Here is a 144,179-nt window from a genome sequence, read left to right as displayed (position 1 = left end):
CTCAGGTCGTCCCTACCTTGGTAGCACAAGAATTGGTAGAAGAATCAGCCCCATAAATTTTAAAGACTTCCTCAATTGGGATACTGTTCTGTTAAACAACAATGACAATAACAAAAATGAATTATCATACCATGGTTTTTCTTTTATTACAAAACAAAGATATTATAGCTCCCATATGTCCAGTACCATGCCTGGAGACCATGGGCACCAAATAAATGTCTTCTAAACAAATGGATAAATCAGAGTATCCTAATACCAATGATCTATGTGTTATTTTTTTCCCCTTAACTAAATGTTTTCACGATACAATATAGAAGTCAGTCTTTTTATTAATCTTTAAAAATAAAAATTTAATATTAGTAAATTCTACATATTTAGAAACATTGTTTGAAAAAGTAAAATAAATATTCATTAATATGAAAATGCACATCGTAGATACAAAATCTCCATGCATGCAAATAATGTTCTTTTCCTTACCATTAAGATTCCAGCATAAGACGATAAAATCATTGCTTCTCGTTCTCTGTGGTTTGGATATATGGGTCTACCCCGAAATGGCATTTTCCTAAGGGGGAATATGAATAAATAAGAATGGTGGGTTTATTCTTATTTTGTTTGACACCTGCTAAGGTTATGACAATAATCATAAGTAATAAGTAATTACCAATGGCTGTGTGCTATGCTATTCACAAAATTGATATGATTAATCCATCATCAGTAAAGTGTACACTTTGAATTTTGAATCTTCCAACAGTGGTGATAAATTTGCCCTCATCTATCCACATTTCCGCAGCTATCAAATCCTGGTGGACTGGCCACTATGGTGGAAAATTGTGGTTTCACCAACCTATATTCTTTCCCCTTCTTGGGGCAGTTTGCTTGGGGGTAACTGCCTTAACCCCCTGTAAGCCTGTAAGCTTCCAGGGAAGCTGATGACACCCCTAGATTCCAAGGATGGAAAACACACTGTGGCCTAAATTAGCTAGCAACCCCAGATAAGTCAGAGCGAACAGAGCCATTGAGACACAATTCTGTGATTTTTAAAAAGTCCATTCTCCCCTGGCCTGAATGTTGTGATAAAGTGGACTGAAACTAGGAATAGCGTCCATCCAGAGGAAGTAGCCAAGAGGTAGATCCTGATGACCTGGTTTGAGTTTTGAATTAAGCCATGCCTAATGAGGACCTAGCTGTGGACTTTCCAGATACAGAGGCAATAAATCTCTCCTCCCTCTCTCTTTTTAAAAACTTATTTACTTTTTTGCTTAAGTCCGTTTAAACCGGATTTTCTGCTTATTACAACTAAATGCTGATACAACCATTCAGCACCAGGTGTGTGTTCTAAAGTCACAGAGCGGAAAAAACAGCTGGCCTCCAGAACAAGTGATTCAATCCTGGCCTCATTAGTTTCGTGTTCTTCCTAACTGAATGGGTCTGCTCGGCACACATGGGAGAAGATGCCAATAATCCCAGCAAGGATTCAAACTGTGGTGATTCAAGCCGCTCAGCTCAGGTGCACATCTGGTTAAATGCTTAAGAAGTTGTGTTTAATAGTTCTTAGGAAAAGATTGCAGCCTTACCCACAGAACTGATAATTTTTTTTAAAAAAAAGTCAAGGCACGTACACAATAAAGCACAGTTTTATTTCTAAGGCAGAACATTCTATGCAAGAAAGATCTGCATTGGACAGAAACAAACTCACAGAGATGCAAAATATGTAAGCATGTATATGACTTCCTCGAATCGACAACTGTGAGGGTTTCTTCAGGTTTCTAGTTGGAGGGGGATATGTACCCCATAGTATTTTCAAATCTGAGTGCCTTGTGGTGAATTTCCTCCGTCATACTCACAGTTAAAAAAAAAAAAAAAGAAAAAAAACTATTCAACTTACACTCTCTCCCACTCCAGCCAAGTTAAATCTTCTGAGTGATCCAGCCACTGCAGAGCAACATTGATGGCCAAGTCATAGTGTGCCTGGAAGCAGGAAGCACAGACAGCAAAGAAACGGGCTGAGACATTGGCCGAGGCACATGCTAGGCACAATGACAATGGCACTGCTATGCCTATTCTACTTATTTGTCATGTCCACAAAGGTGAGGATCACCAGCTGTGTCCAGTAACCTGATGCTCAGGCAGAAATAACTAGTGTTCTTCAGGCATTACATTTACCTCACACTAGAGCAGTGTGTGTGTGTGTGTGTGTGTGTGCGCATGCGCGTGCACGTGCGAGCCAGAAATGAAAAGATAGATTCATGGAATACTAAACTGGGAGTCAGGGAATCTGGATTCAAAGCTAGGTATTGCCAACAACTCATGGTACTATATCCTTGGGTGAGCAATTGCTGTTCTCTTGGCTACAGTTTCCTTGAATTTTAAAATAGAAAAAGGGGAAGATAGAGGAAGAGGGACACAGAGAACAATTTCTAATTCTGTGGAACATCAGAACTGAGTGCCCAGGGTCACAGGGGAGGTGGTGTGTCCATCTGAGGAGTTGGGGGAATCCCGGGAGGCTTCAGAGAGGAGGCGTCAGTGGAGCTGGGGCTTGGGGGATGAGGAGAATGTCTACAGGTGGAGAAGGACCTCCCAGGAGGAGGGTCCAGCGGAAGCAGAGAACTGGAGGTAGACCAAGTGACTTTCTAAGAGTCTTATATGCGGTAAAAAGCTGAGGACCAATGCCATGTTCATTCCTATCCTCCCCACTACCTTTTCCTGATAACTTCTAAGCATCTTTGCCATTTGTCTATCAAAACATTCCTTTTCTCCTCCCCACTACCTTTTCCTGATAATTTCTAAGCATCTTTGCCATTTGTCTATCAAAACATTCCTTTTCTCCTCCCCAACCCCAGCCCCAGTAAAAGGAAGGTCAGTCTTGTTTCTGTGTTTGTAGATGGGTTCCAAGGTTCTATGTAACTCTAACATTGTGTAAACAATGTAATTATAACAATGTAATTATTTCTTTCAGGGACTGAACCAAAGTGAAAAGGAAGGAAGGGAGGGAGGAAAGAAAGAAAGAAAGAAAGAAAGGAAGGAAGAAAGAAAGAAAGAAAGAAAGAAAGAAAGAAAGAAAGAAAGAAAGAAAGAAGGAAGGAAGGAAGGAAGGAAGGAAAGAAAGAAGGAAAGAAAGGAGGAAGGAAGGAAGGAATGAAGGAAGGAAGGAAGGAAGGACCGTGCTCATTTGTTGAAACCTAATACAAAGATTGATGCCTGGACCAGCAGCACTGGCATCACCTGTTTGCTCATTAGAAATGCAAATTTCCAGCCCCACCCCTGAACCCCTTAACCAAAACGGTCTCGTAATAAGACCTCATTAAAGTTTGAGAAGCACTTATCCGATTGATTTAATTTCTTCATTTAATACGTGCACAGAGAAGTGGTTTAGAACACCAAGCCTTAACTGCTCATTCAGCTCCAGAGAAATCAGACAGGGAAGGGGAGGGGGCGGGGAGGGACAGGTGATTTCTTCTTCCTCATTAGTGCAAGAATAGTAAATGGGTAGCATAAAAAAGCTGAGGGTTTACTAATCTCTTTTGGATTAGATCTTTACATAGCTTCCTTAATTTATGTGAAGTGAACTTTGATTACATAGGATGAATCTGAGTTTCAACATGTATAATATAATAAAAAAGGATTTTAGGATTATTCAATTATTTGGTTTTCTCCATAAATGGTAAAAAATTGTATTTGAGAACTACACGATAGTTAATCTCGTCAACAAGCTTTTAACATCATGTCTGTCACATTTAATCTTGTACTCGTTTTGCTTTTAAATCTTTTCTCTCCTAATAGAAAATAAAGAGCAAAAGTCTCATTACTTTAATTTTCTCATTCTTCTTGCTTTCAGTTTAATGAGTTGAAGAGACCACATGGACAATCCTAGGTTGAGAAGATGAGGAAGAGGACATTCTGGGTGGATCAAGATTAGCCTTGCTTATGATAGATATTAGATCCTTGTTCTGTTCCCATAATACACATAAGACACAAATGTGACTCGTGGCAGCATGCCTTTCTTTACCATATCATCTAGAAAGGTGAGTTGCCTTCTTCCTTTTGGGTCAAATTCATTTTCCCGAAGTCTGATGCCAATATAATCTCCCCTTAAAAGCAAGAGAGCAGGATTGAACCAGCGGGAAAGACATGGGAGCACGGTCTGCAGAAGAACATTCCTTCCCCATCCCTCCCTCCTCCACCAAATACAGGCAAAGTCACCGATGGCTCTGGTAGCTGAGTTAATATTCATTTTGATTTAAACGGCCATTCGGCAACCCTGCAGGTTTAAAGTGTCTAACCATCATGAACAAATCACATTTATCGTAAAATTAAACTCACATAGAACCGAATTTCTAGGAAAGCAGGCAGTATGATAAATCCCCAAAGGCAGAACAGATTTTACAAAACCGAAAGGATTGAGACCCACTGTTTAAAATAAAGATTCCCTTGCTGCCCTTGCTAAATTCAGGCAGGATGTCCAAAGTTGATAACTTCCAGATATATGATATTCCACACAGATGTGTTCTTTTGCCTGAAGGCTTTTTTCCCATTAGAAAGCAAATACTGTTAGGAGGAGTTATGTGTAAAAACATATTAGTGATTCCACTTTAGTGTATCCTTACCAGATCCTTTCCTAATGGACTTTAAATAAGGGGAGGGTAGAATAAAGGCCCTGGGAGGTGAATAGAAAGGAGGACTACCCTGGGAAAGGCAAGAAGAGGGAATGGATATAGGAAAAAAGACTCTGGGGTCTCCAAGGTCGATCTCACAATGTTACATAAGGACAGTTCTGTTGGTCAAGGTCTTTGCCAAACACTTTGGACAAGTTCCTATGCTGGGGATAAATTTGCTTTGGGGTTCTAAAAGCCCTTCTTCTGAGTCATCAATCTATTCTAGATTGATAAAAATTCTTGAAATTTTGCTTTGTAATTCCAAGACACTTTATTTAAAGTAGCCTAAATAGATTCTTTGGGTAAAATTAAACTATATATACATAAAAAATTATATTTATATCAGTTTTGAAATTCCAGTTCTTTGGATGAGATATGTAGAGGAACTGGTATTCTTAATCATGGTTTGTTTTTTATTATGTTGACCTCCAAACACATACATGTAAACATGTGTGAATTCATACATAGTTTATTGCAGCATTTCTTTTTATTTTTTGTGCTACGTGGGCCTCTCACTGCTGTGGTCTCTCCCGTTGCGGAGCACAGGCTCTGGACGCACAGGCTCAGCAGCCATGGCTCACGGGCCCAGCTGCTCTGCAGCATGTGGGATCTTCCTGGACCGGGGCACGAACCCGTGTCCCCTGCATCGGCAGGCGGACTCTCAACCACTGCGCCACCAGGGAAGCCCCTATTGCAGCATTTCTTAAAGAACTTGTTAAAAGATAATTATCTTAGTAGGCAGAGAAAGGACATTTAATGGAGACTATGATAAGATCTCTAATAAAAGGGTATTATTGTTGTGCCTATAATCATGAAATAGAACATAATAACCTTTTTCTCCTCTTTTTATATGGTCTGTGATTTTCACCAACCTCTTAACAAAATACCAAGTCAAAGAAAAGCTACCACAGGAGGAAAAAAATTTCCATTGGAAAACTTAATGTTTTCTTTATGTGTTTAAAACAAAGTTCGGAGTGCAGAAGATGGAGATAAATTATTTAATCAATAAGCCTGACAATAGAAGAAGCAGAGTCTGCAATTTAAATGCTGGGCCCTTGGGTACATTTTTCCAGAAATCTATACCTTTTACCAGTCGGGCCCTTTCAAAGGCATACGCTGCCCAGCACAGGCTGGGACTGTGGGCTCAGATCTTAGACTCTAGAATGGGGATGCCTCGGATGTGCACGTTGCTGGCAGAAACATCCTCCCAAGAGATTCAGCATCCTGCTTTGCACCACATGTGAGGCCTCTTGGGCAGGAGACAGAGGCCAGATCATCCGGCTTTCTCCTATAGCCCAGGAACAGATTCTTCTTTAGGTTTTTACCCCACTGCCAATATCCAGACCATCTGTGACATAAACCCCACCAAATGCTCAGTGCAGTAAATGTAAGTTATTCTCAATCAGACTTACAGGAGTTTTTTCATTTCCTTCTTTAGTAGCCTTCTTTCCATGATTAAAGGCTTATCCAGATGAGCAGGTATCTGCAGCTACACTGCACCTGTTTTCCTTTGGAAAGACCCAGCTTCTCTGAACCTAGAAGCTACAGCAGCAAATCAGAGAGAATTTGAGTTAGGGATGCTATCACTCCTAATACCAGTCATGGAGTCCTAGGCTCTGGAAGGGATCCGAGAGTGTGCAGGCCTCCTATCCAGCAGGTTCCAGGTCAGAAAGCTGTCTGGAGGCCAGTGCACTGTACCTTGAGTTTACCTGACACCTCTTATTCCTTCCACACTTTTCCAGTGTTCATCATTTACTTATTCTTGCCATAACCTTGCAAGTATCCATAAAACAGACACAGCTCATGTACTTGTGGATGAGACTATCTAGACAGAAAAGTCCAAACATAGATGGCTTGTGATCTGATTATGTTTGAGTTCTGTGTGCATTCAACATAGTGACTCTCCGTGACCCTACCTGGTTCCTGGCTCATGATGGAGGTTTCTATAGAACCCAGGTACAACTTCCTATGGCCAGCAGGTCCCGGTAAGAATGTGTGGTGATGGGAAAGGTGAGGCCATACCTTCAATTCTCACCCCCACGTTGAACCAGAAACTGAAGTTCAGCTGATGGGGTCAAAGGGGGCCTGAAGTCACAAAAAGGACTTAATTTTAGAAATCATCACTATTGAATGGAGTGCCCAGGGAGAGGTATAGATGGGCTATCAACTTTATCTGCAATGTTTTGTTTCTTAAAAAAGATTTAAAGCAAGTTGTAATGGTTAATTAATTTTATGTGTCAACTTGGCTGGGCCACTGTGCCCAGATATTTGGTCCAACATTATTCTGATTCTTTTTGTGAAGGTGTTTTCTGGATGAGGTCAGCATTTAAATCAGTAGACTTTGAGTAAAGCAGATTGCTCTCCATTATGTGGGTGGACCTCATCCAATCAGTTAAAGGCCTTAAAAGAACAAAGGCTGACCTTTGCCGAGCAAGAAGGAATTCTGCCAGCAGACCACCCTCAGACTTGAATTGCAACTCTTCCTTGAGTCTCAATCCTGCCAGGCTAACCCATCAGATTTTGGACTGGTCAAGCCACCACAATCACATGAGCCTATTCAGTAAATTAATTTTCTCTTTATGTATATATACACATCCTGTTGTTTCTGTTTCTCTGGAGAACCCTGACTAATATACATATAAGAAAATTGTTAACATTTATTGTCTCTGGGATGATAGGTCCATAGATGTTCATTATATTACCTTCTGTACTTTTGAAATTATGCACATATTTTTAAATCACTACTCTGAAATGGTTGGGAAAAAAAACTTCAGAAACTTTTTTTTTCTTTTTTCTTTTTTTTTTTTTTTGTGGTACGCGGGCCTCTCACTGCTGTGGCCTCTCCCGTTGCGGAGCACAGGCTCCGGACGCACAGGCCCAATGGCCATGGCTCACGGGCCCAGCCGCTCTGCGGCATGTGGGATCTTCCCGGACTGGGGCACGAACCCGTGTCCCCTGCATCGGCAGGCGGACTCCCAACCACTGCACCACCAGGGAAGCCCTAGAAACTTGTTTTTAATTGTAGCATATAAACATTAAACTTTATTCGATTCAGCTCTCCAACAATAATCGGAGAGGAAACAGGATGCCACTGATTTAAATAAATTCTTCACTGAATTGGTTTAATTATTTTGGACCATTCTTGCTGTGGCTACATCTGCTAAAGCCTTGGATGGAATGTAAAAAAGGGAATAAAGTCAGAGCATTCCATAGGAATGGGTTAACTATAAAGAGAGTAATGTTGCACCCTACAGGAGAATCAGTTGGGAGAGGACACTGCAAGCCAGAAAGGTTGCCTGGTGGCCTAGACAAGGAAAGTGCTGCACCTGGAGAGGCCAGACGCCAGAATGTGGAGTCCACTCCACCACTGACTGCTGTGGCCATGGCCGTGGCCAAGCCTCCTGGCTCTTCTGCACCCCAGTCTCAGGTGTCATCTAAAACGTGATGAGCCTGGTTAACAGCACCCAGAGCACATTTCACCCTAACATTCCACAACTCCATAAAGGCTGGCATGTGCTATCATTCTCCTAACTCAAAAATTTAAAAAACATTTGTTGGTAGAACATTTGTCCTACCTCAATTCCTTGACTGGGGTGGGGGATTGGCACTTCCTTAGCTTAGATGCCTTTTTTTTTTTTTTTTGCGGTACGCGGGCCTTTCACTGTTGTGGCCTCTCCCGTTGTGGAGCACAGGCTCCGGATGTGCAGGCCCAGCGGCCATGGCTCACAGGCCCAGCCACTCCACAGCATGTGGGATCTTCCCGGACCAGAGCATGAACCCGTGACCCCTGCATCGGCAGGCAGACTCTCAACCACTGCGCCACCAGGGAAGCCCAAGATGCCTTTTTAAAAAGCAAAAGATTTAGCATTTGCTCTAACCTATTCTTGTTTTGTAATTCTGAGCCAGTCCTTTGAATTTCAGAAACACCAATTATAAAATGTGAGTCTCTTGGTTGTTGGGACAGCTTCCACTTAGACCCATTCTTCCTCCCCCTTACCACTCAATGTGGCATAATATGCAAAGATTTTTTTTTTCCAGCCGTACCACATGGCTTGCGGGATCGTAGTTCCCTGACCAGGGGATGAACCTGCACCCTCAGCAGTGAAAGCACAGAGTCCTAACCACTGGAGCGCTAGGGACTTCTCATAAAGATTTTAAAAATATGAGCATCTTCCGTTCCCACTAGGCTGGAGGTTAGGAGACCCTGTGAGGCTACCTTGGACGAGTTCATTTTCCTCTCTGTGTTTTCATGTTTCCTCCTCTGTAAAAAAAAGCACTGAATGACTGAAGAGGTTTCTGCCAGCTGTCCAGTTCAGTGACTTCCATGCATTGAGTCTCTGTGCCTAGTTGAAAGAGGACCATTTGCACAGACTCTGTTCAGCTTAGATTTGAATTCAGCCAGTTGCCCCTCTTTTCTGTCTATAGAGTTTTAATGAAAACAAGACTCTGGCTGGAAATACACATAAAAGAGCTGCTGGAAAGATGTCAGCTGCCTCATGCATTAGCTGTTTCATAGAAACCAACCCCCCCAGAAGTCACAGCCCCCAATTTCTATAGGAATATCACGCCCTGAAGAAAATCTGCACACTCCCTGCAGGACCCCGCTCTGCACCCCGGCATCTGTGGTACAGGTCCTTCAGACCGTGTTCTATTAACGGATTCCCCTTTCAGAATCTCTCACCAACCGAGTGATCCCAGTGCTTCTGTTCTCTCCGTGCTTGAGCATCCACTGGGCTGGGGCTCACAGGCATCCGGAAAATAGATGCTTTTTTTTTGGTTGCTAGGAAACGGTGACAATGAAAATAGTTTGTTTTTTAAATATACCCACACTCCCTGAAGGGGGAGAAAAAGCCATACATTTGGGACAGGAGTATGATCCTGACCTGAAGTTCACAGATCATTTTATCTGAGCAGGCTTCAGTTTCCCATCTAAATGATTCATGGAAAGCTGAGAGCATGTGAGCCGTCCACCTCCCCCAGGGGTTTTTGTAGTGCTCGGCTGCAGACTCAGGAGTCAACTGGTCAAGCAAGGATTTCTGGGGGAGCCAGTGAACCTCGGGCTCCTCACAGGTAGGCTGATTCTACTTGGTGACCGTAGACATGGGGCAGGGGAAATCCTGAACAACTGTCACCATTTCTCTCCTGATAAGTGGTGTCCCTGCTCACACACTTGCTTCCTCATCTTGAACACTTCCTCCCTTGCTTAAAGCTTGCTGATGATTTCCCATTGCTCTTAGAGTAAGAGCTAAACTCCTTACCGTGGCCTGTGAGTGAGTGTCCTCTATGCCCTTGGACAGGGACAGACTGTCACGCTGCCCGATCTAGTCCTGGGTGTCTGTTATCATTGCCACTTAGCTCTCTTTTCCACCCCTCTCCACCATCCAAGTCTCTCATCTATCTGATATCTCAGGTGTTCTATGAGTGACAGTAACGCTCTAGATTTGGATTTTTATAGACTAGTTCACTCCATATTGAATTTATATTGTACTCAGAACGTTCCAGGTTTTGTGAGCCTGAAGTTTATACAATTTGGGGACGCTCTTGAAGACAAGGAATGCAAAAATGTGAATACAAGATTCAATGTTTATTTAGAACTATTAATCACCACAAGTTACACATTTGAAAGAGCTAACAAATACCACAAACATTAAAAATAAATTTAAAAACTCAGTATTAATATTATCTTTATTAGCTCACGAACATACCCTAAAATCTTCTTTTCTTGCATACTCTTTGATTACCTCTTGACGTGACAAAGATTTTGTAATAATTATTTTCTATAGAGAGATTGGAAAGAAAATTGTCTCTCCTCTAGTGTAGTTGTTTACAATTTATTTGAAATTATAAATAAAGTATTAGAATAAACTAAAAGTTATTTTTCAGCTTATTGACTCCATGTTGGTAATGTCTCCTATATTACATTTTCCAAAATTTCCTTCTTAGGAGATGCTCCTTCCTCAGGGCAACTCCTGGAAGACTTTAGCCTTGACCTTGCTAGGCTTCTTCACCCCTGCCCTCACCCTCCCCTCAACCCCACACCCACACCCACCTCCAATCCCCGCCACCCCAGCTGAGGTTGCTGAAGCTTGTCCAACTCAACCAAGTACTCGTCAACTTCAGTGTTCCCCTCCCCAGCTCTGGTACTTGGAGACAGAGAGAAGGTTTGGGTGCTCAGTGGTCCGTCAGGGGCTGCTTGTTGCCAAGACTCATTGATGGGACTTCCCTGGTGGCACAGTGGTTAAGAATCTGCCTGCCAATGCAGGGGACACACGTTCGATCCCTGGCCCAGGATGATTCCACATGCCGCAAAGCAACTAAGCCTGTGAGCCACAACTACTGAGCCCTCGTGCCACAACTACTGAAGCCCACGTGCCTAGAGCCCATGCTCTGCAACAAGAGAAGCCACCGCAATGAGAAGCCCAGGCACCGCAATGAAGAGTAGCCCCTGCTCGCTGCAACTAGAGAAAGCCCGTGTGCAGCAACGAAGACCCAAAGCAGCCAAAAATAAATAGATTAAATAAATAATAATTTAAAAAAACCCAGACATTCTTTACTTCTGAAAAACAAAAAAAAGACTCATTGGTGAAGGCAATGCTAGCAGTATGCCTGTCCTGCTACAATGCCAGGACCACCTGCCGGGCACAGAGGGTGACCTCTGGCCGGGGCCAGGCTGCTGCCTCTTCCTCGCAACCCCCATGGAGGACACATTCAGCCTTGGAAGAACCCAGGAAGATGTGACACCCTCCACCTTGGCTGCTTTAGCTTTGGGAGAAAACCCACCTCTCAAACTTCTTAATCTCAGGACATTAAAATCAAAACAAAACCACTCTTACACCGCAGTGAGGAAATTCTCTGTTCTCATGGCATGTCCTTGAGGCAGGTGTAAAAATAGTATCCATGTTTTATACATAAGGAAACCACGGATGGAAAGGGGGATGGTTTGCTGGGGGAAGTCGTTTTATCAGCTCTGACTTCCCAAGCACTGCATCTTCACCAGACATTTTAATGTCTTCTTTAAACTTTCTAAAATTCCTAAAAGAGTCATGATAGCTGCATGTAATATATTGACTTGATACCGTGGAAATGGAATTACATTTTCACAGAATGTTGGTATGAATTTTTTGTCTTCATCAAAATGTATATTTAAATTACTGAAGAATAATACTACTACATAGTATGATAATGGAATAGTAACTCTGTGATTTGGGGTAAGTTACTTAACTTCTGCACTATATTTCTCTGTTCTTTAAAGCACAGGGAGGGCTTCCCTGGTGGCGCAGTGGTTGAGAGTCCACCTGCCGATGCAGGGGACGTGGGTTTGTGCCCCGGTCCGGGAGGATCCCACATGCCGCGGAGTGGCTGGGCCCGTGAGCCATGGCCGCTGGGCCTGCGTGTCCAGAGCCTGTGCTCCGCAACTGGAAAGGCCACGGCAGTGAGAGGCCTGTGTACTGCAAAAATAAATAAATAAAAAAAAATAAATTAAAGCACAGGGAGAATCTACCTCACAGGTTGTTCGAAACTTTAGAAAAAATTTCTAAATATAAAAAATATTTTGACCTGAGGTAGTCATTAATATCGCAGTGTTTGCATCTTACTCAACTGTATTTATTCATCCTTTGCTCTTTAAAAGTACTCTCTTAGTGGTTTATGTTGAATCTCCTTATTTCAGTGGTAAGCTCCTACAGTGTAAACATCGTGTTTTCTAGCAATATCTTTGTGCTTCTCAAATAAGATGCATAATAACGCTTTGTGCTTATCATGCATCACTAAACAGTATATGGAATGGGAAATTTTTTTATGTTCTGAAGGTAATGAGAACTCCGAACACATTTAACAGATAAAATCTCTCTCTCATTTTTAGAAATGTTCTTGCCCTTATTGGTTGCCCTTATTGGTTGAACAATTAGGGGTCAGCAGGGGTTGACCAGATGGTAGTGTTTTTAGCATTTGCATTTGGTAGGGGAAAAAAACCCCTGTGTGCACATATAGATAGTGTATGGTAAGGCAGCATATGTGAGCATAGCTCACAGGTTTTACATGAAAAAAAAAAAAAGAAAGAAAAGGAACTTTCCTGGTGGTCCAGTGGCTAAGGCTCCGCGCTCCCAGGGCAGGGGTCCAGGGTTAGGGAACAAGATCCTACATGCCGCAAATAAGAGTCTGCATGCCTCAACTAAGAAGAGTTCGCATCCGCAACTACAGACCCCACATGCCGCAACGAAGCTCAAACGTGCCGCAACTAAGACCCGGTGCAGCCAAACAAACAAACAAACAAACAAATAAATAAATAAATAAAATGAGTTTTAGTAATCCTCTCTGTGAACACAAGGGACCAGACATTGAAGGGTAACAAAGCTATAACTATGCTCACCCTAGGATTTTGACAAATCTGAGCATATCTGGGCAAGTCTGGAGGACCAGGGGTTGCAGAGTTAGACCAAGATTCTATTTGCATCAGTGGTTCTCAACATTGGCTGTATTTTAGAATCACCTGAGGTGCCTCTAAAACTCCCCAGAACAATTAACTCAGAATCTTTGAGAGTGGAACTCAGCCATCCATATTCTTTACATTTCTCCAGGCGTTCCAATATGCAGATGAGGTTGGGAAACACTGACATGTGAAAGACCTAGGGACATCCTAGGTAATGCTCCATTATTGCAGTTACACTAACCTCTAATCTGAGGGAAACTTTTTTTTTTTTTTTTTTTTGCGGTACGCGGGCCTCTCACTGTTGTGGCCTCTCCCGTTGCGGAGCACGGGCTCCGGACGCGCAGGCTCAGCGGCCATGGCTCACGGGCCCAGCCACGCTGCGGCACGTGGGATCTTCCCGGACCGGGGCACGAACCCGTGTCCCCTGCATCGGCAGGTGGACTCTCAACCACTGTGCCACCAGGGAAGCCCCCGCAACCACCTTCTTAAAATTTGTCTTAGAAAGCTTTTATTAGTATATATAAACATATCTCATTCTTTTTAACTGCGGTGTATATTTCACAGTAAAACTACACTGTCATACATTCAACTGTTCCTCTATTGAGAGACATTTAGGATATTTCTAATTGTTTGCTACAATAAGCAATTTTGCAGTGACAGTTTTCTAAAAATACATATTTAACTTTGTGAATAAGCATGTCCTTAAGAGAGATCTTTCAGAGTGGAATTGTTGAATTAAGGGACGGGTGCATTTAAATATTGACAGAAGCTGATAGAATGGCTGTCTCCATTTACTTTTCCCCTAACATTGTGTGGAGTCATCAGTCTCACTGTCAGCTGAGTCTCCCTGTATGATGGGGGATCACCAGGATTTTGTGTGAGCAGACAAAGAGAGATTTTGGCAAATTTTCCAGAGTACACTGGACCCCTCAGCTATTGAAAGCAGTCCTTCAATTCCTGGGTTGTAGAGTCTGCTCCAGTAGGTGATGGAGAACAGGACTTGCACGCTTGTGGTTTCCGAGGTAAGCATTTCTTTTCATGTCTGTGAGGTTTCTTTCATAATGCTATACTTTATTAATAAAACTTTCCAAGCACATTTCCTCCCCTCAGCAGCAGTTTGTGTTCTAAGTGTGGTTACAGTTTTCAGTAGGTCAGTTGTAATTATCTGATCTGGATTGTACTGAGACAACCCTCTCGCCTCCTTAACGACTCAGGCGGGAGAAGCCAAAACCATTTTTTAACCCTAAAAATCATTCCCTTTGGCTTTTCCAGAGCTTATGTAGGAAAAGAGACCTACTAAACTCTTAGCTTCTCTCCAGTGAATAGCTTCATTATCGTTCAGTGGTTAAGGAATAACACTGATAGCTGGTATTCTGTGCTGTAACCCCCCTCTAAACACACTGTGCTCTGTTGTCCCTGCAATAGTCCCAGCTCTCAACTTTGCAGGACCCTCCAGGCCTATCTTGAGCCGGGGAATTAAAATGCCATAGATGTCTTTTTTTTTTTTTTTAGTTTACTTTATTGAAGTACAGTCGATTTATAATGTTGTGTTCACTTCTGCTGTACAGCGAAGTGATTCTGTTACACATAAATATACATTATTTTTCATATTCTTTTCCATTATGGCTTATCCCAGGATACTGAATATAGTTCCCTATAGGACCTTGTTGCTTATCCATTCTGTATATAAGAGTTTGCATCTGCTAACCCCGAAATTCCACTCCTTCCCTCCCCCACCTCTCTCCCCCTTGGCAACCACAAGTCGTTCTCTATGTCTGTGAGTCTGTTTCGTAGATAAGTTCATTTTTGTCATATTTTAGATTCCACATATAAGTGATATCATATGGTATTTGTCTTTCTCTGTCTGACTTACTTCACTTAGTATGATAATCTCTGGGCCCATCCATGTGGCTGCAAATGAAAATGCCATAGTTTTATGACACTTTATGGTTCCTATGACAATAAATTATCTGTGGTGGGGGAAAAAAGCTGTGGAAAATTAATATGTGTTCTCCATATTACATGAAGTGGAGTGGTAATGGGTGGGGGGAGAAGAAGGCTGTAAAAATATTTGGATTTTAGATGTATTTTATTTATTTATTTTTTAAAATTTATTTATTTATTTTTGGCTGCATTGGGTCTTTTGTTGCTGCGTGCGGGCTTCCTTTAGTTGCAGCAAGCGGGGGCTACTCTTCGTTGCGGTGGCTTCTGTCGTTGCAGAGCATGGGCTCTAGACGCGCGGGCTTCAGTAGTTGTGGCACGTGGGCTCAGTAGCTGTGGTTCGTGGGCTCTAGAGCACAGGCTCAGTAGTTGTGGCGCACGGGCCTAGTTGCTCCGCGGCATGTGGGATCTTCCCGGACCAGGGCTCGAACCTGTGTCTCCTGCATTGGCAGGCGGATTCGCAACCACTGTGCCACCAGGAAAGCCCCTAGATGTATTTTAGATCAGAAGTAGAAAGAAGAATGAAGCAGAAAATATAACAACAATTTAAGAGGATTAACCAGAGGACATCATCTTGTTGAGCATTTGCTAGTTGCAGCATTTGCTTATTTCTAATCCCCATGACAACTCTATGAAGTAATGTCATTCTTCATCTGAAGATGTGGAGACTGAGGCTCAAAGTAGCTATATAACATGGCCAGGGCCTCATGAATAATAAGCAATTTTGCAGGATTCAAATCTATGTTCGCCTTGTTTCAAAATCTTTGCTTTTCTCACCATAGTACAGTTTGCTCCAGTCAAATGTGAATTTCAGTTAGAGTAAATAATTTTTTTTAGCATAAGTATGTCCCAAATATTCCACAGGGTTATACTTATACTATAAAATTATTCATCATTTATCTGAAATTTAACTAGACAGACTGTAGTTTTATTTATTAAATCTGGCAACAGAAGACTCCCTAACCTACTAGAGCCAAGAGCAGGGGTGGAGGAGAGGAAAGGGTGAAAATCTCTCTTCCTCCTATCCATTGTTCATTTCCTTGTTTCTGGGTTCTCTTTATAGCTCTTTCCCTGCTTCTCTCAAGGTAGCATGACCCACACCCGGTGATATTCTCACATATGCTCTAGATTTTGATAGTAGTTTCTAGACAGAATGTGACTGTTTTTGATGACCTGTGTCCTAAATCAATGGGCCAATTTGGACACCAAGGTTAAAGATTGCCAATCTTGTTTTAGATAATGCAAAGAAGATGTTCCTTAGTTTTAAAGTTGTCAGATGTTAGCTTGGAAGATACAAAAATTATTCTAAAGGAAGGATATGCAAGGTGGTGGGGAGGCAATCATGCCCAACCGTGATTAGATATAGAATTTGTTCTACCGGGGCTGTAAATCAGCCAAAACTTGCTACCTCATAACAAGCACTGTTTGGTTCTCTGCAGAATTCAAAGATAACCTCCTATTCTTGAGGATAAGATAAAGGCACTAATAGAGAAATGTTTGGAAATGGTGGTTTTACAAAGTTTGAGGACATCTGTAAAGCAACTATACTCCAATAAAAATTAATTAAGAAAAGAAAAAAAGGGCTTCCCTGGTGGTGCAGTGGTTGAGAGTCTGCCTGCCGATGCAGGGGACACGGGTTCGTGCCCTGGTCCGGGAAGATCCTACGTGCCGTGGAGCGGCTGGGCCCGTGAGCCTTGGCCGCTGAGCCTGCGCGTCCGGAGCCTGTGCTCTGCAACGGGAGAGGCCACAACAGTGAGAGGCCCGCGTACCGCAAAAAAAGAAAAGAAAAGAAAAGAAAAAAAAACAAAACAAAGTTTGAGGACATCTGTGGACACCCAGCTGTATGCCACTGGCACACAATCAAGACTGGGACATTTTTAAATGGCGGCTCTGGATGTATAGAAGTGGTGATGCCACAGACTCAGGGGGTCAGGCCAGGAATGTCATATGGGTGTCAAACAGAGCTGTTATTGAAGCTGTTCCTCTTTAGCATTCACCTCAGCATAAAAGAAACTTCTGTGATTGCCTGGCCAGGTTTACTTCTGGCTGCTCTTAGCCTGGTAGCACCCAAGGTCCAGGAGGGCCCAGGGACTCTGCATCTACTCACTGTAACTCAGGGGTGATTGGGAGTGTTGCTGTAGCCTTGTCTAGCTTGGTGGAGTGGGGGACTGGGTGCCCAGACACCCTGCCAGTGCTGAGAATGTTCTTCAGCATGGGATCTGTTAGAGTAAATGACTGGACACGGGCTCTAGGTTTTGAGTGACGATAGTTGCTTAAACAAGTCTTTCTATATAATAAGGAGTCCTATCCCAGTCTATTCCTGCCTCCTCAATTTATTTTAAAATTTATGCTACATTCTAAAGACATGTACCATGCTGAGAAATGCTCTGAAAGGGGGTTCTATAAAGAACGTCATTCAGAAAGATGACAAAGATGACAAATACTGTACTGTAAACCCTTCATCTCGGAATTTGGAATAAATGAACTGACTACTGTAATCAGTATAATATAGTAGTATACAAGTGACAATCTGAGGGGAAATCCAAAAAAATCAGTGAAAGGCTTTTTTCCTCTAACTTTCCTTTTCACTTCTAATTCCTTACTTTCTCTGATTTATTTGCTTGATTAAATCCAACTTTTTTGTTACCATATTTGAACAGAGCTTAGTTTCATTCCTTCCAAGGTTCTAACTTAAAGTGAAAAGTTGGTAGGTTCTGTAGATTGTTTTTAAGAGTACTTTCTTAAATTTAATTTTTTTATGTTAAAGTATAGTTGATTTACAATGTTGTGTTTGTTTCAGGTGTACAACAAAGTGATTCAGTTATACATATACATATATCCATTCTCTTCAGATTCTTTTCCCATATAGGTTATTAAAGATTACTGAGTAGAGTTTCCTGTGGTATACAGTAGGTCCTTGTTGATTATCTATTTTATATATAGTAGTGTGTATATGTTAATCCCCAAACTCCTAATTTATCCCTCTCCTGCCACCTTTCCCCTTTGGTAACCATAAATTTGTTTTTGAAGTCTCTGAGTCTTTCTGTTTTGTAAATAAGTTCATTTATATCATTTTTTTAGATTCCACATATAAACGATATCATATGATATTTGTCTTTCTCTGTCTGACTTAGTATGATAATCTCTAGGTCAATCCATGTTGCTGCAAATGGGATATATCCAGAGAAAACCATAATCGGAAAAGATATTGATACATGCAACCCAATGTTCACTACAGTACTATTTACAATTGCCAAGACACGGAAGCAACCTGAATGTCCATCAACAGAGGAATGGATGAAGAACATGTGGTACATATATACAATGGAATATTACTCAGCCATAAAAATAACAGTACTTTTATTTGTCTTTTGGAGAGAGAAATGGATGCAGCTTAGTGATGAATCGAAACCCTGGAATAACAGAGATTTGAATTATCATCCTAGGTTTACCCTTTACCACTGCAGGGCAGGAGGTAGAGCTCAACTGATTGCTATGTTTATTCAGAGCATAAAAGTGCCAACTGGGGATTTTTATGGAAGTTTCATCACATAGGCATGATCGAACATTAACTGAATTTCCAGCCCCTCTTCAGAGAACTGGGTGGGTGGGTAGAGGTGAAAGTTTCAAGCTTCTAATCATGGCTTGGTCTTTCTGATGACCGGTCCCATCCAGAAGCCCACCAAGAGTCACCTCATTAGAACAAAATACATTCCTATTATCCAGGAAATTCCAAGGGATTTAGGAGCTTCGTGTCAGGATGCAGGGTCAAAGACCAATATTAGAATAAAAGATGCTCCTGGTGTATCTATTTAGGAAATTACAAGGGTTTTAGGAGCTCTGTGCCAGGAACTGGGAGCAGAGATGAATATATACATTTTCTATTATCTCACAGCAACAAAGGCTAAGCTATGAGAGTTGGTGCCAGGCTGCATCTGTCCAGAGGAAGGGGTGTCTTCTTCTAATTCACTCAAAGGTGCCTATGGGCTAGTGATAGTCCTAGAGAGGACAGAAGATTAACTTATTTGGGGCAGTAACTGTGCTGTGGTTCCAGAATTCTTTCCTCTCAGGAAAGTATTCTGGACAATCTACCTCTAAGATAGGGTTTTTTAGGTTCCAACTTCAGTTAGACATCTTCCTAAGTAGTAAACATTCATGGAGTATTTCCAGTCAACAGAAAGCTAGGAGATCAGAAGTTCTGTAAAATGAAAAAGGAATTATAATATCTGTCTTTTTACTTCCAGGATGCTTACCTAAATGGTTCTTATCATCATTTTTTTTTCAGCGAACATATAGGATTCTAATGTTGCTAAGCCTTTCCTAATTGTCTCCGAATTCTTTTAATTAAATATAACAAACGTTGCATACTTTAAATATGCTTATCAGCCTGTTCTTCAATTAAGTTTGTAATGATTTCATTCCCTTTGTTGTGACAAGAATGGCCATGTTGTTACCCTAAAAATGTGGGACCTGGAGTCAAACTACCCGGGTTTGAATCCCATCTTTGCCACTTACCATCTGTGGCAGGTTACATTTTCCCAGATGGCCACAGCAGTCCTCCTGTTCCTCATGCTCTTCTTTTTTCTTTTTTTCCCCCTTATAAATTTATTTATTTATTTATTTTTGGCTGCACTGGGTCTTGTTGCTGTGCGTGGGCTTTCTCTAGATGCGGAGAGCGGGGGCAACTCTTCATTGTGGTGCACAGGCTTCTCATTGCAGTGGCTTCTCTTGTTGCGGAGCACTGGCTCCAGGTGCACAGGCTTCAGTAGTTGTGGCACACAGGCTCAGTAGTTGTGGCTCATGGGCTCTAGAGCGCAGGCTCAGTAGTTGTAGCGCGCGGGCTTAGTTGCTCCATGGCATGTGGGATCTTCCCAGACCAGGGCTCGAACCTGTGTCTCCTGCTGTGGCAGGTGGATTCTTAACCACTGTGCCATCAGGGAAGCCCCCTCATGCTCTTCTTATAAGGGGATATTGACTCCACTTTTATCAAGGTAGGGGGCAGATTTCTCCCCTTGAATCTGGACAGGTCTCTAATTATCACAGAAGTAAAACTATGTGACTTTCAAGACTAGGTCTTAAAAGGCGTATGTGGACCATTACACAGCAACACAAGGAACTAACAATTGATACATGCACAAGTGGATGGATCTGAAGGGCATTATGTGTAGTGAAAAAAAAAGCCAATCTTAAAAGGGTATGTACTGTGCGATTCCATTTATGTAACATTCTTTTTTTTTTTTTTTTTTTTTTTTTTTGCGGTACGCGGGCCTCTCACTGTTGTGGCCTCTCCCATTGCAGAGCACAGGCTCCAGACACGCAGGCTCAGCGGCCATGGCCCATGGGCCCAGCCGCTCCGTGGCATGTGGGATCTTCCCGGACCGGGGCACGAACCCATGTCCCCTGCATCGGCAGGCGGACTCTCAACCACTGCGCCACCAGGGAAGCCCTATGTAACATTCTTGAAATGATAAAGCTATAGAGTTGAAGAACAGGTGCGCTGTTGCCAAGGGACAGGTATCAGGGTGGGGAGGAGTGGGCGTGACTATAAAGAAATAGCACAAGGGAGTCCCTGGATGGAACAGTTTTGTATGTTGATTGTGGTGGCAATTACATGCATCTTAACGTGAAATCGAATTGCATGAACACACACGCAGGCACACACGTACACAAATGAGGGCATGTAATAACTGGTAAAATGGAGTAAGTTCACAGTCTAGTTAATTGCATTGTTAATTTCCTGGTTATGATATTGGCCTACGGTTACAGAAGATCACTACTGGGGGAAGCTGAGTGATGGGTTCATGGGACTCTATTACTATATTTGCAACTTCCTGTTAGTCTATAATTAACTCAATATAAAAAGGGTTTTTTTGTTTGTTTTTTTAGGCCGTACAGGTTTCATCGGTCCTTTTGGGATGCTTGTTTTTGGAGTCCAGTTGTGATGCTATAGGTATGTCCAGGCCACATGGAGAGGTTATTGTGGGGTTCTGCATGACAGCCCCATCTGGGGTCCCAGTCAACAGACACATAAGTGGGGAAACAGCCACAGCTGCCATCTGATTGAAACCGCGTGTGAGACCCCAGGTGAGCATCTCTAAATAAGAACTGCCCAGCTGAGCCCAGTCAACCTCTAGCGAGGTAATAAAGTAATATTATTGCTTTAAGCCACTAGGGTTTGAGATAATTCATTAGGCAACAAAAGATGACCAGAATACCATCAATGGGACCTGGGCACCTCTGTGCCCCAGGTTTTTTATTTACTTATGAAAAAGTAATAGTGCCTGCACCACAGTTTATTGCAAGCATGAAACAAGTAATCGAGTAAAGAATCTAGGGCAGTGCTTAATGAGGTTCATAAATGTTAGCTCCAGTTATTATTACTGTGTATCCAAACTATAACAAAAGGACAAGCAAGATATTAAGTGGCCCATTCAGCTCTGGGTCAATTCCAAAATGACACTAAATGACTTGGTCCCTCTTTTCCCCAGAGATTGAGAGCAAGCCACAAGAACTTGGCAATGGAGTGGCTTCTATCTTGAGCACATCCTTGTATGACCTCTACCCTGTGGTTTGCCTGTGGGGTAAGTGTACATTCTAAAAATAAATGATGGTTCTATTAAGTTACCCCCCTCTCCCTCAACCCCAGAGGGAGTAACTTTTTTCTTCTGTATGGGTTAAAAGTACTTGTGGGTGCTAATCTGCTCCTTGGGACAAAGAACATTCTTTTATGGAAACTGTCTGTTGCTTGAACAACATTTCAGCTAGTTGGAAGCCCACTTTGTAATACACAGCATTAAAAAAAGTCTTCTCACTTTCCCCAATTTGAGCACAGAGTGTGCTAAATCAAATCCCTCTTTTCACTGCACCATTAAAAAAAATTATCCTATAATTCCCACCCTCCTCCTACCTCCTGACCACATAGTTATTGCACCTACAGGTCAGGACAGCAGACAACCTTTGGAAGGAAGAATTGACAGAAGGGGAGGCAGAATTGATTCGGAGGAGCGTGGTGTCCTGAGGTCACCCCCAAGGAGTCTGAATTTCCCTTGAGAGTTAGTGCCTGGTCAGAAACCAAGGAGGGGTCATTTCACCCAAAAGTGCTGACTACAGCTGCCTGGCAGAGCAGGGATGCGCTGCAGCAATCGAAGCCCTTGGGTAGCATCTGGATAAATACTTAGAACTTCAGACTTTGGAAAATGCTGAATCATTAACCCTTAGGTTTTAGTCCTTGACTGTGATCTGTATGGGTGTTTTTGGAGGTTACCCTGGAATCTGGATTCACTTTGACTAACTCAGCCCCAGTCAACCTTGTCTGCAATACTTAATCCCTACAAAGAAAGAAAAAAATGAGAGAGGAAAAAAACTGTATGTGTGGGACAGGGGGAGGAGGGTAGGGGTGCTGGGGAGACACACACACACAGATGATGGAACAGTTTCTGCATCATCAATGATGATGGAACAGTTCCTGCATCATCAATTTGAACTCTTTATCTGAGTTATCACAAAACACCATTAAAATATAACCTGAGCTATATTTCCCTGCTGCAGTTGTAACAATGTTGTGATAACATATCTCCCGATGTATCTGTGATTACTGGCCTTTATCATTAAGGTTTTCACATCCAAGGTGGCTTTGAATGCAAATGTGCATTTTATCCAGGAGATGTTGGGGAAGATATCATAGAGTTGCCTGAAAACTAGGACAAGTATCTCAATAGCTAGAGAATCAAGAACTCCTGCTTTACAAATGACCTGTTTTACAAAGTACCACAGCTGGCCCTGACACTCTCCTGACCTCACCGCTGGGAGTTCTTAAAAGAATGACAGTGACACCAACCCTAGCTTGAGTATTTGATAAAGCCTATGGGTTCTGAAGTGGAAGAAAGGAAGGAAGTTGAAAACAACAGGTTGGGTAGTGAACCTCAGAGAAAGTTTCTATAACTGAAAATTGCCGATGGGGCATAAAGTAAATAACACAAGGGGTATAAATAATACAAGTAATTCAAGTAAATAATACAAGGGGCATAAAGTAAGTAATACACCTTAAATTGCACCTGTTAGGGATTACTCGCAATTCATCATCCTCCTCCTCTTTATTAAATGGCTGTTATTAGCCAATCAAAACTTTGCGTAAAAATTTGCATACATCTGGGGGCTTTTTCCTAACCCTCTTCTGTGGTTCTCAAACTTTAGCATTCATAAGAATCACCTGGGAAGCTTGTTTAACCTGAAGATTCCTGGAATGCTGCCTTCAGAGTGTGATTCCGTAGATGGAGCCCAGGAATCTGCATGTGAATATCCAGTTGGGGGTTTTCCATTTAATTTTCTGTTGGGCGTTCTGCCCATCCCTAGTGAGCCTCAGGTTCATGAGGCCCGTGGTTCATGTTTTGAGAAACATTCTGTGTAGCTGACAGAAGTTTGACCTCTATTCTGCTACTTATTAGCCGCCCCTGGGCAATCACTTTTATTCTCTGGGCCTCAGTTTCCCCCTATAAAATACAGTGATATATCGTGGTGGGAATTAAATGCAAATGCATGTCAAGGACCACATGCACAAATGTGAGTTCTCTCAACCTAGTTAGAAATTAAACACTTACTACGTTACTTCCGCAAGAAACTGTGTTCTAGTGGCAAACAACTGAATTATACAAACTTTGGAAACATGGTCTATTTGCAGGCTTGTAACTTCAGCCTGGTATAAGGTTAACCTTATTTACAGAAAGCCATGTGTCCAGAAAACAATTTACTTTCTGATTATACAGCTTGTCAGCATAAATGCTAAGGTCATTAACTTTGCATAGAACTCAGTCTATAATCTGCTTTTCCATAACTCCAGTTTACGTGGGTAATTCTACTCATATACCCCAACCACTCTAACTTATGTCTAGAATTGGTCACCCTTTCACTGTCTAGGACTCTGCAGGTGTTCATTTTTCTCTTTTCTTTGTATTTTCTTTTCCTAGTCCACCCTATCCCCTGCAAAATGTTAACTAATTTTTTTCCATAAGCAGATCAGAATGAGAAAATTATATTTAAGATATAATTATGCCACTTGAGACTAAAACTTCAAAAGTTCAAAAGTTTTTGAAACTTCAAAAGTTCAAAACTTCAGGAGTGCCTACTCACTTTGTATCTGAATAAAAACAAGACCAAATCCTCCATGAGGAATTGATATAATTATTGAAATGATAAATGGATTTACATTTGTTCGATGAAAATTGCCTGTATAATTTATAAACGTAGGCCCTAAATGCCGATCTAAAGTGATATGTAATACACATAACATATATTCTTACCAGCCCCCCTCTCTCTGGGTAGAATGTAAATGGTGTAATATTAAGCTTCTAGAGGGCAGAGGTCGAGTGTAAGTCACCGCAGTGTGCCCGTTGCCTAGACCAGTAACTGGCCCACAGTGGATCCTCAAAAAATATCTGTTGGATTAATACACAGGCTTGGAGTTTCAGTAGAGTTAAATTTTAGAACTGTATTCAGTTGTTCAGATATAGAGAACAAACTAGCAGTTACCAGTGGGGAGAGGGAAGGGGGGAGGGGCAAATTAGGCGTAGAAGATGAAAAGATACAAACTACTATGTATAAAGTGAATAAGCAACAAGGATATATTGTACAGCACAGGAAAATATAACCACTATTTTGTAGTAACTTCAAATGGAGTATTATCTATAAAAATATTGAATCACTATGTTGTACACCTGAAACTAATATAATATTGTAAACCAACTATACTTCAATTAAAAAAATAACTTTATTCAGTTGCTTATGTGATGCCCTTTATTTTGTTCCCTTACTGATAATGGTTTTACTGCCTTTGTTCAAGGTGATTCTTAGTCACAGATGGCAAGCTGTATCAGTTTAGAAGATGGAAATGTGATAAGCCTCATACAAATGAGTAAAACATTTATTTAAACATTTATTTTAAAATCTTAGGAGGCCTTTTAGAGTATAATCGTCAGGAGTTGCCAGTGAGAGTTTTCCAGTCTTCATTCACCTTGATCCCTCTCTCTCTCTAACATTTTTCTCTAACATCTACCTGAATGCCTACCCCTTTCTACATGAATTAGCTTTTCTTCTGACTTCCTTTGACACTGACCTCCCCTGTCTGTCAGACTGTTCCTCCTTTGTCCTTCTTCCTGATTCCTAAATGTGGCAATCATTGACCATCTATTGTTCTTATTTTGCTATTCTTTCTTAGAGCATATCTACTTTCAAGACTTCAGCTACTGACTACATCTCTAGCCCTGACTTCAATCCTTCATCTTCAAATGCTGCTACGAATTCTCCAATTGGGTGTTCTGCCTATCTCAGATTCATTGTGTCTATAACCGAACTCATCTTTAGCTTGGAACCAGCAATCTTCTTGGGAGTTCTCTATTTTTGACGGTGGTCCTTTAGTGATTCACTCCTCCAGACTCAAAAAGAAGAATCTTTAAAACGCATTTTCTCCTTTTTATTTTGAAAGTGAAATCTCTGACTGCTGAGTGGATAATGTGGAAACTAAGACACTGTCATTCCAAAGACATGTGAAATGGCTTCTACCAATATCGAAGACTTACTAAATAGTGTATCAATTAACCCTAAAAACCAAGTTGATAAAGAGATTAAACCAAATAGATAGTACAGAGCTCCAGACTATACAATGCTTACTAGTATTTTTTCCTAATATTTTTACCATAGACATGAAGTATGTGTGATAGATATAAATACATGCAGAGTTAATAGTTGTTAACAAGGCCTTTTAGTGGTTGTTAGAAATCCATACTCTTTATACAGCAGATTAGGAAAAAATGTTTGTGTGATACCAATAAGATGCTGGATGTTACTTTGAGACATATTCATTGACATATTTTTAGGTTGAACAGATCCTGGTAGTGAGAAAGGAAGTTCAAAAGTGGTCTAACTGGGACTTCCCTGGTGGCGCAGTGGTTAAGAATCCACCTGCCAGTGCAGGGGACATGGGTTTGAGCCATGGTCTGGGAAGATCCCACATGCTGCGGAGCAACTAAGCCCTTGCGCCACAACTACTGAGCCTGCGCTCTAGAGCCCGTGAGCCACAACCACTGAGCTCGCGTGCCACAATTGCCAAAGCCCGCACGCCTAGAGCCTGCGCTCCGCAACAGAAAAGCCACCGCAATGAGAAGCCCGTGCACCACAAGGAAGAGTAGACCCTGCTCACTGCAACTAGAGAAAGCCCGCTTGCAGCAATGAAAACCCAATGCAGCCAAAAATAAACAAATAAATTTATATATAAAATAAGTGATCTAACTACCCTCAGAAATCATTCCAATTCCTAGGCTATTCTTACATATAGACTCAACAATTCTCAAGTGTGTCTGGACTATTTTTTCACCCCTAACACTTTGAATAGATTATTCCACTGCCTTTTGGACTCCATGGTTACTGATGAGAAATCAGTTGTTAATTTTATTGAAGATCCCTTGTACATGATAAGTAGCTTCTCTCTTACTGCTTTCAAGATTTTCTCCTTGCCATTGGCTTTTGACAGATACTTCTTTTTTTTTTTTTTTTTTTTTTTGCGGTAAACGGGCCTCTCACTGTTGTGGCCTCTCCCGTTGCGGAGCACAGGCTCCGGACACGCAGGCTCAGCAGCCATGGCTCACGGGCCCAGCCGCTCCACGGCATGTGGGGTCTTCCCAGACTGGGGCACGAACCCGTGTCCCCTGCATCGGCAGGCGGACTCTCAACTACTGTGCCACCAGGGAAGCCCTGACAGATTCTTCTTAATGAGGTATGGTAACTTCTACTGCAAAATCAGATTACCTCACAGTTATAGCAGGTTATATTTTTAATCTGTGGCTTCAAACCCAACGAAGTTTATAGCAAAGAAACACGGGTATTAGTTACATAAAAAATAAACCTATGGATTTGATTCCTATTATGGTATTTATAGGCAAAATAGTTAGTGGCCTGCCATTTCTCAAGGGTGACTGACAGTATATAATTAAAATAACCATCTGCAAACCATTTCAAGTGGAAAGGCTTATGTCTTCTTGACTCTGAGAAGGTATGACATGCCACCTTGTTTCTTATGGGAAGCATTGAAAGCATTCCAAACATAGTTGAGAATCCAAAAATGGGTTAATGCCTCGTGTACAGGCAAATGATAAGATCTGAATACCATTTCTATACACAAAATAACTAATGAGTCTATCACCGGAGACTCTGAGAAAGGAATAACCTCAAACCACTTCCTAAAAGAGAATTAGACTAGAAATAAATGTGTTGGTAGGAAAATTCCATCCTCTGATGTCTTAAATCTCCTCCTGTGCTCAGCTGGGAGTCTGTGAAGCAGTATCACAATTACTGATACTTTTCCAGTAATTGTCTGAGGAAATAGAACCAGTGTCACTGAACCAGGTGAGTTAGACATAACTGTGCAAAAGGGCGAGGATTAAAGCACTTATTGTACAGATAAAGATGTTGTGTATCTTGCCATAGCTTTAGGACATTTGAAGAAGGTAGTCATGGAAACAGACCCAAGTTAACTCTAAATAAATTCTGAAAGTCATTCCCATTACAACAGTAAAGAAACACTGTAATGAACCCAATGACTCAAAACCCAAGCTGCCCGGTACAATTTGAGCATCTGGTATAACCTTAACTGTGAGAGAAGTACCCCAACCTAGAGGTTGTGGGCCTTATGGGACACTGATATCCCAAGAAAGTGTCAGAATTAGAGGATATACTTCACCTGTTTGTTGGGTGAGTTGTGTTCAAAGATATAAGAAAAGAAAAAAACCCTCATATAAATAAGTTGATACAGATGGAAAAAACAGAATTAAAACATTGTCTGAGATCCAAGTTGTAGGTTTCATGGACTAGTACTCCACTGTGTTAATTAATTTGCAGCAATAAACAAGTCACCAACATGCAGGCTCTCTCACACAATAAAAATAGAAACATGAAAAATAAACTCATTGAGTAATTCTAGCAAGTGGAATAATTGCAACCAGAAAATATGGAAATTTTTAAACAGGTGAGAGTAGCTCTAGAATGTTAGAATCAAAATTCAGAATCAAAGTTGTCAGTTTCTATCAAATAGTAAAACACTTTGGAATGTATGTGGGAAAGCTGCAGTGTCAAAATCTTATAGGGGGAATTCTCTGGCAGTCCAGTGGTTAGGACTCTGAGTTTCCACTGCAGGGGGCTCGGGTTCGATCCCTGGTCGGGGAACGAAGATCCCGCATGCCACAAGGTGCAGCCCCGCCCCCCCAACAAAAGGAAAGCTAACTTCACCAATATCGGGACAAACCAACATCATACGTCCTTTCCCCCTTTCCCCACTACTGTATCCTGAGAAGGATACTATACCACTTCAATTGTATTTCTGGTATTTCTACCAAAAATATGTAACTTGGATCTAATTGCAAGGAGACATCACACAAACTCAAATGGAGGGACTTTCTGCAAAATAACTAGCCTATACTCTTCAAAATGTCAAGTTCTAGGAAGAAAAAGAAACGTTTAGGAACTGTTTCAGACAAAAGGAGACTTAAGAGGTAAGACAACTAACTATAAAGCATGATCCTGGATTCGATCCTGGAGGGGAAACTGTAAAGATAATTGGACCAGTTGTTGAAATTTAAGTAGGGACTATACTGTATTGATATTAAATTTCCTGATTTTGATCATTGTATTGTGGTTATATAAGAGAACGTCCTTGTTCTTCTTAGGAAGTACACACTGGATTACTTAGGGATAGAGGGGCACAAGTTTTCGACTTTGAAATGGTTCAGGAAAAAAAAACGTGTGTAAGAATTTGGTAAAGGACTATGGGATTTCCTCATGCCGTTCTCATAATTTTTCCGTAAATTTGCACTATCAAAATTCCAAGTTATAAACAATGCTACAATGTCTGCAAAATTCACCTCTTTCAGAGTTTGAGAAAGCATCCAAATTCAGAGTTGTTCAAATTTCTTGTTGCAGAGGAATTAGCAGTTTGGATTTTATATTCTCCCTAGTATTAAAAACAGGGACGATGGGGCCTCCCTGGTGGCGCAGTGGTTGAGAGTCCGCCTGCCGATGCAGGGGATACGGGTTCGTGCCCCGGTCTGGGAGGATCCCATATGCCGCGGAGCGGCTGGGCCCGTGAGCCATGGCCGCTGAGCCTGTGCGTCCGGAGCCTGTGCTCCGCAACGGGAGAGGCCACAACAGTGAGAGGCCCGCGTACAGCAAAAAAAAAAAATAAATAAAAATAAAAAAAATAAAAAAAAACAGGGACGATGAAACAAGATATTAAGTGATAAAAGTACATTTTTATTAGTATTTATATAAATATTCAAAGTCTTCCTTAATATTTTTTATGTCGGTTTCTAATCTTATTTCCTTCTTCACAGAAGAGATAAAACCCTGAATTTGGGGGAAATTTTTATTAGGTAAATATTCAAATGGAAGATGGGAAATCACTTGTCAGAAGTGTCTCAGAAAGATTGTATCAAGCAAGAATACAGGCAGCTGTGATTCTAATTAAGATTAGATCTTAAATATTTTCAGTTAAAAATTCTACCTAAGAAACGATACTTGCAATACAGAGAATTAAGAACTCTCATCTTCTCTGTCCCTGGATCCTGCTGCCTTCAGTGTTATGCTAAGCACCAGTCATTTTCCAGGCCAACAATTCTGATCCTCTAGTTACAAAATAAACCATTAGCTTCTGGATGTATTGGTCAGCATCTGTTCATTTGCTGATTATTTTATAACATTAACTGGTTCTTGGCCAAATGCTCATCCTGATAGACATCGTTCAGAGTGGGGTTTGGTACCATGAACACACATCTGATTGACTCCCAGGATGTGTGAGTGCTGGAAGGACTATTTAAGATCAACCAATCCAACGCCACCATTTTGTTTCACGGGATGCTTTCCCCTTCCATCCAAACCTGAATGTATGCTGGCATAGTAGAAACAGCCCTAGCTCAGCTATAAGGATTCCTGGATTCCAGGCCAAAATGGTCACAGATGTATTGCGTCAGCTTGATCAAAACTCCTCTCAAGGGCTTCCCTGGTGGCACAGTGGTTGGGGGTCCGCCTGCCGATGTGGGGGGCGCGGGTTCATGCCCTGGTCCGGGAGGATCCCGCGTGCCGCGGAGTGGCTGGGCCTGTGGGCCGTGGCCGCTGGGCCTGTGTGTCTGGAGCCTGTGCTCCGTGGCGGGGGAGGCCACGGCGGTGAGAGGCCCGCTTACCGCAAACAAACAAAAAACCAAAACTCCTCTCAAGCCTCAATTTTCTTCCCCCAGATACAGATAATGTTGGGATGTGGACCAACCTTTCTCCAGGTATGGAGTCAGAAATTTGGGGAATCTCTCTAACTTGTTTTTTTCCCTCAACCCTCACATATCCTGGGATCCCCCAATCCCCATCCATTCCACTTTCATTTCTCAGGATCCACCCCATTCTCTCTACTTTCAGCGCCATTGTCCCAGTTGAGATCTTCACCTTTTCCCACCTTGTAACTGGTCTTCCTTCCTCAGTTGTGCCCACTACTCCCTGCCTCACTCCACTTCTATCCATTCTTCATAAAAGCTGCCCAGAGCGCTATTTTTTTTAATGAAAACGTGATCACGTCCCTCCCTTCCTAAGTCTTAATTGGTTCCCTATGAACTTACGTGCTAGTAATACCTAAACCCCTTAGCATATGCATAGACTTAATTCCCTAATATTTCATTATTACCCTTTCGTTCTATCTTTGGTCTTCTTTCCCTTTCACTGTAGAATCCACATCTTACTGTTTGTTTACTTATCCATTTTCCCCTCAGTATACTCCTTGAGGACAGAGACTTTTTTTTTTTTTTTTAAATTTATTTATTTTTGGCTGCGTTGGGTCTTAGTTGCTGCGTGCGGGCCTTCCTCAGCTGCGGCGAGCGGGGGCACTCTTCGTTGCGGTGTGTGGGCTTCTCATTGCAGTGGCTTCTCCTGTTGCGGAGCACAGGCTCCAGGCGTGCGGGCCTCAGCAGTTGTGGCTTGGGGGGGCTCTAGAGCGCAGGCTCAGCAGCTGTGGCTTGCGGGCCTAGTTGCTCTGCGGCATGTGGGATCCTCCCAGACCAGGGCTGGAACCCGTGTCCCCTGCATTGGCAGGCAGACCCCCAACCACTGCGCCACCAGGGAAGCCCAGAGGGCAGAGACTTTTTAAAATCAAATTCCTATGGCTAGGACCTAGCCTGGCAACTGAAGTATACTTGATAAATAAAAACTCAGAAGACTAGTCATCAGCACTTAATTTTAATTAAAATTGACAGTTTAGATTAAGAACAGGACTAGAATAGTGTTTACAATCAGCTTCTGAAAAATCACATTTATATAAAGGAAATAAAACAGGTCAGCAGAAGTCCAAGAAAGGTGCAGCTTGTAGTATTGCACGTGGATGAAATATGCTGTTCAGGGTAGCATAATACTTAGGCCACACAAGGCGCGGAGGAGGAGACAAATACAGAGGACAAACCCCTAGTTAGTATTTATTCTGGATTCTCCAGTGAGCTCAAAAATATGTAGTATTTTTGAAACATTCAGCTAGAGCTCTTTACAAGGATGACTGTGTCTTCAACACCTTTTAGTTACAGCCATGCTTTTCATTCCAAATCATGCACAAGTTTAACGTACAGCTTCCACCTCACATAATGGGACATCTGTTAAATCAAAAACACCCAGTGCCACAGGCCATGGAAAGTGGGAAAGGGAATGAATTTCTACTTTATACAATTTTAGGGAATAGTACTGTGGCTATAGTTTACCCTTTCAAGCACTCTTCATTTTGGTCATTTATATCAGAACATGAAGAAAAGTGACAGTGAGTACAAATGGACACTAAAAGTAATTCCTAGGCTACTAGTAGAAAGTAAAATAAAATTAAAAAAAAGTCCCCTGCCACGTTCACAAAGGTGGCATAACTGTATGGATAAGAAAAAGGCTGTGAACTTATAGAAAAGATAAACTCTGGCTTCTAAACAAATTACAGAATTGATTTTGCCTTTACTCTTGAGTGTTATAGAGAAAAATGTAAACCACTGGACCTAGTTACCAAAAACACACATCCTCCAAAGACGAGGGATGACCTTAAAGTTTGGCCTGAGCTAGTTTTGTCTTCAAGTTTTCTCCGAGTTTATCCATGAACTCAAATGTATTCAAGTAGTCAGAACGCTGCACACTAATAGCAGAGGAAAAAGAAAAGAAGGAAATTTAGTTTGTCTTTGATCTGGTGGCAGGTAGAGGAAAAGTCCTAGACATGCTACTTAAAGTAACATTCTATTTATTTCTAGAAGAAAACTGATTAATGTGAACAAGCTATAAGTTTATGGCCAATGCCTGCGTTCAAGGTTCAAGGGGCTAACCCAGGTTACAGGCAGTCTGAGCAGAGGCTGGGCCACACACACACTCACAGGAGGCTCCTGGCCCTGTAGCTTTGAGGGTGAAACTGCCCCAGAGCTTCATTCATACTAATGCCTGGGACACTGAAATCATCCCACTTCTTATTCCTCATTCTTAAAAATAATAGAATCATATCCAGGTACAGTGATGCTTTTACTCATATCCCCACAAAATGTCACATGTCCTCAAAAAAAAAAACCTTTTGTAAAAATTTATTCCTAAGTATTTTATTCTTTTTGATGCTATCATAAATAGAATATTTCAAATATGTTTTTCAAATATTTCAAAAAACAATAGTTTTGCTCCCACTGTGAATGTGATGGTTCTTCCATTTCCATTTTTGTTTATTGGTGGTGTAAGGAAAAGCTACTTTGTTGTTGCTTATTTATCTAGTATTCAGCTACCTTAGCCTTTTTTTGTTGAATTGTTTGAATTTTATAGATATATAATTTATAACCTGAAAATAAAGACAATTTCATCACTTCTTTTCACATTGAAAAAAAAAAGAAAAGCTTTAGTGCCCTTATTTCTACCTTTGTCTTACTTAAAAAGCAAAAGACAATGGACTGGCTATCTAATCCTGCTAATAGGTGCCTATTCAAATCGGCTTGGAAGTAACACACCCATAGGAACATTTCAAACACTGTATTGTTGCTGGAAATTTAAGATAAGAAAGATGTAGTGATGGAGTGTATCCCCATTACTGAGGTATACTGACCCTAACAGAGATCTCTGAGGACACATGGATGGGACACGGGATTGGTGTTAAATTTTAGTATTGTTTCTTGATGTGAGTCATAGTAGCCAACTTTGATTGAGGGAGGAATCCCTGATCAGCAGCTGATCCAGCTGGGATACAGGCTACCATGTTCTCAAAAAAGTCCTGGGTGATACATGGGCCCTCAAATATCTGACTGCTGGTTACAGATACTTAAGGAAGGGACTATGATAAACCGGACATCTTATACCTGCACTGCTTACTTTTCTTACTGTAAATTGAAGAAAATAAAGAGGTGGAATAAAATAGTCTTGGGGGGGTCTCTTTGTTTCTAAATGCCTATAATTTTCTTGTTAAATTAAGCAGAACCTTGCCACCCACTTGATTATAACCAGATCAGGGGTGAGCAAACTACAGCTTGGCCCATGAACCCAGTCTGGGCTGCAGCCCAGTTCTGTACACAGGGTTTGATTGGAACACTGCCACACCCATTAGCTTTTGTGTCACCACTGATGGCTTTACTGCCATGGAGGCAAAGTTCAATAATTGCCGGATGTTCCACAAAGCCTGAAATGTTTATTATCTGACAATTTACAGATGTCTGCTGACTTCTGAACCCGATGACAAATACTAATTCATGCAACTCCAAAAAGCACTTGATATTCTGAGTCCAGTGAGGATAAATGGTAATTTGACCACAGAGCTTAGGGCATCTTATACTTACTTGGGTAAACCTTTAATACAAGCAGCCAAGTCCTTGGTCATGAAGCCAGCCTCAATGGTCTCAATACAGACTTCTTCCAAAACCTTTGCAAAGAAGCTGAGGTCTTTATTGTTATCAAGTTTAGCTCTGTGGGCTAAGCCTCTGGTCCAGGCAAAAATGGAAGCTAAAAGAGAGAGAGAGGAAAAAAAAAGCACACTTCAATCACACTGGTTAGAAATATTCCCAAGTACCTCAGTTCCCCAAAATAGAACATTTTGTTTGTTTGTTTGTTTAGGTAACTGACTTCATTGGATGCTATCTGCATGAGCTCTAAGTTTTAGGAAAGTTGGAAACATTTTACCACATTGAAACTTTTCAAAAAACCTGCATTTTTGTAGAGGAAATGTTTTGGATTTTGTTAGGCTTTTAAGAAAGCACATATTCAGGGTAGGAATACATGACGCTTAAGGCATTTACGAATTTGGAAAAGGTCACAATCTCTTCTACCTCTTGTCTATATTGGTCTCTTCTCCTCTTTCCAGGCTATAATCTGTTTTAAAGTGCTATCCCTAAAACCTACTTAAAAGGATCTAACAATGTGGCTTTAGATTCTTAGCTACATGTGACATTTCACTGCAGCAGAGGAAAAGGAAAATGCTTGTTGATAACATTCTTCTCTGTAATGAATATTCTCCCACAAACTGGAAAAGCATATATTGTGTATATTTTAAGAAACATATTAAAACAGTTCTTATGAGTAGAGCCAATCAGCTGTTTGGTGAGGATTTTATATACAAGGCATTGGGCAGCCAAAGGAACACGTCTGAGCCCCTTTGGAGATTTCTATTCTGGTTGGAAATCAACGTAGCAGCAAACAATATCTTACCAATGGGATTGGTGGACGTCTCCTGTCCTTTCTGGTACATTCGGTAGTGACGTGTTACAGTCCCGTGGGCAGCCTCTGCTTCTACTGTCTTGCCATCTGGACAAACCAGCACACTGGTCATCATTCCAAGAGAGCCGTAACCTATGAGTGGCGGAACATGAAGTAAGGGATTCAACTGCACGCAGAGCACTGGGTCTCCCAGAGATGAGAGAAAATGACTTCGTCTTGACAGGTCTCAGTGAGCAAAATAAACATGAGCACATGGAGTCACCAATAATTCTTCTGCCTTTCAGAAAAGGCTGTGCTTTTTCTTCACGTATCTACCTCAGAGGCACCTGCTCCATGATGAAGAACTCATGGTCTGACTGCCTGCATTCCACCCTAGTTCCGTGACTCCCTAACTACTGTGGCTCAGTTTTCTTACCTGTAAAATGGGAATAGTAGAAACACCTATTTCATAGGGTTGTTGTAAGAACTAGATGAATATGCATACGTTCGTGAATATATATGAAAAGAATACATATTCCTATTCCTTAGACTAGTACCCGCCACAGAGTAAGAGCTCAATATATTACTGTCGTGCTTATGTGCAGATACTCTGCTGTTCCAGGAAAATAAAGATTAATGAGTTGTCTCCCGCCATCAAGCTGCTCACAGGCTCATGTGGGACTGGGAAGAGAAAACTGATTAAAAACAGAATGGGATGGGGCTTCCCTGGTGGCACAGTGGTTAAGAATCCAATGCAGGGGACACGGGTTCAAGTCCTGGTCTGGGAAGATCCCACATGCTGCGGAGCAACTAAGCCCGTGCGCCACAACTACTGAGCCTGCGCTCCAGAGCCCGTGAGCCACAACTCCTGAAGCCTGCGCACCTAGAGCCCGTGCTCCACAACAAGAGAAGCCACCGCAATGAGAAGCCTGTGCACCTCAGCGAAGAGTAGCCCCCGCTTGCCACAGCTAGAGAAAGCCTGCACACAGCAACAAAGACCCAACTCAGCCAAAAATAAATAAATTAAAAAACAACAACAAACAAACAGAAAAAAAAACCCCACAGAATGGGATGGATCCAAGCACCTCCCACTCGCCCCTGCTCTCTTTCACAGCCTCCCCAGAACGACTCTATTCTGTGGTTTCCTATTCAGAGAACCACATTACAACTTTTAAGTCCATACAACTGATTTTTCTTCTTTTTTCTTTTTTTACACTCGAATTCCAAGAACACTTTTCTCCATTTCTGCTACCTCCCAATAACACCTGTGGAGTTATGTGGAGTTAATAATGCAAATTTATAATAGGCTGCTACTCTGTTTGAGAATAAGTAAATAAACCCTTTTTAAACTCATCTTTGAGTACAATGGCAATTTCTGTGCTGAATTAGCAGCTCCTTTCCCATCACTGTGTTGGTATGAGGCTTTAGTAGAGTCTCAAATATTCATTGATTGGAGACGTTTAGGGCCATATTCACAGTGAATGTGTCTATTTATATTAGGAAACACTAGTTGGTACCACTGTCAAAACTGAGGACAGAAATAAAATGTTTGGTGTGAGTCCAAAGTAGTTCATCCCTCTAGAGAAGAATGAACGTAGGAACAGTTCAGCTGGGGGCTTCCCTGGTGGTGCAGTAGTTGAGAGTCCGCCTGCCGATGCAGGGGACACGGGTTCGTGACCCGGTCTGGGAGGATCCCACATGCCGTGGAGCGGCTGGGCCTGTGAGCCATGGCCGCTGAGCCTGTGCGTCCGGAGACTGTGCTCCGCAACGGGAGAGGCCACAACAGTGAGAGGCCCGTGTACCGCCAAAAAAAAAAAAAAAAAAAAAAAGAAAAAGAAAAAGAAAGAAAGAACAGCTTGGCTGCCTTTTAATCTGTTTAGCTACGTTGAGGTCACCTTTATCTACAGGCGCTGCTCAGACACAGAGGGGTATGTTATCGGTGTACTGCTGGACACTGCAATTCCACATTCCTATTTTGAAATCCTTTGAACCTCCATAACTTGACAATTACATTGGAGATATCCTTCCAGATACCCTCTTCTTATTGCCATGAGGACATTTAGAAATGATGGAATGATTTGGGTCATTACCAGGAACCTTTCTTACGCACCACAGAGTCACCACAAAGCAACACTCCTTCCTCTGCTGCATTCAATATAAACAATGGTGAGGACGTAAGAGAAACAGAAGGAGGGTAAAGAAGGAGAACTGGGTTAACTCATTTATCTGACAGAAAAGTTATCTTTAACCAGGCAGATTTACTGATTTTCACACTGATAAGAGATGATTAACTTTTCCTAAGAGAAAGAAAAAGTAGTACTTCCTGGGGGAAAAGCAAACATAATTAAAGCTACCACAAACATTCATCGGGGGAAATTCAGTTTACACAGCTACCCTGAGTAACTGAAGTTGGAGGGCAACTTGGTGCCCAGCAAATCAGGGAAGGGAGCATTTTTGCTCATTTGGTCCTTATCTCTGGCATGAAGCTCCTGGTTCCTGGAATTTCTGTGAAGAGCCCGGGGCTTCTTTGCTCAATTCTGTGCGTTTCAAGCTAAGCAGTAAACACATGTGTCTCACAGGGTGACAGAAGAGCCGTCAAGGCTGGCAAAAGGGGCATGACCTGTAACTGTCTCCAGATGAATGGGCTCTCGGAGGGAGGCCCCTTCGCTTAGGAGACAACCCTGAGCCCTCCTTGCCCGAGTCCCCTAGCTTTTTAGGTTCTCATCAGAAGGCAGATAAGGGTGGGGAGTGGTTTTCAGATCTGGCCGCTGGGCTACCATTGGAGGCAGGGAAGCTTCAAGCGGGGGGAAAGGGCTGAGATATAAGCTATGTCAGCCTCTGAGGCTGGAGCCGGGAGTCTCAACCCACGAGTTAATTCCTGTGCGTCCCTGCCAGAAGTCGCCTACCCAGTCTGAGCTTAATTTCCTCATCTGTCAGCTGAGAAGACGGACCTGGACGCCTTGCGGTGTTAACATTTCACGACTTTTAGCAGCAAAGGGCTATAGAATCCCCCTTCCTGCACCAGAGAGCTAGCAGGGCTTGACCTGTCTGCTGCAGGCCAAGCCCACCTCCACTTGGTTCTCCAGCTCCTTACCTTGGGCCACGGAGTCCGACTGCACATCCCCATCATAGTTTTTACAGGCCCAGATGAAGCCTCCTTCTGATTTCATAGCTTGGGCCACCATGTCATCGATGAGCCTGTGCTCATACCAGATATTCTGAGCTTCAAACTGAGATTTGTACTGCCTAAGAAACAAGAAAGAAAAGAGAACAACCGACAAAAAAAACTGGTTTTGTTGGGATACCACGTGCCTCTCCAAAGGAGTCGGGGTGGGGTTGGAAGCAGCACATTTTAGTTGAAGCAACACAAATTTGGGAACCAGACAGACATGGGCTCAATTCTCTGCCCACTCATTTTCTAGTTGTGAAACCCCAATTTCCCCTTCTGTAAGGGTGATTTCATCCACTCTGCAGAGATGTGAGAATTAAGCAAGACGGTGGAGTGTTCCAAGTACTACTTTCACAGTTTTCAATACACCACTAATGAGATTCATGAGATTCAGCTTACTTTAAGAATGTAATCGGGGAGAAAAAGACTACTTTGCTGCTCAATATCATTCAGGAAACTAGGACAGCTTCTAGGTTTGATAAGATAGGAAGTAGAAGGAGGAATTAAAATGTCTCAGGAAAGATACCTAAAATCCTAGCCGTGGCCTGAATGCTTGTATCTAAAAGGGAGGGATGACATCTTAAAAGTCAACAAGTGCTCAGGTATTGTTGAACTCAAAGTTGTTATAAATGTAGACGTAAGTTCAAATGACTCCACTAAAGCAGAGTTTAATTTTATTTATTTATTTTTAATAAAATCAATCAATTAATTAATTAATTTAAACTTTTTGGCCCACGGCTTATGGGATCTTAATTCCCTGGACCAGGGATTGAATCCATGCCCTCGGCAGTAAAAGCGTGGAGTCCTAACCACTGGACCACCAGGGAATTCCCAAAAGCAGAGTTTTATTTATTTATTTATTTATTTATTTTTGTGGTACGCGGGCCTCTCACTGTTGTGGCCTCTCCCTTTGGGAGCACAGGCTCCGGATGCGCAGGCTCAGGGGCCATGGCTCACGGGCCCAGCTGCTCCGCGGCATGTGGGACCTTCCCGGACCGGGGCACGAACCCGTGTCCCCTGCATCGGCAGGCGGACTCTCAACCACTGCGCCACCAGGGAAGCCCCCAAAAGCAGTTTCAAATCATAACAGTGGGCTTTAGAAAGAATGGAAATGGGCCCAAACTCAAACTCACACCGATGAAAAATCAGAACTTTCTATCACTAACAGCGTACCTTTACTCACACATTAAATATCTCTGGCCCTGAAGAAAATAAATGTGGGGACTTTATCTGAGAACACATTTCTCTTCTAAAAGCAATTCAAGAGTTTTGTCTCACTCCTGTTAAATCTCAGTTTTGTCCTTATCTGAATGGTATAGTGATGGTTTTCACTCAATTTGTCCCACAATCAAAGGGATAAGCATACAAATTCTATATTGTAAATGCCAGCTTATGTGACAAAAAAGAAAAAGAACTGTAGTTACTTGTCATATATCTCCTGAAAGATGTCTTTAAAACGTCCATCATATTTCTTTAGAATAGTGTTTTTGGTGCTCAGATACAAAGGCCACTTCTTAGACAGAGCCATCAGGAAAGAACTGTGTGCAAACTCTTCGATTGCCTTATCTTGATTGTACATCCCCATGGCAACACCACCACCCTCTGTGGGGGGACGACAATGAGGGAAAAAAGAAAGGTAAACAGGGTATAGTTGTAACAAGTCTATATACACCCACCATCCCCAAAACACCCAATTCCCAGCTCTCATGTCTGAGTCCAGGCTTCAAACTTCAATATTCCATGAGTTCCTGAGACACGTAATCAGAGGCAAGTCAGTTCTAGGTAAGGACATTCTAACTTGTTCTGAAAGGGCAACATAAATGAGAAAAACATAGTCTTTAGGATCCTAAAGTTCTTGACATACCAAAAGCTACTGAAATGAACCAGAAAGACACTCAGGAGGTGAATAATTTTAAAACTTTTTTCATACTTTAAAAATTTCAAGCATGTTTTTTAAACTCTAAGTGTGAACTCAATCCTTAGCTACTGAGAAAACTTTGCATTTCAAATAATGGATGAAAATTCTTGTAATTGCCTGGCGGATACTGAAAGTTCGTTCTGTCATTGGTAGAAATAATTACACTCCATGTAATCACTGGTGTTTCACAGCTCTTATTGTTTGAACTTTGTTATTACTGAAAGCTAGAACTTGAATCTGTGCCACTGCCCAGGGCCAGCTTGGGCTGAGGATGTTAGAGCTGCTGAAACTCTGGCAGAAGTAGATTCCATTAAAATGATATGATTTAGAGGAGTCAAGGAAAACAACAGCTAGGTCAGTTTTGAGGTTTTGTTAGTGTGAGTGCTTTTAACAACCTTAACAGTGGAGAAAGAGGGTCCTCTGTTCTTTCAACAGCTTTTGGGATGGATTTGCCATAATGGACCTTAGAAGCAGCAGGACGGGGGGAAAGAAGAGGCAAAAAAACCAAACGTTCCACTTTCACAGAACAAATACTCAGAAGGACAAGAAGAAAACTTCAGCAAATAAATAATGCAGCTATTTTCAAATACAAACCCTACCAGAGCCAAAGGGCAGGATTACATGACAGGCGATTTGGGGCTATTAATGTTTAATTTGTGCACAACAGACTCCTGTCAACCTTCCCTCCATGTTTTAAGAGAGACGCATAATTATCTACTTGCATTTCCAATTATCTATATGCACTTCCAGTTAAGTGGCTACTTCTTTTTATGCCTTTAGCAATGCCACAGGAAGCCATGGCATTGATTTTGAGTGCTATGGAAATGTTGTAGATTCAGGTTGTATTTTTAGGCAGCCACACAATTTTCACAGAACTTTAAAAAAAACCAGTAATAACGCTGTCTAAATGATCTGCTAAAAAAATGAAAGATGTAGCTCATGGTGGACTTATACATACCTGTGAAGTTATGTACCAGGTATGTCGTTTTGGGGGATCCATCGCTTGGCGTGTAGGATATCTCTACTTTTCCAGGCCCCGGGACAACAAAATCAGTTGCTCTGTACTGTATGGGGGAAAAAAGGTATATTAAAAAAACAAAAACAAAAATACCTCCCACAAAAACCCAAAACTGTCCTAGTTAGTGGTAGTACACATTAGAAATCAATATTTATCAGGGCCCTACCATGCATGGGGCAGTTTTCTGAGTACAGATATGGGTATGAGAGAGAATAACAAAGTATTTCCCCTTATGAAGCTTACGACCTAACAAAGACATACAAAAGAAGTAACATTAGAGCTTTCAAATGTCAAAAGGGGGCACAGATAAAAAATGCTATTGGGGCTTCCTCGGTGGCGCAGTGGTTCAGAGTCCGCCTGCCGATGCAGGGGACACGGGTTCGTGCCCTGGTCTGGGAAGATCCCACATGTCGTAGAGCGGCTGGGCCCGTGAGCCATGGCCGCTGAGCCTGCGCGTCTGGAGCCTGTGCTCCGCAACGGGAGAGGCCACAACAGTGAGAGGCCCGCGTACAGCAAAAAAAAAAAAAAAAAAAAATGCTATTGGAAGACAGAGGAAGAGGAATGACTATAACCTGGAGGTCAAGGAAGTCTTCCTATAGGGAGATAATATACTAGCTATAGCACTGAAGATGATGATGAGAATGCTAATGCCTGATTCTCACTGTATGACATACTTTAAGTGATTAACTTGTATCCCTTATTACCTCATTAGATTCTTCCCTCAATCTTACAAGGGAGTAACTGTGATGTAGTTGAAATAATGCATCTAGGGTCAAAAGACTCGGGAATCTGGTCCTTGGACCTTCAGGACTCGGTCTCTTCATGGTAATCACTGCTACTAATGCCCAGCCCAGGACCTGTCCACATGAAGCAATCATTCTGAAAGCAGCTGCAACAGGCTGACGACCCTTAGGAAAGGGCCTGTGGAGGACAATCACCTTTGTCATGGGTATGGAAAATGTGCCCAGCCCACACTAGGCTTATGTCAATCTTTGCTGCCTTGTATCTTCTTCAATGGCTTAGATTAGAATACTTTCAGAGTCAGGTAGCAGCCGATGCCAGCCAAACCTATTTGTCTACATTTGTGTAGAATAATACTAATAACAGCTGGTAGAAAAGCTGTCAGATAACGATCCAGATTAAATATCTACTCTATGCAGAATATTTCTGACATATAAAGTCCTTCACTATGGGTGGTAATTGATTCCCATTTCTCAAAAGGCAGAAACCGAGGCACCAAAGTACAATAAATGCTTCCTAGAGGTTTGGAATTTTCAATCTAGACTTTAATAAATAGAATGACTATTCTTCCAGGTGATTGATGCCAAAATCATAATTAAAAAAAAAAAAGAAAGGGAAAGGACATCATTGAACTCCTAAGAACTTAAGAGTGGTTTTCCCAGGATGAGCGAGCTGGTAGCGCTCCCATCTACATCCCCTCTCCTGGGCCTCTGAGAGGCGTCTGTGAAGGGACTGGCCAGGATGAAGGGATAGTCTGAGCCACACGGTAGAACAAAGTGAACTACCCCTCAAGGACGACCTGGTGACCCTGCCCCCAGGAACGGAGAGTGGTCTTCTCTACCCATACTATTTTTAAGGACGGCTACATCAAAGCCTCTGGGTGTCGGCATCAGGGAGTCTTGTTTTTAAGGCTCTTTTAAGACATAAGCTGCTTGCTATGAAAGTCCAAAACTTCAGGTTCAACACAGAACTTTTATTTTGTTTAGCTGGCAATTTTTGTTTAATTTGGCAACAAGCCTACTTGCATAGAAGTACAGAAACTGTACTATATTTTTCCCAAGCAGGAAGGGAATGTTTTAAAGAGACTGTTTTCAACTACTGAGCCAGTTTTTCCTTTTATGCATGAAACGATCATGTTTAATATAATCTTTGGTAGTTCTCAACTCTGTCTGCACATTAGAATCACCTGGGGAGCCTTAAAATGCCATGGAATTCAGACTTAGCTGGTGTAGGGTGGGACCAGGCACTGGAATTAAAACAAACAAATTTTTTTTTTTTAAAACGCGAAGCAAAATGCAACAAACACCAAAAAACCTGTAAAGGGACCTTACTGTACAGCCACAGGGTTTGGCTGAACCACTGATTTGGCCGAACCACAGGAAATTATCTAAATAAAAATGTCCACATCATATGGTTTAATCTAATAAAAAGGTAAGGAAGAAAAAAAAATGCCTGAAAAAAATCATTTGTGTTGAGACAGGTACCTATCTGTAAGTTTATCTGTATTTACTTTTATCTAAATGTATACATACATTCATTTCTCAATTCTGTACGTCACTTAATGGGAGTAGATAAGATAAAATAAAGATAAGAATAAAACACATATAAATCAGAACTGCTGGGCAGTCAAAGCCCGTGAAAAAAGAATATGGAAAGTCAAGTTATGCCAACACTACTTACTTGATCGCCATAAGCATGACGACCTATGATGATGGGTTTTACCCATCCACTCACAAGCCGGGGGATATTTTTGCAGATAATAGCTTCTCTGAACACAGTGCCACCCAGAATATTTCGGATGGTGCCATTTGGCGATTTCCACATTTGTTTCAACTTGAACTCCTCTACCCTCTTCTCATCGGGGGTGATGGTAGCACACTTGACACCAACGTTGTACTTCTTTATAGCTTCTGCAGCATCCTTGGTGACCTGGTCATTGGTGGCATCGCGATTCTCTATGCCTAAATCATAGCTGGGAGGGAAAAAGTGTAAGCGTAACTTTCCAGGCAAACTGACGGGAGATTGAGGGTACTCCTATCCTATCCCCATGCACCACCCTGTGCATGGTGATGGCATGCAGGGCCTGCCCTGCACAAAGTGAAGACTCCATATGTACCCAGATCTGCCAAGTTTTAGCATTAGTGTATCCCAGACACAGAAGATGGCTGCCAACTAAAAAAAAGCACCAAGCAAAGCTGGACTGCTAGGCCACGCGTGCCTCCCCGTGTGTGGGAAGCTGTCTAGAAGGAAACTAAATGGAAACCACTGCGCTCTGCCCTGCTGCTTCCTCTTCACCATAGAGGCAATATTAGCACACCAGCAACCTCTCTGCAGACTGCCTTCCGCACGATTAACATAAGAATGCAAGCCCAAACACTAATCTTCCCTTAGTAAATACTGTGCTCTAAAAATAAAGGGGGCAGAGGGTTTAAAGGGTTTCTAGTATTTTGGCATTGAAGTGTTGGAGTTACAGATGAGACGGACACTGCCAAAAAAAGCTAACGACCCCTTCATTAAGGACAATTAGTCATCTGAAGAACCTTTCCCTAAATCTTGGGCAAATCTCTTTCTTCTGGAAACAAGCCTGCACTTTATAGAATAAGTAATGGAATCCAGCAGTGGTTTTATATACCCCAGTGAATTATAGCTTAATACACACCCACACCCAGACTGCAGGTTATTCAGAGCAGGAAAGAATGCTGGCTGTCCATGAAGTATAGAAAAAGACTGTAAAGCTTTATTTAAAGTATGTAATAGTTTGCCAAAAGCAGGAAAAACAAAACAGTAACGAACAGTTTATTTTGTTCTCCAAGGCTTTAAAAGTTTTCCAAATTTCTTCAGCTTTCAAAACTTGCTGAACCATTAAGCCTCTAGATTTCTCCCTTCAGTTCCTGTATTTTCCTTTCCTTAGATATCCCAACTTGTGATGGAAATGCAAAAGGGAATCCAATCTTACAATGTATTTCCAAATAATAATTCCAAACTGCTTTGACTGTTTTGGCTTCCTCCCTCCCCCTGAGGGTGTATCGTGCATTTGCATTAACCAGACCTCCTTAGGAGATATCCTTCCTTCTTAGTCTTGTAAGGGGTCATGATGACCCACTACTTGCTTTGTACGAACAGATGTGGATTGTGTGTAAACTGTCAATACATCATTTGGGTCAATACAACCCTTTACTCAAAAACTTCCTTAACTGCTCTTTCACCTCTAGCGGGCAGAACAGTCCTCAGAGCTTTCTGAAAGACTGTCTCCTGGGTTATAATCCTCAAGTTGGCGTGAATAAAATTTTCCATTTCTTTCTTAGATCGATTATTGGTTAATTTTTTTTTTTTCATCGACACAAAGCCACTGACTTTCTTATCTTATGGTTTAGGAAGTGCTCAATATCTATAAATGTCTACTCCTAACTTAAACAAGCAATGTGGTCAGCAGTATTTATGTTCGTGGGAAACATTTTTCATCAGAAGAACCTGCCAGCAAATTAGTGGATTTTTTGCTTCTCTTTTTAACATTTCTAAGCGAAGAGAATGAATAAATGGCCTCGATTACTGCCTAGCCAACAGAAAATAAAACAAACGAATCACTCCACTCCCCTCAAAAAGAACCAATCATGTAATAATAATAGCAATTTTGGAACAACTTACACTTGTTTAAGTCTCCAAAAATTCTTTAGTCTTTAGCCAGTGACTCTTTGCCTTCTAGGCATAATGACTGTCCTTTAAAACTCCTTATGCCTCTTTACTAAGGCAGCTCAAAAGCATCTTTGCAACTACTGTACTGGGAAGAGTTCTGCAAATTCACCTATTGTCATGTAAAATGTTTGTAAAATGTTTCTTTAACCACTTGGATGATTTTTTTTTTACTTTAATTAATTAATTAATTAATTTTGGCTGCATTGAGTCTTTGTGGCTGGGCTTTCTCTAGTTCCGCTTAGTTGCAATGTGGGGGCTTCTCATTGCAGTGGCTTCTCTCCTTGCGAGCACGGGCTCTAGGCATGCAGGTTTCAGTAGTTGTGGCGCACGGGCTTATTTGCTCCGCAGCATGTGGGATCTTCGCAGACCAGGGATCAAACCTGTGTCCCCTGCATTGGCAGGCGGATTCCTAACAACTGCACCACCAGGGAAGTCCCTGGATGACGCTTTTAAAGTGTCATTTCCTGTGTGTTTGGTGGACCTCTGCAGATATTTACTCCCGCCCTCTCATGGCTGCAACATAGATTTTATCAACACCTTAGGCTTAGAATAATTAAAAAGGGCATTTAATGACAACATGTGAATTCAATGTCTACACCCAAGCGAAAAACAGGTCCTCAGGACAGTCTGAGGAATAATTCTGGGTCAAGGCAAACACACTTACTGTTGCCAATAGTTTGGCTGAAATGTGTTGTTCAACATATTACCCTGCCAGTCCTCAGCCACTCCACCCCTGTGAAAATTCTGTCTCTACCTAGTCCAAATGTACAACGAGCACGAGCAAATGTATGAAAAACATAGGGGGAAAAAAATGAAAGAATTCCATAGAGATTTTCATATCTGTCCCCAAATACTTTTTTTTTTTTTTTTTTTTTTTTGCAGGACACGGGCCTCTCACTGTTGTGGCCTCTCCCGTTGCGGAGCACAGGCTCCGGACGCGCAGGCTCAGCGGCCATGGTTCACGGGCCCAGCCGCTCCGCGGCATGTGGGATCTTCCTGGACCGGGGCACGAACCCGTGTCCCCTGCATCGGCAGGCAGACTCTCAACCACTGCGCCACCAGGGAAGACCCCCACATACTTTTAATACAGGGCAAAGGCTCCCATCTCCAGGACACAAATGGTTTAGGGAACTTCTGAAAGGTCGGGGTTGTATTAGATAACGTCAAGAATTCTTTCTGTGCTACAATTGTATGGAAAGGGTAAAAGACAAGGAATGAAAAGGTAACAAGGTCCACTGACTAGTTAAGTAGAGTGACAGAAGATACACTAACCTTCTCAAAGGACAAAATTGTGTTAACTACATTCTTTACCGATTAACAGAGGATGTAGCTCTATTATTTTCCCCTCCGCAAATAATACCTCGTGCTGCTCTTGGCCACTGATTTATTACAAATAAAACCCTCACAGGAAATAGAGGCTTGGAAAGACCTGAGAATTACGTTGTTGCCATCATAATTCTTCTCTTCTGAAAAATGACAAGTTCAGTGTTTCTAGTATTATGTTAAAATTAAAATAGAAGATTCATTTGCATATATATATGAAACCCAGTCCCCCTAAAATCGAATTCCCTTACTGAGTTTATGATTAATCTCTCTATCTGAAACTTTATCCCCTTGCCGGTCCCCTCTGACCTCAATCCTGTGCTAATTTAACACTAATCAAACAGAATCAGATGACTAAAATTGCTGTTGTAGATATCATCAGTTACTACAAACTCAGGTTGTTTCTCCAGGTCAAGATGAGCTAACAGACCCCTAAGCCATGAACCACCTGGCCAGAGAAGGTAAACAGGACACATCCTGACCCACTGAAACGAACATTTAAGAAATGTCACAGAAATTTCACAAGCTTCTCAGTTCTTCCCCTTTAAAAACAACCCCAACTCAAAGACCAATTTGGAGTGGATCTGAGACTTGTCTCCCACTCCCTTCTTTCAAATAAACCCTTACTTTGCTGCAAACACCTACTGTCAGAGTTTGGCTTTCTGCACCAGGGGCACACCAGTTACACATTCATTTGCATGTAAGCTCACCAAAAGCTTTATGCACAAGATACAGTGGTATCTATGTAAAAAAGCCACTTATACCCTGAAATCACATATGCTTTCTGACTTTGCTGCTTGGCAGAGTGATTCATTTACCTGTGCAGGTCCAATTCCACATAGGGAAAAATAAGTTTCTCCTTAATCAACTCCCAAATGATTCGTGTCATTTCATCTCCTTGCATCTCTACTACAGAACCGCCTTGGATTTTTTGAGACATTTTGACTTCAACAAACCTTCAAGAGGAAAAATGATAAGACACACATCTCATCATTTGCCTCATTACCATGTAAGAACAAAATACAATTTGGTGACTACTAAAAGAACGATTCATAACAGCATGACTGCATAAAAAGCTAATAATAACAATTACATTAACCATTAGAATCGAATACGTTTGCTGTATAAAGCATTGTGTTACATGCTTCTTGTGTGCTTTCTGAATCAACACTCACAACAACCCTGGAAGGTGGAAATTATTTTTCCATTCTACTTTGCTAAAAGAAAAAAAAAGCTTTCACAAGGCCATCCGGCTGGAGGATCGGCTGGACGGTCGGGGAGCCTGAGCCTGTCACATGCCCTTAATAATGTAATCATTATTCTTGACTGTTGGTGTGTCCTATAAAACGAGATTATTTCCACAATATCAGGTTTATTTGAAAACCTCTACCCAACTCCTCATTTTACTGGGCCCTCAAGAGGAGCAGAATGATGTGTGCTACTATCTCCCCTCTTTTAAGAGGCTGTTTTGGTTAAAACAACTATCCTTGAGGAGATTCAACAAGTTCTAGGGACCCGTTTTAAAGAAACTTTAATAAGTCCTTTAAAAAGTGAAAGATGAAGAATTCCAGGCGGAACTATATTTTCCTAGAGACAATAATGGATATTGGGGATGTCACACTGAATACAAAGTGATTTCTCAGTTAGAGAAATCTGTACGTATAGAGAAGGACTACTGACCAGGACACGCCCCTGTCCTGTCCTCGGTATCCCAACTCCTGGACTGTTCTTCTGGCTGTTAGTGGGCAAAGACAAGCCGCCAGTGGGTGGGACAGGGGATTGGAATTGTTCCAGGAAGAGGTGTCTTCTTGGGATGTGGGGGGATGCCAGATTCAAATCAATCTGATTCCCAGAGAGGGCAGGGGTACACCCTTTGGATGAGGCTTAAAGAAAGGCGTGTTTCCTGAGAGGCAGAGGAGGCTCTGAGCCTGCTAAAGGTTCCCTTTCATGGTGCTCTAATGGAAACTTTTTTTCCCCCTAGCAACATAACTGCAGATTGCTTTTATTCTTTTTTTTTTTTTTTTTTTTTGCGGTTACGCGGGCCTCTCACTGTTGTGGCCTCTCCCGCTGCGGAGCACAGGCTCCGGACGCGCAGGCTCAGCGGCCATGGCTCACGGGCCCAGCCGCTCCGCGGCATGTGGGATCTTCCTGGACCGGGGCACGAACCCGTGTCCCCTGCATCGGCAGGCGGACTCCCAACCACTGCGCCACCAGGGAAGCCCCTGCTTTTATTCTTTTAAGTTATGGCTGAGGACTGGAAGTCAGGAGAACTGACTAAAAAAATTATGAAGTAAGAGGCCTGTAAACAGTTAAGCTAAAGTAATTTGGTCTTTAAATTTTAAAACGTAATGATTAGCAGACTGTGAGCTTCAGTTCCTCACCACAAGCCAGGACATATTCCTAACCCCTAGGCCCATTTTCACTTCCCAATTTCTAACTCTGGGATCCTGCTTATTAGTATTTAGGAGGTTCCCTAGACCATTACTGGGGAACCATCTGGAACTCAACTAGAATAAAAAAGTGAACAAACTGGTGTGAATGAGTCAGCTAGTTCCCATTTGTAATTTCAAGTATAATTTAAACTACAGCTTAAAGTGTATGATTTAGTCATGCTGATCCCACTGTCACATCTGTCCCTGTATTTAAAACAAAACAAAAAGAGGCAGCAAACTTATCTTAGTTTTGATACATTTCTGAGGCCATACTCCTACATAGTATTAGGCAAGGGTTATGATGGCTATTTTTCTTTGACGGCAAATACAGTTAATAAAAGGTCATACATCATACTTGAAATTTCAATAATGAGTGACAATGTTTTTTAGTTAACTATTTTCTTCTCAGTTGAAACACTTTCTGCAGTGATCTTTCTATATTTCATAATGCATAACTGAAACACTTCATGTTTTCTTCACGTTACTTATCCATTACATTTTTACTATCTTTTCGCTAAAAAAGTGAAGCTTTATTGTAGACCCTGGCTTACCACAATGCAGGACACTATTTTATTTCTCCTAGATTTGAATTCCATGCAGTGAGCATTAGCCACCACTGAATTCACTTTCTACCCTGGTCCCTCAGATTTTCTGTCTCCACCCAAACCCTGACTTCAGAAGGAAGGCTTTTTTCCAACAAGCCAGTTCATTTATTCTGAAAGCAGCTGAATTCCAATCTCCTGACACACATGTGCAATGCTAGAAAATAAACCTGGACTAATACAAAGTAGTTTAAGAAAAAAGAGCTGCTCACCCTGTTTAATTTTATTTTCATGATTCAAAATTTTTAGCCACATTTTTTGGGGGGCTGAGTGCATAAACTACATTAATTTCTGGGTAACCCCCCCCAAAACCAAAGTTTCTTGCAGAGAAGACTAGACTGAAAGAAACAAGGAAGCAAGTGCAATTTATTGTTGGAAATATTCCTGACTCACTCCCTTGCAGTGGCTCCGACCACTTCCAAGACCTCCAAGACCAATTAAACGCAGTATTGCCATACCAAAGAATGGGAGAAATTGCTAATTCTCACCTTTACAACTTATAATCACCCCAACTCCTCTCAATCTTGCAGACTCAGCTGAGTGCAGTTTATCTCCTAAAACAAATCAAAAAAGGGAAGAGAAAGGTAAGGTACAAGGCATTCCTGTCAGGAGAATTTAGCTGATTTCAATACGGGGGCCAGGAAACCCGGTTTGTCTGGTTTAAAGTACAGTGCTGAGTGTTCCCAGGCGGGGCGGGGCAAAGGGCAGTTTTAGGTCCGCAGGCGCCTTTCAAATAACGTAAATATCTCTGCACACACTGGAGGGTGCGTCCGTGGGGAGTCCCAGGTTCGTCGTCCGTTAGCTAGTCTTGGGGTTTGCACGTTCTTAGGGGACGTTGTGACCAGCGGGCTCATGGCCTGCATGCGTCCTTGTGGCCATTGTGCAAGAGGGCTGCAACCGAAGCTGGCTCGGTTTCTCCTTCCAGGTCTCCAGGTCCGCCCCTTCCCTCCCAGGTGCCGGGACCTTTAAAACCCGGGCGCCAGGAGCAGGCCGAAGGACGCCTCCCCCAGAACTCGAGATGCCGGCGGCGGCGTGGTTTCCTCCACCCTCACTCCGCCCCCGATCGCCACCAGGTGGCCTAGCGAACGCCCCTCGCCGACCCCCTTCAGGCTCCCCAGGCGGACGCATCCAGCTCGCCGCACCGCCAGTCCCAGCCGCCCAAGGTCGATGCACACTCCCAAGTCCTCCAGCTCCCGAGACCGCACGTTTTCTTCCCCGCAAACGCACGACTGAGTCTTCCACGCGTCCCTGCATCCTCCCACCCCGATTTTCCTTTCTGTTGCAGACCTGGCCTTCCGTCTGTCATGGCATGCAACCTTCCGCCGCCCAGTTTTCGTCCTCCCTTGCATTAGAGCGGACCTTCTACACATCCAGGCATCCAGCACCTTCTTCCTCCCCATTTCTTTTTCCCACGCCCAATACCTGGATTTTTTTCCCCTGCCTTGCGACCACGACTCGCCGCTAAGTTGCCCCTACCATACCCAAGATCTGAGCTTCCTTCCTTTTTCCCACTCCAGCTATTGACAGAGCCTCCCCACAAAAGCCAGGGGCCGGAGACGCCCCTCGAAGCCTGTGGTTACCTGCAGGAGAAGGTACGCTTGCAATGACCCGGGAACGCCACAGCCCTCTCACGGTTAACCCACAAGCGCACACTCTGGCAATCCCAGCTGTGCTCCAGCTGTTTCGACCGGTGACACGGCCTCCGCAGAAACCGAAATCTGAAACGGCGGCCCTTCCAGGCTTTTGTCCCGACCCAGGCCCGACCCCCTCAGTCCATCTCCCGGAGCTCCGCCCCTGCCCCGCCGCCAATCGCCGCGCGCTGACCCGCTGAGACGGGCGGGGCCAGGGGCCCAGGGGCGGGTCCCGGAAGGCTAGGCCGAATTCCGCGGCGAATTCCAAGCGCTCGAGGCGGGGAAGGGCTTGCAGCGCCTTTGGACTCGGCCGCCACTCCTCTACGGCGGGAGGACGAGATTGCCACCTGCAGGCTGGGGAGCAGGGCAAGCCTGGGCTGGTCTTCTGAATCCTCCGCCGCGAAGGGGCCCCCCGGGCTTCGTCTGCAAATAAAGGCAAACCGGGGACGGCGCGGCTCGGACCGATCCCCTTCCCTGCGCGCCCCGGCTGTGTGGTAGACTGGAACGCGCTTGGACAGAAGGAAAAGTGCCCTGGGCAAGCGTGACGTCGCTTTGGGGGCTTCGCGCAGCTGGAATGCAAAGGGTTGAACAGTTGCACAAGCAGGCATGCTACAATAAATTTCCGCCACCACCGATGACTAAGTCTTTAGAGCTTCTGTATCTATAATTTCCCTTACTACTGCGTACTATATAATAAACGCAGTCGTCATTTGCATTAGAAGATAAGGATAATGAAATAATTATCTGGGTTCCAGAGAAGTTCAAATAAAGATCGGAAGTCTTAGAGAACAGTGGATAAAAAAAAATTCTGTCCTCTGCAGGGGATTATTTTTTGTGTATTCCTTACTCTTGAAAACATGGAAGGCGGGGGAAGAGTATTTTAGATCGTGATTTGCAGGATAATCGCATGCTTGGTCCAGGATTCAATGCCCCCAAATTTATTTTTTAAAATTATCTCTAATATCGGGTTATTATTATTACTCGTATGAAGGGTACTATGCGAGGTGCATTTTGGTCACTAGAGGGCACTGGTATTTTTCCCAAGAGAAAAGGAAGAAGCCTTGCGCTTGTTGATTATTGAGATGGATTAACTGAAAGTAGCGGTCACTTCCATTTATTCCTATAGAACTGATTATAGAGGTATATGCTCTTGTATTTTCATCTCTAATTTGAGAGTCCAAATCACCTGAGATTGTAAGTTTACTCTATATTATATCAGGCTCACGTTATTACCCCTTGTCCACTACTAAAATTATTTATATTCATTCTTGTTCCAGAAAGGATTTAGGGCAACCTTCAAGATACATACAGTATAGCACGACAAAGAACATTGAATATAGGTGAGGAAAAGACAGAATAAATACAGGAAATTGTACATTTTGTGAGTTTAATCACAAAATGTATTCCATCAAATCCTAAACAGTGCCGAAAGGGGGCTACAAATTTGGCTCTAAGCCAATGTGGGAGGAAAGGTAACAGCGTTACCTTTCTAAAAATCGAAAACAGCGTTTCCTAAGTCAGTAATGCAGGAAGTACTTTTCAACTGAAAAGTTTTTTTGTAGATCGCGAGCAGTGACTTATATTAATATATACAGATATATGCTCCTTGTGCTGATAGCTCTCTACAACTATAAAATAACAACCTTATAGACAAAATGACTAGAAGCAAAACTATAAAAAGTATAGTTTCATAAACATACAATAAAGTATAAATTAGACCAAGGGATCATATGAACAGAATAGATAGCCCAGTAAAGATCGCCCAGTGTACAGCAAAGTGATTCAGTTATACAGGTGTATACATTCTTTTTTATATTCTTTTCTAATCTGTTTTATCACAGGATATTGAATATAGCTCCCTGAGATATACAGTAGGACCTAGCTGTTTATCCATTCTATACATGATAGTTTGCACGTGCTAACCCGAAATTCCCAATCCATTCCAACCCCACCCGCTCTCCCCCTTGGCTTCCCTGGTGGCGCAGTGGTTGAGAGTCCGCCTGCCAATGCAGGGGACACGGGTTCGTGCCACGGTCCGGGAAAATCCCATATGCCGCGGAGTGGCTGGGCCCGTGAGCCATGGCCGCTGGGCCTGCGCGTCCGGAGCCTGTGCTCCGCAACGGGAGAGGCCACAACAGTGAGAGGCCCGTGTACCGCAAAAAAAAAAAAAAAAAAAAAAAAAAAAAAAAATATATATATATATATATATATATATATTACCATTGTCAACATTAATTAAACGTAACAAACAATGTTTGGCTGAAATTAAATTACTGCTTGCAATTTGAATGTGAAACTCACTGCTTACATTCTGGTTCTTTTGAATTTAGCTTGGCTTTTTCCACTGGATGCCATGTGAGGATTCATTTAGAACACCAGTCTTCCAGACTCACAGACATAGAGAACAGGCCTGTGGTTGCCAAGGGGGAGAGCGGGTGGGGTTGGAATGGATTGGGAATTTCGGGTTAGCACGTGCGAACTATCATGTATAGAATGGATAAACAGCCAGGTCCTACTGTATATCTCAGGGAGCTATATTCAATATCCTGTGATAAAACAGATTAGAAAAGAATATAAAAAAGAATATATACACCTGTATAACTGAATCACTTTGCTGTACACTGGGCGATCTTTACTGGGCTATCTATTCTGTTCATATGATCCCTTGGTCTAATTTATACTTTATTGTATGTTTATGAAATATTAACATCACTAGGCTAACTACAAGAGGGGGGAATTTTTTTGCTTGTCTTTGTTTTTGTTTCTGGAAGGCATAGACTTGAGCACGTTCACGGATTAAGGAGGAAGGAGTCATTGGAAAAAGAGGTTGAAGAGACGGCACAAACTTCTGTAATAGGGAAGACACTTTGTACTCTATTATGAGTTAATCACTAAAGAAATGTTTCCTGTAAGCTTAAATTATACATAATGGCCCATCTCTGGGAATCCTGCCTCCCAGGTAATGAGCATTAAGCTAAAATACCTTTGTTTAGCTCACAGGAAACATCCTGACCAGGCGGACCTTTGGATGACTGCAGGGAGGAAGAAATGAACACATCTCCTGTGGAGGCTGACTGGAACCAGGAAATGTTTGACTTCACTCCCTCCCCTTTCAGTATAAAAGAAGCCTGAATTCTAACTCAGGCAAGGTGGTTCTTTGGGGGCACTAGTTCACCATCTTCTTGGTTTGCTGGCTTTCTGAATAAGTCACTTGCCCCAGCACCTCGTCTCTCGATTTATTGGCCTGTCGCGCTGCCAGCAGTTGGAGCTTGGACTTAGTGACACTCCCAGGGGAGAGAGGAGAGACTGGATTGAGAGCTGGGAGGATTGAGCAGAAGAGGCTCTTTTCTCCCAGAAATGAGGGCAGGAGTCAGGCCAGGGTGGATGTGAATGCAGGTAAATGTGATCGGGGTGGTTAGGTAGTTAGGGATCGCACCCAATACCTCGGCTATTTCACTCAGGTAGATGAGATTCTCTTGCTGAGAATGATAGTCCAGGTGGTGTTGGTGCGGAATAGCAGTAGTGAGGAATGGAAGAGGAAGTTGACTGCTGACTCCTAGGAAGATTGCTGAGGGGCTCAGCTAAGGGTGGTGACTGGCATTGATACTGCTATCAGCCTTCAGGCTTCGATGCTACTCTCCAGTGGCTGAAAAGACCCAGCTCAAGGAGAAATGGGTGGGAACTTGCCAAAACTCTTGGGGGAAATGGGTCTGCAGAATTTAATTAAAACAGCACCTGACTTTGGGTTTCACTTCCTTTCTGACTGCCCCTGCCAAGTCCCGCAATCCTGTCAGCAGGTTTTGGTATGTTCTCTTCAGCTAATGGCATAACACTCTAGCAGGACAAAATGATGGCTAATGCTAGCCAGGCTGAGCAATACGGGGCTTGGTAACTTTATTTGCACCAGTCTTTGCAACACAAAACTTGAGTGAAAAAAATAGCTATAGAGCTAACATCACTTATTCCGGATTAGACATTGTGCCAAATGTCTACAAACATTTACGTACAATGTTTTACTTAATCTTCAAAAACCTATCTGTGAAGGGTACTATCATTAGCTGCGTGTTACAGATAAGAGGCCTGGAGCCTAAAGAAATTGGTAATTTAAGGTCACTTGGCTAGTTATTGGCGGAGTCACCCAAGTCTGATAACAGTATTCGCTTTAGGCACAAGTGCTACGCAAGTGAATGTCAGTCTGTAAGAACGCTGAGCGCGGTAACATATTATGAGTGCCCATATCATCGGACACATACGGTAACCGCAGTCCAGCCAGCACCCATCCGGTGACCCGGCACACTTGACGCTCACGCGCGCAGTCGCCGTGGCTTCCTCTAGGAAGGCTGAGGCGGCCTAATCTCGGTCAAGGTGTTGAGCACGACTCTATCTGGGCTGGACTCCTTCTGCCTGAGCGTCTGATCCGAACGTCGTGCGGGCGGAGCAGGGAGGGCGGAGCCGGCGCCCGGGAGAGTTACGGATTGGAGGGGAGGAGGAACAGAGGGCGGAGCCTGGGGGGGGCGGACGAGAGAAGCCGCAGCAACCATGTAAGCAGCTTTGCTTCCTACCGCAACCGCCGGCTGCCTGAGAGCCGCGGCGGTGGGCTCTGAAGCTGCATTCCTGCGCTTGGGCCCGGTGAAGCGGGGGCTGGGGTGGAGGGTGGCCGGCGGGGCCGCGGCGGGAGGCGCAGGTAAGGGAGGGGGCTGGCGCGCGGCCGGCTGGGCCTGAGAGTGGGGAAGAAGGCGGGTTTAGGAAGGATTGGGGCCGGAGCGGAGGGGAAGTCTGAAGTGAAGGTGAGAGCTGGGGCTTCGCAACCGCGGCTGCGGCCGAGGCTGGGCAAGGAAGGGCAGAGAACCTGTGCCCACATTCAGGCGGCTCCCTTGATTCCCCGGCTGCCCCTTGTCTGGCGAGTGGGGAAGGGAGCCGGGTGGGGCTGTTCTGGAAGAGGTTTCCTTGGAAGCATTTGAAGTTCTCTTGTTCTTCTCTTGTCCCGTGTACTTGAACTTATTTCGGAGATGCATAGTCCAGTTCCTCCTCCCTCTGATGGATAAGCTCTGAGCCTGTGTTTCAAAGGTGTATGCGTAGACTGGACAAGAAAGTTGCTCATCTACAGAAACGGTACCGGTAGTGGGGTTTCAAATACGTATATACCTCCTTAAATGCTTGCCTCTGCTCTTTGAGGCTATTCCATTTGTACCTATGTTTCAAAGTCTCTTGAGGAGAAGACTTGATTTCCCAGTTAGTATTTTCCCCTTGTTTAGAACGTTCCCAACAAAAGGATGAGAGTGGAATATTTTTAGGAATTAGGGGTCTTATGTTCTATGTAGAAGTCACTGTTAAGGCATTCAAGAAATATGAGAAATGCTGGAATTCTGTATTAGTCAAGTTATTCCTGTTTATCTGGTGAGTGTATTTATTATATTATCCCGTACTGATCCAGTGCATCCTTTTGTAAAACTACTCCGATATTGACAGTAGAGGTGGTCTCTTGGTATATTGTAGTGTCTTATTTCTGATTTATTTGAATCTTGTGTTTTGGCACTCCCACTATCAGGATTCTTACAAAAAAGTTCTTAGTTTCTTTTGGATAGATTCTAGTTTGTGACAAAGAAGGGCAGGTTAAGTTTCTTTTGCAGAGCAAGACGACTTTCCTGTGTCCTCTCTTTTTCTTCTTTCTGGGAAGAATAATATGGATCATATGGTTTTCCTTTGGAAAACCTCCATCTGTTGGTACGTCGATCAAAAATTGAACAAAAAAATCTTTGTAGATGGAAACTAGCATTTCTAGTATTCAGCTGTCCTGCATTGTTAGACATATTTTGAGTATTAAAAAAAAACCCCACTGTACTTAGAAATGACTGAACTGATACTTGCATTTTTCTGTTTGCTAAAATTTTGGTTTGGCTGGTAGAGCAGGCTTATTTTCTAAATTTCAGTTCCTGACAAGGCTTTTGATAGTGCTGAGTGGGTCTGCATATACTAGTCGCATTCAAATGAGAAGAGGCAAAGTGCTGGTGATATACGAGAGGTCTTTGAATGAGTAAGTGAATGCTTCTAATTACCTCTCAGATAGGAAAGAATCCTAGTTTATATCACCGACAGTTAGTTATTAAGCTACCACAGAATAAGAGTTGTAAGGTAGTTTTTTCAGGGTCCTGGTATTATTATGTGGTTATTAATATTAACGCTGTGTGATTGTATTGTTTTAGAAACTACACTGGTGAGTGTTTTCTTGGTAATTTTTATCCTCACACCTTCAAAACCTAATAAAAGTTTCTACATGGGTGACCCTTAGGTGTGATGCTAAGACTCTAGGAAGGTTGCTAACTCTCCTTCTCATGTTACTTGCAACAAAGTAGAATGTAGGATGTTCTCTGAGGCCTTCAGGTCGTTACTGCTATCACATTATTCTTTCTCTCCAGGACCCTCTTTTTTTTTTTTTCCCCTCTTTTTACCTTTTTGAGTTTACACTTGATCAATCAGCAGCTGACTTCCCAATCCTTTATGCTGGAATATGGGTTGTCGAGACACTTTAGAAAGACGTGTCCTTTCCCTCTTTCCTTCTTCCTCCTCTCCCCCTCCCCCTCTTCCTCCTCTTCTTCCTCTGCCCCTTCCTCTTCTCCTTCCTTTTTTTCTTCCCCCTCCCTCCATTCCAATAAACATTTGTTGCCAGAATTCTCATCAGCGGTTTTATTTTTGCTTTGTTTAATTAATAATCAATTAAAGTTTTAATTTGGCAGTGTCCTGAGTAGTTAGAATTCAGGTAGACCAGAATTGAAAGTCTGGGAAGAGCTACAAGATAATTTTGCTCTAAAGACTAATTCTGTGCCTTTCATGGGCAAGCACTCTGCTAAAAGTGCTTCCCATATACTGTCCCACTTAATCACATTAAGCCTCAGTTTCCACTATGTAAAATGAAGATGGTAATACACATCTCACAGGGCTCTTACCCACATTTACTCAGCTAAGATACTTCAGAGTCAGAATTTGAAACCAAGAGTGTCGGCCTTCAAAACCAATGCAAACTCGAAATATCTCTTTAATTAAAAGAAGAAATAATTAAATAAAATGCTGCCCTCAGGAAAAAATAAAGAGTAATTCTGGGGTAAAACTTGGCATCCAGTTACAGCTCTACCACTGACTAGCTATGTGACCCTCGAGAAAGTTGTTTTAGGTTCAGTGTACGTTGGTTGCTTCAGAGGTAAAATGTAGTAATAAGCCCAGCTCTGTATCTTTCAGGCTTTTATAAAAATGAAATGAGATGGTAGATAGGATTTTGAAAGTGAAAAAAGCATTTTGTAAGAGTGTAGTGTCCTCCTTGTAAATATAAATTAGATGACAAGCTATAGCATTTTAATGAGTTATGCATAATTCATGGTCTTCTCTTTGAAGTATTAATCAATATGGCAGAAAATAGACATCAGTGCTTTTCTGTTACCTGCATCTGGTGATGTGGTTAGCTTTACAGCTTTGGTTGAATTATAATTTTTGGTTATTAAAAAAAAAAGCTCTTTAAGATCTTCATTTTAATGCCTATATGAATTTAGGCTTAAAAGGAGAAAAACCAGGCTCCTGTGCCTAGGAAGACATATGATGGGGATCAATCAGCTTGTTGATTTGGATAGTTCTTGTAGGTGATGAGGCATAGTTTGGGGTAACTTTTGAGGTTATATAGAAATGTCACTAAGGGATGACTATTTCATTTCCTGTTCTTGGAAATATTCATTTTTTATATTTTTTGAAAGGAAACATTGAAATAAGTAAAATAAAACTTTGAGGAATTTGTATGCTTGTGTAAAACCAGTTTTCCCCTTTAAAAAGCTATTTTTTCAAAAAACATCTTAAAATGAAAACTGTATAAATCATGTGAAAATCCTCTTTTTTCCTTTTGCCTGCTCACATTTATGCTTTGCCTTCAAACTTTTAATAATTTTGGTATTTTTCTGTATTTGAATAGTAATTTTGAAAATGAGATTGACTATATGTTCCTAGTTGTAGATAATTGAGACTCTTCCTTATGATCTAGACTTCAGTGTTTTCAAGTCTTAATTGGGAGTGTATGCTGAACTAGATTTATTTACTCGTTGGTTTTTTTAGGTCTGAATTTTTGAAGTCAGATTTCTAGATATTTGGATGCTGTTTGGAATCAACCTTCGGGCTTCCTGAGGAACTTACTTTGGCTTATTTCTTTTGTTTATTAGACTCATGAAATGGCCACAGATGATAAGACTTCCCCTACATTGGACTCTGCTGATGATTTGCCTCGATCTCCTACTAGTCCTTCTCACCTCACACACTTTAAACCTTTGACTCCTGATCAGGACGAACCTCCTTTTAGATCAGCGTATAGTTCTTTTGTAAATCTCTTTCGATTTAACAAAGGTAAGACTTATTCTTAAAGATCAGAGACCCTACCATCTTGATTCTCTGAAATTCTCTTGTTCAACTTTCATGCTGTGTCTTTGCAAGAAAGTGAAATATTAACAAGGAGGTAGCTTTATAATCATAGGTCACTGGGGTTAACTGCATAAGAAGAGAAAGCTAGAATTTTCACTTTAATCTTATTAATTATTGGCAACTGAAGATCAGAATTGAAAACTAGATGTTAAAAGGAGGTCTGGGGGCTTCCCTGGTGGCGCAGTGGTTGAGAGTCTGCCTGCCAATGCAGGGGACACGGGTTCGAGCCCTGGTCTGGGAAGATCCCACATGCCGCGGAGCAGCTGGGCCCGTGAGCCACAATTACTGAGCCTGCGCGTCTGGAGCCTGTGCTCCGCAACAAGAGAGGCCACGATAGTGAGAGGCCCGCGCATTGCGATGAAGAGTGGCCCCCGATTGCCACAACTAGAGAAAGCCCTCGCGCAGAAACAAAGACCCAACACAGCCATAAATAAATAAATAAACAAATAAAATATTAAAAAAAAAAAAGGAGGTCTCTTTTTAAAGAGAAGTTAGCATTTTTTTTTTCCTTTCTTAATATATCTCAGTTTTCTTAAGTTCATAGAATGGACTTTTCTCTTTTAGGGGTTAATAGCCAAAAGATTTTAATTAAAGCAATGAAACTAAAGGACCAGCACATGGGAGGAAGGGTTCATATTTTTCAAAAATTGAAAGCTGTCAGCAGGCTTGTTGTTGACCTGTTAAGGTATACATTTAATGACACCAAATGAAAAGATATTTTTAAAATGAGCTCTTTTTAAGTAATATATTTTTTACTTGTTAGAAGAATTAAAAAAAAAACATGGCCTCCATCTTTTGCTTTATATTTGTTTGTATTGTTTGAAATGTGTTAGAAAGTAATCCCTCTAGTTGTAATGGATTTGGGGGTTAATAGTTTAATTAACTCAGTAGAAATTTTAATAGTATTAACTGACTTTTATTAACACTCATGTTTAAAGCTCTGTAAAACCTGTTAGTCCATTTGGAAGACAATAATCTTTTTTTTTTAAAGAAACCGCAACAATCTTATTTTTTAGAATAGTTTTGGATTTATGGAAAAATTAGGAAAATAATACAGGAAGTTTTCATGTACCCTTACACCCAGTTTCCTGTGTTATTAAGATCTTATATTGGTAGAGTATGTTTATTATAATTAATGAACTATTATTGATACAGTAACTGAAGTAAGTATTTTATTCATATTTCTTCAGTTTATACCTAATGTCTATTTTCTGTTCCAGGATCCTGTCTAGGATACGTTACATTTAGCCATTAAATGACAGTAGTCTTTTTATTTAGCATATGTTTATTGAGCACCTTCTATCCACTGGGCACTATTTTAATAGTACAAGGGATCTATCCCATAAATAAAGCAGAGCAACAAAAAAATCACTGCCTTCGTGTGGAGCTTGCATTCTGTTTCCTTAAATATGCTCAATAAGTTTCTAATGAAAAGTAAAACAGGGACTCCCCTGGTGGTCCAGTGGTTAAGACTCTGTGATCCCAGTGCAGGCGGCCCAGGTTCAATTCCTGGTCAGGGAACTAGATCCCACATGCTGCAACTAAGACCCGGCTCAGCCAAATAAATAAATATTAAAAAAAAAAAAAAAAAAGTGAAACAAACTGAAGGTCACATATACCAAGGATGTAATTTTTCCACCTTCTTTGAATTTCTCTCTCTTTTTTCTTTAAGAAAACCCTAAGTTTTACTTAGGCATGTAATACAAGTACACATTCTTTCCTAAAAAATTCACATCTATTTCCTTCTCTTCGCTGAACTCTGAGTCTTAGTTTTTCCAATAATTCCAAGCTTTTGTTTGCTGCAGAGAGAGGAGAAGGGGGTCAGGGAGAGCAACCGTCTCTGAGTGGAAGTTGGACCAGCCCTCAGCTCCCTTCAAGGACACAATCTGTGAGATCACCTACACCTTATAAAAAACAGCTTAATGAGGAGCTCCAGCGGCGATCTTCAGTGATAGGTATGACACTGTTCTCATTTCATTCCTCTCTGTGTATTAGACTTTTCCCACAGTCATTGTGTTTTGCAGGTTGTTTACTGACTTAACTTTTTTGCTATTTGGAATAGTCAGGTACTCTTGAGAATTAATGAAACTGTTACCTGGATAACTGTTGATACCTAAACGAGAGTTCTTAAACATTTTATTAAACTTTAGGCAAGGCAGAGCTTTCTTTGACTGTTTTTTGATTAATTGCGTGCTTGGGTTTCAGCAGAGGACAGTTTGCGACACCCCCAGGAGAACACAGGTTAGTTTCAGCTTTGTGACTGACTGCTGCATCTGTTCTTGGGGTGGCCAGTGTAATGTGATGTGCATGCCTCTGGCTGCAGAAGTCTCTCAGTTCCATTAGTGGGCTGCCACTTGCTCTTGGCCTTCTGTCCTTGTCGGGGTGCAAGCTGTCAGTATGGCTGGATAAGCTGAGCTCCTCTTGCCTGTTTGTTCTCCATCCTGGTCTGCTACGTGGTCATGTCCTTCATTTTCATGCTGTACTGGGATCAGCCTGAATCCACAGACTAGATAAAGTGAGTTGTTTTATGTTTTATTTCTGTTAGATTATTAAACTCAGTGCAGTGGTTTGCCCAACTCAAGGTGACAGGAGAAAGGCAATGAGAGGTGGCATAAGAGAGGGAAAGGGATGTAGCATTGGAAATCAGGTGTCCGTGAATGTCAGATCCTGCCTTGTCTGGCCAGTCTTCCCCATGAGGTCTTCAAGTGAAAAGTAGGCAGGCACAGGTAATGGTTGTTAGCAGAAGGATATTTTATTGCTAGTTGAGACTTGACTCAGAACCTTCTTCTGGTGGGTCAGAGGAGAAGGAGAAACCAAGCAGAAGAAGAGTTTCACGCTAAGGACTGGAGCGGAGCTGGCAGTATCACCTCTGTAGGTTTCCCAGGGCAAAGGGACTCAGCCTGGGTCATATCAGCTGTTTGGAAGGAAGAATCAGAAGGTAGGAAGGGGGAGAGAGAGAAATGAGCTCTTTACTCCAAATGGATGGAAGGAAGAGACCATCCCCACTTTTAGCCTTAAACTCTCCTTAGCTCTTGAACCTGGCCCGTGGCAACACTCCTATTTTTGTTAAGGGAGCTCTTTTGACTAAATCCTATACTGAGTCAAGCATAGGATTTCTTTGTTTATAAAATTGAGGAGTTGGACTAGAATCTAACCATTTAGGGGTTACAAACTGACAGCCTACCAAACCTTGCCTTGGTGTTTTGATAAACTTGAATTTAAATATCACTAGGTGGAGCTTGTAATGTCTAGTTTGCTGCAATCCCCACCATTCCTTACTGTCTTTTATCAAGTCCACTTGATTCTTTGATTCTGCCTTAGCTGCTAGAGGCATTTGAGTTTCACAAGCCTGGAACTGTTTTACCAATCTTTTCCTACTAAAAGGCTGTGATTCCACAATCTACTAGCTCTGCGACCTTGGGAAGTTATTTAATTTTCTAATATTCATTTTACAAGAGAAGCAACTAAGATGATTTGCTTGAGGGCACAGTGCTAGACCAGATTTCCTCTCATGTTTCTTTCACCTTCATCCATGATGAAACCATCATCTGTTGGTTCCAGAACAGTCTTGCTCCTGCTTTTTCTGTGGATGATGCTGTTTTTACTTTCTCATACTCCTAAGTGGCTAAATGCAAGGGGCTTCACAATTAATTGTTGCCTGTGCATGGGAGCACAGCCTTACTGTTCTAACAGCTTCATCTGTCTCCTTTTTCAATTCATAAATCCTGGAGAGTTGGTTTATCACAGAGACTCAAGAACAATTTGGTCATTCTAATACACATACATTTTTATTCTAGTAATAACACATCTGAGGTATCTGCTGAAATTAAGATATTATTTATAGAAAGATAAAGTTTTCAAAGTTTTCTAACATAGGTGCTGTTTAGATAATTATTTCCGTAATTAATATCTTGGAAAGTTCTTCGTCAATTTAGATTTAGATACCAACTTCACATTTTTTTGTAATTTTTTCTTTTCTACTCAACCAAAACAAAGAACATCTAAATCTAATCTAGCAAACAAGTGAGTTTGGGAAGGATTTAGAGAGGGCTATTTTCCATCTTGCTTTACCATAAGTTATTAGGGTAATGAGATTAAGCTAATAAGGATGTTCATCCTTTTTGTCAAGCCACCTCTACTTCATCTTTAGGTTTAATAACTGCTGGAGCCAGGAATAGGTAGAAACTTCAGTTTTAATCTTGCTCTAAAATAAGGAAATGATACATGACAGCTTTGGTGGACACAAAGCTGGAACGTGGGCGTGTTTTATTATTGACAGGACTGGCTTCAGTATTGCAGTTTCAAGAGCAAGTGATCCCGTCTAGTTTGGAACTGTAAGAGTAGGGAGGTGGCAGGGAAGGGTTGCATTGGGGTTCTAGCAATTCTTTGGGGAAGAGAAGTCTGCTTGGACATCGGTGAAGGGAAGTTTGTGGATAAATTACCATCCTGGATGTTCTGAAGTCTGTCAGACTCTGTGGAGTTGGCTATTAAATTCCTTCTGATGATCTACTTCACGAGCCTTTGGGTTTGTGGTCTGCAGACTGAACTGAACTGTTCAACCCTGTCGCTGACCTGTTTGACTGTAGAGACTGGGCTAGGATAACACCCAGGGATTGCTTTTCCTTCTGTTAAATTTCTCGCAGGTATTTCTAACAGGACTGAAGGACCCAAGAAATCATTAATGAATTTTGGGCCATGTTAAGTGATGCTCCCATCCAGGCCTTAAAATCATCAGTGGTCTCAGACAGTGTTTGTCTCAGGTAGCCCTCATTTGCTTGTGAAGCAGTGTTTCACATGGTAATAAACACTTTCAACAGCCTCTTACCCTTATAAAGACTAGTTTTAACTCTCAGTCTGTGTCACTGGCTGGGAGAACGTAAGTATTGATATATGCTAAAAATAAGAGGTACTTTGCATTGATACTAGAGACAATTAAGGTAGTTTTTTTTGCTCTTTGTTTTGTAAATCTGACTCAGATACCAGAAGGAAGGCAGAACCTGCCTTTGGAGGTCATGACCCTCGTACAGCTGTTCAGCTCCGAAGCCTCAGCACAGTATTAAAACGCCTCAAGGAAATCATGGAGGGGAAGAGCCAGGTACTGTCTAGAGAATTTAGAAGATTACTTACTAAGCACTTACATGGGGACCATGCGGTACTCACTAAAAATGGTACAATGCCACTTGAAAGAAAGTTCAGTTAATACTAACTTCACCTGTGGACACCATATTTTTTACTCATAAGTTCCTAATTTTACTTTATCAATTTTTTTCATTTATGGATTGTGCTTTTTGTGTTCTGTTTAAGAAATGTTTTTCTAGCCCGGGGTAGTAAATATTCTCCCATGGTTTCTTTAAGAAGCTTTATTATTTGTGTGAAGTATATGGATCAAGATTTACTTTTCCCCCATGGATGTCCAGTTGGACCCAGTACCATTTTAAAAATTTTTTAAATTTATCTATTTATTTATTTATTGGCTGCGCCACACGGCATGCGGGATCTTAGTTCCTGGACCACGGATCGAACCCGTGCCCCCTGCAGTGGAAGCTCAGAGTCTTAACCACTGGACCACCGGGGAAGTCCCAGCACCATTTTTTTTTAAAGACCACCCTTTACTGACTACATTACAGATCTTGTCAGAAATCCATTTATATGTGTGAGGGTGAGTCCATATATGTCCAGGGCCCTCCTTTTTCTTCCACAGCTCCGTTTTTTCCTTCCACTAATACTCTGTCTAAAATTACTGTAGCTTTGGAATAAATCTTAATGGCTGACATTATACGTCCTTCAGTTTATTCTGCTTCAAGATTGTCTTGGTCATTTTGACCTTTTGCGTTCCCATATGAATTTTAGAAATAGCTTGTTAATTTCTGCAAAAGAAATTTTCTAGGATTTTGATTAGCATTGCATTTGCCATTGCATTTTAATAATCAGTAGTTTCAAGAAGCCTTCACACATTTTTATTGTTACAGGATAGTGACCTGAAGCAATACTGGATGCCAGATAGCCAGTGTAAAGAGTGCTATGACTGTAATGAGAAATTTACCACTTTTAGACGCAGACACCACTGCCGACTGTGTGGGCAGATTTTCTGCAGTCGTTGCTGCAATCAAGAAATCCCTGGAAAATTTATGGGTTATACAGGTAAATGAGCTGTATTGACAAGTTTACAATTTTTTTTTTTTTTTTTTTTCTTTTTGCGATATGCGGGCCTCTCACTGTTGTGGCCTCTCCCGTTGCGGAGCACAGGCTCCGGATGCGCAGGCCCAGCGGCCATGGCTCACGGGCCCAGCCGCTCCGCGGCATATGGGATCCTCCCAGACCGGGGCACGAACCCGCATCCCCTGCATCGGCAGGCGGACTCTCAACCACTGCGCCACCAGGGAGGCCCGACAAGTTTACAATTTTTAAAGGTCATAACAATAAAATAGTTATAATACAGGACCCATGTTAAGTCATTTTTTTATTTTGGACATCATGTCTGAGTTATGGGGTACACAAACATGAGGGAGACATGGCTTTGCTTTTAAGGACCTTATAGGCAAATAATAAAGTAGATGGGGATATTCATAAATAACGTGAGTAAAAGACAGTATATCATACATGCTACCAAAAAACCATGGGACTGTTAATGTTTTTTTTTTTTTTTTTTGATGACTGAAGGCCTCTGGCTTTTATCCTGAATATGAAGGGATGGCATTGAACTGTTTTGATCAGAGGAGTGTCACTTCCTGACTGCATAAGTGACTCATAAGTCACTTCAGTGACTTTTTTTTTTCTGCTTTATAACAAATTTAATCAGTTATACATATACATATGTTCCCATATCCCCTCCCTTTTGCGTCTCCCTCCCACCCTCCCTATCCCACCCCTCCAGGCGGTCACAAAGCACCGAGCTGATCTCCCTGTGCTATGCGGCTACTTCCCACTAGCTATCTACCTTACGTTTGGTAGTGTATATATGTCCATGCCGCTCTTTCGCTTTGTCCCAGCTTACCCTTCCCCCTCCCCATATCCTCAAGTCCATTCTCTAGTAGGTCTGTGTCTTTATTCCTGTCTTACCCCTATGTTCTTCATGACATTTTTTTTTCTTAAAATCCATATATATGTGTCAGCATACAGTATTTGTCTTTCTCTTTCTGACTTCACTCTGTATGACAGACTCTAGGTCCATCCACCTCATTACAAATAGCTCAATTTCGTTTCTTTTTATGGCTGAGTAATATTCCATTGTATATATGTGCCACATCTTCTTTATCCATTCATCCGATGATGGACACTTAGGTTGTTTCCAGCTCCGGGCTATTGTAAATAGGGCTGCTATGAACATTTTGGTACATGATTCTTTTTGAATTATGGTTTTCTCAGGGTGTATGCCCAGTAGTGGGATTGCTGGGTCATATGGTAGTTCTATTTGTAGTTTTTTAAGGAACCTCCATACCGTTCTCCATAGTGGCTGTACCAATTCACATTCCCACCAGCAGTGCAAGAGTGTTCCCTTTTTTCCACACCCTCTCCAGCATTTATTGTTTCTAGATTTTTTGATGATGGCCATTCTGACTGGTGTGAGATGATATCTCACTGTAGTTTTGATTTGCATTTCTCTAATGAGTAAAGATGTTGAGCATCCTTTCATGTGTTTGTTGGCAATCTGTATATCTTCTTTGGAGAAATGTCTATTTAGGTCTTCTGCCCATTTTTGGATTGGGTTGTTTGTTTTTTTGTTATTGAGCTGCATGAGCTGCTTATAAATTTTGGAGATTAATCCTTTGTCAGTTGCTTCATTTGCAAATATTTTCTCCCATTCTGAGGGTTGTCTTTTGGTCTTGTTTATGGTTTCCTTTGCTGTGCAAAAGCTTTGAAGTTTCATTAGGTCCCATGTGTTTATTTTTGTCCTTATTTCCATTTCTCTAGGAGGTGGGTCAAAAAGGATCTTGCTGTGATTTATGTCATAGAGTGTTCTGCCTATGTTTTCCTCTAAGAGTTTGATAGTTTCTGGCCTTACATTTAGGTCTTTAGTCCATTTTGAGCTTATTTTTGTGTATGGTGTTAGGGAGTGATCTAATCTCATACTTTTACATGTCCCTGTCCAGTTTTCCCAGCACCACTTACTGAAGAGACTGTCCTTTCTCCACTGTACATTCCTGCCTCCTTTATCAAAGATAAGGTGACCATATGTGCGTGGGTTTATCTCTGAGCTTTCTGTCCTGTTCCATTGATCTATCTTTCTGTTTTTGTGCCAGTACCATACTGTCTTGATTACTGTAGCTTTGTAGTATAGTCTGAAGTCAGGGAGCCTGATTCCTCCAGCTCCATTTTTCGTTCTCAAGATTGCTTTGGCTATTTGGGGTCTTTTGTGTTTCCATACAAATTGTGAAATTTTTTGTTCTAGTTCTATGAAAAATGCCAGTGGTAGTTTGATAGGGATTGCATTGAATCTGTAGATTGCTTTGGGTAGTAGGGTCATTTTGGCAAACGTGAGTAACAGACAGTATATCATAGATGCTACCAAAAAACCATGGGACTGTTAATGTTTTTTTTGTTGTTGTTTTTGTTTTTTTTAAATTTTTTTAAAAACTAAATTTATTTATTTATTTATTTTTGGCTGTGTTGTGTCTTCATTGCTGTGCGCAGGCTTTCTCTAGTTGCAGTGACGGGGTGCTACTGTTCGTTGCGGTGTGCAGGCTTCTCATTGTCGTGGCTTCTCTTGTTGCGGAGCACGGGCCCTAGGCACGCAGGCTTCAGTCGTTGTGTCATGTGGGCTCAGTAGTTGTGGCTTGTGGGCTCTAGAGTGCAGGCTCAGTAGTTGCGGCACACGGGCTTAGTTGCTCCGCGGCATGTGGGATCTTCCCGGGCCAGGGCTCGAACCCGTGTCCTCTGCATTGGCAGGCGGATTCTTAACCACTGCACCACCAGGTTAATGTTTATTAGACAAGTTGGTTGGAGTGATCACTAATTTATATTATTATGAGAGTTTTTATTTTACAAAATACAGATATTCCTTGAGTTATATGACACTGTGCTTTAGCAAATTGCATTTACTCATATTCTTGCCTAAATTTTAGTAATATAGAGATTTAAAATTATTTGTTGAAGCAGAAAAAAACTAACGGTGTGTGTAGTGATTAGGGAGTGGAAGTGGAAGGTGGGCAGAAGTTACCAGAAAGAGAACACTTCTTTTTTGTTAAAGTATATGTGTGTGTGTGTGTGTGTGTGTGTGTGTGTGTGTGTATAAAATTAAAAAAATATTTATTTATTTATTTTGGCTGCCCTAGGTCTTTAGTTGCAGCATGCGGGAATCTTTTAGTTGCAGCATGTGGGATCTTTAGCTATGGCATGTGAACTCTTAGTTGGGGCATGTGGGATCTAATTCCCTGACCAGGGATTGAACCCAGGCCCCCTGCATTGGGAGCATGGAGTCTTAGCCACTGAACTACCAGGGAAGTCCGAGAACACTCTTAGTATCTCTCTCATGTTATTTGTATTATGTCGATCTTTCTTTTGGCCTTACTCACTTAAAAAAAAAAAGATTTTTTTTTTTCACCTAAACTGCTTCAGAGTTCAGACCCCAGTTATCTTTCAGACCCCAGTTATCTTTCATCCAGATTATGGCTGCAGCCTTTAAAAGATTTTTTTACCTTTAGTTTTTCCCTATCTCAAATTCATTTTTCATACTCTAGTCAGTATCCTGTTAAATGCTAATTTGATCATGTCAAATTCCCTTGCGTAAAACCCTTTCAGAGTTCTCATTACCTATAGGATAAAATCCTGTCTTGTTAATATGGTTGGTGTATGGATTCCCTAGGGCTTTCTTAACAAAATACCACAAACTGAGTGGCTTAGGACAAACAGAAATTTGTTGTCTCACAGTTCTGGAGGCCAGAACTACCGTAATAGCCCTCATTCCACAGGTCAGGAACAAATGTAGGGATTTGTCATTTGCTGAGTATGTCTATTCCAGTTATATATTCTAGAACTGAGGGATAACCACAGATGGGTTCGGGGACTCACTGAACCCACTGTAAGATGGACCGAAGCTGGAACTCTGTTGATCACCTGACCTCTGTAAGCCTCTGCTCTGACTTGAAACCATAGTAACATTTTGAGCCTCTTGGAATTAGTGTTAATTCAGTGCCAAAGTCCAGTCATCTAAAAGTTTGACTATTACCTTTTTCTCAATGCACTGTCACTCTGGTGAAAGGCTGTAGGTCCTTTGGGGAAGCCTTTTAGGAAGATAAACAGTATACATTTTTTGGCAGTGTAGTGGGGTCCTTCCTCAAGGTGACCCAGCCTCCCTTCATTCAAGGAATTCTGGGTCTGTAAATGGCTTAAGTCTGAGAATGGGTTGAGGGGTCATGACTCCTTTTGATTCAAGTTTGAGTTTTGTTCACTTGATCTAGAACTCTTTTTCTTATACAAATCCAGTAAGAATTTAGAAGACTGCCCATTGACTTTTAGGAACACCATGATCAGATGTGTCATAGATCTCTGTATATGTTACACTATTCTGCTTACAGCTTTGACTCTGACGTCTGTTCTAGTAACATGCCTACCTTGTCTTTGGCGATTAAGTGCCACCACTCTGCCCCTGCCAACCTGGGATCCAGTGGTCACCAGTGCATTTAGATTTCCCAGTTCAGCACCAGCAGTTCCCACTATAATGGGTGACTGCAAAGCTCTCCAGGGATGCTGGGGCTCCCCTCACAAATTTTTTTTCTCATAGTCATGGTGAAAGGTATGTCCCCTGGATCCTTCTGGGGCAAGTGAGCAGATCTTACTTGGTAAATCTGCTCTTAACAGTCTCCCTAAGGTTTTGGATACCTTCCTTTATAGCATTCCAGGGTAATTCTGGCATTTCAACTTCATTTAGTATAGGACACTTTTGGTCCATGTTTTAGCCAACCAACCAATTAACCAGACTGTTAGAGCCCCTTTGAACACCTTGAGCTATAACATTAAATCCAGAATCTCTGCTTAGTGGGTCCATATCAGTAGATCCAGTTTGATCTGACTTTATGTTCTTTCCAGTATTATTCTATACCCTTGGTAGCCATTCCCACACGTATTCCCTGGGTTTCTTTTTGTCTAAATTGGAAAAATCATGTAGTTCTTTTGGAGTGTAGTGTACTTCCTCATGGGTCACACTTTATAACTCTCCTTTCAGGGGACCTGAGTCTTATTATAGGCCTAGAAGCAAAGAGGGTAGTGGGAGTGGGTCCTGAGGAGAATAAGCAGGGTCTTGCAAGGCAGCTAACTCATGGGAGGCTGTTGTGAATTTCTCAGGCAAAGCAGGGTTAATCTCAGACAGGGTGGAAATGCTACTTCTACTCGCAAAGAAGACTAAGTAGAAGTTGGCAGTTCAGTGTTCCGAGCTTCCCCAAATATCCCCTTCCAGTTTTCAGGATCTCATTCCTTTCTAATCAATGCGCTAACTTTAATAGACACACTGTAAGGGTAAGTGATTCAGTGTGTGTTGTGGTTCAGTTACTTGCATGATGAGACTCTTGGTTTGATTTTCAGCAATCTCAGCTCTGCAGCTGTATATGGTTTCTTTCAGGGAAGACATAGACACTTTCAGGTACATTGTACAGTTCTTGAGCTGGGAATCTGAATTCCTGATGTCATTCTTTTCCCTTTTTGTCCAGTGCAAGTAGGAGCAGCTAATCTCATACTCATTAGTTTGACAGAAATGTTCTAAGATGTGCAGTACATGGTAAATCAGGTCTTTGCCTCTTAGAAGTATTTGATTAGGAGTATACATAGGTGATACTTTACGTGACTCTGTTGCCCCATCACACCGTGGACTATCAGCATTCTCTTTACTACTGGGAATAGAGTCCTTATTGCCTTTAAATCTAATTAGAGAACCAATTCCAGAAACCCAAAAACCAATTCAGAAAATTCAACCTTAAGATTTTGTTGCTCTAGAACTTCTCTTGGTACCAAAATTTGTATTAGGGTTCTCCAGAGAAACAGAACTAATAGGGTATTTACGCCCTTCCCCACCCCCCCCCCCAGCACACACACATTTATATAGAAAGAAAGATTTATTTTAAGGAATTGGCTCAAGTGGTTAAGGGAGCTGGCAAGTCTGAAATTCTTAGGATAGGCCAGCGGGCTGGAAACTCAAGCAGAATTTCTGTCTTAAAGACTCGAAACAAAGCTTCCCTGGGGCGCAGTGGTTAAGAATCCGCCTGCCAATTCAGGGGACATGGGTTTGATCCCTGGTCCGGGAAGGTCCCACATGCCATGGAGCAACTAAGCCCGTGCGCCACAACTACTGAGCCTATGCTCTAGAGCCTGCGAGCCACAACTACTGAAGCCCGCGCGCCTAGAGCCTGTGCTCCGCAACAAGAGAAGCCACTGCAATGAGAAGCCCGCGCGCTGCAACGAAGAGTAGCCCCCTCTCGCAGCAACTAGAGAAAGCCCGCGCGCAGCAACGAAGACCCAACGCAGCCAAAAATAAATAAATAAATAAGACTTGAGACAGAATTTTTTTCTTTTTTTAAGAATCCTCAGTCTTTGATCATAAGGCCTTCAAATGATTGGATGAGATCCATCCATATTATGGAGGGTAATCTGGTTAAAGTCAACAGATGGTAAATATTAATCATATCTTAAAAAAAAAACCTTCACAGTAACAACTAGACTATTGTTGGACCAAATAATCAGTCTTGCCAAGTTGACACATAAAATTAACCATTGCAGATGGGACAATGAATTCTGGGCACAATTATGTATCCAGGCTGCGAATAAATATCTAGAATACCTAGGCACATAGAAACAGATCAATGAATGTTAAGTTATAGTGGTGTAGCAGTGCTATCTCTGTATCTGCCATGCAACTTTCTGATTATATGTGTCTCTTGTCCCCAGTGGACTGAGTTCTTTGATGGCAGGGCTGTGTCTCATCAACCTTTTTACCACATCCTTTAATTTAGGCATGCGTTCAGTAGGCCCTTGCTGGTGAGGATTCTTCAGGAAATGAAAACTTTTCTGGTCTGGGTTGGCTCCCTTTATTGATCTGATCATTTTCATTCAAAGAGCTGAACGATGAAGGGAGAGTTCCTTTACAGTGTAAGAACCAAGCCTTTGTTATGGCAACTTAAGGACCTTTCTGCAGGAAGTAGTTTCATCTCCTTACTACAGTTCTGCTTTGGTCAGCCGGTGGTAGTATGTCTTAGCATTCTCATTTATCCTGGACTGGAATTCAATTTTTTTGGGGGGGCTCTTGATTGGAGATATCGTTCTTTAGATTCATCTGTTGAATCATGGTGTTAGAAATGAGTAACACAACAAGTGATATTTAATTTTGCTTAAAATACATGCATAATTTAATAAAACTGAGTGCTATGTAATAGTTGTCTTAAAATGAAAAATAAAAGACCCTTTATTGTACTTGGTAGTAATTATGGTAAAAACACAGTACAGTTGACTTTCAGAAGTCTTTTGTTCATGTCACTTCAGTTCTCTAATGTTAATGGTAAAAAGAATTAAGGTAGAATTGTTACGTAACATGTTATTAGTAAAGTTTAATTATCTTGCCTGCTTTTTTAGTACACTAAATTGCTATAGAATCACACAAAAAATTGTTACAGAAAAAGAGGGTAGAAATGAAAACTTACATTTGGGTAGGACTGCATCCTGAAAAAAAATGCATTTAAAATTATTAAATAGCCTTATTGTTTGTCTTCCCAAGAATATTTCATTTCCACCCTTACTTTCACTATAAGAATTTCCTTTATACTTCCCCCCCTATATTTCATATTGCTTGTAAGCCAATTTTGTTAGTTTGTTTTTAAAACTGTGCCCCCTTGTGGAGGCCACTCTTCATGGCTTCATATAGATAGCTAAATAACATTTTCCTCCTTACTTGTTATTTAGGGAAAAAGTGTTACTTCTATTTGTGTTGGTTTATGTACTCAATTAAAAAAAATTTTTTTCTTGAACCTCCTGTCTCTGATAGATCCCTTACTTCACTTTAGAACCTTGAAGAATATTCTTTCAGCAGAGTTTTCTAGTACCTTGAGTCATATTTTCTTGTTATAAATATTTGAGGTAATTTGGATACCTGGATGGATTTTGCATAATGATGGTTTTTAAAATAGATAACAGAGCTAACAAAGTTACTTCACTTTTAAAAGATGTCTTTTTTGGTAGTCTTTACTTGAGGATGGTTCCTGTTATTAGATTAACTAGTAACCCAAGGGTTTAATATGTTCTGGTAAGTAATATATTAGTTATCTTTTACTTAATTTTCTTTTTTTTTTCCTCCTAGGGGACCTCCGAGCCTGTACATACTGTAGAAAAATAGCCTTAAGTTATGCTCATTCCACAGACAGTAATTCCATTGGTGAAGACTTGAACGCTCTTTCAGATTCTGCTTCCTCTGTGTCTGTACTTGATCCGAGTGAACCCCGAACACCTGTAGGGAGTAGAAAAGCCAGCCGCAACATATTTTTAGAGGATGATTTTGCCTGGCAAAGGTACTGTCACTTACATGTAATTTTATTTATATTTGATAAATACTGATAGTCTTGTGACCTAAGGGTGCTTTAAGTTAACATTTAACCTCTTTGAATTGTTTCCTGAAAATACACCTTTTTCTCCTTTTTTCTCAGCTTGCCTTAGGAAGGATCACAGAAGATGTTTATGGATAGTGATAATGTTGACTAATTAGAATGTTAGCTCCACAAGAGGAGGAGAGACTTTTTCTTGTTTGCTCTTCTACACCTGGCACCAAGAACAGTGTATGGCCTATATATGATCCTGATAATATTTGTTGAATAAACAACAGAAGTTATTTCCATTAGTAATTTCTAATGTAGCCTTCTTTGAGAAGGAGGATGCTCATAAGATTTGTGTTCATAATATTTGCAAATGAAATTAGATTTTTTCCCTTCCTGAGGAACATTTCATCTTTTTTCATATGTCTAAATATGCTACACTGTCTGGTTGTGGAGGATGTTACTCTTTCTTTACCTGGAACTGTTTGAATTAGAATCCTAGATTCATCAGTTTCTGGTTGTTTTTCGTTAGCTAAATAATTTTCTCATGCGTCATACCAAATACGGCCATGTCAGAGTGCTTGAAATTTTAACTAGCATCTTTCTGTTATTTTCTCAGTTACCTCTTAATGGAGTGAGGAATTAATAGGTAACCAATGAATTTAGACAAAAGTAAAAAATGAATGAATTATACCTACATTCAACATGTATGAATCTCGGGGATATAATGTGGAGGAGAAAAGAAAGTCACATATGATATAGCCAGTGATTATTTATAGAAAGTTCAAAAATATACAAATGAATACACTATCTAGGGATACAAACATGGTAAACTTATAAAGAAAAGGAGGAGAATGATAAATATAAAATTTACAACAGTAGTTTCATTGAGGGCAGGGAAGGGAATGGGATTGGGTCAGGGGAACAAGCACTTCAAAGTCGGTGGTAATGTTCTTTTTCTTAAATTGCTCCATGGGTGCATTGGTGTTTGTGGCATCATGATTCTTTATACCTTACATATATTTTATAAGTTTTAAAGATTGACTCTGCATTTAATGAACAAGAAAGAAAGGAGAGGGATTCTTCATTTCTTACTTCAGTAAGCAATGCCATGTGGATGCCTGGCCCTGTTGTGTGAGCCCAGAATTGGCAAGAGTGATTTAATAAAACAAACCAGGGTTGAAAGCTTCCTGGGAGATGCCGGATAGATGTCAAAGGCAGAATAACTTTAGGTTCTGTGCTAATAGTTTAATGTTCATTCTCTTTTAGCCATCATTTCTCTGTGGTAGGCACTACTTTCTCCTTTTGACAGATGTGGGTGCTGAAGTTCAGCGAGATTAAGTAACGTGCCCAGGGTCACACAACTAGTAAGAGGTAGAGCCTGCACTTAGACCTAGGTTTGTGTGACTGCAGTGCCATTCCACCTAGTTATGGGGACTGAGAATAAAATATTTGAACTCAGGATTCCGGCCCCCGTCAGAGCACTTCAATTTTGTATATGTGATGTGAGAAGGAGTTCTACAAGTCACTCATCCAGCCAATTTTATTATTTTATTGACACCCATTATACTTAATAAACTCTCTTTATTGCTCGCTCTTTTGGTATTTGATATCCTTAAGACAAAACCCATCCTATTTCCACTTCAACTAAAAGAAGAAAAACAAAAATGACCCATAAGCTCATTATTGCAGAAAAACAACCTGCTTTTAAATGTTAAAGCATTTTATTGAAATTGGATTTGCCTATAACTCTCTTAAATCATCTCAGTATTTTCTTATTTTCTTTATAGTTTGATTCATCCAGACTCCTCAAATACTGCTCTTTCAACAAGACTTGTATCTGTTCAAGAGGACGCTGGGAAATCTCCTGCTCGAAATAGGTAAACTGCCAAATGAAAACACTGTTCTGTGTCTGGTTTTTCTTTTTTTTTTCTTTTTTAAAATTTATTTATTTATTTATTTATTTTTGGCTGCATTGGGTCTTCATTGCTGCGTGCAGGCTTTCTCTAGTTGCGGCGAGCGGGGGCTACTTTTCGTTGCAGTGTACGGGCTTCTCATTGTGGTGGTTTCTCTTGTCGCGGAGCCGGGGCTCTAGGCACGTGGGCTTCAGTGATTGTGGCTCGCGGACTCTGGAGCACAGGCTCAGTAGTTGTGGCGCACGGGCTTAGCTGCACCGCGGCATGTGGGATCCTCCCGGACCAGCGCTCGAACCCGTGTCTCCTGCTTTGGCAGGTGGGTTCCCAACCACTGTGCCACCAAGGAAGTCCCTGGTTTTTCTTTTTTATAGTAATGAGTAGAACAGACATAAAATGGAGGGGATCGATTGTTACACACTTTCTTAGCTCTAAAAGCTGAGCTAAACTATCGTTTCCTTTTTGCTAGTTAGCTGTCACTTGCATTCTCTCAGTGGCCGTTTTCTACTATTCTCTATTGGCTTCAGAACTTGGAACCTTCTTCACGTTTAACAGGTGACCTTTCTTTCAGTTACACAGCAAAGAGGGGAGATAACACGAGGATGTCCTCAACTCTTAACATCACTTACCAACTTGATCACAGTTGCAGCTCATCCTTCTTCTCTTCACTTCTGGTTCTCCACTTGTGTTCTGGTTCTCATCCCTTACTAGTTTTTATTAGTTACGCTATTCGTGTTCCTTATCTTTCACTTCTCTCTGCTGACTCCTTACTGTCTGCATTTAAACAAACTCATGTCTTACCTATTAAAAACAAACAAACAAACAAAACCCCTCCTTTGTGTTTTACCTCTAGTTATCTGTAGTCTCAATTTATTTTCTTAGCCAAATTCCTTGAAGTGATAGCCCATAACTGTTCTATACCTGCACACTTCCTTCTCCTTTTCAACTTAATAGAGTGTTACTAACATCTACACCTCCCTGCCAAAAATACTGTCATTACAAAATCAATTGGTAAGTGGTTATAAACCTGAAGAACTAGATATCTGACTCACCATGGTTTAACATACTTTCAATTTATTCTTTCAACAAGTAATTAATAAGTACCTATGAACTAGGTGCTTGTATAACAGTGAATCAAATAAACAAAAATTTAAAGCATATGAAAGCATAAGGAATAGGGGAGGAGGTTGGAATTTTGGTGGTTTTTTTTTAGATTTTTTTTGATGTGGACCATTTTTAAAGTCTTTGAATTTGTTACAATATTGCTTCTGTTTTATGTTTCGGATTTTTGGTGGCGAGGTGTGTGGGATCTTAGCTCCTCAACCAGGGGTCAACCCCCCCTTTCCCTGCCCGCCCCACCCCCCGCCCCGGCATTGGAAGGTGACATCTTAACCATTGGACCACCAGGGAAGTCCCAAGGTTGGAATTTTGAATAGTGTGGTCAGTGAAGACCTCACAGAGATGGTGATGTTTAAGCAAAGACTTGAGGAAGTGAGGGAGTAAGCCATGTGGAAATTTTGTAGAAGAATTTACCAAACAAACGGGGAATCACTAATTCCTGAGAGGGAACATGCCTGGCAGGGAATAACAGAGTCCTGTGTGCCAGGAGTAGAACCTTCTCACAATTCATTGTAAGGACTTTGTCATTTAATGAGTGAGATGGGAAGCCGTTGGCAAGTTTCATTTTTTACTTATTTTGAAAATATTTTATACTTGCAAAAAAGTTGCAAGTAATAGAGTTAAATAAGTTTTCATATATTCTTCATTAAGGTTCACTAATTTACATTTTGCCCATTTGCTTTGTTACTTTTTTTTTCTAGACTATTTGAGAGTAAGTTGCAGACATCATCATCCTTTACTTAAAAAAAAATTTATAAACGTCACTTTGTAGAGCAGTTTTAGGTTCACAACAGGATTGACCGGAAAGTACAGAGAGTTCCCATATCCCCTTGCTCCCCACAGCCTACCTCACTATAACCATCTCACACTAGAGAGGCATGTTGTTAACGCTGACGAACCTACAATGACACAGCATTATCACCCAAGTCTGTAGCTTACATTAGGGTTCACTCTTGGTGTTGTACGTTTTGTGGGTTTAAACAAATATATAATGACATATATTCACCATTATAGGAAAGTACAGAATAGTTTCAGTGTTTTAAAAATCCTCTGTGCTCCGCTTATTGATCCCTCCCTCCCTGCCTCAACCCATGGCAACCACTGATCTTTTTACTGTCTTCATAGTTTTGCCTTTTCCAGAATGTTATATAGTTGGAGTCATACAGTATATAATCTTATCAGGTTGATTCCTTTCACTTAGTAATGTGCATTTTAGTTTCTTTCTTGTGTTTTTATGGCTCGATAACTCATTTCTTATTAGCATTGAAGAATATTCCATTGTCTGGAAGTACCACAGTTATATTTATCCACTCACCTACCGAGATATCAAATAGTTGGATGTATACATCTAGAGTTCAGGAGAGAGGTACAAGTCGGAGATATAAACTTGGGTGTTGTTATCATGTGGATGGTATTTAAAACCATGAACCTGTGTGGAGATCATCAAAAGAGTGAGTGTGGAAAGTGAGGAAGAAAGGACCAGAGACTGAGACTGGGGAAATGAAGAGAAACCAGAAAAGGAGACTGAGAAGGAGAGACTAGTGATAAGGTGAAAGGGAGTCAGGAGAGTGTGTTGTCTTAGTAGCCAAGTGAAGAAAGTATTGTATTTCAGGGAAGAGGGAGTTATCCTGCTGATACATCAGATGAGATGAGGAGTAAAAACTGATTATGGGATTTAACAATAACATTGGTATAGGCAATTTCAGTGGGTTGTTTGGGGTTCTGGCGAGAGTGGAAGAATTGGAGACGAGTTTTGTTATACTGAAGCAGGGGAATGCACTAGAAGAATGTGAAGTCAAGGCAGTTTTTTAAAAGATGGGACAAATTCCAAGATTCCTGTTGGCACATATACAAATGTAGAGATAGCTGTGCTAGTTTACAGTATATCTCTATGTGTTTTGAATTAGTGCTAATATTGATATATGTCTTTAGGAAAGATGTAATTTAGTCAGTGAGTACTGTCTCTAAATAAAATTTTAGCTAGTATTCTTACCACTAAGCTACTTATTTGAATATTTGACAACAAAATTGACTAATTTTCTTTTACTTTCGTTGCCACTATATCAGAATATGTGTAGGGATGATGGACTTTTAGAGAAGAAGAATGCATGGATAAAGCACATATTGGACAAGAGACTTTAATTGGTTGAATAAGACATAGTGGCAACTTTTCACTAAAAGAATATGCCAAGTCATGAAGAAGAAAAAAAAAGAGGAAAGAAACCCCATGAAGAACTGATTATTTAAAAAATCTTGTTTATAGACTATATTTATTTGATATCAGGGTTTCTTATTAAGAATGATTTTTTGCCTAAACCTGTTACAGACCTGTGAATAATTTCTTAAATTATTTTATGAGTATCTTTATGCTAAGAGAACATTCAATTGAGACCTGGTTTGAATGGCAGTCCTGTTATTTATTAGCTGAGTTAGACAAATTCCTTAATCTCTGACGCTTGATTTCTTTATCTGTAGAATGGATCTAGTTGTACCTATTCAATAGGATTCTGTGAGACCAAATGAGGGAAAATACATCCTGAGAGGGACTTGAACACATTGTAGATGCTTCTGCCTTTTATCCTTTATATAGAAGCTAAAATTGGGTTTCATTTTTTCTGTGTAGAAGCTAACTAAATTTCTAGTTAAAATTTATAAGTAAAAGCTTGCTTGCTGCTATTGATATTTCATTTGCAAGTCACTTAGCTGGTAACTTATTGATATTACACTTACCTAATGACTGACTGTAAACTTTAGAAGTACAATTTTTTCCTGTGTTAAAAAAAAAAAGGATATTTTGTAAGTACTTATATACCAAGAGAGGAAATAAATTTTCACTACCTTTTCTATTGATCAAATTCAAAATATAATAATAATTGAGGACAATATTTTTAACATAGGTCTACTAATGAGAAGAAAGGAATTCTTTTTCGTGGGATGATTTTGCTGAGTTGGGGTTCAAAATTAGTGTGTTTCTTGTCATCAGAATATTATAGATGTTCGACTAAAAAAAAACTCATTAGTTCAGTGGTTATGCAAAAACTTTTTGGATTGTGGGCCATAATTTCCCATGCCTGATCTGAAAGATTTTTTCTGCATTTAGACTGATGCTTTGTATTCGTCAATTAAAAAAAAGAAAACACCCTAATTTTCAGCATTTTAAGAAGAGTTTGTATTTATTTCCTTTGAGATATTACTGCTGTATGAACTACATCTATAATTTTTTTCCTGTAGTCTTTTCATAATGACTTTTTTAAAAGCATCTTTATTGGGATATAATTGCTTTACAATGGTGTGTTAGTTTCTACTTTATAACAAAGTGCATCAGCTGTACATATACATATATCCCCATGTCTCCTCCCTCTTGCGTCTCCCTCCCACCCTCCTTATCCCACCCCTCTAGGTGGTCACAAAGCACTGAGCTGATCTCCCTGTGCTATGCAGCTCCTTCCCACTAGCTATCTATTTACATTTGGTAGTGTATATATGTCCATGCCACTCTCTCCCTTTGTCCCAGCTTACCCTTCCCCCTCCTCGTGTCCTCAAGTCCATCCTCTATGTCTGTGTCTTTATTCCTGTCCTGCCCCTAGGTTCTTCAGAACCTTTTTTTTTTTTTTAAGATTCCATATATATGTGTTAGCATACGGTATTTGTTTTTCTCTTTCTGACTTACTTCACTCCGTATGACAGACTCTAGGTCCATCCACCTCACTACAAATAACTCAATTTCGTTTCTTTTTATGGCTGAGTAATATTCCATTGTATATATGTGTCACATCTTTATCCATTCATCTGTCGATGGACACTTAGGTCCATAATGACTTTCTTTTAAACTTAATTTGAAGTAATTACAGACTAACATAGAAGTTGGAAATAATAGTGCAGAGAATTTCTGGATACTCTTGTCCCAGCTTCCCCAATGATAGTATCATACATAACCATCATAACTACTTTTAAAAGTGCCCTTAACATTGGCAAGTAACCATTTATTTAAAAATGAACTTTCATTGTAATCCTGTTTATTTATGAAGAACTTACAACTGTGTTTTCACTTTCTGTTTTTATTTCCAGATCAGCCAGCATTACTAATCTGTCACTGGATCGATCTGGGTCTCCCATGGTACCATCATATGAGACATCTGTCAGTCCCCAGGCTAACCGAACATATGTTAGGACAGAGACCACTGAGGATGAACGCAAAATTCTTCTGGTACCGGTCTAGTATCTTTGACCCATTGCAACTTTTGAGTATAGAGAATGTTTATCTCACTAATTTTTTTTAAAAGACAAATACAAATGAAATAGCCAGTCATCATATAAATTAAACAGAGGAAATAATTTGATTAAGTTTTTATTAGGATGACCTGAAATTGGTCAAGCACTCCGTGCTCATATGCTACATTAATATTTCCTTGACTGCTTTCATCTGGCAAAATCAGAATTCAGATGCCTACATAATACTAGAGCTTAACTTTGAGTTAGGTCCCAGATCGCTGTTTAAACTTTGGAACATGTTTCTTATACACATGGAATACTTTTCATACATTTAATATTATATGTTTAAGTAGGTAGTAATCAGTTGTTTATTGAATTTATCTTTGTAAAATACTGTGTTCAATCATAAGAGTGACTCAAAGAAATGGAAGATATGGCTTCTGTCCTCAGGTTTATAATTCAGAAGGTATAGAGATGAGAATAAGCATGGCATTTTTTGTGGACTGAAGTGAGGTCTGTTAATTGGGAGATGTTGGGAGGGATATTTAGTTCAATTCTGTGGGCAATGAGAATGGAAAGTTATTTGGGGCTACTTGGTGGAAGGTGGTGAATTCAGTTTCTATAAGTTTTAGATTTGAACCTGTAGGTGCTGAACAGTGTTGAGGTTTTTTTGAGCAGGGAGTAGTTCCCTGATGGCCTTTCTCTAGGAAATTCACCTGGCAGTTGGGTAAATGTGAGAATGGTAAGAATCTGGTGGGATAAAAGCTACAGCAAGTTACTTTAGATTAATGTGATTCACTGTTCCCGCCTTCTCTTTTGTTCTGTCTCCAAAGAGTGGTGTGACATTCTGTGTTTAGATAATCAGGAGACTTGATAGTATGTGCCATTGACTGAAAAAAAATTATTTGGGATAGTTTTTTTTTCTCAAGAGAAAAAGTTGTGTTTGCAATTAGATGAGCTGAGTTCAAGCTGTTCCCCATGCATGTGTCATTTCTATTAAATCATGTAACTTAGCTATGACAAAAAAATCTGAATTGAGTTTCCTTTTATGCATCTAAAAATCACAAGAAGCAGTCTGAAAAGGTATATAGCATCCTTCTCAGGAGTAATTACTTCCTCATAATGTGATTTCAGGACAGTGTTCAGTTAAAAGACCTGTGGAAAAAAATCTGCCATCACAGTAGCGGAATGGAATTTCAGGATCACCGCTACTGGCTGAGAACTCATCCCAACTGCATTGTAGGAAAGGAGTTAGTCAACTGGTTAATCCGAAATGGACACATTACTACGAGGTAATGGAGCTTAAGAAAGACTTTTTGATATTATTTATGAATTTATTTTTAATGACATATGTAGATATAAAGGGAGCAAATTTCTTTGTGAGTGGGATGCTGCTTGTTTTCTGCATTTGGTGTTTGGGGTGCTAATTCTCAACCCTCCTCCCTTCTGAGTTGTAATGAGTAGAGAATAGATGCGAGGAGCCAAATGGGGTCACAGTTCACCTTATTTATGAAAAGCAGAAATGTGCAGTTAATTCCCAAAGCCCAGAGCTCTCTAGTTAAGCCGGATTGGAGAATGCAGCTAGATCCTAAGGCCACAGTAGATTCTCCAACTACTGCTCCCTAATCTGAACTTTCAACCTGTCTTGAGAATTGGGTCCATTAACCACACCTGGAGTGTCCTAGCCTGCCTCACAAATCATTTGTGAGAAAGAGACAGACAGGTCTTGTTGCCTTTCAGGGTAATGCATCACCTGGCTTTTCTGCTTGCTTAGAAGAAACAAGTATGTAGGAAGAGAAGAAACAGCTGTAAGCAGTGAAGCCCTGGGTTCCAGTTTGGGTTGTATCTCTTTCTAGTTTTGTGCCCTTCGTCAAGTTATTCAATCTCTTAGAGACTTGACCTCTCAGCTCTAATATGAGGACAATATGTGATCCTATGAAGAAGCTGTGAGAATGAAATAATATGGGCTAATGTGTTTGGTACATTGCCATATAAATGTAACGTGTTAATAAGTGTCTATTTCATGTATATATATAGATATACATTTTATATCTATATTTATAATATTTGGTATTGTCTTCTCATCAAAGACTGTAAGCTCCTTGAGGACAGGAGCCATGCTATTCTCAACACTTTTTACTCCTAGTAAGTACAGGGGTATGCATGCACTGAGTACTTGTAAATGTTTGTGTAATTGAAATTAGGTTTTCTTGGGACTGGTTCTCCTTTACTATGGTACATGGGAAGATCTTTTAATTTAGCTTCAAGTCTCTCTTGTTTTATCCCTCACCTATCCAAGGACCATTTGAAATTCCAACTCTGATTAGAATGGAAAAAAAATTCGGTTTGTGTCTCATCTTGTACTTGTAAAATTATTCTGACTGACTTTTAAAAGTTTTCTTTTTTCTTGGTCTTGATTCAGGGCACAAGCTATAGCAATTGGACAGGCAATGGTGGATGGACGTTGGCTGGATTGTGTCAGTCATCACGACCAGCTCTTCAGGGATGAGTATGCGCTGTACAGACCGCTGCAGGTAGTGTTCAGTGGTACCGCTAATGAGAGCATAGTGAGCTTTGTTGCCAAGTCTTCTTCATCAGTGGGAATAAAAACTAGTTGAATTACCCAAAGATACACTTTTCTAACGTGTTTTCCCTGCTATTTGAGGAAAATTAAACATTTTTACTTGATAGGTAGTGGTGATTAAAAAACCCATTGGAATCAAACACTGTTCAGTTGGTGTGGCTTCTCTTTAAGCTTGGCTTTGTGATATTGTAGTTGCTTGTCATTTATCTTCAGTGGTTTTCAGTTTTACTGTGTCTGTATTTTTAGGACTAAGAGGGAGTATATATAGTAAAACAATTGAAAAAACTTAATGGTACCATTGCAATAGATTTTGACTCTATAGCAGTATTCAACTGTGCAGTAATGATAAAACGGTGAATATTCTCTTTTCTGTTTTGTTTTTATTTTACTTTAATTAGGAAATTGGAAATTACTTAAAGATAGAACTTTTAAAAAAGGTATACTTTAACTTTTGGTTTATGTTAATTTGATAGAAATAATATTCAGTAACACCTTTGTGAACTAAAATTGAAAAATCAATGGTTAGAAAGGACAAATGACCCAGAACACTAGTGTGGTGTTATGTGTTAAAATCTAACAGTTGTTTTCCAGGATGTTGGCACAGGTTAGGATAAATTCTAAGCTGTCTTTACTCTCAGGAATAAAAGATGAAATGAAACACTATAAAATCTGTATATTATGTTTTGTTCATAATATGCTGCCTTTAAGCTTACTGATTCATAAATATTATAATTGTAAGGGTGGAGTTGCCAGCATGATGCTGGTTTACAACTTAGCTTCTATTAATTTGTTTATTTTTACATAAATTTATTTAGTGGTTAGCCTTGTACAAATATTGGGCTAGAATTTGTTTGTAGTGTGACAGCCTCAACATTGTTGCCATTGAGGGTCAATTGCTTGGATCTTGTCTTGACCCTTTCAGAGTACAGAATTTTCCGAGACCCCTTCTCCGGACAGTGACTCAGTGAATTCTGTGGAAGGACACTCTGAGCCATCCTGGTTTAAAGACATAAAGTTTGATGACAGCGACACAGAGCAGATAGCTGAAGAAGGTGACGATAATTTGACCAGTGAGTTTCACTTTCTGACATTTTAGTTTTTATGAATCATTACTGTGTATGTATGATAAAATGAGTGTTTTGTTTATGTAGTTGAAGCAGTCCTACTTTTAAGATTTATGGCTCCAACTAAATGTAACAACATCTGATAGCAATCCTTGTCCTAGATACAGTATTTTCTTAGGAAACCAACTTGTTAGGCTACTGGTGTTTTCAGATTTCGCTGTAGTCTTTAGTTTGCAGCAGCTTAAAAATAACTCTGAGCTAATATTGCAGTAGACAACTTTCTCACCTCTTCACTATGATATCAGACCTTCTCTCTGCAGAACCTCCAACATATTTCTTCATTTTAAACATTCATTTTCTATTTAACTTGCTCAAATTTTATTAAGTCTACACAGAAGTACATGAAAATACTGTATCCATTTTGGTATTGCACATTGGGCTTGTATATTAAAAAAACCATTTTTCTCCTTTCCTCCAATACCCTGATGAAACCCATTTTTACTCCCCTCCTCTCCCTATATTTCTTTCCCCTCCCCAACACTAAAAGATTCTGCCAGTCCTAGCAAGCGCACATCAGTAAGCAGTTTCCAGTCCACAGTGGACAGTGACTCAGCCGCTTCTATCAGCCTGAACGTGGAGCTGGACAACGTGAACTTCCATATCAAGAAGCCCTCCAAGTACCCACATGTGCCCCCTCACCCTGCTGACCAAAAAGGTAGGAGGTAGTCACCATCTGCAATCCAAACACAGGCTGGAGAGATCTCAAGCCAGCTTGGCCTTCTGGCTTCCTCTGACCCCTATGGCTGAGGGGATTTGGTGTGGGTTTTGGTCCACCCCTTCTCATTTTCCCCACACCTCTTCCCCCACATGTTTTGTTTTTTTTTTGGTTGGTTCTGGTTCCTTTTATTTCTTGTTTTCTACCTCATTACCACCACACCCAGTTTAAAGCTTGTAGTCTTTAAAAGGAACTACATCTGACTGCTTTTCCCTTAGCATAATGTGCAACTTCCAAGGTGGCATTTCTTTGCATTTATAACATGGATGTTCTGCTCTATTCATTTCTCTTTCTTCATTTAATATTTTAAAGCTTATTTGCTTATGCTATTATCCAGTAGCATAGTATTCCACTAAACCTTTCCAGATGCTTGAACTAGATTGGTGAAAAACATTCACACATTCCAAAACATCTTTCTACTCTAATTTAAAATGCTTATTGTGCATATGCTATATTTATAAAAAAGGTTTCTTCTTTAATACAAAACAAATTCATTCTTTTAGCTGTCTTATTTGAGGCTTTAGTCTACTGAAGAATAATAATTCAAAAGACATTCGGTATAAAAGGAAAAATAAGGTAAACCATTACTAAAACTAACATAGCAGTACATAGAAATGAAATGCTTTCCTTAAAAATGGATGATGATGTTTACTTTGTTGGATATAATTAAAAGGCAATTAAAATTTTAGCTCTAAAGTGGCATTAGTAAAGGTAAATAAATAAAAAATACATAATTGGGAATTCCTTGGTGGTCCAGTGGTTAGGACTCCGCACTTCACTGCAGGCGGCATGGGTTTGATCCCTGGTCAGAGAACTAAGGTCCCGCATGCTGTGCGGCCAAAAAAAAGAAAAAAACATAAGTAATAAGTAACTGTGGCATTTCATTATGTTACAGTAACTGAAAAATCATTATTCTACAGATGAAGCAATTTATTCCATGATTTCACCTGTAGTTTGAATTTTTAATATTTAGTGCTCTAAATTTGAATTGTCTCCTTACTTAGATCTGAAATTCCTGCCTAATTCTTTGCTGCTGCCTACTTTGAGCCTCAGAATATTATCAGAAGAGAGGAGCTTTTGAATGTAAACATCTGTGCTAAAATAATTGGAAACAAATTCACATTTCTACAACAGATTTCTTATAATTGTTGATATTAGCCACTATCATCAAGATGTGGTAAAATGGCAGTTAAGGGTTATAGTAATAAAAAGGTATATCTTATTTAAGAATAGAAACTTAGAGAGGGTGTGAGAAAAGAGGAGACCTGACTAGCACTGAGCACAAGTAAGATACACATCTTTATGGGAATCCTCAAAGCAGAAATTGGAAAAATGATGGCAGACATTTGGGTGAGTATGAAAGGACAGTGAAGCAGGCGTGGCGCTTGTGGGAGAATTAACTGTAGACTGTGGTCACGTGGAGGATATTGGATTTTTGTAATACAAATGACAGATGTGGTTCAGAGGTGGGATGATCTGTCATGATGGAGGGTATCTGTTCTCTGGACACTTCTGTTGGCAATTTCATTGTGCTGAAAGAAGAGTGTGAAATACATTTTTGACTTGCTGGTGATTTCACCTCTTGGAAAGTTAAGGAACTTTTGAAAATCATGAAGAAAGTGACCTGTCATCATGCAACTAATAATAGCAAAAGGTGGAGTGCTGAGCACAGTCAGGCACTTGCTTGAGGAAACCTAACTTCATAATGTTGGGGGAAGAAGGGGAATAGAAGGCTCCGATAATGCCGTTTTTACAGTACAACCTCAAACTGCATTTATAAGGAAAATTAAAGGGGCAGCACCTGCAGTTGAAAAAACCCGTCATGACTCCTCTGGCAACTTTCTGGTCTCAACCTTTAAAAATTTTTTTCTGAAAAATTATGAGAGGAAACCTTCATATGAGGATCAGTCTGAAAGAGGGGCCAGTGCTTTTAGAAAAGTGACAGGATAGCAGAAGTCCAGACTGCCCTGAAGATTGGAGGAAATGCCAAGGATATCTTGGGAAAGATTTTTAAAATTGTGATGCAAAGAAAGAAAAATTAGGTCAGTTATTGGGGGAAGTTGATACAATATTAATTGAACTGTTTTTTTTTTTTTTTAAACCTCTGTCAAGATAATCTTAACCAGGAAAGAACACTCTCTGTTAAGAGGAAGTGAAGTCCAAAATAATGAAGAGTTAGAGAATGCCTCATTGTTGTTTTTTTTCCCTTCTAGTTTTACTGAGATATAATTGACATAAAGCACTGTATAAGTTTAACGTGTGCAGCATAAGTTTAGTGAACATCCATCATCTCACATAGATAGAAAATTAAAGAAATAGAAAAAATTCTTTTCTTTGTGATGAGAACTCTTAGAATTTACTCTCTTAACAACTTTCATATATGACATACAGCAGTGTTAATTGTATTTATTGTGTTGTACATCCGTCCCTAGTACTGGAAGTTTCTACCTTTTGACTGCCTTCGTCTAATTTCCCCTCCCCCACCCCTTCCTCTAGTAACTACCAATCTGATCTCTTTTTCTGTGTTTGTTTTTGAACAAACCTCCAACTGTTTTTGAACAAACCTCCAACTGTTTTTGACCTCCAACTGTTACACATCATAGTGATTGCATATTTCTATACATTTTGAAATGATCACCAGTTAAGTCTAGTTACAGTATGTCACCATACAAAGATATTACATAGTTATCGACTATATGCCCCACCCTGTATATTTTACACCCATGACTTAGTTATTTTGCAACTGAAAGTTTGTACCCCTAATCTTCCTTACCTATTTCTTTTCTCCTTCCACCCCCCCTCCCCTCTGGCAACCCCTGTTTGTTCTCTGTATCTATAACTCTGTTTCTTTTCTGTTCTGTTTGTTCATTTGTTTTGTTTTTTAGATTACACAAATAAGTGAAATCATACAGAATTTGTCTTTCTCTGACTCATTTCACCTAACATAATACCCTCTAGTTCCACCCATGTTTTCAGAAATAGCAAGATTTTATTCTTTCTTGTGGCTGAGTAATATTACATTGTATATGTGTACACACACCCACACACCCACCCACCCACACACACACACTCACACACTTACTCACTCACTCTCTCACACACCCACCTACCCCAGAAAGAAGGTAATTATTAGATTGACCTCTTAGATCATTTGCAACCTTGAGAGCCTGTAATTTGAGGACTTTATAAATCCCTTAATAAACATTTCTGGCTTTCACAGTTCTCTCTTGTTAGTTTTTAGCATACTAACAGGAATTATTCTTTTTTCTATTTTTCTTGTGAAGTTGAGATACAATAAATTATTTTTTTCTTCACTGTAATTACAAGGAACACCGGTTACCAGGAAATAAAGGTCGTCAGAGTGACCTAGTTAGGGAAGTGAAAGACTTCGTCTGCTTCTGGTTTTCATTTCTCTTAAATAAAAATGAGAATGGGTGCTTTTTATCTTTCCATTAAAGTTAAAGGTAATACTTATTAAATCTTTTCTTTGGGATCATCTGCTAGCTTTTAAGGCTGAGGAAATTTGAATTCATAAAATTGATTGAAATAGCTATACTTAAAAAAAAAACTGGTCATGTTTTTTATGTTACATAAGCAAAACCCTCATTTTCAGAAACTTGTAAAACTGAGACAGTGCGATCTTCTGGTTTGATTACTTTTTCATTATTGCTCTTGGAGAGTTATGCAATTAAAATATATTTTCTTCTGTGTTGGACGCAGGATTCTGAACCATTCTTTTAAAGTTAGCAAGTAGAACCTAGAGAAGAAAGTCAAAATTGTGGCTTCCGCAAACCTGTAGACCTAACTTCCCATTTATAGGGAAACGGGGTATAAGAGCAATTTAAACAGCACCATGAGGAAACAATCCATCAAATCCAGAATGTGGGATGTTCACCAGGACATTTGGCCTGGGTTCTTTCAAAATTCAATATCATGAAAAAAAAAAGGTAGGAAGTCTACTTTAGACTAAAAGAGAATAAAGAGAATGTAATGTATGAACCTTAATGGATCCAGGTTTGAGGGGGAAAAAAACATTTATTAAAGCATTTTGGAAACAGTTAGATAAATTTGAATATGGACTAACTCAATGATATTAAGAAATTGTTAGTTTTCTTAAGTGTGTAAATACTACGGCTATAGAGGAGAATGCCCTTATTTTTAAGAGATGCATGCTGAAATATTAGTGGTAAAATATCATGATACGTGTAATTTCAAATGGTCTGGAAAAAAAGCACACATAGAGAAATCAGATATGGCAAATCATTAACAATTGTTCAGTCTAGGTGGAGGGTATACAGGATTTTCTGTATGTTTGAAATTTTTTCATAATGGGGAAAATCCATCACTTCTGGAATTATATATATATATATATATATATATATATATAAATATCATTTAGTATGAAGAGTAAAGCTTGTAAAGCCTCTACATTAGTTGAACAAATAGGGGTAGACATTATTAATTTCTTTGCGGGAGGTATAGGAATAAAGTATAACATCTGTTTTCACTGGTCCATATAATACTTGATTTTATTGTATTTGACATGGCACACTTGAACTTTCTAAATTTTTTTCTCCACTTTCTTGTTTGAAGGATGAGCATATTGGCTTATAGACACATTGACTTTTGAAGCCCATTTGTTTATAAATTCTACCTGCAAAGAATTTTGTGGAGCACCTTTACCTTAAAGGGCTTAAAATGCATTGTGGTTAAATTTGCACGGTAGAAAGAACCTCATTTGAGCTGTGCTTGGTCACAGACCTAGAGAAAAGGTCATGGGGAAGTAAAGAGTAAGTTTCACTTATAAGAAAATATTTACTATTCTAAAAGTTCTAAAAGAACACATTCACAGTGTGTTCAGAAGTTATCTTTCAGCAACTATTTGGTTAGAAGTTTTGAAAATTAAAACTCTAAAAACTAATATAAATCCTTAGGTTTTATGTCTTTATTCCCTGCCATTGTCAGTTTTGTATTAATTTATTTTATAGCTTATTTTCTGAAATTTAAAAAACCCCACCTTATATTGTATTATGAGGTGGCTTCTCTATCTGAACTCATTGTTTGTTAAATAATACAGTTGTACATGAGAAAAAGAGTAACTTTTTAGGCTTGTCATGAAAATTACTGACGATCTCAGTTTTCATAAACCAGTTCAGTTTTGATAAGGGAAAAATGATCTGTTAAATATTATCTGTCATTACTGTTTCAAGGTTCTGTTGAGTTATTAATTTAAGTCTATCAAGTTTAGTATGAAGTGTGCAGAACAAGTTATAAAGCATTATTTTAGCCCAAAGTTTTCGTGACTTGGCTGTGTACTGATGGGTTTAGTATGGGTAATACTTTGTGTGTGGGTGTGTTTTCTGTATAATTATGCTGGCATGTTATAGTCGTAAGCTTCTCCTTTCCTTCCTCCTCTCTCTGCTCTCTCCCTGCTATGCAGAGTATTTGATTTCTGACAATGGAGGACAACAGCTCTCAATAAGTGACGCCTTCATCAAAGGTAATTTTATCAAAAGCTATACATGGGATGGTCTCTTTTGTTCATGGGGATATACTTGGGGCTTAGCACATTGATAGGTGCAGACTAGGTACTGACAATGTATTTGATTATTTTAGTATCATGGGAACACAGGTTTTAATATGTGTAGTAACTTTGAGACTGTTGAGAACCAAAAATATAAACTTGGACTTGGTTTGAAAGAAGGTCTCTGATCTGAAAAGTAGTTGTTTAAAAGCTTTTAAATAGATTTTAAATTTCATTCATTTAAAGGCATGAATAGCTTATGCTTCCCTATATCATGAGTATAGTATTAAGTATTGATATACATATCATCAGTGATTTTTTTCAAGCTTATCAAAAAGCCTACAGGCAGATCTCATCCAATTGAGGATGCTGCTTGCCCTGGGGAGTTGGGAAGACAAGTGGACAGAAGAGATAAAGAGATAAAGAACTAATTCTGCTGATCATTTCCCTGGGGACAAGAGAAAGTACAAGCCTTTTCTAACCGTGACCCTACTTAGCTTGCTGTGGAGTGAAGACACACTTACTTAATTGGTCCATAACACTCTACAGCTTAGGCCTCAGATAATGGGAGGGTTTCACATAAAAGAGAGAAGGTAGGGCAAGCTGGTACAAGGGCAGCCGCTTGCAGCTGGTGTCATAACTTAGCAGTGTTTCTAAATTCACCTCCAAGCATCTGGTTCAGCTAGATGTTTATAGACCAGGGCTTTAAATAATTGAAATGTGCCGTTTTTGTACTTCACTTGTCATGGACACTTGCTTTACTGTGTAAGCTGCTGGAATGTGTAGTTGAAAGTTTTTTTGTTTGTTCAGTTTGCTTTAAGAGGGGAAAGATTTGACAATTTTTGTAAGCATTTCTCACCTCTTTTCTTTCCATTTATTGAATCACATTTTTCAACATTTAGTGAGCATCTTTTTTTGCAAAGCATGTAGTATTATCTATTATTTTTTTGGTCTTGATCCATTGACAAAATTTTACATAAATTGTTATTTACCATGTTTTAATTTCTTTACAGTTAATTTTTAGGTCTGACTTGTAAAAGTTTTGCCAATTAAAAAGAAAGCCTTTTGTTCCTGTATTGAAAAAGAAACACCAAAAGGATTGTCTGAGTAGACTTTTCTATACTGTCATGTACTGGTTCAGACGTATCAGGGCTGAGCTTTTCTCTTTAAAGTTCAGCACCCACACTATCACGTGTTCTGCTTGCATTCCGACTTCTATTGAATGCAGTTTTCAGTTTGTGGTTTTATAGGAAAAATAAACCACCTCGTTTTGTTAATGTCCCCAAATAAATAAAAAGACTGTAAAAAAATCTCATTTGCTTTTCAGAAGCCGTATTTATAATTATTTTCTTGAGAGTCCTGGTTGCTTATGTAAATATACTTTTCACACTTCTGTCTCTGATTTTGTCTGTTGAGGATATTGATGATCTAACTCAGAGTTCATTTTTTAATTTATGAATTTAAACATGTCCTTGCTTTTTTTACACCAACAATTGAATTGGCTACCTTAAAAAATGTAAAAACGTTAAGTTGGCAATTTCTAAATCTATGAGTAGATGGTATAAAACGTGACAATGAAGTATAATTTCTTATTTTACACTTAGAATCCTTATTTAACCGTCGAGTTGAGGAAAAATCCAAAGAGCTGCCTTTCACACCTTTGGGTTGGCATCATAACAACCTGGAGCTGCTGAGGGAGGAGAATGGAGAGAAACAAGCCATGGAGAGGTTGCTGTAAGGCAGTGAGCTTTTTAATTTTAATTCTCCATTTTTATAATCCTCAGTGACTTGATAGGCATGTGCATAGTTCTTCCTTAGAAAGTCAAAAATACTAACATTACTTAGGAAATAAAGCCTGTTCTGGTGAAATTTCTTATAAAACAAAAAGTGTCCTAAATTGTGCTTGTCTGTCCCCATTGTCATTTATGTGTTAAAGTTTAATCAAATTAAATGGGTCATCTTAGTTGAGGATATTCACAGATTTTCTTTATGTGAAAAATCATTAAGGTGCAGATATGCAGAAAATAAAATTGACCAAGAAGATCTCATCTGTGAGCCATAATTAGTGTGCTTATTTCTTTGTAGACTGTGTTGTATCTTCAAAACTGTTGTCTCTGGCAGTATTAACTATGCAGACTTCTTTCCTGTAACATTTTTGTAGCTCAGCTAATCACAACCACATGATGGCACTACTCCAGCAGTTGCTCCACAGTGAGTCATTGTCACCATCTTGGAGGGACATCATTGTATCACTAGTCTGCCAGGTTGTTCAGACAGTCCGACCTGATGTCAAGAACCGGGATGATGACATGGATGTCCGTCAGTTTGTCCACATCAAAAAAGTGAGCTCTGCTAATGCTTTCCTAATGCTAGGAATTGATGAGATGGCCTGATAGTAATTTGTCTCTTAATGGTAATCTGAAAGGGTCATTACCAGGAGGGGTGCTAGGTGAGGAGGGGGAAGTTTTTTCTGCCTGCTCTATTTGTTAGCAGTGCACTTAAGGGTCATAGAAGCCACTGTTAGAAAGTGAGGGGTGAATGGGGGTGGGGAGTAAGTTGGGCTTGCAATGAGTTGGGAACCCAAACTTTCTTGCTTCCTCTTCTTGATGTGTCATCTATGAGAAGTCCTCTTCCCACAGATTACTGTCACTGTTCTGAGTAAAAGCAGTGGGTAATTGCTTTATTTAGAGAGTAGTGGAGTTTTGCCTGTATTTTTTGCCTATGATATGTAACTTAATAGTGGTCTTAATTGACATCTGGCATCAAGTACCAGGTAGTATGTTAGAGTGTTGATGATCATGCTAAGAGGCCATTAATTATTGGTTGAAAGGAAGAAATGCATCCTGGAACTTTTTGTACTTATTTGGAAATAAATAATAAATAATAGAATTCATTTGACTGGATTCTAAGGATGTATCCTTGAATTTTATTGTTTTCTTAATTGTTTCATTAGATCCCAGGTGGAAAGAAGTTTGATTCTGTGGTTGTCAGTGGGTTTGTTTGTACCAAGAATATTGCCCATAAAAAGGTAATGTGATTCAGTTCAACAGTGAAGTTCAGCAAACTATGACTATGTGCCAAGCTAACAAGCTGGGGGTACCTTAATCGTGGAAGAAAAGGAGATTGGACATTGAGGGGTAACTAGCAGTGTCTCCCATAGGGGTGACATTTTGGGGGTTGAGGGAGAGTCTCCCAGAGCTGATGATGATTGGTACTTGTACAGTGGGGACTCATCAGACAGAAGAAGGCTTCCCAACCAGCAGGCTGACAGGACACTGGTATCATTTCTCCCTTCACCCCACTGCATCTCAGGGTGACAGGATTCTCTTAACAGACTGGAGTCCTTCCAGAGGCCTGCCATCTGACAACTTTGTTCTTCCTCATAGGGCTGAGCTCAGAATTATCACTGGAATTCTGTTATCCTTCTCCCCTTTTATCTCTACCTTCAACCCTGAGGCTCTTTCTAGCACTAGCACAGAGAGTAGGGTGAAATAACCTGGTGGACTAAGGAAACTCTGAGATCCTAATGTGCGAGATGGGAAATGGCAGGAGATGGGGCTGGAGGAAGCAGGCAGGGGCTTTGTATCTCACTTTATTCTGAAGGCTACTGATTAGCAAAGTGTAGTGTGCATCAGGATCACCTGTGGACCTTGTTAAAAAGGTAGATCCCTAAGTCCAAACCCTGGAAATTCTCATTCAGTAGGTTTAGGGGGGTGGGAATTGGGGGGTGGGTAGGGGAAGGGTGGGACTACTTAAAAAATTTTTTTTAAGGAAGTATAGTTAATTTACAATGTTATGTTAGTTTCCAGTGTACAGCAAAGTGATTCAGTTTTTTATACACATATATATATATTTTTTCATATTCTTTTCCATTATAGTTTATTACAGGATATTGAATATAGTTCCCTGTGCTGTACAATAGGACCTTGTTGTTTATTTATTTTATACACAGTGGCTTGCATCTACCATTCCCAAACTCCCAATTTATCCCTCCCTGCACTACTTTCCCCTTTGGTAACCATAAGTTTGTTTTCTATGTCTGTGAGTCTGTTTCTGTTTTGTATATAAGTTCATTTGTGTCATATTTTAGATTCCACATACAAGTGATATTATGTAATATTTGTCTTTCTCTGTCTGACTTCACTTAGTATGGTAATCTCTAGATCCATCCTTGTTGTTGCAAATAGCATTATTTCATTCCTTTTTATGGCTGAGTAGTATTCCATTGTGTATATATGTACCACATTTTCTTTATCCATTCATCTGTCAATAGACGTTTAGGTTGCTTCCGTGTCTTGGCTATTGTAAATAGTGCTGCCATGAACATTGGTGTGCATGTATCTTTTCAAATTAGAGTTTTCTCTGGATGTATCCTCAGGAGTGGGATTGCGGATCATGTGGTAACTCTGTTTTTAGTTTTTTAAGGAACCTCCATACTGTTTTGCATAGTGGCTGCACCAATTCACATTCGGCTGGGACTGCTTTTAATGGAAGCACTCTGGGAGTTTCCAGTGTCATTTATTGGTTCTCACATTTTGAGAAACCATTGACCTGTAACAGTGTTCTCAAACCTTGCTGTGCTTCAGAATCACTAAGGGAACTTATTAAACATAGAGACACCCTGGCCCCACCTCTGAGGATACTGATTTGGTTACAGTGAGAGCTCAGGCAGATCTCAAGCCTGAACAACTAGATGGAGAAACTGCAGTCCTGTTTTCACTCTTTTCTAAGCAGAGTCTAATAATTTTTTTTTGTAAGTCATTAAGCCTCCTGAAAGTTGTTAGTGACCAAAGAGAAATAAAAGTATGTTTGGATTTGATATTATAGCAATGATCCAGAGTTCATATGTCTACATAGTCTTATGAAAACATTTTATGCCATCAAAGTAGTACTTTATTTTTTTAAAGATTTATTTATTTTTTATTTTATTTATATTTTTAAAAAAGTTTTTTTTTTAAGTTTTTGGCTGTGTCAGGTCTTAGTTGCAGCACACGGGATCTTTGTTGTGTCATGCGGGTTTTCTCTTCTCTAGTTGTGGTGCGTGGGCTCCAGAGCACATGGGCTCTGTAGTTTGCAGCACACGGGCTCTAGTTGAGGCGACAAACTCAGTAGTTTTGGTGGCAAACTCAGTAGTTGTGGCACGCGGGCTTAGTTGCCCTGCGGCACGTGGTATCTTAGTTTCCTGACCAGGGATCAAGTCCCCTGTATTGCAAGGTGGATTCTTTACCACTGGACCACCAGGGAAGTCCCCAAAGTAGTACTTTAAATCAAATTAAATGGTCTTTGTTGAATTCAGAGGTATGTATGTTGTGCTCATCTCCGGAATTAAAAACTGTTATGTGTATGTGGTAGACACATATGCACGAATGACTGTCTTGCTCCACTGACCATATTTAGAGGTAGTCTTTAATTTGTAGTTGCTAAAAGAGCTCTGAATGTAGTTTCCCAGTTGATGAATCACTGTTTTCAGAACCATTTACTGGTTTGGCCCTGATAAGCTTGGTCAGTCGAAAACTTCGATTGTAGGACCTGGCTGTTCTGCTTGTGGCTTTAGTTGCGTGGTTAGGATATATTGTTTGAGTCACTGCTTCAGGATATGCTTTAAAGGTTTTCTGTTTTAACTTCTTATTACCCAATTTGGCTTGCAAATTTACGACTGCTTGGAAATTTATTCCATTAAAAATATATTCAGCAGGTGTTTTAAATCTTTTCTCCCTCATCTACCCTTCTTGAATTTCAGAAAAGTTAAATTCTGCCTTCAGAGTTGCTGATCTGTGGGAGTTTGTGGAGTAGACTGTCTTTAAGCCCCTCTCTGCCCTACCCAGGGCTGGATAGCTTTTCTTGCAACATTAGAAATTAAAAAAAAAAAAAAGTTAAAAAAATATAGTTAAGAGTATAGAAGATTAGGTAAAATAGCATTAGTAGAAAAGAAGCCAATTTTTGAAGAATTTTGCATAGCCCTAAACTAATAATTTGCTTTGAAAAAAAGTAAGAGAATACCACAAAAGAGCTAAATGAGAATATTTTAATATGAATATAATGAGATCATCTATTTAAGAGGAATTATGAACAGTGTGAATTTAAAGTTGTGATTAAAGGACTATAAGGTGCAAACTTCAAAGTTTTAACAAACTGTTCATTTATTTTTTAGATGAATTCTTCTATTAAAAACCCCAAAATTCTTCTGTTGAAGTGTTCCATTGAGTATCTCTACAGAGAAGAAACTAAATTTACTTGCATTGATCCTATTGTGCTTCAGGTAAGAACTTACTGAAACAGTAATCTGGAGGGATGTTTGTGTACTATGATGCTTGCCAGCTCTTATAACGCATTCCAGCTGGTTAAATTTGACAGACAAACTTAATTGCTGTTGTTTCATTTAAAAATTTTATTATAAAAGATGTTTTTATGTATCACACTTTAGAAGCTTACCAAAACCTCTGTCACTATTTTTAGTTTCAAAGTGTTAAAAGGCAACACATGACTTTTTGGGAATATATGAAGAAAAAGTGACAATCCAAATCCTGTTTTTCCTTCCCACCTGGGTCATGGATTTACTTTAAGGATTTCTCTAACTTAATCAGGTTCCCAATAATAATACCTGATTTTTTAATACAGTCTGTTCTACTAAAACACGTGTTTCTAGAACACTAGCTTACACACAGTTGGTAAAAGGGAATAACATCCTATGGAAGTTGTGTCAGTTTCTGTCTGGTTTTGCTTAAGTGAGGAGGTCCAGAATAACTGCGGTAGGATTATATCCCTCAGCTAGAAAGAAAATCAGCCTCAGCTCAGCTCCTATAAAGGCAGGAACCCTTTTAGCTCTATTTTAAGAAATTAGAAGTGAGCTCCTGTTTGAAGAATTCTCTCCCTAGAGAGATGCAACCCCTGGTCCTGGATGGCTCTTAGGCGTTCACTATTCAGAGTTCCATTTCCAGCTGTACTGTTAAACTTGCTTTTGTACATTTTAAATTTCCCTTGAGGCCACCTCCAGCTACACTGAGCTGCCTGTCCGGGCTGTCCAAGTTCTCTGTCAAGGTACTAATTTTTATTCTTGTTAGTGCTCTGAATATGCAGTTACATAGGTTTTAAAAGTTGTCTGCCTCAACCTCTTTTGTCCCATAAATGCTATTAATTAATTTGTAGTTGTTCAAAATGCGGAGTTTTCAGGAATGTGTATTCCTATTATAGCAGAAACACTTACATTCAGTTCCAGAAACATTTAGGAAAAACATTGCTTGAAAATTCATAGATGATAGGTACATTTTCTCAAGAGTGATAAGAGCAATCACTTTTGTTCTGAATTCATAGACAACAACAGAAAAAACTTAATTGTGGTGAAAGGCACCACGGGTCATGAAACTCTGCTCTGTTGCTTAAGGAACTCTGTTAACTGGGACTGTTTCCTTTTTGGAATTCAGCTATGTATCATTAAAAGTGAGGGGTTTCAACTAGATTTATACCATTCCTTCTAGCTCTTAATTTACTATGACTTTTCAGTGACAACTGAAATAAGGGAAAAGGGGAAACACAATTATCATTCGTGGAATCTAAGGTACTGTGATGCTGGGACTTTTCTTGATCTCACTGAAGATGTCAGTGAAAGATCACAACCACATGGATTGCAAGATGCATCCTAATTGCAGAGATGTTAAAATGTGTAAAATTTTATGTCTTGGAGTTGATGAACTAGTAATCAGAATCCATAGATATTTAGTTACAAAAAAGTTATACTTAAATTTATCTGCTTTATTTATTTATTTATTTTTTGCGGTATGCGGGCCTGTCACTGCTGTGGCCTCTCCCGTTGCGGAGCACAGGCTCCGGGCGCGCAGGCTCAGCGGCCATGGCTCACGGGCCTAGCCGCTCCGCGGCTTGTGGGATCTTCCCAGACCGGGGCACGAACCTGTGTCCCCTGCATCAGCAGGCGGACTCTCAACCACTGCGCCACCAGGGAAGCCCTGTCTGCTTTATTTTAACTCCATCCTTACGACCAGGTTAACAGACTAAAATCTTTATGTTAGAGAAGTATGCTCTGGGCAATGTATATTAGTAAACATTTAATTCATATAATTTAAAACATCTGGTTCATCAGTGCTATAAAACATAGTTTAGTATATCTTTAAGTTCTGACCTATTAAAGTTTTTAGTTTGAATTGATAGAAAGTATCAATTGATATGACTTTTTTTTAATCCTTTTTTTTGGTCCACTCATTGTGGAATAACCAATCAAAGAAGAAGCTGAAAGGTAAATAGTTAGAAAAAGGAGGATGAGAAACAGTGGCCAAAGAGATAATTAGCCTGTGGTGCCATACTGTCTTCACAAGGTCAGCCCTCAAGATCTGTTGGTCTGCCACTGCTCCATTGTGTTCCTGGCCTACCTTCTGATACTCTTTCCTTGCTGAGCCTCTCCCAGGACCCCTTTTTAGCATGGTGCTTCATGTATAATCATAATAGTTGACTGGAGCTGGAACTGAGAGGAAATGTATTTGCTATCCCTGGATCAGAGGCCAGAAACTTAAAAAAAAAAATCAACTTATTTTAGTTATTTATTTATTTTTTTTTGCGGTACGTGGGCCTCTCACTGTTGTGGCCTCTCCTGTTGCGGAGCACAGGCTCCGGACGCACAGGCTCAGTGGCCATGGCTCACAGGCCTAGCCGCTCCGCGGCATGTGGGATCTTCCCGGACCGGGGCACGAACCCGTGTCCCCTGCATCGGCAGGCGGACTCTCAACCACTGAGCCACCAGGGAAGCCCTATTTTAGTTATTCTTTATTGGAGCTGCACAAATAAAATCATTTAAAATGTCATTAAATAACAATTTAGTAAGCAGAGAAGGAAATTAACATGTTTCAAGGAAAAAATTCCATTTTGTTAATAATGGGAGAATTTGAAAATGTACAATTTCTGTCAGTAAAACAGAGAAGGGTGAGAAGAAATATACTCCATCTAACAGGGCAGGTTCATTGCAGGGAATAGGCTCGTCCATTGCTGGTGGCACTGACCATGAATACAGTCTTACTCAGAAAGCACTGGGCATAGGGAGCAGAAGTGACAGACGTGCTCCCACATTCCATTGTCACCTCTCTGAGCCCAGAAATTTTATGAAACAATTAATGAATTATATTGTTTTAACTCTGGTTGTTATTTACAATATTCATTTGCTTTGAAAGTAAGCCTTTGTCATGAAATTGTATTAAAAATGTTTTAATTTTTAACTATAGCTGTTCTGGTAGAATATTACCTGTTCGGAGATTGAAATTAGGAAGTAGCTGAAATAGCATCTGTTAGAGAGTTATTTATTCAGATACCCAAAAGAAGAAATATTCTGGTTAGTTTCAGAGTGTAAAAGGGGGAATTCATAACTATATTAAAAACGTTTAGAAATTCCTTTCATTTAGGGTTAGGGTTTTTAATTAATTAATTAATTTATAACCTTTGAGAGCTAGCTAATTGGATTCTTGGCTTTTATGTCATAGGTTACTAAGAATTCAAAATCCTTCGAAGTAAAGTTAGTGAGTTGGAGAAGGAAATTTCTCCTGAAACTCTTTTCAGCATAATCAGCAGATTAGAATGATGAAAAATATTCTTGGTTGTGTTTGAGTTAATTTGCTTATAGCAATGATAAGTGATCTTTAGCATAGTTTCACCTGAGACTGGGGACCTGAGAAATGAGTAACACATCAGTACTACAGTGTTTACTTAGTAGGAAATATTTATTAGTAGTGGTTTGTGGGCAAAGAAAACTTCGGCTGAGTTTGATAGTAATAGTCAAACTATCCTGATATTTTTACATGTCTAGATCTTGAGTTGTATCACACATAATATTTTTGATTTATTTTACTTAGGAAAGGGAATTCTTGAAGAACTACGTTCAGCGAATAGTTGATGTTCGGCCCACATTGGTTTTAGTTGAGAAAACAGTATCTCGAATTGCCCAGGATATGTTACTGGAACATGGCATTACTTTGGTCATTAATGTAAAATCAGTGAGTGTTCTTATTTTTCTATTTTTATATTATTTAAAAATAATCACGGCTTGTAAATTTATATGCATGTATGGTAGATATGCAGGGATCTTTAATTATTTATTTCTTTGCTGTGCCATATATATTGCAAGTAGGACAAGCATGGCAGTGATTTCATTATTTATAAGACTGGAGGATCTCAGGCTGGAAGAAAGTACGATTTCATATAGCACTCATACGAGTTATATAATGCTCATCATAGGTTCTACAAGACCAAAGGTGTGATAGACATTAGTTAATAAGTAGTATTTGTGGAGACTTCATTTTGTAGCAGAAAATGTTCTCTCCCTTGAAAAGTTACCCTCTTCAGAACAGAGGTCAGTTCTGGAAGTTTCCCACCCTCCGCCCCTGAATCAGTACCTTTTGTCAGTGCATGATGCTTAAATGTCTTTTGATAATGTCATTAATATGAGTATGGTTTATTTTAGTAGGCACATTGATTTCTAAGTGTAGACTAATCTAGAGTCAGTAAAAGTCATTTAATGATTAAAATCAAGGAAATTCATTGTGAGGGCATTTTCATATGTTCCTATTATTTTTTCATATTAAATTTTCTAAGAATTTTATTCTTCTCTGTCTAATTTTGTAATATAATGTTGTTCTGTGTTCTAGCAAGTTTTAGAACGAATCAGTCGGATGACCCAAGGTGATTTGGTGATGTCGATGGACCAGCTGCTTACAAAACCTCACCTGGGCACCTGTCACAAATTTTACATGCAGATGTTTCAGTTGCCTAATGGTGAGTGATCTCTAGTATAGATTTACCTGGAATTGGGGACCTGAGGACATGAGTAAATTCATCAGTACTACAAGGTTGACTTAGTAGGAAATAGCTATTAGCAGTGGTTAAATGAGGACAGGCAACTATGGTTTTACTTGAGGGTTTTTCTCTGGTAGATGTTAAGATGGTGAATTCTGTCTGGACTTCTGGATTGCCACCTAAGCCTTCCTAACCTTGTGTTTGTTTATTTGTAGAACAAACCAAAACACTGATGTTTTTTGAAGGCTGTCCACAGCACTTGGGCTGTACAATCAAGCTTAGAGGAGGCTCTGATTATGAGCTGGCTCGAGTTAAGGAGATCCTAATATTTATGATCTGTGTAGCTTATCATTCTCAACTAGAAATCTCCTTCCTCATGGATGAATTTGCTATGCCTCCTACATTAACACCAAACCCCTCCTTCCATTCTCTGATTGAGGGACAGGAGGATGAAGGGGCTGCACAAGAGCCATTCAGCGGAAGTCCCCTCCCCCGGGAGCCTGACTTCCCTTCGGACTTTCTGCCCTCTGATGATAGCAGTTTGCTCGAATCAAGGATTCTGTTTGAGAAGGGTGATCAGGAAACTAAAAGTGTGCCACAGGATGTTGCCTCTTCGAAGCATCAAGAGCATGCCCCGGCAGCTTGCCCAGCAGGTGCCCCCTGTGCTCTCTTTCCATCGGTACCGGAATCATTGCTGCCTCTCCATATAGATGATCAGCAGGATGCCATAGGCAGTGAGCAGCCCGAGGCTTTGCAGCAAACAGAGGAGCTACAGGATCCCAAAAGCCAGATGAGAGCCTTTAGAGACCCTCTACAGGATGACACTGGCCTGTATATTACAGAGGAAGTTACCTCCTCTGAAGATAAACGAAAGACTTATTCTTTGACCTTTAAACAGGAATTGAAAGATGTGATCCTCTGTATCTCCCCAGTCATCACATTCCGGGAGCCCTTCCTTTTAACTGAAAAGGGGATGAGATGCTCTACCCGAGATTACTTTGCAGAGCAGGTTTACTGGTCTCCTCTCCTCAATAAAGAGTTCAAAGAAATGGAGAGCAGGCGGAAGAAACAGATGCTCAGGGATCTCTCTGGCCTTCAGGGCATGAATGGAAGTGTTCAGGCCAAGTCTATTCAAGTCCTGCCCTCACACGAGCTAGTGAGCACCAGAATTGCCGAGCACCTGGGTGATAGCCAGAGCCTGGGGAGAATGCTGGCCGATTATCGGGCCAGAGGAGGAAGAATTCAGCAAAAAAATGCAGACCCTTTCGCTTATTCTAAGGATGCATCGGGTACTTCAAGTGGCAAATCCGGAAGCAAAAGTGAAGGTGACGAAGAGAAAGGGTTGATTACAAGTGATGCAGTGTGGTCAACAAAGGTGAGCAAGACCACTCTGTGTGCTTGTGTAAATTTAAAATGTGTTGGGGACTTTCCTGGCCATCCAGTGGTTAAGACTTCGCGCTCCCACTGCAGGGGGCGCAGGTTCGATCCCTGGTCGGGTAACTTAAGATCTCACACGCCTTGAGGTGCGGCCAAATAAATAAATAAATCTACTTAACATACACGTCTTTAAAAAAAAAGTGTTGAAAATCTCTGCTATGGCAGGGTAAAAATAATCACATATGACAAATTGTCTGCAGATTTATTAAGTATTTCCTCTATGCTTTTTTTTTTGTCTAGGTCTTTCGGCTTATGTGTTTCTTTAAAATGTATGAAATAGGAGTGTAACGTAATGAAACTGGATTTTGAGGGTTTTAGGCTAAGCTCACAGTAAACTAGGAGGAGCTCTGAGGTAAGGGGGCAGCGTGGAGCTGCTTAAAATTTCTGGCATGATGACTTGGGTTTAGTGTGATGCGTCCTTGATCCTTTTAATGGCAGTGAGCAGGACAGTAAGGGTTGGAAGTTTATTGTAGGAAATGGATGTGTTTTAAAAAAATAAGGAAGATTTATTCATGGATATATTATTGATAATGGTGGTAATAAAACTAATGAACAAATCTGTCTCTAGATGAGGAAATACAGTTTTTTAATAAAACAAAAAGATGTTCACTTTCACAAGTCTGGGAATGATTCATAATGGTACACCGTTTTTAATACATGAAATTGGCAAAAACGTGATAAGAGCCATGGTTAATGAGGTATGGAAAAATACTTATAATAAACTAAATAAATTTATGTTTATATACATTTATGTAAACTTATTAAAAGTGATAGGGAGGTCTTTTAAATTTACATGAGCACATATATATATTTGATTTAGGATTCCCATCTTTTATAACTTATTCCTGCAGATAAGTAAGCATTTGGTATAAGGATGCTTACATTTTATTATAATATATGTACAAGGGTGTTTACTGAAGCATTATTTCTAATAGTTTGCTGTTAAAAGGATGAGTTGGATCTCGCTTAATGACCCAGAGAGAACCCATGATATATTTTCTAGTGTTAAAAAGCAAATTGTGTTTTAATATATGTAGCATCGAACCATTTTTGTAAAAAACCAAAATCACCTGTGTATACTTATGTGGGTGTTTTTGTGTGTTTATGTGTATGAGCTAGCGAAAGTACATGGCTTTTAACCATACAGTCAAATTTGTCATTTTGGGAGGTGGTGCAGCATCAAAGGAGGAGAGGCTTTAAGTACTTCCTGAACTACTTCTTATACCTCTGTACTGTTTGAATTTCAGCAGAGACAGGTGTTACCTTTGTAATGATCAAAAACAGGTATAAAGTACAAATAAATAAATACCTCAGGATTTAGATTTCTGGGTATCTCAGGTTGATGTTATATCCAGCTATCAATTCAGACTGTTTCATATTTAATTAACTGTTTACTTCCAAGATAATTTAATGTAGTTTTGTAAAAATAGGAGTATTTAAGAAAACAAGCTATTTAGACATCTATTGATATTTTTACGTTTCACTTAAACCTTTTGGATTGTTCTACCTCAAAAACTAACTGCTCTTCCTTATATTTAGTGTCTTGTATCTTCCTTATATTTAGTGTCTTGAATCTTCACTGAAACCCCTGTAGCGATGACAGAGGCTTTACAAATCGAGTGGAGTGTGTTGGATGTCGGAGGCGGGCCTTGGGGTTGGAGTGCGTTATGACTTGCGGGTGCTCATCTGAATGTTCCTTCTCTTCCAGGTGGACTGTCTGAATCCTGCCAACCACCAGAGGCTGTGCGTGCTCTTCAGCAGCTCTTCTGCCCAGTCCAGCAACGCTCCCAGTGCCTGTGTCAGTCCGTGGTAGGATTCCTTGCCCACCCGCCCTGCACCCCCCCCACTGTTGTACTTGGGGATAGAATTCCAGCAAGTGAAAAAAATTCAGCCATTAGGCTCTGTTTTTAGGTGCATGGCATGCTGCTGATCATATGTGAATTGATGGAACTTTTGAACTTGTGATTTACTTATGAAATTTGTATTTGTTCATGGGTAGAAGTAAATGAAAGTACCTTTAGTGAGCGTGAAAATGGATGTGAGGGATGGAAGAGAAATTTGTAGTTATAAAAGTGAGAAGGTTGATACATAAAAGCTAGTTTTAAGCATTTTGATAACGTGTACCAATCAGCCAGGTTTTCTTTAGGCATCGTTTTCATAAAAGCCGTCAGTCTTTTGTCTTAAGTTTTATTCTAAAACTTAATTCTAAGTAGATTGATAGAAACACATTTTATAATGTTATAATTTATTTCCAGTGATAGTCACAAAAGCCTAGTTATTAGTTTAGTTTTAAAAGTACTAAAGAACATAACTGCTTGATTTTGGAGTACTTTCCATGACAAAATGTGTTCCGTATTTTAATTTTGGACACCACAAGCACTTATTTCTACCAGTGAGATCAGGGATTCTTCCAGCATCAGTAGAGCTCTAGCGGTCTGACTTGGGGCTGGGTGAGCCCATGGGAATTTTCTCTGGGAGTTTAGGTCAAGGCTTGAATAAGATGTGGGTTTCGACAGGGTATGTGTAGCTGAACTCTCTTATTTGTGGACATTTATAAGTTGGGTATAAAGTTAAGAATTGGCTTTCCTGGAGGAATGTGAGCTGCTGCTCTTTGTGCTCAGCGATGGTGTGGACTAGAGAGCAGAGACAAGAGTCCCATTTTATATTGACCAGGCTTAAGGCTTTGTAGAGGAAACTTCTACTTCTTCCTAACTCAAATCAGTTTTACTCATTTAATATTACAGTTTGTGCATCCTGATTAAATAGTTTCATAGGATACTAATGGACTGGGAATGGATACGATGCTGTAGTGTGGCTAGTACAAACCTGTTTTATCAAATGAGGTAAAACCTGTTCTGTAACAACAAGAGAATAGTACCTGTTTTAATACTGTATTATAAACAGATCTAACAGGTATTAGTTTGGAGTCTCATGAAATATCTTTTGCTGGGTGGTAATTCATATGATATGTTTCTAAGAAATCTTTTCTTTTAGGATTGTAACAATGGAATTTTATGGAAAAAATGATCTTACATTAGGAATATTTTTAGAGAGATACTGTTTCCGGTAAGAACCAATTTTCTCCTTATGTTCCATTTATGCTTTTTTGATGCCCAGAATTTCAACCTAAATATAAACATGAGTTGGAGCACCGTTGTGTGACCTTCCTGTTCATGCCACATGCCAGGGTTTACTATACAGAGGAGTAATCCTTTCATATTTCAACCTGGCATGTCGTCTCCAGTTCATTCCTCAGATCTTTGTCCATCTAATTGCCCTGCAATCCCACAGACATTTTTTAGTATGTCTGTTTTTACAGTGATTCAAATGAGAGGCAAGAGAAGCTAAAGACCTCAGTTTAAGTCTTAGAGCTATCACCTGCCACTTAATATGACAAAGAACAAGTAGTTTAATCTTTACCAGCCCCCTTTATAGGTATTAACAAACTCCACAAATGTCAGGAGTTTTAATAGGTAAAATGAGATGATGTTTTAGAAATACTTGGCAAATAGAAGGTGCTTAACAAGTGGAACCTATCACTGTGATGTGGTTGAAGGCAGGATGATCAGCTGCAGGCTCTGAGCAGGATGAGTGGTACCCCGAGCAGATCATCTACCAGTCATCCTTACTCTTGAGAGGATGCTGCACTTTCTCTACAGTGGTCCTGATTAGCCAGGATTCACTATACACTGCTCCTCGGTTTCGTGGTTAACGTGAGGACTTTCTTTTTGTCAAAGGCCTTCCTATCAGTGTCCTAGCATGTTCTGTGATACCCCCATGGTGCATCACATTCGACGCTTTGTCCATGGCCAAGGCTGTGTGCAGATAATCCTGAAGGAGTTGGATTCTCCAGTACCTGGATATCAGCATACGATTCTCACCTATTCCTGGTGCAGAATCTGCAAACAGGTAGGTGTACCCTGTTGCTATAATACATCACATAGTATCTTTTATTTCTGTATTTATATAGTTCTTTTTTGGGGGGGAGGTTGGCCTCTATTTTTTTGGATTTAGTATTTGTCTTTGGGCTCTTATTTATTTTACCTTCTATTGCTGTATGTTCCCTTTAATGTTTGTTTCCTAAAGATTCCATTTTAGAATTTATCAGTCATTATGTAAAATATAGGTACCATGTCCAGTAAAATAGATGGAGATTTTATCTTGACAGTTCTCCATTATGTTTGTTTATTCATTCAGTAAACGCTTATTGAGCACCACCTAGGTGCCAGGTACTGTGCTAGGCCCTAGGAAAGGAGGAAGAACAAGGTAGGGCTCCTGTCCTCTAGCGGGGGAGACAGACTTACAGTGATTACAGTATGCTAGAATGCTTGTGTAAGTTTAAGTCTATGTCAACATTTCCATCTTAAGACATACAGATGAGAGATCATGTTTAATTGATCTCCGCTGGTTTTCATATACATTCTTGAGGAAAGAACCATGTGTTTTATTTTTTCTGTGTGTTTTTCTAACTCTGGAGGGAATATTTGGTGCCAATATTATGTTTTTAATATATACTTTTTATTCAAATTGTTAACTGAGCATATGCCAAATTTAACTTCATTGTTACCTTAATTGGCTTATTTTGGAGTGTATGTTTGGAAGCACATATGGGAATTACAGATAAAATAATAGTGCAACCCATTTCAGTATCAGAGGTTGAGGAGGGCAAAGTCAAAGGTAGTGCCTTCTTCGGTAGGAACATAGAGCCATGAGATCATTTCTTGCAATGATTGGCCTTTTTATACTTGTTCTTCTAGGCCTTTAGTTGCTGTTAGACAGCTGGCAATATTTTGTTGTAGAATATGTGAACTTCTGTAGATTGACCAGTGAACTAAATGAATAACTTAAATTCTTTCTTTATATCTTGCATGTTTGGTGTATGCACTTTATTTTAAAACAAAACCCTCTGCCTTTGGGGTTATGTTAGAAAGGAAAAGGGAAACAGTTTTTGTTACACAGAAATGGAAACTTTTAGGTGCCCAAAAAAGTTATATATGACCAAATATTAGTATACTTACTATTAAATTTCTGTAAGCCATGATAATAGAAAAATGGGCAAAGGGTGTGACAAAGCAATTTAATACAAATGGCCAGTAGACATGTGCAAATACATTTTACTCATTAGTAATAAAAAAGTATAAATAAATATAAATAAATAAAATAAGTGGAATATGTTTTTATTTGTTTATTTTTTAAAGAAGTTACATTTCAAAGATTTATAATTCCTGAGATTGGTAAGAAAGTAGGGAAATTGATATTCTCAGATACTGTTGCAGATTGTCTCCCAAAACAGGTGTACTGGTTTACACAATGTGGCAGAAAGTATCAAAGACCATATAAATGTCCATGCCCTTTGACCTACCAATTTCCATTTTCATTAATTTATTCCAAGGAAATAATAATTATGGATATTTATAAGTGTGTGTATATATATATATATATATATATATATATATATGTATATATATACATACACACAGACACACAAACAGGGAAGTTCATCAAAACAGTGAAAAACTTGTAATGTCTTAAATGCACATCAGTAGGGATTGGTTAAATAATTCCATATTATGGGATACTCTGCAGCCATTAAAAATCAAATTGTACAAGAATATTCTATGTGGGAAAATATGATATATTGCTAATAAAAAAAGGTTATGAAGCTAATTATAGGGAACAGTTTTTATTTATAAACATACCAGCTAAGCATATATGTATTCATGTATAGAAAGAAAGCAAACATACTAGCATATTGATGGTGGTAGTGGGATTACTGGCAAGACAGTTTTCCCCAGCCATCCCTAACTCCACCCACCTCGAAGCATTGTTTTCTTCAGTCAGAATATACTAGATTTGTACTAGAGAAGAAAATACATTGTTTTTTAAAAAAGAGATTCTCAATATGTGATTAGATAACAATTTATGCTGAATTTCAGGTAACACCAGTTGTTGCTCTTTCCAATGAGTCCTGGTCCATGTCATTTGCAAAATACCTTGAACTTAGGTTTTATGGGCACCAGTACACCCGTAGAGCCAATGCTGAGCCGTGTGGTCACTCCATCCACCATGATTATCACCAGTATTTCTCCTATAACCAGATGGTGGCATCTTTCAGGTAAGAAGTCTGAGCGACCTTGTCACAATCACACGCTCCCTGGAAGGCTTTGTAACATTTCCAGTATTACTAGATTGAATTAATTTTGTGTGTGTGTTGTTCCCCATTCCCACCCTTGCAAAGGCAGAGGGCCATACTCTGTGAAGAGCTTTCAGTGTTATTATTTTATTTAATCCTTTAAGAAATATGTACTATTATCACCCTAACTTAGAGAGCTTATAGCTGACAAATAGAGCTAGCAAGTCACAATCCATGATTCTTGCTACTGCAGGTGTTACTCTTAACCATTGTTTTTGCATCTGAGAGCTTATCAGAATTTTTGCTAAGACATTACTTAGCATAAGGGTAATCGGATATTCTGGATAGAGCTAAAATCACTAGTTCAAAGAATGGGTGTTTACACTTGTTCTTAAATGATTTGAGAAAGCCTTCGGGCTCTGCCTTCAGAATATACCCAGAACATGTCTCACCACCTCCACCACTACCACTCTGGACTGAACCTCTGTTGTCTTTTACTAGATTATTGCACTATCCTCAGTCAGTTTCCTTTTGGCCTTACCCGCTGCAGCCTGTTCTCAACACAGCAGTCAGAGTGGTCCTGTTATATGAAAATCAACTCAGGCCACTCGTGTGCTCTGGAGCCTCCAGTGGGTGTCTGTTTCACTGAGTGAAGGCCAGAGTCCATTTACGAGTCTGTGAGCCCCTACATGCTCTGGCTTCTCACCCCCTACTGCTCCCCCCTTGCTCACCGTACTTCAGCCTCACTGGCCTCCTGGCTGGACCTCAGCTATGTCAGGTAGGCTCCTGCCTGGGAGCCCTGCACTTGCTCTTCCGTCTCTGAGCTGCCTGCTCCCAGATATCTGCCTACTTTTCCTTATTTACTGCAGGTCTTTGTTCAGATTTCACCTGCGCTGACTCCCTCTCACCCCTGGCACTCCTTGCTTCCCTTTCCTGCTTTATTTTGCCCTGTAGCACCTACTCTCTGGTGTAAGATATGTTTTAAATATTTGTTTTTGTTTATCGCCCAAGTCTTATTATTCCTGAATCCCGAGAGCAAGAATTTTGGCCCTTACTCCATGCTGTATCTCAGCACCTAAAACAGCATCTGACACATAATAGGCATAAGTAGGCACACAAATAGGAAATCCTTGTAATTGAACCCTATTTCCTTTTTTAAGCAAGAGCTATTAACCATGAACCTAGGGCCTAGGTGGGATATAGCATTTACTAGACATCGTGAACTTCAGGTGGAAAGGAAACTCACAAAGAATCCTTGGGAACTGAGAAGGTAGTGAATACCTGTGTCTAAGTTAATTGTAGGAAGGAGTCCCTCTCCTCATTCATGGAGGTTTATATCCCAGTCATTTGTTTTTAAAGCACATGAGGATGGCCTCGGGGGATAAAAGATGACATCACAATGCAGAGGAAAAATAAAACAGAATCTTTTTAAAACTGGGGAGGGTATTTGTAATGGCTGAAAGTTGCCTTCAGTATTTTTGATTGTTTTAAAAATGCCATTTCATAGAAACTTTATGATCTCTTGCACCTCATAGGACTTAGTTGACTGTCATGATACACCTCAACTCAAAATATTAAAATATTTTTCACTTTTCTACTATTACTTGTATTTTTTCCTCTCAGTTATTCTCCCATTCGGCTTCTTGAAGTGTGTGTTCCATTTCCCAAAATATTCATTAAACGTCAGGTCCCACTAAAAGTGTCCCTCCTTCAGGATCTGAAGGACTTCTTTCAAAAGTAAGTTTTATTTTCTTTGGTCATCTGTTTTTGTTTAGTACTGCCTGAAATCTAAACTATTTTAAATATCATGTTGTTCATTTAGCTTTCTTTGAAAACAGAGATAACCTATTTTTCTAATTGTATGTTATATATGCCTGATGTAAAAAAGGAAAAGTGTAGACAGTTCATAAAAGTATTAACAAAGAAGTCAAATGCTCTCAGGCATAACAACTATTAAAATTTTGATATACGTCCTTTTTTGTTCTGCAAAATTGTATGTGATTCTTAATTAGATAAGACCTAGTTAAAGTTTTGTGTGTACATCTTTTTTCTACTTGTGTGAGATTAGATAATTTGATTCTGACTTTTCTGAAGTGTTTAATATTGTTTATGTTTATATTGTTAGAGTTTCACAGGTATATCTTGCTGTGGATGAAAGACTCGCATCTTTGAAAACTGATACATTTAGCAAAACAAGAGAGGAGAAAATGGAAGATATCTTTGCACAAAAAGAGGTAATTCATTTTTCTGACAGAAACCCAAATGTTAGTTGTGAACTTGTTCGAGGTTCCTTTTGGGGTGTGTCTCAGATTGCTGGAGTGGTTTCTGTTCCTCGTAGATGGAAGAAAGCGAGTTCAAGAGCTGGACTGAGAAGATGCAAGCACGGCTCCTGTCTTCCTCTGTGGAGACCCCTCAGCAACTGCAGTCGGTCTTTGAGTCACTCATCGCCAAGAAACAAAGCCTCTGCGAAGTGCTGCAGGCTTGGAATAACAGGTGTGACTTTGCAGTCGGGTTTTTCTTTTATATTATTGCAAAATTTTCTCTGCTATCATGTTTTTGATGTAGATGTCCTTATTAATTTGGACGTTTCCTTTTACTCTCAGGTTGTAGGAGCTTTATTTTTATTGCCACTACCACCGTTCACCTCTTTCATCCTTTAAAGTGTAGGTTGTGAAGATAAAAAAACAAAGATGAGAATAGCCTTCATTGCTGTTTCAGATGCAGTGTGTGTGCTTAATGAATCTAATTTATCTGTATTAGTATGTCATGGAATGATTATTGGGTTTTAGGCCATGACTTTCAACTCTATTATTTTGTGTATCTTGTACCTTTATTTAAATATTTATTTGGGGAAATAATTCCCTTTAATGCTTACTGAAAAGTTCAGTTAGATTATTATAGCATTTATTGAGCACTTGGACCATGCTAGGCACTAAGTAAGGCAGTAGATGGACATGCACTCTTCTATTTGATTTTGAGTCCTACAGTGTATATATGCTGATTCCATTTTACAGAGGAAACTGTGGCTCCACGAGACTAAGGGATTTGCCCAAGTTCTATAGCTGTTAATTGTCAGAGCTCGGCTTTGAGCCCAGGTCTGTTGGTCTTTAACACCTGTGTTTTTTACGTTATGTTGTATTGTCTCATTATAACTTGCTGTTCTTTTATAACTATAGTCATATCAGTAACAAGTGAGTAATTGATTAGAAAGAAAACAAAAATTTAGTCTTAGTTATGTACAGCTTTAAAATCTATTGCATTCAAAATAGGAAAATCTAATTCTTGTGGTTTCAAAGCTATAAGGAGAATATGTGTAAACATTATTCAGGATATTAGAAGGAACATCATATTCTTCTTTTCTCTTTTCCTTTTTTTCATTAACTATAGGTTGCAGGACCTTTTCCAGCAAGAAAAGGGTAGAAAGCGGCCTTCAGTTCCTCCAAGTCCTGGAAGACTGAGGCAAGGGGAAGAAAGCAAGGTAATGAAATGTAGTTTTGTCTTTGAGCCTATATATATATTGGTATAGATATAATTAATTTCTCTTATGACACTTAGAAGTGGTAGTTTAGGGACTTCCCTGGTGGTGCAGTGGTTAAGAATCCACCTGCCAACGCAGGGGACATGGGTTCGATCCCTGGTCCGCGAAGATCCCACATGCCACGGAGCAACTAAGCCTGTGTGCCACAACTATTGAGCCTATGCTCTAGAGCCTGTGAGTCACAACTACTGAAGCCCACACACCTAGAGCCCGTGCTCCACAACAAGAGAAGCCACCGCAATGAGAAGCCCGTGCACCAGAATGAAGAGTAGCCCCCGTTCGTTGCAACTAGAAAAGCCCACATGCAGCAACGAAGACCCAATGCAGCCAAAAAAAAAATAAAGTGGTAGCTTAATATAGACTTTATTAATAATAGTAGGATTTTTTAGTTTTGAAGTTATGAGGTTTCTTGGTGATGTGACCTGGATTAATTTTTTTTATCTTAGCCTGAAATAAAATACATTATAATTCATTTATTGGAAACATTTATCAAAAGCTACTGTCTACTGGCATCACTGAGGATAGTATCACAGAGGCAGTAAGTGCTATAAAGGAGAAGGTGTGGATGTGCTGAGTGTATAATAGAGTCCTAATTTACTTTACTATGAGTTTTGGGTGTTCTTATCTCTGTGCTTAAGTGAGAAACTTTTCTTAAGGGGTCTGTACCAGGTTCTACATGTTGATTTAATTAACCTTTCCTAACTGTATTAGTTTTCTCTTGCTGCACGGCACATTACCCCAAACTTAGTGACCTAAAACATAAATATATTATCTCAGTGTGTCAGGACTCTGGCACAGTGTGTCTGGGTTCTCTGCTCACAGAACTGAGATGAAGGTTTTGGCCAGGGCTGTTACCTGAGGCTCAGGATCTTCTTCCAAGCTCATCTAGGTTGTTGGCAGAGTTCAATTCCTAGTGGTTATAGGACTGAGGTCCCCCATTTGTTGCTGGCAGTTGATTAGAGGCGATTCTCAACTCCTAGAGGCTGCCTGATTCCTTGCACGTGGCTCTGTTCATCTTCAAAGCTTGTAGCAGTGGATTGAATCCTTTTCATGTTTCAAATCTCTGAATTCTTCTGCTGTGTCTGACCTCTGGACACAGATATAAAGGACACATGTGATTAAGTCAGGCCTACCTGGTTAATCTCTGTAGTTTAAGGTTAACTGATTTGGAACCTTACATACATGGTAAGATCCCTTCACAACAGTATCTGGATTAATGTTTGGTTGAATAACTGTGTGTGTGTGTGTGTGTGTGTGTGTGTGTGTGTGCGCCAGGGGGTGGAGTTCTTGGGGGCCATCACAGAATTCTACTTACCATGCTAACCATGAACAGATGAATTAATGTCAGTATATTATAAGGGCTTAATATTCTGTTATCATGAGGGCTTTTGAGAGAATATCTTTTTGTACAAGTGTGTAGTACCTGTAGCAGAGTATTTTCATGGAATGATGGGCAAGTGCCTTGGATCTTTGTGTTATTTAGTAACACTGTGTATCTGAATTCCTCCTTTTTGTCTCATAAATAACTGTGTAGGAATCACTTTTCCTTAAAGTTTAGGTGAGAGTAAGAATAAGAATTACTGAAGATGATTTATTAGTATTTGCCAAGTAGTTTAGGACAATTAATGGCTATCACAAACTGCTAGTGGCCTTTCTGTTTGCCTACTGATGAAACAGTGAAGCTAGTGGTGTAAGACCTCTAATTATAATATTGAGACATAGAATTGAAAATACAAAATCAGTCAGTAGATGATTATCTTTTTGAAAGATCGAAAGTTGATTTGAAAATCTGTGGCACTGCCTTTGTATTCATTCATTTGATAAATAGTTCTTGAGTGCTTTTAGGCACTGTTCTGAGTGCAAGGAATTCATGTTTGTGAATGAAGACCATAGTTATTGTCCCTATGGAACGTTTGTCTAATGAAACTGACAATAAACAGATGAACCAATAAACATTTAAAAAACAAATGGAAACAAGGCTATGAAGAAAAAAATTAAAAGAAATGGAGAGTATTGCTAGGGGAGTAGGTGATGGTGAGTTATTTTACATAGGGTGCCCAGGGAGGTCTCTCTGGTATGGTGAACAAATCAAAGAACATTTTAAGTAGCAATCTAAGAAATGACTTTGTAATGAAATTGTACACAGGGCTGATAGTCATTTAAAATGTATCTTATCTATGGATATTGGGACTTGTGAAAGTCCAGTGGGTAATCAAAGATTACTAGGCTTAATGGATAATCATAAGTAGTTCCTAGATGCTTTAATGGGTCTGTGAGCTATTGTTTAGAACAGTATTCTCAAAGTATGGTTCAAGGATCCTGGGGGTCCAAGACCCTTTCAAGGGCTCCACAAGGTTTCTCTTTTTCTTTTTTAATTAATTAATTAATTTATTTATTTACAGCTGTGTTGGGTCTCCGTTGCTGTGCACGGGCTTTCTCTAGTTGTGGCGAGCAGGGGCTACTCTTTGCTGTGGTGCATGGGCTTCTCATTGCTGTGGCTTCTCATTGTGGAGCATGGGCTTTGGGCATGCGGGCTTCAGTAGTTGTGGCACACGGGCTCAGTAGTTGTGGCTCATGGGCTTAGTTGCTCCGCAGCATGTGGGATCTTCCCGGACCAGGGATCGAACCCATGTCCCCTGCATTGGCAGGACGATTCTTAACCACTGCGCCACCGGGGAAGCCTTCGCTTTTTCAACTGTATATCTGTGTGAGGCTAGATTTTCTTTATATACTTCAATCATAATAATATAGCTCAACAGGTTAAATGCAGAAGTCAGAGAGGAATTTAACTGTCTTCTGTTAAGCTAGGCATTAAAGTAATTGTAAAAGTATAAAACAATGCCACTCTTAACAATTTTTTTAAAAAATCTATTTTTTTTTTTTTTTTTTTTTTTTTTTTTTTTTGCTGTACGCGGGCCTCTCACTGCTGTGGCCTCTCCCGTTGCGGAGCACAGGCTCCGGACACACAGGCTCCGCGGCCATGGCTCGCGGGCCCAGCCGCTCCGTGGCATGTGGGATCCTCCGGGATCGGGGCACGAACCCGTGTCCCCTGCATCGGCAGGCGGACTCTCAACCACTGCGCCACCAGGGAGGCCCTAAAAAAATCTATTTTTAATTAAAGTATTTTTATGTTAATATATAATGGGTTTATTATTGTTATTTTTAAATGAATTGATAAATGCATGTTCTATAACTTTTTCAGTTTCAATTTTCTAATAAGGAAAAATTGGAAGATATAACCCACATAAACAAAAGCTATCTGAGTGTCTTAATGATTCTTAAGAGGTTGAAAGGGTCTTGAGGCCAAAATGGTTAAGATTCACTGGGTTAAAAAATTTTTTTTTTAATTTAAATTTTTAAATTTAATGTTTCCTTAAGAACAAAGTATTTTGTTCTCTACAGATAAGTGCAATGGATGCATCTCCACGGAATGCTTCTCCAGGACTTCAAAATGGGGAAAAAGGTTGGTCCTTGAGTCTGGTGATCACCTGTCATTGAATTTAAGACATTTCTTAGTCTATAAGTTGTTTTTAACTACTAAATATTGAGAATTTTTTTCTGATGCAATTGGACATAGACTTTTTTTTTCCTTCCTGTAAAACGTTTGTAGCATTCTAAGTTTAAGATTATCATAAAGTACATTGCATAAGATAAGTTAGGATATAGAAATACATGATAAATAGAGAAGATTGCTTTTAGGCAAAGAACAAAAAGACAAAAGGAAACTGAATTTCTGTCTTGATTGTTATAAAGTCAACTGCCAAGTTTCATGGAAAAAATCTTATAAAGTTTAATTTATATTTTTATATCACTAAAATCTTTTCCAGACTTAATTTTTCCTCAGTATTTTCATAGAATAACTTTTCTAGGTGCTATCCTAGAAAATTGGTAGGGAAATTTACTTAGACTATCTTTGTAGAACAAGAGCTCAACTCAGAATTCTTGGCATTTTTCTATCATAAGTAACTGAATTTCCCCCCTGAGAATAAGCACGTGATTTTTCCCCCCAGTAGTGTCATAATTGCATTCTCTATTAAATTGATGAACTAATATTTAGGTAGGCATTATTGTCTAGTGCAAAGAATATGGCATAGGAGCCGGAATTGGTTGGTTACCAGTCACAGTGCTGTCACTAAGATCTGATTGGGGTCAAGTCATATAACCTGTCTGGATTTTTGTATCCATTTCTAAAATACGCACTGAAATAGCCTACGTAACTTTTAAGAAGCTAAAATTCTTTGGTTTATGAAGCAGAAATAGGAGTTGGCATTTTAAAAACATTGCTGTTAGATAGAAATGGACAGAATGTTTTAAAGTGACTCATTTGCACTCTGTTTTTCTTTAGAGGACCGCTTCTTAGCTACCCTGTCCAGTCAGAGCTCCACCAGTTCCCCCCACCTCCAGCTGCCCACTCCTCCCGAAGGCGTGCCGGAGCAGGCCGTGGGAGGGCCCCCAGAACTTGATACCACCAGCAGTTCCGAAGGTACAGGTCAAGTCACTTTTACTGCACTTCATCTAATAGAGACAAACACTCTGAGTGCTGTGATACAATGCTTTCTTAGCCCTTAGGATTTAAAGTTTTTACTATTGAAAGGGCTCTTTCAGATGTAGCTTTTTACTATATCCCTTCTTCAGTTGCACTGCTTGACATGTAAATATCTCAGTAACAAAGTGTTATTCAGCTTCATCTACTTTCTGGGGGTATTACTTTCTTAAGTCTCATTAAAGCACATGATTTTTGCCTTGTAAGAAAGAAAGAGAAATTGCAGCCATTTGTCTAACAAAAAATATTTGTTTCACTAATAACAAATTTATACCTTTTTTCTTTCTTGCCTTGCTTTCTGTTTAAGCACCAACTACTTAATTGTAGCGTAAACTTTAGAAATATCTTTTAAATTGCAATTAAACTCAGATGTAATAGCCACAGTGTGCATAACTGAGTTGAAGTGGCAACAGGAACAGCTGTGACTGAGTTCATGCATGCTCGGCCAGTAATTACATCATGGCTGCCGCCTGGCCCTGTGATGGTAAGAGGCCATCGGTTGCAGGATGATCTCAACTTCAAACATGTTGAAATGTAAAAAAAAAAACAAGCCACTTGGGGTCAGTGCTACGTATGCTTCACTATTGCTTCCTGTTTGATAGTCATTATTCCTAGATCAAAAATTTTACACCATAATTGGTCATTACAGTGTGCACATGTCTGTGTTCCAAAAAGGAAATGAAATATAGTTAACGCTTTATACTTTCTTTTACTCTTTCTGAATATTAACATAAAAGTAGAATATTTTTCATTCTAGATGTATTTGATGGACATTTGCTGGGATCCGCAGACAGCCAGGTGAAGGAAAAATCAACCATGAAAGCCATCTTTGCAAATTTGCTTCCAGGGAACAGCTATAACCCTATTCCGTTTCCTTTGTAAGTATTATAAAAGCCAGTGGCTGTTGGGTGATTTTATTTTTACTTCATTTAAAAAATCTCTCTATAGATATACTCTCTACATATTTAAATATGTTTATTTAACTGTATATATTTCTCAATCCAGAATTATACTTCATCATAGTAAAAGAGATGTCTTTTGTTATAATTTGTAGAACATGTAATCATTATATAGTAAATGAGTGGATTAAAAAAGCATTAACTGGGCTTCCCTGGTGGCACAGTGGTTGAGAGTCCGCCTGCCGATGCAGGGGACACGGGTTCGTGCCCCGGTCTGGGAAGATCCCACATGCCGCGGAGTGGCTGGTCCCGTGAGCCATGGCCGCTGAGCCTGCGCATTCGGAGCCTGTGCTCCGCAACGGGAGGGGCCACAGCAGTGAGAGGCCCGCAACCCCCCCCCCCAAAAAAAAGCATTAACTAATATTACTTAATGCTTAAGAGTACTGATTCTGAAAAGAATTGCTTATATATATATATATATATATATATATGTTATTAAGATATACTGCTACATCTATTGATCTCATAATCATAAAAACATATTGCTGATTGTATATGAGGATATTACTGACCCAGTAATTTACTGGGACGTGATGCTTTTTTAATAGTGATGATGAATTGCAATGGCTATACAAGTTTTTGTGTGATCTTGTTTGTACTGGACTCACTCAGAGTGGGGAAAAACATAGGCTGGCTTTCTACACTGCCAGTGTGGAAAGCTTTGTTTGGAGTGATGATTCCAGAACGCTCTGATTTGAAAAACAATTCTGATAATTTTCAGTTGTCTTCAAAAACTTTCTGTTGATGTATTTTCCTTGGCTGTTTGTTCAAGTTCTGCATACATTTTGGCTTAATTATATTCTTGTAATTGTGCATTATTTAGTTAACTTAAAATTGTCCTGAGATTTACTTGTAATAGTGCTAATCGTTTGTATATGTGATTTTCTGCTAATTTTGTTCTGATTTATATATTTAAAAATTTTGAACAGTGACCCAGATAAACACTACTTAATGTATGAACATGAACGAGTGCCCATTGCAGTCTGTGAGAAGGAGCCCAGCTCCATCATTGCTTTTGCTCTCAGGTATTATTCATGGGGCTTTTTCACCTATGGTTGTATCTTTATATTTTATGTATATTTATTAATCGCTGTATTTTGAGTTCTTTTACATAGAGTAGAGCAAAATATAAGTAAATGTAAAATATTAAATATAAGTAAAAGAATATATTCTTTGGGTGTGACAGCTTATTCTTTTTGTATCTGATAATGTACTCTTTACCCAAATAATAACAGGATGATTCTTAAGCTCCTAATAATTAAATTAACTAGGCAAGTTATTTACTAATCCTTAATATCCTTTAACCATTCTCTGTATTATAATATGTATCCATTGTATCCTTTCCTTTGCTTTATTTATTGACATAATACTTGGAACATATCTGCCTTATATCATCTGAATGTCTTTTTTGTATTCTTCATTGATTTCCTTCCTGTTTCCCACACATAGCAGGTAAAGTTTCCTTACTTAGAGTAATGCTGTTCCTATGCCTTAACCCATTTACATGCCCACAGTTATCATGTGTCTTAAAGAAGGACCCCTCTTTAAAAATACTTATATATCATGTCTAAAAGAATAAAGCTTTTTAACCTTAATGGTACCTTGGCAGTGGTAGAACCTAGTTTAAGTAGAATCTAAGATGTTTAATAAAAATCTTTTTTTTTCCTCTTGGAAGACATTGAAATTAAAATTTTATTTTTAATATTGGTTACAAGTTGTCCATTTATCAACAAATATTTGAATGTCTGCAGTGTGTGGTATACTAGGTACTGGGTATATGGGGTAAATAAGATAGATTTATAGGCTTCATCATTTATGTAGTTTAGAGTTACTATTTGGATAATGAGGAAATTTTTTCCTTTAGAATATTCCATATGATAAATTTTTTATCTTTACCTTTTGACGTTTATGAAGATAGTATTTGCTTCTCCTTTTATTGGTTAGACATACTACATTAACAGATAAGAAAGGCAAGAAAGTCAACCAAGAAAAACATATATTTTGTACTATGAGGAAGCAAGTTTTCTAGTTGAGGTCACCTTTTTCTAATGTCTTGGAAAAATACTACATGCTAATAAGATGCTTCCCTTGTTCCCTAACATCTGATTATCTAAATCAGGGCTTTCAGACTGCTAGTCCAAGAGTTGGATGTTTTTGGCCAATGCAAACTAAAAAAATATGCTTTTTCTTAAAGTTTAGTACCTTTAAGTTGAAAAGTACTCTAAGTTCCTTTCCTATTATACTAAACAGCGAAGTTTCATGCTTTTCAGTTTGCTGTTCAACCCCTGAAGGCATTTGATCTAAATGTTAGTGTGGAGGCCTTGACAATCATAGTTTAGGATATTAAGCCTGGTTGGTGTGTTGGGTCATATTTTGTATTATTTTTTGTGAAGACATTGACCTTCTTCATGAAGCTTGTACTTGATAACTTGTTAGTTAACTCGTGTTTGTTTAATTATGGATGCTTACAATGATTGTGTTTCTACAATGCAAAGCTTATTCTAAAGCATATGATTTACTTTAAAAGAAGACCATAATGTGTAACATTTTCAACCTATTTCTACCCTAAGTTGTAAAGAATACCGGAATGCCTTAGAGGAATTGTCCAAAGTGACTCTGCGGAACAGTGCTGAAGAAGGGCTTTCAACAAACAGGTGATCTGCAATTGAGTAAAATCTATTTTCATTGAGCTACGTCATCATTTTCTAGGTGCTCCTACTCCAATTTTATTTTAGCTTATTGTCAATATAAAAGTTTCTAGAATATAGTCAGTGGCACTCATCCTTTAGCCAACAGTTGATAGAACAAAATTCAGGTATAGCAAAAGACCTTAAGTCTCTTAGGATACAATTTTCTGATAATTTGTCGTAGAAGTTCATTGTGTATTGCAGATTTAAACTTTTAACATTTTAAGTTCTCTTTATCATTTTCATTTAAAAAATAGTAACTCTGAAATTAGTATTTATGAATTTTCCATAATAATTAAAGATCTTAACAGTTAAAAAATAAAACAGCCTCCCACCAAACCAGTTCTTTAAGTGTGTTCAGTATTTTAGACATTTGAGACAGAACTTGTCATAATTGTTGGACTTATGGATGCTAATATAGCTCTGATAGACTTGTGAAAACTATTATAAGGGCCTATACTTTCATATATTTTTCCATACGCTTTTATAGCTTTATCATTTTGCTTTTTCTTAAGCCCAGTAGACATTTCAAGCCTTTTTCTTCCATGCTAACCCTGTGTTTATATAAATTATGAATCAGATTTCTGATATTGTGGGTGGGGTTAGGTGGGGGGTAGATTAATTCAGGAATTAGAGTACTTGCTATTTTGTGTCCGAATCATATAAAACCAACTTTTCTTTTGTTTTTCATTTTAGTACTTTAGACAGCAGACCAAAGAGTAGCAGCCCTATTAGATTACCTGAGATCAGTGGAGGACAGACAAACCGTACAGCAGAAGTAGAACCACAACCAAGTAAGATTACAAATGGAGAAGTAATTCCTAGTTTTGTTTGTAATTGTGGTTTGAAGAAGAAAACTCATTAAATAAGAAATGCCATCTGGCAAGGATATATTACTTCTGGTCTTTGAAACACAGTATGGATATAAAATTTTTTGTATATCTTCTTTTGTACATATTTCACTTTTCTTTGATTCTTACCTTAAGTTTTATTGAATTTGAAACTCCTAGAAACTCATAGGTCTATGCAAAAAGAAGCAGAATCTGCCTTCCTGGCTAGAGCTTTCAGTTTAAAGCATACAACTGAAGAAATATAACAGCAGTTTTTGCATGTTTGTTTGTTTTTGTAGCATTGTGGGCATTGTGAAAAGAACTTTTCATGTATTGTCTCCTTTAATTCCCATAATAACCCCATAAGAGTTATTTGACATATCTCCATTTTTCAGAAAGTAAGTTAAGACTTAGATAATGCAATTTGCTGAAGGTTACACAAGTAATGGGGAGCTGGGATTTGAACTTGGATCTCTTTGACTTAGTCAGGAATATTCACTACAAGTAGCAGAAAACTCAAGTGACTATTGGGTCTTGAATGACAGTTTATTTTTCTAAGATAGCAACTGCAGGTAGACAGTTGCTAGCATTGGTTCAGCTACTCAGCATTGTCATGACAACATAAGGGTAGTTTCTCTTTGATTCTCTTAAGTTTTACTTATGGTCAAAAATGTCCCATTTAATCTCTGCATTTGAGGCAGAAGGAAGGGAGGTACAAGGTGCAACTGTTCTCTTTTATTGGGAAATTCCCTTCCCCCTTCAATCTCATTGGTTAGAAGTGAGTCTCATGGCCACCCTTTCCTGCAAAGGAGACTGAGAAAGTGGTAAGCAGCATTGTCCTGGTTTGCTTACATAAATCATGATTCATTTCCTGGGACTCTACACATTGCTGCCTCAAACAAAACTGGAGTTCTGTTAGCAAGGAACAAAGTGGGATTGGATATTAAGGAGGCCATAATGGTGTCTGCTGCCCTAAGTAAGCACTTCATGATCGACATTTGATGTGGGTTTTGTTAATGGTAAATGTACAAGATTAGGATCATATGTATTAGTGATATGATGAAGCTCAAAACTAAGAATAAAAGTATAGAGCAAGCTTTAGTGATATTTTTGGTCATCCTGTACTACTTATTTTTGAAAAATGCTAAAACTAAAATTGTATGTTTTGCTCTGTTGAAATGTAGGAAGACACATGATATAAAAACCTTTAACTTTGACGCATTGTAGCTCGGAATACTGTTTTGTATTAGTTGAATTAACTATACTGTGATACTGTAAGAACCCAGCCCTAACTTAATCTTGTTGCTTAAGATATTCTGACAGCCTTGGAAAGATATTTTTAAAAGGCCTTCTATATAATTTCTCACATTTTGGTATATAGCTATCTGAACATTGCTCTTCTTTTATGTTTCTGACAATAAGAGTGCTTGACTGCCCCCTAAAGATCCCATAAAACATGTGGAATAATAATCTGTGCAAATAAAACTATCAGTGTTACTCATATTTATTACTCTCATATAATGGTTACTGCTAACAAAAGAATGAGTTGAAAATTTTTATTTTTCTACCTGCAGTGACCTGTACTTAATATGTTACCTCTTATTTTTAGCCAAAAAGGCTTCTGGAATGTTGTCCTTCTTCCGAGGGACAGCAGGGAAAAGCCCTGATCTCTCTTCCCAGAAGAGAGAGACCTTACGTGGAGCAGATAGTGCTTACTACCAGGTTGGGCAGACGGGCAAGGAGGGAACGGAGAATCAAGGCATTGAGCCTCAAGGTGTGTTAAAGGAGACCAAATGTGCTTATTCTAGGTTTCAATTTACTTATTTTAGTTGGTTATGTTCCTTATAGCTTGAAGTAGATGCTTCTATTGCTGAGACCAGGGCATTCCCTCTCTTCTCACACCTTGGTGGGGGTAGAGTGGGAAAAGCATGGTGCTTGGAGGATCTAACTGGTTTCAGATGTCATTGCTATCACTTACTGTGTGGTGGAATCAGAAATCCTTACTTTCTGTACTCGTAAACTGGAAAAGCAGTGTCTTCCAAGGTTTACTGGGTTTACTGAGGACTAAGTGACATTTTACATGTAAAACGTCTGTCTCACTATGTAGCTCACAGTATATATTCAAATGTTTTCATCCCACTACCCCCTCAGACGTTTCCTTTCTTTTCCAGTCTCTGTAAAGTGGAAGCTGTTGATACCCACCTTCATTTGGATATTTAAAAAATATATCTACCTGATTGTGTTTGAATACAGGGTTATTAGACCAGGAGTTGGCAAACTATGCTGACCTGTCTTTGTTAATAAAGTTGTGTTGGAACACAGGCACACCCTTTCATTTACTTACTGTCTGGCTGTTTTTGCATTATATTGGCAAGTTGAGTAGTTGCGGCTGAGTAAAATACTTACCACCTGGCCCTTTACAGGAATAGTTTGGCAACCCCTGGGTTAGATCATGAATTATTAGTTTAAAAAATAGGAACTGCATGGTAAGTTTTCATCAGTAATTAAGATATGCGTTAAGTATTCTATAGGCTGCTATTGGGCTGTGATCCTTGGAAGGCATTGGTGCTTTGAAAAAAATAATTTTGAAATGTGAAACTTAGTGGGTGACTTGTTCTTCTAGATATTAAAATGTATCACAACTCTGCAATAATTAGAGTGGATCTGGCAGTAGGTTTGCCAGACAAATCAGTCAAATAAAAAAAATAGCTCTGCAGTAGAGACTAGTATATTTTCTATATTGTACATATATCTTAGTATATGATAAAGAAAGCATCTCAGACTATTGGGGAAGCATTATTCCATACACAGGGAAAACTGGTCATAAACTCTGGTAAAGAAGCCACAGAAAGTTGTGATGTTAGAGCTGAGTTATTTTATTGCTATCATAGAGATTGCTTAACTATAAGAAAAATTATTCTTCAATCTGAATTCTCTGATTTTTAATCTAAAAACTGATCTTTCAAAAGGTACATAGATTTTTATTGTAATTTATACAGTTAATTATATACATGATGCTTGCTTGAGAGTGACTTGACTAGGATATCATGAATTGACTTGTTTTTAGTATTATATCAGGGGGAAAAGAACAGACAAAATGACCTGATAACTATCTAAAACTTTGGCTTTACTAATGATATTAAATCTTTTAGATGAAGTAGATGGAGGAGATACACAGAAGAAACAACTCACAAATCCTCATGTGGAGCTCCGTAAGTATGAGATAAATACCTTTGGTTTGGGGACCAGGACTATAATTGAGCAAACTCCATTATTTGAAGCTTCCAGCTTCTCACTAGATAAATATTCTACTTCTTGAAATGAATATTAAGTCTGTGTACTGATGAACATTTGTTTAGTCTAAATTTAGTTTATAAAATATACATTATTTAATTTAGAAGGAAATTTATAAATTTAATTAAAATTATAATTTAGTTTATAAATTATAATTTAATGCAATGTCTGATGTTTAAATAATTACTTCTTGTGTAATCTGGAGCCACAGAGCCTTAATAAGGCATCGAGAATTGTGTGTGTACATGTGAGTGCCAAAAATTTATTATTCAGCATTATAACACTATAGAAACATTTAAGATGTAAAAGTACAATGATGAAAATACAGTAACCAGCATAAAATTAGAAATGGGTCTTATTTTCTGTTTGAGTTTTCTAGAAATATGAAGGGCGGTCATAAGATGCTCTTTAATCCTTCCTGAAGATAACTTTAACTGAATTGTGATAAACAGGGATGTAGTAGACTTAATGTGAAAAATGCTATCGTGGAGAAACGTAAATGATTGCATTTGGTGGGGGTGGGGAGTGAGCAAGAAGGAAAAGGAAAAGGTATTTCTGATCCAGAGGAGCTTTTTTTTAAAAAAACACTTCTGTTTATAGAATTTTCCGATGCCAACGCCAAGTTTTACTGTCGGCTCTACTATGCGGGAGAGTTTCATAAGATGCGAGAAGTGATTCTGGGCAGCAGCGAAGAAGATTTCATTCGTTCCCTTTCTCACTCTTCTCCGTGGCAGGCCCGAGGAGGCAAATCAGGAGCTGCCTTTTACGCGACTGAAGGTAAGTCTTTTTAATCATTTTCTAATTGAGCGGTATCCATCTTTTTCCGTCGGATAACTTATGAATCCCTTGAACTGAGGTAATACGATACTGTCTTTCTGCAAACATGTTTTTCTTTTTATGCTTGAGAGGATGAAAGAAGCATATTTAAAAGAATATATGGTGTATGGTGTGTAATGAGAGACAAATATTGATCAAATCCTTACTAAATTCTTTCTAGTCCTGAGGTTTCCAAATATAAATAATAACAGAGAACTTCTAGAAGACTCAAAAGGTACCTCAGAGCTCATGAGAGAAAGATAAAAATAGAAACATTTGACCTGAAAACCAGAAGGCCAAGTTCTTAACCTACAAAGTTTTACAGAAGATCATGACCATTTTTATTTCACATTCCATTTTTCATACTCACTGAAAGCAAAATTATTTGAGAAAATGCATCAGGAAAGATGTGCTAGATAAGAACTTTCATAACTGTTACTTATTGGATTCAACGAAGGAATTTATAACATTTTACTTGGTAGTTTAAAAAAAATAGATCATTTAGCTATGACTTCAGGTGTGGTACTGTCGAAAGTAGAGGTTTCTTGACTATATAAATCCTCAGAAGCCCTTCCAAACCTTCAATTACTTGAGAACTGTGTTCTGATCAAAATCTTCTCAGTGGTGTCAGAAAATATCCGTTAAAAATGTGAAGCAAACAAATCATTTGGGATTTTTAGAATGATTTATTTTGGAATACCTCAGTAAATACTGCAATTGAATAAACATGAAATGTTTGCCTTTTAGATGATAGATTCATTTTGAAGCAAATGCCTCGTCTGGAAGTCCAGTCTTTCCTTGACTTTGCACCACACTACTTCAATTATATTACAAATGCCGTTCAACAAAAGGTAGAAACCCAAACCTTGATCTGTAAGTTTACTGGGCTTTTTCACATCCTGAGAGTCCTAATGGCAGTTTTCTCCATGGTAATATGTGAACAGAACATGACTAGATCTCTGCTATGCTATTGAGGTGTGGTAGAATGCAGGGATTTCAAACTCTTTTTCCTACATATATATATAGACAGAGATTACCCACTTGTCATGAAGCAGTGACCCTCCCGTGAGTATGAAAGAGTCACATAGATTTTTTTTTCCATTTATGGGTTTATTGCCTATTATTGGAGAAATTATGTCATAATAAAATTTATGAGTTTGAGAAATTGAAAACGATTACCCTTTGGGAGAATGTTAAAGATCTAATAATTTTGTTGGCATTGCTGCTTTACTTACTGCATAGATTCAAAAGTTTGAGTTGTTTTAAGGTCCTCTGACTGATCATATTAATAGAAAATCATGTTTGGGTGATACATGAATAATCCAGATATTGGTATTAAATTATAAATAATCCTTTTGAAAAATTGAAGTATAGTTGATTTACAATATCAGTTTCAAGTGTACAGCATAGTGATTTGGTATTTTTGCAGATTATACTTCATTGTAAGTTGTTACAAGATAATGGCTATAATTCCCTGTGTATATAATATATCCTTATTGCTTATCTGTTTGATACAGAGTAGTTTATTAATCTCATTCAAAAAATTTGTCCCTCCCCCATTCCCTTTCCCTTTTGGTAACCACAAGCTTGTTTTCTATATCTAAGTCTGTTTCTGTTTTGCATGTACATTCATTTGTATTACTTTTAGATTCCACATATAAGTGATATCATACAGTATTTATCTTTCACTGACTTATTTCACTAAGCATAATATTCATAAGTAGTCCTTTTTGATAAGAGTTTACTTTTTTCTTGATTAGAGGCCCACTGCATTGGCCAAGATTCTTGGAGTTTATAGAATTGGTTATAAGAATTCCCAGAACAACACTGAGAAGAAGCTAGATCTCCTTGTCATGGAAAATCTTTTCTATGGGAGAAAGATGGCACAGGTAAGGATACTGGACTATGCAGAGCATTTAGCTAGCATTTACCCTTTGTATTTCTGGTTCCTGAACATAATGAATCAGAGAGTAACATGATATTTGATAGTAAATATTAAACTTTAGTTACTAGGCAAAATTTAACTTTTGAGTTATTGAACCCTGTAGGAAGGAATAAAGAGGAATATTGTGGACTGATCCTAAAATTTAACATATCCAACATCCTAGAAACACAGAATTATAGAAAAAGAAGGCAGATGCAACATAACAGTTTTAAACATGAAGAAACTGAGGCTCAGAGACATTGAGTACTTTATCAAAGTCACACAGCTATGCCTAGAACTCAGGTTGGTCTAGATTCTAGAATAGTACTCGTCAATGTGCTGGTCCTTGAACCGTTTCCAGTCCGTGGTGAGATAAGAACTTGTACTAATCAATAGAATGTAATTTAATGCACTGCTTTCTTCATCGAGAATGTCTTGCTATGGCAGAAGCATCTGCTGTACTAAATTGTGGGTTTAATGATGTAATTGATTTACATTCTGGCACTAGCCTCTCTGTCATCATGAGCCAGGAAAGCCTGTCTAGCAGTGGTCTGTCGAATAACACTTCAGGTCACACTGGTCTAGTACCCAAGTCCCTGACCTTTGAGTGCGTTGCTTTTCCTAATGCCCAGAAATTCCTAGAGATATGCTGTTGCTTCTACATTGTCCTAAGTAATTGCAGTTTTGGTATCAATACTTAAAGTTTCCTCTGAATGTTTGCATCTGTTTTTTAAACTGCTTTATGATTCAACAATATATTTTTGGAGTTACTTGTTAATGTTTCTTAGAGTTGATTAAATGGGTCAGTATATTTCTGAAATATTTCAATAAATGAGTACCTAGCTATTAATTTCATATGATACAATTACATCACCATGTGTTTTATGTATTATACAATTACAGTGTATGCATTTAGTGACTTATATAAGTTAATTAGGTTTTAAAATTAAATTTTAAAGTGTTTATAACAGTAGTGGCTACAAGGAAGCTTTCTGCCTTTTTAATTTAATTAACCAGTTGTAACAACTCACACATAAATGACAGAGAGTTTTCTTTCTGCTAGGTTTTTGATTTGAAGGGTTCACTTAGGAATCGAAATGTAAAAACCGATACCGGGAAAGAGAGTTGTGATGTAGTCCTGCTGGATGAAAATCTCTTAAAGATGGTTCGAGACAACCCTCTGTATATCCGTTCTCATTCCAAAGCTGTGCTGAGAGCCTCAATCCGTAGCGACTCTCACTTCCTTTCTAGCCACCTCATTATAGATTATTCTTTGCTGGTTGGGCGAGATGATACCAGCAATGAGCTGGTAGTTGGAATTATAGGTAAGTTGACGAGCATGCCTTATGTATAGTTCATGATTGAAGCCAGAGTAAAATTTGAAGACTATCTGGTCTAGTAATAGCTTATTGAATAATTTCACAAACTTTCATTTGAAATTTTAAAAATAATAGTTTTTCTGTTCTGGTACCTTTTATTCAGGTTCCTCATTTCCATTTTCATTATTTTTACCAAAAATATCTGTATTCAAAAGTCACTTGAGGTCTTCCCTGCTGGCGCAGTGGTTGAGAGTCCACCTGCCGATGCAGGGGACACGGGTTTGTGCCCCAGTCCGGGAAGGTCCCACATGCCGTGGAGCGGCTGGGCCCGTGAGCCATGGCCGCTGAACCTGCGCATCTGGAGCCTGGGCTCCGCGACGGGAGAGGCCACAACAGTGAGAGGCCCGCGTATTGCAAAAAAAAAAAAAAAAAAATAGTCACTTGAAGATGAAGCCCTATGAGGTTGTTATGAGGATTAAATGAATTAATATGGTAAAAACCCTTAGGACAGTCCCTGGCATATTGTCCGCACCTGCAGTATTGCCAGCACTCAGTAACTATTGTAGAAGTAATAGTAATGGTAATTATGGTTGTCATCTGCTTATATTTATTAAGAGAACCTTTACTGCTAATCTCGCCCCCTGCAACAGATTATATCCGAACATTTACATGGGACAAAAAGCTTGAGATGGTTGTGAAATCAACAGGAATTTTAGGAGGACAAGGTGAGCAGAATTTTTGTTCTGTTTACTCTTTAAACTGTTCTCATTATCTTCCTCATCAGTTAACATATACTAAATGGATACTTAAAAAAAAAATCTAAAACATAAGTGGTTATCTTTGATTTTATCATCATTTCCAAGGTGATCAAATAATAATGGGAATTGTTTAGGTGGCGAAATATGGGGTTTTAAATTTGTGTTAAGTTGCCAGAGGTTCTCAAAATGATAAGTTAAAAAGTTAAAAAGTTCTGAACAGGAGGTTGTCCTGAATTAACACTTGAAATCCTCTAAGTTCTCTGAGAGCTGCCAGTGCCATTTGTGCTTTTAAACATCTCTCATCTCTAAGCAAGAGCGTCTTTTAAAAAAAAAAAAAAAAACTCCTGCCAAGAACGACCTGTCCCATGTCATGTGGCACAGTGAACACCCTCCCTCCTTTCTGAGCCCACTGTGGTGTGTTTGTTTACAGACCATGGCATTTTATGTCTGTTTACATGAAAGAACATAGCCGTTGAAGTCAGTTGTCTTATCAATTATGTAACAGCTTCCTTTTCCCTCTTCTCTTTAATAATCCTAGGTAAAATGCCAACTGTGGTCTCTCCAGAGTTGTATAGGACCAGATTTTGTGAAGCAATGGACAAGTATTTCCTGATGGTACCAGACCACTGGACAGGCTTGGGTCTGAACTGCTGAAACAAAGCACATATTTTGAAATGGACCAGGAAGAAAAGGGGCCTGGAACCAAGGACTAAAAATAAGCTACATATTTTATTCCTTCATCACATTCACCACTGTATGGAAAGCCCTTTCACTTCTGCAGCTGTGGAGGCCTGAAGGGTTAAAACTCCATGGATTTGCACTTTGGTTTTTGATACCTACAAATGAGCTATCCATAGGCTGGGACGTTGCATGAACATTTTGTTCACTTAAGCTGAAATCTAGGCACATTTCAAAGGGCTGAGGACAAATGTATGGTTAAGAGATGAGATAGGGTGAAAAAATGGGTTGTCATATTTGCTAACAATCCTGTTGAGAAAACAGTGTCTCATAGATTATGACTCTCCCAGCATCATATTGGACAGATTCTTTACCTAGAAAGCATTTGTAGAGCTGGTGAATTTGTTTTGTGTTTCTTTTGTAACAATTTAATGTTACCTCTTATCAGAATTTCTGAAACCTTAATAATATTCTGAATTATTTTATTAGTGGCCAGTTAAACAAACAGATTGATGCAATCTATTCTTGTTTTACTGAGGAATTTGACTTAAATTGAGAATCCTGTCATGTTCTGTATCTTGCCCTGTTTTCAGGTGTGTTTGATATTTTTCAAGTTCTGTCTCTACTTGTCTGTGGGTGACAGGAGGCTACAGCCATTAACTTCAAGCCTTTTTTCTGGAGCTGTTTTTTTAAGCTTGTTTACAGCTTTTGTTCAAGTAATATGCTGAACTGCACTTGTCTACACATGCTCATACTCTAGGTTTTTCTCCCACTTTCAGGGAAACATTAGTAAATTAGTCTACAGTGACTAAATCCCCAAAGGGATAATTATTAATGAAGGGTTTTTTTTAATATAAAAATAAATTAGGCCTGATCCAATAAATTGGGTGAGGGAAGCACTTGCTTTATTTTTTATAAAGGTAAAGTATCCTTTTCAATATAACTAGCAATTTATGTGGCATCTATAAAATTAAGAAGTTTCCAGTATGGACATCCCTGTTTTCTAACTTTCTGTACCAGTTTCTAGGCCAGTTCTGACTCTTGAGAAATGTTAACAGTTAAGATATTCTTAGTGAGAAACTTATTGTTTACTAGAGTTTTTGTTTATTTAAAAAGTGATCAGAAGTATACTAAACTGTCTTTGAGGAAATAACACAACCCCGAATATTTTCTCTTGGTTTCTTTCCCGTAATAAGGATAATTTGGGGTTTGTAAAGTTTTAAGGATTCCACTCTTTTCAGGCTTCCTATAGTAGCACGTTTCTATTGCAACTTTCACATAAGAAAGAAATCTGGTTACATTCCAATTACAGAGACTAAGTATGTAAAATAGGAACATTTTGGAAAGTTTGCTCGAGAAAACAAAAGCATTAGTTTGGTGATTGGTGCTTATTAGAAACATGGTTTGTTCTGTACTAGAAACAAACTGACCAAGGACTCACTGCTGATCTGATGATAAGCACTTTTTTTCTTTTTTAACATGTGATGTGCCTTTTGAAAACGTACAGAACAATGACGATTTTAGTTTTGACATCAAAGGCCAGTAAAGGAGGGCTTCCCTGGTGGCGCAGTGGTTGAGAGTCCGCCTGCCGATGCAGGGGACACGGGTTCGTGCCCCGGTTTGGGAAGATCCCACATGCCGCGGAGCGGCTGGGTCCGTGCGCCATGGCCGCTGAGCCTGCGCATCCGGAGCCTGTGCTCCGCAACAGGAGAGGCCACAGCAGTGAGAAGCCCGCGTACCACCAAAAAACAAACAAACAAACAAACAAACAAACAAAAAGGCCAGTAAAGGAGTTGTACAGGGCTGAAAGATGTGGAACATTATTCACTTCTCATGTGTCAGGAACATGGATTTTGCATCTCATATTGAATGCAAACATATTTTTCATCTGTTTATTTTTTCTGTCAGGAGACTTAGGGTTATTTATCCTGTCCATTTCCCTCACCCCAGTCAGGAGCACTTCCAGGGGCAGATGTCTTCCCGCAGCTGTGATCACGTTGTTTCAGTCTCAGTACCACGTGTATAGCTTGAATGCTCCATTGGAATAGCTCTTGACAATAATGTGTCATGTTGATTTTGTTTTCCTTGCCCATGACTTGAAGAACCGATTTTTTTTAAAGTACTGCTGCTGCTTAGGTAATTTTGTGGCTAAAAAAAATTCCAATATGATATAATCTGAAACAATATTTGTTGCCTTGCAAGGGTGATCTGTCCTTTTAAAACTGTCTTAATGAAGGGGACATATAAAGTTTAATTTGTTTTGAGTGGTAGAACTATGTACCCGGCCTCTTGCTGCTCTTGTTTAGGCCACTACCAGATACATAAGGCTTTTCAAATACTGTGTACTCAGTGTCAGGCACTGAATGGCTGTTTACCTCTCTTGAATTCCCTCTTGAGGCCTGGAGAACCTTGATGATGATAAGTTAAGAACGAGGAAGAAATCTTAATACTTTCTTCTTTAGAATAAAAACATGAATTCTGAGAATAATTGATAGCACAAGAAAGCTATGTGAACATGTTGCATTGTATAAAAATCTTATTTATAAATGTGAAGTGTTTTGATGCCATCAAAACTTTATTTAAAAATAAAAAAGATTCACTTTTTTCTTACCCAAGCCTAAGAAAAATAAGGGGAATAAGCTGTTGCAAGCCCTTTTGTAGTCTATTGAATATTTTAAATTTATAGATATTCAAATTTTCCTACAGAATGTCCTACTTATAATTTTTTCCTTGATCCAGCAGTGAGTGGTTTTCTAGCTTTGGCCTTTATTGGGTATTGTAAATAGTAGGGTTGTATTGTTTTTTGTGGCATCAGCTTCTCCTTGGCTTTTTACCCATTAGTGTCGTGGGCTTGTATAAAACTGCTGAGGAAAGTAATCTACCTGTATAGAATGCTTAGCTGGCAGAGTGAAAACCCTTGCGAATGAGCCTGGTGGTGAAATAGATCAGGCCATTCATTATTCCTCAAGTGTTAACATACTGACTTAAGCAGTATTCAAACCATCTAGTGCAATGCCTTTTTTGTTTGTTTTTGTAACATGGGTGCAGTTGTATTATAGAAAAATAAAAATTACAATCATGAGCAGTTTTATTAATGCTGCTCTGCTTGTTTTGTAAAAAATGTATATTACGTCTTTGACAGGTTTAATTTTAACTAGAGAAATGACATTGTAAATCAGAATAGCCTCTTTTAATTTAATATGAAAAATTCAATTAACAATATTGAAAATACTTAATGTATTATATTGTATATATTTCTCTACTTCGGTTCTAGCTGTTTTATATGATTGACATGTTATTTATGAGATAAAACTGCCTTGACCTTTTGGAGACTTATACTGTAAAAAGAGGACTTACAATAAACTGAGAATCAACTTCACTTGGTTTTGAATCTGCTTGAGGAAATTAAGAGGAGATGGAGTTGGTGCCCCTGGCCCAGCAGTGTTGTCTTCTGTTCATTCTCTCCCCCTTCCGACAGGAGAATTGAAGTCTTTCTCCAGTAAATAACCTTCCTCTTTAGGTCTCAGAAAGTGGGTGCTAAATCCTTGGGTTCACTTTGCCCAGTATGGGCCTGGCCTTTTCTGTCCTCCCGCCTCTCTTCAATTCTGTGTTTCTGCTTTCCTTATGGGGCGCTCTAGAAAGCTTGGCCTTGCCCATCGGGGAATGGCTGAGTCCACCTGGAGGGCAGCCTTCACTATTAGTTGTTCCCACCCTTCACAGGATCCCTGAAGTGGATCCAATGTGCTGCAACCCACAGCTGTAAGCACAGTGACTCCCACTCACCATGCCCAGACTCACAGGGCGAAAGTGAGAACCGCTGGACAGAGGGGATGGCCTCTGTGCCCAGGGATGCCCAGGCGGCCTGTCTCTGCTCCCTCTCAACCCCCAACAGTGGTGGAAAAGGCGTATATAGTACCAGTTTTCTGTCCCCACTATCTTGACGTCTCTTGTGTCAGAAATTAATTACCTAAAAAATTCCTGGGTTAACGCTAAAAGAGACTATTTTTTAAAAATTTATTTATTTATTTTTGGCTGTGTTGGGTCTTCGTTGCTGCACGCGGGCTTTCTCTAGTTGCGGCAGGTGGGAACTACTCTTCGTTGTGCTGCTCAGGCTTCTCATTGCGGTGGCTTCTCGTTGCGGAGCGTGGGCTCTAGGTGCACGGGCTCAGTAGTTGTGGCATGCGGGCTCAGTAGTTGTGGTGCACGGGCTTAGTTGCTCCGTGGCATGTGGGATCCCCCTGAACCAGGGCTTGAACGTCCCCTGCATTGGCAGGTGGATTCTTAACCACTGTGCCACCAGGGAAGTCCCTAAACCTATTTTTTTTAATTACAGAAAAGAAATTAAAAATTATCATCTTAATTGTTTTTAAGCATATACTTTAGAAGTGTTACATTGCACAATACATCTCCAGAACTTTTTCTTCTGGCAAACACTGAAAGTATACCCATTAACTCTTTTTTCCCCCTCACCCGAGCTCGTGGTAACCACCACAGTCTACTTTCCATTACCATGAATTTGACTACTTTAGATTTGTCCTTATAAGTGAAATCATGCAGTATTTGTCTTTTTGTAACTGGCTTTTGTCACTTAGCATAATGTCCTCAATGTTCATCCATGTTGTAGCATTTCCTTACTTTTTTTTAAGGTTGAAATGTATTCCATTGTGTGTATGTTGCTACATTTTCTTTTATTCATCAATGGACATTTAGATTGCTTCCACCTCCTGGCTATTATGAATAATGCTTCTATGAACATGGTAGTGCAAATATGTCTTCAAATTCCTTTAAAAATTCTTTTGGGTAAATACAGAGAAGTGGGATTGCTGGATCATATGGTGGTTCTATTTTTTAACGTTTTGAGGAAACTTCATACTGTTTCCCACAGTAGCACTATTTTACAGTCCCATCAACAGTGCACAAATGTTCCAATTTCTCCACATCCTCTCCAATGCTTATCTATTTATTTATTTATTTTGATGGTAGGCATCCTGATGAGCGTGACATAATATTGTGGTATTGATTTGCATTTCTCTGATGTCTAGTGATGTTGAGTGTATTTTCATATGCTTTTTGGTCATTTAAGTATTATCTTTGGAGAAATGTCCAAATGTTTTGGCCACTTTTTAATCGGGTTACTTGATTTTTTTGTTGTTGAATTGTAGGAGTTCTTTATATATTCTTGATATTAACACCTTATCAGGTATATGATTTGCTGATATTTTCTCTCATTCCATTGGTTGCCTTTTTTTTTTTTTCCGGTATACAGGCCTCTCAATGTTGTGGCCTCTCCCGTTGCGGAGCACAGGTTCCAGATGCGCAAGCTCAGCGGCCATGGCTCACGGGCCTAGCTGCTCCGTGGCATGTGGGATCTTCCCAGACTGGGGCATGAACCCGTGTCCCCTGCATCGGCAGGTGGACTCTCAACCACTGCACCACCAGGGAAGCCCCATTGGTTGCCTTCTGATTCTATTGATTGTATCCTCTGATGCACAAACGTTTTTAAGTTTGATGTAGTGCCATTGGTCTACTTTTATTTTTGTTGCCTGTGCTTTTGGTGTCATATCCAGAAATCATGCCAAATCTCATATCTTGAAACTTTTCCCCTGTTTTCTTCTAGGAATTTTATAGTTTTAGGTCTTACATTTAGGTCTTTATCCCATTTTGAGCTAATTTTTGTATGTGGTGTAAACTAAGGGTCCAACTTCATTCTTTGGCACTTGGATATCCAGTTTTCCTAACACCATTTGGTAAAGATACTGTCCTTTCCCAATTGAGTGGTCCTTATCAAAGATCATTTGACTGTATAAACAAGGGTTTATTTCTGAACTCTCTATTCTATCCCATTGGTCTATGTATCTATCTTTATGCCAGTACCATGTTATTTTGATTATTATAGCTTTGTAGTATGTTTTAAAATAAGGACGTGTGAGATCTCTCTCCAACTTCATTTTTCTTTTCCAAAATTGTTTTGGCTATTTGGGGTCCTTTGAGATTCTAGAGGTGTTTTAGGGTGAATTTTTCTATCTCTGCAAAAAATGCCTTTGGCATTTTGATAGGGACTGTGTTTAGTCTGTAGATTGTGTTGAGTAATATGGACATATTAACAATATTAAATTTTCCAATTCATGAACACAAGATGCTTTTCCATTTTTGCTCTTTAATTTCTTTCAGCAATGTTTTGTAGTTTTCAGAGTACAAGTCTTTCACCTTTTGGTTAGGTTTATTCCTAAGTATTTTATTCTTTTTGATGCTATTATAAATTGAATTGTTTTGTTAATTTTCTTTTTGGATTGTTCATTATTAGTGTATAGAAACACAACTGATTTTTCTGTGTTGATTCTGTATCTGCAACTTTGCTGAATTTATTACTTCTAAGCTTTTTGTGTGTACTCTTTAAGGTTTTTTGTATACATTTCATTTGCAAACAGAGATCATTTTACTTCTTTCTTTTCAATTTTTGTGCCTTTCGTTTTCTTGCCTAATTGTTCTGGCTAGGACTTCTAATACTATTTTGAATGGAAGTGACAAGTGTGGGCATTCTTGCCTTGTTCCTGTCTTTAGAGCAAAAGCTCTGTTTTCACCATTGAGACTGATGTTAGCTGTGGACTTTTCATATATGACCTTTATTACGTTGAAGTAGTTTTCATGTACTCCCAGTTTATTGAGTATTTTTATCATGAAGCTGTATTCACTATTGTCAGGTGCTTTTTCTGCATTGATTGAGATGATCAAGTGTTTTTTGTCCTTCAGTTAATGTGGTATATTACACTGATTGATTTTCATATGTTGAACCATCCTTGCATCCCAGGGATAAATGCCACTTCATCATGGTTGTCTGATCCTTTTAATATGCTGTTGAATTCAGTTTGCTAGTATTTTGTTGTGGATTTTATTTATTTTTATTTTTTGCAGTATGCGGGCCTCTCACTGTTGTGGCCTCTCCCGTTGCAGAGCACAGGCTCCGGACGCGCAGGCTCAGCGGCCATGGCCCACGGGCCTAGCCGCTCCACGGCATGTGGGACCCTTCCGGACCGGGCCACGAACCCATGTCCCCTGCATCGGCAGGTGGACTCTCAACCACTGCGCCACCAGGGAAGCCCTTGCTGTGGATTTTTGCATCTATATGTTAGGAATACTGGCCTATAATTTTCTTTTCTTGTAGTGTCTTTCTCTGGCTTTGAGATCAGGGTAATGCTGCCTTCATAAAATGAGTGGGAGTATTTCCATCTCTTCAATTTTTTGGTGGGATTGGCATTAATTCTTCTTTAAACGTTTGGTAGAATTCACCAGTTAAGCCATTTGGTCCTGATTTTTCTTTGTTGGGAGGTTTTCAATTACTGATTCAATCTCCTTACTAGTTATAGGTCTGTTCAGACTTTCTATTTCTTCATGATTCAGTCTTGGTAGGTTGTATGTTTCTAGGAATTTATCCATTTCTTCCAGGTTATCCAATTTGTTGGCCTATAGTTGTTTGTAGTATTCTCTTATGATCCTTTTTATTTCTGTGGCATCAGTTGTAATGTTCCATCTTTCATTTGTGATTTTACTTATTTGAGTCTTTTCTTTTTCTTAGTTAATCTAGCTAAGGGATTGTTAATTTTGTTGATCTTTCCAAAAAACCAACTGTTAGTTTCTTGGATATTTTTTCCTATTGTGTTTCTATTCTCTATTTTGTTTATCTCTGCTCTAATCTTTATTATTTCATTCCATCTGCTAACTTTGGGTTTAATTTGTTCTCCTTTTTCTAGTTCCTTGAGGTATGAAGTTAGGTTATTGATTTGAGATCTTTCTTTTTTAATGTACATATTTACACCTGTGAACTTCCCTCTTAGTTCTTCTTTCACTGCATCCCTTAAGTTTTGGTATGTTGTGTTTACATTTTCACTTATCTTGAGATTTTTTTCTAATCTCTTGTGACTTCTTCTTTGATCTTTTGGTTGGTCAAGAATGTGTTGTTTAATTTTCACATATTTGTGAAATTTCTAGTTTTCCTACTGTTATTGATTTGTCATTTCATTCCATTGTGGTTGGTAAAGATACTTGGTATGATTTCATTCTTGTTAACAATTTATGCCCCCGAAGAAAATTTTTGTTCCAAAACATGTATACTGATGTCTTAGGCCAAAACAAAAGAGAAGAAAGATGAGGCAGAGATCAAAGTAAAGTGATTTGAAACTGATAGTCATGAGTGAGATATATGAGCAAATCACCAGTTGCTGCCCTAGGAATTTCTTCTGATGTCTTCACCTTACTGAAAGAAGTTAAAAATTTTTTTAATTAAGAAAATTTTTAAACTTTATATCTTCTCCTGATTTGTTAAATTGAAAATAAAATTTATGAAAAGATAATTTTACTGTAGTCAGTGTCCTTTAATGCATCTTTAGAGTTAGGTGTCTTGAATTTGGCCCTGATTGGTTGTTGTTTGCTGGCTATTACTCAAAAATTTTTCAAATTTGCCACAATATGTGTGGCGGGGTGTAAACTTTTAACTGTATAAATTTTCACCTTTAAGACATTGTTTGCACTTATGTGGCTTTTAGCAAGGTGCCATAAAAGCTGACCTCGCTCACGTTGGTGGAGGAAGATATTTTCAGGGAGATTGCTAGGGTCAAGAATGGACCAAAATGAGGTTGCAGTAGTGAGCAGTGGCCAGTGGAGGGCTCTGAAGTATCACTACTTGATCTTAAGATTTACAGATCTGCTTGGCAGAGCAGTATGAAGCCGTTAGAGGGACCAGTGGGACTGGGGGAACCCAAGTCCCCCAAATCTTTGCCAGAGTCCTAAGTTATTCTTTTACAAGAGTGCGTTAAATCTTAGAATATATAGTTTTCATATGGAGGTTTAAGTTGGAAATAGTTTAATATTTTTTACTGAGTATAATTCTTTTTTTTTTTTTTTTTTTTTGTGGTATGTGGGCCTTCCACTGCTGTGGTCTCTCCCATTGCAGAGCACAGGCTCCAGACGCGCAGGCTCAGCAGCCATGGCTCACGGGCCCAGCCGCTCCCCGGCATGTGGGATCTTCCCGGACCAGGGCACGAACCCGTGTCCCCTGTATCGGCAGGCGGACTCTCAACCACTGCACCACCAGGGAAGCCCTGAGTGTAATTCTTCAGATGATGGTAACACTAAAAGCTTTTCATTTGACAGAGCACATGCTTGATACATTTGTTGTCCATGCATCCCTGAAATAGTAGAGTCAAGGCTGTAAAAATGAGTGACTATCAGAAAAAGGGCGTTAGGAAAAACTAGAGAAATCTCAATAAAGTGTGGACTTGAATTAATAATAATGTTTCAACATTGATTCATTAATTGTGACAATTGTACTTTACTAAATGTAAGACATCAATAGTAGGAGAAACAGGGTACAGGAGAAACAGGGTACAGAAATAGGAGTAGATGGAAACTGTCTATACTATCTTTGCTATTCTTCTGTAACCAACAAACAAAACAAAAACAACAAAATGAGTGATTCCACAGTGGATAGGAAGAGCCCTACCTTAGAGATGTTGATTTTAGTGAGATTAAGTTAGAAGGTCTTTCTTGTTCTTACTGTCCTATTAAAATATTTTTTCTTTCCCCAATCCAAAGAACAAATTGCTCTACATTTTGAAGCTAAGCAAGTGAAATGAAGATACACAGTTGGGTTCTGCATCTGTGGATATGGATGGCCAACTGCAAGGGACTTGAGCAACTGTGGCTTTTGGTATCTGTGGAGGGCCGGGAACCAATTCCTCACAGATAATGAGGGATGACTGCAGAGCCATTTCTGATGGCTCTCTCCCTGGCCTTGGGTAGTTTCTTCATGTATGTCAGATCAGTGCCCTGCTGGATACCCATCCTCTGCAGATCTCTGAGGCTCTCTCTCTCTGCAGCTCTCTCCTCTCTAGTACTCTGCCCTTCAAACTCAGGGTCTTGGTCTCCCTGGATTCTCAGCTCTGTCTCCCGACCCCAGGGAGTAGAACGGGATCCTTCCAGGCATAACTGGGGACAAACAGGGCTCACCTGACTTGTTTCCTCTCTCTCCAGGATTACTGTCCTTTATTGGCTAATATCTGCTGCTGTCTCAAAAGCTGCTGTTTTGTATATTTTGCCTGGTTTTCTTGATTGTTTCAAGCAGGAGGGTAAATCTGGTCCCTATTACCTCACCTTGCCCAGAAGCAGAAGGTCAAGTCAGACGAAATTTTATAAAGATTTTATCTAAATGCTGTGTTGGATCATTGATACAATGTTTTCTCTGTCCAAAGTAAAAGGTAGTTCTCTATTCATTACTGTTTTAAAAATGTTTTTTAAAAATCCAGTCTCTTCTCCTAATTGAAGTCCTGTTTCTGCAACAAATTAGAATAGACAATAGCATACCAGGAAGAGAAATTTTTTTTTTTTTAGGAAGAGAAATTTTTAATTAGCTCAGTATGGGAAAATATGCCTTGAGCATATTTGTGACCCTATCCACAGATATATGTCATCTCCTGGACAGAGCACACTCCAGGGAGATACAACACCTGAGCCAGACTCCTCGTGTTGCCACCATCTTTGCTTTTTAGCTTCTCATCTTGAAAGTGCTGCCGCACATCGAGATTGCTCAAGAATGTCTAGATATAATTAATTGCCCTTTAGCTTATTGGCAGCAGAACTTGGTAGCTTCTTCTAGATTTTTCCACATAGAATTTGATTGTCATTTCTGCTGCTAACTTGCCACTTCATCCAGGAAAAACCCATCTGGCAGCTGCAGCCCCCCAGACTGACAGTCATCATCCCCTCCAGTAATATCACTTAAAGGGCCAAACGACAACATGATATCACTGAAGAGCTACTCCTTAGGAGAATGCAGTTCAAGCTGCTTCCAGAAGCGTACACCTCAGCATTCTGGAAATGATTCCTTTAGTAAATTCTACATTTTGACTGATCTCATCTCTACTGCACAGGGCTCCTGTTGTTTCTTTTCTGTGTTCATCTATAAATGCTCAGAGGTGGAAATGACAAGGATTTGTCTTACTTTAAGAGGATTGTGCTTTCCTTCTGTCCATAAGAAGTGAATATAATTATCGGTGACACTGGAGAAACTGGATGAGATGACTGAGAAATCCAAGCTCTTTGGTTATGTTGGAAGGTGGATACTCACTGCCTTAATCCAAGGTGGGAAGATGCTATCTGGCACATTCAGTCTGGCTGCCAGAGGAGTGGGATTTTTGTCTGCTACTTCTCAGCAACATGGCATGTGCTATTCTTCATACTATATCAGCAACACTTTACGCTCTATCCTGGTGGTAATAAACCACTGAGCGAATAGAGGGTTTCCCTGGAATAAATCAACCCATGGCTATTTTGCTTCATGTTATTTTGGTTCTCAATTCTTGTTTGATTTTGCAACATTTCCCCAAATTCTTGCGTGTATGTATACTCTAATTCACAGGGAAAATGATCAACATGAAATCCCACCCTAAAAACATATTAATAGTTTGAAACTGCTCTAGGAAGGCAGGGACCTCTCCTTACTCACTTTTGTGTCCTCGTTAACAGTTCTTTGCATAGTTGAACTGGAGACAAGGCCACGGCACTCTAGGGACAGAGTGCTACTATTTTTAGCTGTAGTTTCTTCAGTTTTTTGTCATGTGACTTGGTTTTCATGAACCTTACTGATGGATCGAACCCTTCTTTACGCCCAAAGCAACTCGCCACATAGGTTAGACGCATAGAGCCCACCAGCCAATGAGGTGATCTTATTTGAAGACTCAGTCCAATAGAGATGCTCCATGTTGGATAGTGCCTAATGGATCCAGCCAAATTCTCTCTCTTGGTCGTTTTGATGTCCCGGGGAAGGCAGTAGAACCTGGGACTGTGTGTGTCAGCCGGGATGGGACGTCAGAGGGAGAAACTAAGAGGGAAGCTGAGTCGTGTTGTGGGCTCCGTAGAAGGAGTTAGAGAGAGCTGGCTTCTGATGGGATAACTAGATGTTCATGTCTCCTGCACACCTTTGAGTTGTGAGAGTTGACACTTCCTCGTGAATAAGAATGACTTTTCTAGCTCTCCATGAAGCCCAAATAGGTCCGAGGGTTTCCCACTTTTTTCCTGCGCATATGTAACAAATCCCTGTTGGGTGACCTGGAAGTAGCCGGCTCCTTACAGCTGTGAGAGTCTAACGCCTAATTATTAGGTGCTAATAATTCTAAAAGGAATTATTAATACCTCCATTGCCTTATCACACATTGTAGCAGCATGACAAATTCACCATGTTGTTTTATGTTTTTTAGTCAGTAATGCTTGCATTTTTGCCAAAATAATATAGTGTTAAATGGCATAACTTGAAATACTATGCTTTTTAATGTAAATGAGCACTCTAAAAAGAAAAAAAAAATTTCTAAAAAATTAGACATTTTCTAAAAAGAAACATTTTAGACATTTTCTAAAAAGAAAACCAACCAGGCAAGCTTGAGAAGAAATGTTATTATCCATATTATTTTAGACTAGTTCTTATTTAAATCCAAATATCTGCTGTTATATTTTAACATATTTTGTACATACAAATAAAATTAGCACTCCAAATATGTGATTTTCATCAGATAGGTTTTGTTTGATTGAAGATTAAATATGGTTGTAAAACTTGTCCTTTTCTGAAGTCGAAATTTCATGTTACCACAAGAATTGATCAGCAGAAGCTCATTTACAATCTGTAAATTGATTCGTAAGAGGACCCACAGGGTTTTGCTATTATTTTTGGACTTGCTCCCCAGCCCACACAGGCAATTAAGTAAGAATAAGAAAAAAGAAATCTGAATCAATTAAAATCTAGGTTCCACTCAATGACATAGCATTTTATTTCTTCATTCATAATATTTAGCACATGCCTTGGCCATATTCACATATACGAGCTCTATTCTCTGCGGTTCCCAGTCCCCCTTCCATCTTTCCTTATTATGTGCTCCCATTCCCACCCCTGTAATGGAAAATGCCTCTTTCAAGTGTCTAAGGTACATTTGACAGATGATTGTCTTCAGCACCTAATGCCTCCCCTTTCCTCGGGGTCTTGAGAACATGTGCTTCCCCCCCCCCCTTTTTTTAAATGGGCTGTCTGTACACATAAAACCAGGA

The 144,179-nt window shown here is 39.6% G+C and overlaps 3 protein-coding genes across 13 annotated transcripts in view; 1 reads left to right on the top strand and 2 right to left on the bottom strand.

Annotated features, from left to right (window-relative positions):
• Positions 1-6,108, bottom strand: part of C8H2orf80 (chromosome 8 C2orf80 homolog) — a 12,468-nt gene extending 6,360 nt beyond the window's left edge. The window contains exons 1-5 of the mRNA XM_060107335.1: positions 6,068-6,108; positions 4,010-4,091; positions 1,889-1,971; positions 478-565; positions 17-88 (exon numbers count right to left, since the gene is read on the bottom strand). Coding sequence (XP_059963318.1) covers positions 17-88; positions 478-565; positions 1,889-1,971; positions 4,010-4,091; positions 6,068-6,108 — 366 coding nt within the window. The remainder of the gene's footprint in view (positions 1-16; positions 89-477; positions 566-1,888; positions 1,972-4,009; positions 4,092-6,067) is intronic.
• A 25,157-nt stretch (positions 6,109-31,265) lies between these two features.
• Positions 31,266-51,381, bottom strand: IDH1 (isocitrate dehydrogenase (NADP(+)) 1). 2 transcript variants are annotated; one of them, XM_060105897.1, is made up of 10 exons: positions 51,193-51,381; positions 50,101-50,166; positions 47,397-47,534; positions 43,243-43,534; positions 40,762-40,867; positions 39,310-39,487; positions 37,811-37,962; positions 34,729-34,869; positions 33,864-34,026; positions 31,266-32,200 (listed from the first exon to the last, which is right to left on the bottom strand). In XM_060105897.1, exons 3-10 carry the CDS (start codon positions 47,516-47,518, stop codon positions 32,110-32,112), a joined length of 1,245 nt encoding a protein of 414 aa, XP_059961880.1. In that variant the 5' UTR covers positions 47,519-47,534; positions 50,101-50,166; positions 51,193-51,381; the 3' UTR covers positions 31,266-32,109. The 2 variants fall into 2 exon arrangements, with proteins under 2 accessions (XP_059961880.1, XP_059961881.1); XM_060105898.1 differs by lacking the exon at positions 47,397-47,534 and having other exon boundaries at positions 51,193-51,380.
• Positions 51,382-55,736: 4,355 nt separating this feature from the next.
• On the top strand, positions 55,737-134,273 carry PIKFYVE (phosphoinositide kinase, FYVE-type zinc finger containing). 10 transcript variants are annotated; one of them, XM_060106192.1, is made up of 43 exons: positions 55,737-55,784; positions 59,439-59,619; positions 61,500-61,649; positions 61,900-61,935; positions 64,671-64,789; positions 65,664-65,835; positions 73,970-74,177; positions 75,989-76,078; positions 81,299-81,437; positions 82,577-82,734; positions 83,865-83,976; positions 84,949-85,096; positions 85,638-85,805; positions 91,306-91,365; positions 92,994-93,123; positions 93,551-93,731; positions 94,343-94,417; positions 97,541-97,648; positions 101,238-101,378; positions 102,030-102,156; positions 102,393-103,552; positions 105,323-105,423; positions 106,609-106,680; positions 107,352-107,523; positions 109,551-109,729; positions 111,371-111,484; positions 111,873-111,981; positions 112,086-112,240; positions 113,135-113,225; positions 116,688-116,748; positions 117,631-117,768; positions 118,586-118,706; positions 119,717-119,812; positions 121,358-121,441; positions 122,171-122,268; positions 123,914-124,078; positions 125,457-125,516; positions 126,199-126,375; positions 127,162-127,265; positions 128,175-128,303; positions 129,402-129,663; positions 130,308-130,382; positions 130,954-134,273. In XM_060106192.1, exons 2-43 carry the CDS (start codon positions 59,448-59,450, stop codon positions 131,067-131,069), a joined length of 6,333 nt encoding a protein of 2,110 aa, XP_059962175.1. In that variant the 5' UTR covers positions 55,737-55,784; positions 59,439-59,447; the 3' UTR covers positions 131,070-134,273. The 10 variants fall into 10 exon arrangements, with proteins under 10 accessions (XP_059962175.1, XP_059962177.1, XP_059962178.1 ...); XM_060106194.1 differs by lacking the exon at positions 55,737-55,784 and adding an exon at positions 56,302-56,355; XM_060106195.1 differs by lacking the exon at positions 55,737-55,784 and adding an exon at positions 57,228-57,277 and having other exon boundaries at positions 61,903-61,935.
• Positions 134,274-144,179: the final 9,906 nt, after the last annotated feature.

Source organism: Mesoplodon densirostris, chromosome 8 (genome assembly GCF_025265405.1).
Source record: "Mesoplodon densirostris isolate mMesDen1 chromosome 8, mMesDen1 primary haplotype, whole genome shotgun sequence".
In the NCBI taxonomy this organism is placed as follows: Eukaryota; Metazoa; Chordata; class Mammalia; order Artiodactyla; family Ziphiidae; genus Mesoplodon; species Mesoplodon densirostris.
Note: the sequence above shows the minus strand (reverse complement) of the source record. Positions and strands in the feature narration are given on the sequence as shown.

Excerpts from the sequence above, each read along its gene's own strand:
- IDH1 (XM_060105897.1), bottom strand. The coding sequence starts at position 47,518 with ATGTCTCAAAAAATCCAAGGCGGTTCTGTAGTAGAGATGCAAGGAGAT. Across the intron at positions 43,535-47,396 it reads GTGGAATTGGACCTGCACAG|CTATGATTTAGGCATAGAGA; the intron begins GTAAATGAATCA and ends TTTCCCTCCCAG. Across the intron at positions 34,027-34,728 it reads GACGTCCACCAATCCCATTG|CTTCCATTTTTGCCTGGACC; the intron begins GTAAGATATTGT and ends TCTCTCTTTTAG.
- PIKFYVE (XM_060106192.1), top strand. The coding sequence starts at position 59,448 with ATGGCCACAGATGATAAGACTTCCCCTACATTGGACTCTGCTGATGAT. Across the intron at positions 85,806-91,305 it reads TCACCCTGCTGACCAAAAAG|AGTATTTGATTTCTGACAAT; the intron begins GTAGGAGGTAGT and ends CCTGCTATGCAG. Across the intron at positions 130,383-130,953 it reads AGGAATTTTAGGAGGACAAG|GTAAAATGCCAACTGTGGTC; the intron begins GTGAGCAGAATT and ends TAATAATCCTAG.